General features: G+C 30.3%; 11 protein-coding genes and 1 pseudogene across 17 annotated transcripts; 4 read left to right on the top strand and 8 right to left on the bottom strand.

Moving 5' to 3' along the window:
• Window positions 1–415: 415 nt before the first annotated feature.
• LOC146888873 (uncharacterized) lies at window positions 416–6,473 on the bottom strand. Its single transcript, XM_085666604.1, has 8 exons — window positions 6,386–6,473; window positions 6,222–6,278; window positions 5,520–5,576; window positions 5,272–5,448; window positions 4,611–5,049; window positions 3,600–4,528; window positions 2,290–3,507; window positions 416–2,076 (listed from the first exon to the last, which is right to left on the bottom strand). The coding sequence occupies exons 1-8, from the start codon at window positions 6,471–6,473 to the stop codon at window positions 416–418; spliced, it is 4,626 nt and encodes a 1,541-aa protein (XP_085522730.1).
• A 24,114-nt stretch (window positions 6,474–30,587) lies between these two features.
• On the bottom strand, window positions 30,588–34,225 carry LOC114177561 (UDP-URONIC ACID TRANSPORTER 1-like). The gene is made up of 5 exons (XM_028062991.2): window positions 33,767–34,225; window positions 33,150–33,629; window positions 32,283–32,386; window positions 31,003–31,231; window positions 30,588–30,907 (listed from the first exon to the last, which is right to left on the bottom strand). The coding sequence occupies exons 1-5, from the start codon at window positions 33,845–33,847 to the stop codon at window positions 30,761–30,763; spliced, it is 1,041 nt and encodes a 346-aa protein (XP_027918792.1). The 5' UTR covers window positions 33,848–34,225; the 3' UTR covers window positions 30,588–30,760.
• Window positions 34,226–49,250: 15,025 nt separating this feature from the next.
• LOC114183410 (DNA sliding clamp PCNA-like) lies at window positions 49,251–49,669 on the top strand. Its single transcript, XM_085666599.1, has 2 exons — window positions 49,251–49,500; window positions 49,608–49,669. Exons 1-2 carry the CDS (start codon window positions 49,251–49,253, stop codon window positions 49,667–49,669), a joined length of 312 nt encoding a protein of 103 aa, XP_085522725.1.
• A 4,156-nt stretch (window positions 49,670–53,825) lies between these two features.
• LOC114173899 (uncharacterized) lies at window positions 53,826–59,681 on the top strand. Of its 2 annotated transcripts, XM_028058606.2 has the most exons (8): window positions 54,026–54,162; window positions 54,305–54,361; window positions 55,307–55,372; window positions 55,461–55,759; window positions 57,066–57,242; window positions 57,977–58,171; window positions 58,273–58,582; window positions 58,665–59,681. In XM_028058606.2, the coding sequence occupies exons 2-8, from the start codon at window positions 54,325–54,327 to the stop codon at window positions 59,357–59,359; spliced, it is 1,779 nt and encodes a 592-aa protein (XP_027914407.1). In that variant the 5' UTR covers window positions 54,026–54,162; window positions 54,305–54,324; the 3' UTR covers window positions 59,360–59,681. The 2 variants fall into 2 exon arrangements, with proteins under 2 accessions (XP_085527780.1, XP_027914407.1); XM_085671654.1 differs by having other exon boundaries at window positions 53,826–54,030; window positions 55,307–55,759.
• A 680-nt stretch (window positions 59,682–60,361) lies between these two features.
• Window positions 60,362–64,518, bottom strand: LOC114178031 (glycerol-3-phosphate dehydrogenase [NAD(+)] GPDHC1, cytosolic). The gene is made up of 5 exons (XM_028063744.2): window positions 63,345–64,518; window positions 62,044–62,265; window positions 61,658–61,905; window positions 61,092–61,231; window positions 60,362–60,924 (listed from the first exon to the last, which is right to left on the bottom strand). The coding sequence occupies exons 1-5, from the start codon at window positions 63,991–63,993 to the stop codon at window positions 60,801–60,803; spliced, it is 1,383 nt and encodes a 460-aa protein (XP_027919545.1). The 5' UTR covers window positions 63,994–64,518; the 3' UTR covers window positions 60,362–60,800.
• A 4,477-nt stretch (window positions 64,519–68,995) lies between these two features.
• On the bottom strand, window positions 68,996–79,899 carry INO80 (DNA helicase INO80-like protein). The gene is made up of 23 exons (XM_085671651.1): window positions 79,619–79,899; window positions 79,327–79,414; window positions 78,756–79,152; window positions 78,236–78,668; window positions 77,941–78,146; window positions 77,671–77,776; window positions 76,602–77,029; window positions 76,326–76,434; window positions 76,172–76,252; window positions 75,932–76,104; window positions 75,397–75,522; window positions 75,006–75,167; window positions 74,862–74,919; window positions 74,256–74,486; window positions 73,966–74,112; window positions 72,696–73,241; window positions 72,310–72,567; window positions 72,096–72,203; window positions 71,521–71,615; window positions 71,249–71,405; window positions 70,814–71,011; window positions 70,502–70,660; window positions 68,996–69,689 (listed from the first exon to the last, which is right to left on the bottom strand). Exons 1-23 carry the CDS (start codon window positions 79,676–79,678, stop codon window positions 69,429–69,431), a joined length of 4,587 nt encoding a protein of 1,528 aa, XP_085527777.1. The 5' UTR covers window positions 79,679–79,899; the 3' UTR covers window positions 68,996–69,428.
• Window positions 79,900–82,586: 2,687 nt separating this feature from the next.
• LOC114163478 (alpha carbonic anhydrase 4-like) lies at window positions 82,587–85,621 on the bottom strand. Its single transcript, XM_028047789.2, has 7 exons — window positions 85,451–85,621; window positions 84,467–84,681; window positions 83,808–83,914; window positions 83,605–83,707; window positions 83,320–83,478; window positions 83,191–83,244; window positions 82,587–82,930 (listed from the first exon to the last, which is right to left on the bottom strand). Exons 1-7 carry the CDS (start codon window positions 85,536–85,538, stop codon window positions 82,841–82,843), a joined length of 816 nt encoding a protein of 271 aa, XP_027903590.2. The 5' UTR covers window positions 85,539–85,621; the 3' UTR covers window positions 82,587–82,840.
• Window positions 85,622–92,694: 7,073 nt separating this feature from the next.
• On the bottom strand, window positions 92,695–95,611 carry LOC114190541 (alpha carbonic anhydrase 4-like). 2 transcript variants are annotated; one of them, XM_028079475.2, is made up of 7 exons: window positions 95,509–95,611; window positions 94,221–94,435; window positions 93,892–93,998; window positions 93,688–93,790; window positions 93,284–93,442; window positions 93,139–93,192; window positions 92,695–92,872 (listed from the first exon to the last, which is right to left on the bottom strand). In XM_028079475.2, exons 1-7 carry the CDS (start codon window positions 95,609–95,611, stop codon window positions 92,789–92,791), a joined length of 825 nt encoding a protein of 274 aa, XP_027935276.1. In that variant the 3' UTR covers window positions 92,695–92,788. The 2 variants fall into 2 exon arrangements, with proteins under 2 accessions (XP_027935276.1, XP_085525662.1); XM_085669536.1 differs by having other exon boundaries at window positions 94,221–94,432.
• A 5,656-nt stretch (window positions 95,612–101,267) lies between these two features.
• Window positions 101,268–109,743, bottom strand: LOC114183653 (uncharacterized). Its single transcript, XM_028070745.2, has 12 exons — window positions 107,469–109,743; window positions 107,096–107,335; window positions 106,862–106,991; window positions 106,467–106,619; window positions 106,107–106,342; window positions 105,920–105,989; window positions 104,908–105,114; window positions 104,461–104,693; window positions 103,549–103,627; window positions 103,270–103,410; window positions 101,896–102,191; window positions 101,268–101,802 (listed from the first exon to the last, which is right to left on the bottom strand). Exons 1-11 carry the CDS (start codon window positions 109,541–109,543, stop codon window positions 101,988–101,990), a joined length of 3,768 nt encoding a protein of 1,255 aa, XP_027926546.1. The 5' UTR covers window positions 109,544–109,743; the 3' UTR covers window positions 101,268–101,802; window positions 101,896–101,987.
• A 1,666-nt stretch (window positions 109,744–111,409) lies between these two features.
• Window positions 111,410–114,786, top strand: LOC146888872 (uncharacterized; annotated as a pseudogene).
• Window positions 114,787–117,978: 3,192 nt separating this feature from the next.
• Window positions 117,979–121,452, top strand: LOC114195398 (uncharacterized). 5 transcript variants are annotated; one of them, XM_028085864.2, is made up of 4 exons: window positions 117,990–118,153; window positions 118,395–118,482; window positions 119,860–120,001; window positions 120,792–121,452. In XM_028085864.2, the coding sequence occupies exons 3-4, from the start codon at window positions 119,971–119,973 to the stop codon at window positions 121,196–121,198; spliced, it is 438 nt and encodes a 145-aa protein (XP_027941665.1). In that variant the 5' UTR covers window positions 117,990–118,153; window positions 118,395–118,482; window positions 119,860–119,970; the 3' UTR covers window positions 121,199–121,452. The 5 variants fall into 5 exon arrangements, with proteins under 5 accessions (XP_027941656.1, XP_027941698.1, XP_027941665.1 ...); XM_028085881.2 differs by having other exon boundaries at window positions 118,136–118,153; window positions 118,430–118,482; XM_028085855.2 differs by lacking the exon at window positions 118,395–118,482 and having other exon boundaries at window positions 117,979–118,153.
• Window positions 121,453–122,227: 775 nt separating this feature from the next.
• On the bottom strand, window positions 122,228–125,026 carry LOC114195390 (cytokinin dehydrogenase 9-like). Its single transcript, XM_028085845.2, has 5 exons — window positions 124,272–125,026; window positions 123,817–123,944; window positions 123,466–123,726; window positions 123,105–123,367; window positions 122,228–122,865 (listed from the first exon to the last, which is right to left on the bottom strand). Exons 1-5 carry the CDS (start codon window positions 125,011–125,013, stop codon window positions 122,541–122,543), a joined length of 1,719 nt encoding a protein of 572 aa, XP_027941646.2. The 5' UTR covers window positions 125,014–125,026; the 3' UTR covers window positions 122,228–122,540.
• Window positions 125,027–144,179: the final 19,153 nt, after the last annotated feature.

The raw sequence follows: 144,179 nt of genomic DNA, 5'->3' as shown, positions 1-144,179 counted from the left end.
TTGTGGTCATAGCAATGGGTTTTTGGAGATTTAATAATCTATATGATGATAATCTAATGTTTTAAAAAGATGTTGACAATGGAATAGATCAATTTAGAATGTAATTAAAGTTGTATGTCAAGTTAAGATTTGATTTCATTGAATATTGTCGTCAAGCACCAACAACAAAAATATGACTAATACACTACTTTGTTAATATAAGAATTAAAAAAGAATAAATTACATACCTTGAATGTATCCTTTGGTATTGAAGTTCATAACTTCCTTTTGTACACAATGACTTCTTTGTTCAACTTTTTCAGTACAATGATTTTCCTACATGGCAGAAAATAACATAAATCAATTGATATATATTTATAACAGTTTTGAAATGAAAAATAAAATTCTAAATGACATACCTATAATTGATTTCTTTTCAAAGAGTTTCAAAAATTTCTTTGTACACAACGTTTTTAGTTGTGTTTGTTACCTTTCCATCTTCATCCAATATAAGTATTTTCAGTCCTCTTTTGGTTTTGACTCTAGAAATAGCAACATATAGTTGACCATGTGTGAATACAGGTTGTGGAAGATAAAGGCCAACTCTAGAAAGCGTTTGTCCTTGACTTTTGTTAATCGTCATTGCAAAGCATAAAGATATCGGAAATTGTCTTCTTTGAAATTTGAAAGGCAACCCTGAATCAGATGGCACTAAATCCATTCTTGGTATAAAAATGCTGTCACCAATGTTTTTTCCAGTAATTACAGTTGCACATATTACATTCTTGCCTAAATGTTTGACTTGCAATCTTGTGCCATTGCATAAACCTTTTGCTTGATCAATGTTTCTCAAGAGCATAATTGGAACACCTGTTTTCAACTTCAGTTTATGATTTGGTATCCCTGAACATTTGATATCATTTAAAAATTCAGATGTAAACCATTCAGATTGCACTTCATCTTGTTCATCAGATTGGCAAGGTGTATCTGAACTTAAATAAGTCACCTCATCACCACCAATTAAGGACAACATGAAATCATTTACTTGCTCTACAGAATCATTTGTTGGGCACAAAATTGCTCCATCATCAAAATAATTAGGATTCAACATGTTAACCACAAATTCAGGATAGACAAATTCAACCAATGACAATAAAGGTAAATCTGTGTTTGTAATTAGGATCTGTTCGGGAATTTCAACAATGCACTCACCATTCTCATTTAGATCCATTTTTGCGTCTCCAATCTTCAAAATCCAATCAGCAAATTCTTGAATATCATTGGCTGTTTCAGTATTTGATGTAGTACTTAATCTCATGTTCTTGGATAACTTTAGCACTTTACAACAATTCCATAACTCTGAATAGTTGATTGATGATTTTATGATATCAAACTTAGATCCTTTTTTGATAACTGGTAGAATTTGTCTAAAGTCACCTCCTAACACAACTGCTTTGCCACTAAATGGTTTGTCTTTATTGGCATCATCAACATTTCGCATAATATCTCTTAGTGTTCTATCAAATGCCTCAAAACACATTCTATTCATCATTGGTGCTTCATCCCAGATAATCAAACTGGTAGCCATAAGAAGTTTTGCCCTAAGACTACCTTGTGCTATGTTGCAAGTTGATTCTTCATTAATTAACAGTGGGATGCAAAAGGTAGAGTGTGCTGTTTTTCCACCAGGAAGTAATAAAGAAGCAATTCCACTTGATGCTACGTTCAAAACAATCATGCCTTTGCTTCTTAGACCAGCTAACAATGTCTTCCACATAAAAGTCTTACCTGTACCACCATAGCCATATAAGAAAAAGAATCCTCCCTTCTTTGAAAGAACTGCTGTCATGATATGCTGATATACATCAATTTGTTCATCATTGAGTGCTTTAAACAAACTGTCATGTTCTCTCGCCATGTCTTGTTTATTATATTGCAGCTCATCAACAATAAATCTATTATTGAATGTATGTACATCTGAAAGATCAAGTTGAGGTAATGAAGGATAATCTTTCAAACTTCTACCATTTGACATTAGCATTTCCTCTATTTCCAGAAGACATAGTTTTTGTAATTCAGCAGTCTCAATTTGAAGACCTGCAAATACAGATATATAATAATCATATACATATATATAATATAATAATAAACAACTAAACTTGAGAAGATCTGTAAATAAGTAAAGAACAAAAAATACAGATTATGAATCTGTAAATTAATATTGTTTATAGTTTGAGAAGACATGCAATAAGTAAATAAAACAATTAAAATATATATGTATACGAAATTAAAAGAAAAAATATGAAGTACCTGGTAAGTTCATCTCCTTCCTTTTTTGGTACAAAATTCCATCACATAAGATACTCCAAGTAGAATTCCAAACTATATCTGGTTTAGAAATTGTATTCATGGACAACAAAGTAACAAATAATCTTCTAAGTTGATACCCACAAGCAAATTCACTTGCTTCTTTGATTGCATCAATATATTCTTTGTCATCAGCCAACAATCCCAAAACATAGCAAGCTTCTTGGTATGTTTCATAATACTTTCCATCAATTGTCTTAATGCTTTCATAATCAATACAACCTTTTTGAATGGTCAGTAATATCCTCAAATAATAAAGTTCTCCAGACCCAGGAGGAATATAAGTAAGTCTACCAATGTTGTAGCCTTTCTTCCTTGGTTTCCATTCTTTTTCTTTGGCAAACCACACAAATTTACTTGGAAATTCTGAATAAGTCAATTGTTTTCCTTCCTCATAGACTTTGTTAGCCTCAAACCAAGCTAGAAACATTGTGTTAGCATTTTCATATCTGTTGAAGACCACATTAATATCATCATCATCTTTAAACAAAGCTGATTGTTGGCCAGGAAGATGAAAGGTCAATCTCTGAACAGGAGGCCATCTGTGATGGATGTCAAAAGCAAATATTCTCCAAGCAGCTTCACATGGTGATAGATACCTATAGTCGTAATACCTTTTGATCTCATCAATAATGGTTGATTTTTCAGACTGTGCAGAGTTGTTGCTAATTTTAAGAGTAGCTCTGTCCGGACCTTTGTTCACATATTTGAATAAATATTTGATTGAATTGGTCTTGTTGCAATACTCTGTATTGACGTGTGCTTGATACCTCATTAGAAGTGGTGGATTGTAGGGAACAACACTTCTATTGTCCAGCTTAATTCCATTCTTCTCAACAAATCTACCATTATCAAGTCTTCTATAGCATGGATATCCGTCTTCGTCAATTGAAGTCGAAGATGTGAATTTTTTTGGATAAAATTTAGAACATCTTCCTTCCTTCATGCAAGGTGAATTACGTCTTGCAGGTCCGCATGGTCCATGAATCATGTAACTTGAGACAACTTTTTCCAATTTGGGGTACAGATTAGAATTTGGCAATTCAGCTGATATTACTTTATCAATATCAGTTGAATTCTTCAACTTGCTTTCTCCATCCAACCATAAAAGTATATGCGCATGAGGTAGACCTCTTTTTTGGAATTCTACTATGTACATTCCTGCATATATAAATAAAAAGTAAATATAGTTGTTAGAATTAAATTTAAGAGAAAATTATATAATGTATATAACTTCATATAATATAACATACCTGCAGTGCTTTTTCCAAAGAAGTCCTTTTTCTTAAAATCTGTCATCATTTCATCCAGCTTCATTTTGAACACTCTACATACAATATCAGGTCTATCCGAAGCTGATAAGCCTTTTGCTAAGACAAATTCTTTTATTTCACTCCAATTGACATTGCATGTTATAGTAATGAACAAATCAGGATATCCAAATTTTTTACAAATTGCCATAGCATCTTGACAATTGTTGAACATGTATCTGGTACCACCAGTGAAAGAAGCAGGCAAGACAATACGTCTTCCAATTAAAGAAGGATCTGTCTCTCCTCTATTAACAGCTTCTTGTAATCCATTAAGAATATCACAGCGAATTAACTTCTGATTCGCTCTGATGAATGACAACCTTTGCGCTTCAACCATTGTATAGCAATCCACCAGAAACTGTTGGAACAATCTGCATGCATTCACAATATTTCCTGCTTCTACAGCTCTTTGTTGTATTCTAAAGGCAATAAATTCTCGCAAAGAAATTCTAACTCTTACCCTGGATTTTGTTTTTGAATGACATTCTCTTATTGGTATATCCTCTTGATAACCATCTTCTCCATATGGAAACATGAGAGGATATTGTAGTGGAATGAAAGCGGTGTGAGTTTCGTGCAGTCTGGTTAATTCACCAGAACATTTTTTGACCACTATATCTCTGCCTACATCCATATTGCCAAAATCACCAACTATAAGTGCAGCTATTTCATCACATGAAGATGTATTGTAGACTCTAGGGTCTTTGTTTCTGCCTCTAAATAGTCTTAGCGTGAAATCTGATTCCATATGTTCCAGTGACAAATCTCTTACTCTTCTAAAAGTTTTCGCAAGAACATTGTGATTGTCAATCATTTGAATCAAATCAGCAACCAATGATTCATCTATAACAGATTCCTTTGTGTTTGAACTAAAAAATAATAAAGAGAAAGCATGTCAACACATATATTTAAATATTTCATATAATGAAATTATTTAATATATTGACTGACCTGAAATGCTTGACTCTGTTAGTCATTTCATTTTCGGTATCATATATGTAGAGCTGTGCAAACTTTGGCTTTGATCCATGCTCTGGCAATAAACTGCCAATACGGTGATAGTTCTGTCCATTCAGAATAAATTGTGGAGGAGCAGAACCATTGTTCATTGAATTATCAATCTTACCACCAATTGAAGTAAATGCAAACATGCTATTGTATACTCTTATGTTTTGTAAAAATGATTTGCTTCTCTGATCTTCACCATTTAACAAACCTTCAAGAAGATTAGGTGGTCTTTTTAATAGTGGAATTTGTACTTTTCCCTTTTGACAACACAATGAGAATTCAACTCCCTTAGATGTGTTACATTTTTCTGCTCTTTCTTCATACCAAAGTTGAGCTTTACAGTATTGGCATTCCAAGCAAGGTTCTCCAATATTGAGCAATTCTGAAAATCAATATAAAACATTAGAATGAAGCTGCGAATATTTTAATCTGCAGTTATATACAATTGTGTTGGACATTATGTACCTTGTAACTCTCCTTTGCAATACAATTCGTTTGTAGTTGTAGTACTTGTATGATGTTCTTCAATATTAGTAAGATGAAAACTAATTAATGATTTAAAAGGAATTTATATTAAAATCAATAAGTTTAATATCAGAATTACCATCATCTGTTATTGTTGCTGAATCATCGTTTGTTGTGTCTGAATTATTATGTTGTCTTGTTGTTTCATCATCAAGATTGAATCTATTTTGAAGTGATTGTATGACTTGAAAAGGATATTTCACAACTTTATTCTTAGAAACAGAATGCGACCCAGTTACAACATCTGATCTCCAACCTATGAAAAACAACCAAAAACAATTGTCCTACCTGCATTGGGATTGTGAGTATGAATCCAAATGTAATTACCTGCACTGGAATTGTTCTTATTTTGTCCATAATTTCTCTGACTGTTATTGTTAAAAGCTGGAGTCATTCAAAAACATTATATAAAATCTAAAATTGTCATTTCAACATGTATATATCAAATTAAGAATAATGTACAAATATACCGAAAGGACTATGGTAAGTTAAAGTAGAAGTTGCAGATTGTGAAGTGATTTGTTGTTCAACTAAAGTACTTGAAAAACTTGAGAATTTGTTTACAGTTTCTGCACTGAAACGAAGGTTAGTTTAAAGTGGTACGGAATTAATATTCTTCATAAACAATGTTAATGTTAAGCATTCGAAGAACTTCACAACTGACCAATTTGACTGTGAAATAATGAATTCATATTGTGAAGGTTGTTGTTGTTGTTGTCAACATCTGGAAAAGGATTATTGTAGAAGCATTGTTATTAAAGAAATAAAAAAAAAGACTTCATTGATTAAGTTAAAAACATTCTTTAAAGATATAGATTAGAAAGAAAAAAACTTACTAATATCCAACTGTTGTAATGGATTCCTGTCTATATTTTGGTGAAATGATGTTTGTGATACAGTTGGTTTATTTGTGAGTAAAACAACAAAGATGATTGAGTATGCATCTGTGTTGTGAAGTTAAAATCCAAAACATACATATGGTTTGAGATGTATATATATATATAAAAAGAAATTGTGAGATTTATTTACTTTGAGACGTATGGTTTGCAAATCTAGTTTTCTTTCTTGCATTCTCTTCTTTCTCATCTGCAACATAAAAAAAAATAGAAACATACAAATGCATCATTTCAAAATAAATGATTGATGAAGAATTAGAAAACATAAATGGATTAAGTAAGATGTTAATGACTTACATGAATGTTGAGGATTTTTTGCATTCAACCTCTGTTGTAGCAGCAGTTTCCTTCTCAGCCTTGCATTTTTACAATCGTTATGCTCCATTACAGTACAGAAATGTTATGGAATAGTTTCAAAGGTTACAATGGAAGAAGCAAAAATAAAGGTAAGTTGACTCAATGAATGAAAAAGTGTTTACTGTTTTATTCCTATATTGGTGAATGTTTTTGTTAAACTTTTTGGTGTAGCTTGTACCTCTAATCACAATTGTGGAAACAGAAATATATGTAATTATAGTACGAAGCAGTTTTTTGAGAAGAGAAAAAGATAAAAATAGAAGACAAACATAAAAAAAAGAAAGAGCATGCAGTACTGAGTGTTACTATATCAGAAACATTCATATATATAGCACTTATTTCAGAGTTGATTTGTTCTTGCAACTAAGAAAACATTTCCTTTTTATGTAGGTACAATCAGACGTTTTTTTGAGTCAGTACTATATATAGTAAAACAAAGAGAACTTTTTCAAAGGAATTATGTACAATCTTAACATCATTATGTATAAAAATGATAACATACAGTCAGTGTACGCACATACTAAAGCAACATACATCCATACATATGATTATAGACATGATAACTTTTCATTATTCCTCCAACTATATATGTTTCAATTTCATCATATATATCTCATTTGAATTATAGAACAAAATAATTTTATTTCTGAATATGATACCATAACAGAGAAGCTTCAAAGAGATTTCATTGATAAGAAGGTAGAACTATACATATGCATTGCTGAAAATAAAAGAACTTGTAGGTTGAAAACTACGTAAGTGGCAGAAATAAAAAAATAACTATTTATTAAAACTGTAAATTAAAAATTACAATATGTTAGCACTTTGACATTCTGATTGCTTTTCATGTGGTCCACCTCAAACACCAAGTCAATAGTTTGATGAAATCCATGAGCAGTACAAAATTCCTTCCAGCCACTTCCAATTTTGGTAGACTTCTTAGGATGATTTCTCAACAACAGTTTGCACTTCACTGTTTTACGCGGTCCATAAAGATAAATGTATTTAAAACTTCCTTGACGAAGATAATTGCCAAAATCAGCTGGCAAATCCTAAACAAATTAATGAAATTAGTATATGGATTAAATTTTAAAAATAATTTCGAAATATGAATGAAAATATGATACAAACATCCATTTAGTAAAAAATTTGAAATTTATCTCACCAGATGGCTAGCATTGCATTGATTTGGATTCAGAAATATTTTGAAATGCAACTTCGGTCCATTGAAAAGGGGTTGATCTGCCTGAATTCTATTAAGAAAACGTGCAATAGACAAAGGTTTGCATTTACTGGGAAAAATAGTGATGTGGAAGCAAGAATCACCAACATATCCAAAATAAATAGTGTGAAAATCGTAAAGATCATATATGTGCCTTAAGTCAGTCCATCCTCCAATTAGCATTGGTTTTTGTAAATTCTTGTTATAAGCAACCACATGTCTATTGCCTTCTTCATCTCTTAAAGTCCATTGACGCTGAAGATCGTCATCATAAAGAATGGTGAATGCACGATCAACAAAACCAACAACCTCGAAAGACAGAATTTGTTTAAGAAAAAATTGGATTAGTTAACGTTAAAAACAGGATATTGTAAAAGAGAAGAAGAAATCCTTCTATGCAATAGAAGGAGTAGAAGAAATCTTGTAAAAGAAAATATGTCTGAAAAGTTTGACAATGAACTTACCTCGTCCTGAAGGTGAATAATAGAGAACTGGTACCTACTCATTCTATTAATAACATCATCTTCATTGAAGTTGTTTTCCATTTGGTTGGACTTTGAGAGAGATAGTATAGAAAAAGTTTGAAGAATGTATAATATCCTTGAACTGATCTTGCCGTCTAATGTTCATGGTAGAATGGAGATGAATATTTATTTATAGAAGACCAATGACAGGTGAAAAGACGGGACGATTCCAAATAGATTCTTCAACAGTAATGTAATTATTACTGCATTGGAAAACTGGAAGAAGATAATAACAGAATAAAACTTTAAAAATATATAACGTTATTAAAAATATATTAAATTATTCTATTACGCTACAAATATAATAATATAGTATATGTAATATAAACCAATAACAAAATTCCAAAAATAAACTTCTGTAATGTATAATATTATACGTATAAATTAAATATTTCATTCCTACTTGTTGTATAAAAAAATGTCAAATATATCGTAGAAGGTTTAAAACTTACTAATTAACAGAAGATAAGCCAAAAAAAGTATTCAATAAAAAATGTATATGGCATCCAATTCTGTTGTCAAAACTTAAAATCTGTCAACAGATAATTCCTTTGCCATATTTATATTATTTATGAAAAGTAAATATTATCAAAAATAGACATTAGAAATAATTTTATGAGAAAAAATATAGATATGTTATTTATGAGTGGCACAAGTTTAAAGAAGAATTCTTTTACACAAAAAAGAGGTTATTTACGACTTCCATTAAATGATGCTACAAAATGAAATCAATTTCAGCAAGTTTTGATGTAGCTGGTAGTAATCTTTGTTGACAAAAATTGAAAAATGTCAACAATATCTTGTGCACCAGCATATAAAATATTTTAAATTCTAAATAATTAAACTCAAAACCGCATAATATTGTTATCATGAAATTGAACATAGAAGTTGAGGTTCAGATGAAATTAAAGATCAAATTTAACATAGAAGTGGATGTTCAGAGGAATTTAAAGACAACAAATAACGTAGACATATTACATCCCCAAAATGAAAGTCCTAAAAATAATAGTCTTGGAATAGAATAACTAAAAGTGGATCTCAAATCGCTGATTTTTCCTTCTTAATATTTCTTTTTAAAAGCTTCAATGGAACATTGTCTTCTTCGATGGATTCAAGTGATGCAGTCTTCTTTCCAGATTCTCTCTTATGTGAACTGCTAGCATCATCGTTGGTTGGATTATCTTGGATTAGTTCAGGTGATTGGGATCCAGACTCAATTGTTTCTTTGGTAAATCGGACTAATAAATCCTACAGTATTAAAAGTAAATTTATTAAAACAAAATCGACATACCAAAATGAACACATTATTAAAATTATTAAAGAAATCATTGATTTGAAAAACATGAATATAAGTTGTATACCTCTGAAATATTAACGGTGGACTCATTCACTATACGCAATTTTTTCCTGCTAAACTCACCATTGCCAGCATAAACATCCTTCAAATAGGTAGAAATAATGAGATGATAGAAAAGAAAAAGATGACTGCATTATAAAGAGATTATAATGTAATAAATATTATCTTAAATTACATCTTACCACAGATTTCAACGAAGAATCATTGAATTTGTCAATGATATCATCATCAACACATATTTTCTTCACTCTGAAAGACTGTTCAAGTTTGAAATTCTGATCGTTCCTACTTTCAACTTTAAAAAGCAGACTTCTATCAACTAACTCATCAAACTGCTTAGGCAAATTTCCAGAAGAATTCATCTACCAAAAAAAAAAATAATTAAACATTGTGTAATTAAATATATAAGTGGACATATTGAAGAGTATACCTTATCATGAGCGTCTAACATATCAGCACAAGTTTTTTTGAAAAGGGTAGTTGCATCCCTATCAAAGAGGACAAATGTGGTTGAATCGGAAGAGTCCATAACTCGGATCTTAATCCTATATCTGAAAATTGATAAATAAATTTCATCAACTTGATAAATAAATTTTACCATGTTGTTTGAAATTGACATTAATATTAAAAAACAATTCGTTAACCTTGGAAAGACTTTTATAACATGCTTGTTACACTTTTCACAAAAGAACATCTTGGAATCTGGATAAACAGCTTTGTTGCACACACAAGCAATATACCACCAGTCATCGTCAACCAAGATATGCTTAATTGTTCCAAACAATATGAAAGTGGTGACCTTTCAATATAAAAAACATTAATGAATGTATTATTGTGAATAAGAAAAATTGCACAATGATACAAAAATATATTCTAACCTCTTTACAATCTTTTAGACCTTGAATGTTGGTTCTAGGTGTAAGTGTTAAAAAGTCCTCTTCGACAGTATTTTTTGAAGTCTGAGAAAGTTGCGTTAATCCTTGAGAGGGAGATTCATTGTTCTCAAACATTCTGTGCAAAAGGAAATATAGTTATACTCATAAAAATTAAATATATCATTGAATATATGTATATCTGAAATATCAAGTTCACGCAATCAAGGATAATTTGCATTACAAAGTAAAGAAAATATAGTGTATGTCATATCTGAAATATCAGATACACTATATTTTTAAATATAAATTTCGAATAAAAATTACCTTGATTTAAGTTCAGATGCTTCCTTGAAGTTAACATTGTACTTAATACGGGTGCAGAACTTACAATTTTGAACTTGAACCTTATCTATATTTAAAAATATAGTCTATGTGAGAGTAACATGGAATAAGTAGTACAAAGTACTTTGTAAAAGTAATAAGAAAATTTTACCTTGAAAAGTTTTGACTTTCGCAAATTCTATACTTACAGCAGTATTTTGTACTTCTCCACTCGAAAGAAATACATTCAGTTCATCGACATAAATACCAAACAAAGTACACTCTATTCGAAACCTAAAAATTAAAGTGCAATATAATGTGAGGTAGTTAAAAAAGGAATTTAATATAGTATAGTATAGATATACAATACCCATCGGCTTCTATTGCTATGACATTTAATTTTGTTGTCTTTCCATCAACTTGCAATTCTCTTTCAGTCCCCACTCCGACCAGTAATCCCAAAATATCTAAAATGCATTGTATATGTGTTAAATCAGATACTTTAACAAAAAATGTTTATTAAGAAATAAATTAATAGTTACGGAACTAAAAAGATTTACTTACCAACCAAATAATCAGTATCAAATGCAGAGGTTGTCAATAAAGACAAAGGTGTGTATTGTGGTTTAATATCAGGAACCAAATTAACATTAACCAAAGAAACTTTTGTACCAAATTGGAAATTTATCTTATAAGGGTGGTGTGTTGTTCTGTATATTCCAGAATTCGGAGCAACACTGAAGTTTTGTATTGCATAAACATGGCCTTCAGAAATGTCATTTTGAAATTTGTAAATTAGAGTACGTCGAATTGAAGCATGTATTTTAGAACCCTGAAACACATAAAAAGAACATTTAGCATACCACTATTTAATTCATACAAATTTGTAAAGGAAAGTAGGTGTAATGGAAGAATTTAAAGAATAACAATAATAATAACCTCTTTGTCTTGAATAACGAACTCCATGGAAAAAGGACACCTCTGTTTAGTGAAATCAGGAACAAACCATGAACGAATGACCCTAGCGATAATATTCCAATTTTCCTTCTGGGGGCTTACTTCGCTTATGCTCTGGCTTTGGTTTGGAACTTCACAGAGAGACATGTTGAACTCAGAAGAACAATATTGAAAAGTGAAAAGTAAAAAAGACCGGATTAGATTGGAGACATATTTATACTTACATACATAAATAAGGAACTAATAAGACAAAATTGTTATGCATACAACTAAAGTAAAGAAATACCAAAAAAAAGTTGAAATAATACCTTACTTATCAGATTGTATTTTTTATTAGTCAAAGGAGAGTAAAAGAAGTTAAACGATTAATCAAGACGTGGATATGGAAATTTTTGAAATGGTAGAAGAAAGCAAAAAGTAGAATATATTCAAATAAGGACTCTTGAAACATGGTGTACGAACGTTTTGACAGAAGTCATGGGAATATATATTGGTCAACCCTGCAAATAACCTCTATTGATGTCAGAAGGAATAAAGTATTGATATTCATTTATTGAAAGGTTTCATAGTAAAGGAAAATTCAGAGAAAAGCATTCTGATGAAAATAAAGCATGAAGCACATTACTTGAAAGTGAATAAAAAAAGGGTTGCCGTGATGGAGTAAGCAAAAAACAATTAAGCAAAAAACTGCATATACATGCATACATGCTGGTTTCTTATGCATTCACGAAAGAGGAAATGTAGAGAAAAGTGATACCAAACGATAATGTCTTAGACGAAATTTCAGAACTGCAAATGTCATATCATTTCGTCTGTAAAGCAAGACTACTATATTTGTACATAAAACAAATGAAGTACATACCTGTGATGACTGGAAACGTTAATGGCTTGTAAGAATACGTTAATGTATGTGAAACGTCTTCTGGATGAAGAAACTGTGTTGGATCTGTACAAAAAGACAAATAAAAGTATGGTGCAGAAGCGAAACAATCTTCTAAGAGAAGGAACTTTGTTTGAATCTTCTAGGAGAAGGCACTCGTTTGGATTATTTAAGTTAATAAAGTGAAAAAATAAAAAAAAATATAAATCAATAGTACAATTAAATATTTTATGAAATGACGGATGCTTACAGCAGAAGAAATGTCGTGGAAGGTGGAAGATAAAGAAACATAATGAATAGTGCAATATGTCATATGAATAGACATTCAAATGAAATAGTAAAAAAGTATTATAATGGATGTGTATGAAAAATGTTCTGGAAAGTTATATATTTAAATATATATAAAAAAAAAATTAAAAAGCAGAGACATGATATGATTTGTGTCTGACAGTAATTAAATGCCACAGATTTACGTATATGGAAGAAGATATGGAGCAGGTATGAGTAAATAACTTTGGAGTTCTTCAAAATAAACCGACTAAAACATATACATATATGTAATATAATAATAAACAACTAAACTTCATACAAAACATACAGATTAGAAATCTGTTAAGAAATATTGTTTATAGATTGATCATAGCAGATGATAATAATCATTTATATTAAGAAGAACATTGACATCATTGCTTGCTTGTTGACCGTCAACCTCAAAAAGAATTAAATCTTTTTCCTCGAGTCCATGCACTTCACGAAAACGTTTCCATCCACTTCCTATCTTGACTGATCTAGGTCTAATCAACAACTTGCATTCAACTCGTGCCTTTGGACCGTAAAGAACAATGTGTGAGAACTGAGTGTTGGCAAAATATTGTCGTAAGTCTGAATTTAAGCCCTGGAAAAAAAAAATTTAAAATAATATGGACCAAAATTACTTTTGTAGGTGTCAAGGTTAAAGAAAATAAATGATGGACAAAGAAGATAAAAAAAATCACCAGAAAGCTTGCTTTGTAGTTGTACTTAGAAAGCCGGAACTCAAAATGAATTAACTTGGTCCTTATGAGAGGAGCATTTGTTCTAACATGACTTAGGAATTTATGGACAGTTGATTCTGAACAATGATCGTAAAAGTGTATTTCAAAAACATAATTCCCGATATGCCTTAAATAACATAGTTTCGGTGGTTTAATTTGATAAAACTTTCTTATATCAACCCAGCCATCAGTAATTCGCGGACCATAGGTATTCATGTTGAAGGTAACATGGTGAGCATGGCCTTTTTGATCACAAATAGTCCAACGTGGACCCAGTTCAATGCCTAATTGAATGACAAACAAATGATTGACGAACGCAAAATCCTTCATAAGAAAACCAACATAAAAACAGAATTAGTAAAGGATGTCGGAGAACAGTGATGGTAAATTTTTTATAATAAGCAAGTTCGCAAAAACCTGGTCTTCCATGAAAATAGTAAAGAATCCACCCTTCCATTTTGAGCCAAGTATGGATTGTTGACCAAGGATGCATTGCTTAGTTGTCATCTGTAAAATTGGAAAAATAAGTTTTTTTTGGGAAATATAAATTAACCGGACTCTAACAGTGTTGAACAAATTGTTGAACATGATGAAAATAACAGCTTCTAAGAATGTCTGTTTTAAAAAATGACAGAAAGATAATGAACAGAACCTAATATCAAAAAGACTGCTTAAAAAAATCAGAGAAAGATGAAGAAAAAATATTATAAATACCACTGCTTATAGAAAGGTCTTTTTAGAAAAATGAAAGGAAGATGAAGATCAAAATCGATTATAAAAAAGGCTGCTTATAAAAACACGCATACAATATGGCGAGAAAGATGAACAGAAAATAATATAAAAACCACTGCTTATAGACACGTCTGGTTAGAAAAATGAAACGAAGATGAAGATGAAAACTGAATATAAAAAATGTTGTTTGTAGAAACATGCATAGAATATGGCGAGAAAGAAATATGGTGAGAAGATATAGGAGATGAAGAGAAGTAGAGTTGATAAAAGGGTTAAACAGTCATACCTTTTTGTAATGAATAAGAACTTCTTGAAGTGGAAGAGGAAGGCTTGTTATCGCAGTGTAATGGTGTTAATGTCAAGCAGAGAAGATAAGTTAATTACTTTCATCCTGCAAAAAAAATTAATGAAACAAATATATACCAGACAGTGGAAGAGTCTGGAGAATGAGATAAGTATGACACGGCATCAGACACTGCAATCATCATTCTCGTGAGAGGTGAAAAAAATAATGAGAAAAACGATTCAAATTTCTAAACGTCTCTTGGAAAAAGAAATGGTCATTAATTGAATCGGCTCAATGATTTGAAATAATGAAAGAGTGTTGCAGATGATCGAGGAGTTCAATCATCATTACCTCGAGCAGTGGAGTAATTAATGCGAGGAAACCTGATAGACTGCGTGATTTGAAATTAATAAAAAGGAATATTTATTGAAATATTAAATAAAATGATTTTAACTAATTTAAAATATAAATAGTGAGATGTTGCTCAGCAAATATATAATGATTCAAATTTAATGTCTTTTAATGACGTGTATGATTAAAATTATAAATGAAAAACACATTAATTTATATTTTGTTTAAAGTAATGATTTAAATGTAATAGTTTAATTTTATAAGAATATATTAGTCATTAATGACTTTGATAAAAATGTACAAAACTCGTAAACATAAGAAAAAATAAAAAATATCATACAGACTAAATGTATAAAAGCAAACACATAGACTAATATATGTTATAAGTGCATACAAAATATAATTGACCTAAAAATCTTCTTTTATATATATATATATATATATATATATATATATATATATATATATAAAAGAAGATTAACAAAAAGACTATACAACATGTTATAACTTAAAACCAGATTAATGGATAAAACACTTTGATATGGTTGGTTGTTGTGTGTCCTTCAACTTCAAAAAAAACCTGACGATGATCATCTGCAGAAAGTTGATGAAGATTACAAAAACTTTTCCAGCCAGTTCCAATCTTAACACAATTACGTCTTATGATCAGTTTACATTCGACTTGTTCCCGTGGTCCGTGTAGAACAATAGATCTAAGACCACTGTTTTTAAAATAAGTGGCCATTTCTTTTTTCAAATACTGCAACAAAAAGGAGAAAATATCTTACTTATTCAGAATCCATGTAAATAAATAATCAAAGAAAAAGAAAACTAACCAAGTCACTGGATCGACAGTAATATGTTGATAGTTGAACTTCAAAATGCTTTAAGTATGAAGTATGTAGAGGACGACGAATAGAAAGATGGTTGAAGAAGTTGGCTTTCAATGTTGAGTCGCAAACACGTTTAGAGACGTGTAGTTGGAAGGACGAATTTCCAAAATATTTGAAGACAACCAATTTGTCAGACTCATCTGCATAAAAAGAGATTAAATCATTCCAGCCTTGGGTGATCATTGGAGTGTGAATATTCATGTTGTACGTAACAGTATGAACATTCCTTTCGTAATCAACAATGGTCCACTGTGAACCAAGGTCCTTCAAATTACGTATTATGAAGAGACGGTCGACGTACCCAAAATCCTTCAAAATAAGGAAGGTTAGAATAAAGAAATACAAACCAAAAATAAAAAGGAATGAGAATGAATAAAGAAAAAACCTGGTGTTTCAAAAACATAGTCACGAAACCACCAAGCATTTTGCCAGAAAGTATGGCTTGTTGTGTGCGCACGGATTCCATTGTTTCAGTAAATAGTTGGTATGAAGAATAATTGGAAGAGAAGATAATGGGTCACACAAAAGAAATAAGTTTTGTCAGTATGTAGACGCCAATATATAGAAAGAGAAAACGAAAGGTCATTACTGTTGCAAATATATAGAAAGAGAAAAGGAAAAGTCATTCCTTTTGGTAGGGTCCGTACTTACACGTGAAGCGTGCATCAGAATTTATTGAATTATTTGTGAATTTAAAAGTGAAATAAAAGGACGACTTAAAAGAGAATACGGTTGGATTATTTAAGTTAATAACGTGAAAAAATAAAAAGAAATATATATCAATAGTACAATTAAATATTTTATGAAATGACGGATGCTTAAAGCAGAAGAAATGTCGTGGAAGGTGGAAGATAAAGAAACATAATGAAGCGTGCATCACAATTTATTCAATTAATTGTGAATATAAAAATGAAAAAAAAGGACGACTTAAAAGAGAATAGGGTTGAAATAATAAAAATAATTTAAAATAAAAAAAATTACAATTACAAATTTTAAATTTGTGAACTGTTATTTTGAATACACAGAGAATACAAAGAGTTTTTAAAAATTATAAGAAGAAGTCGAAATAAATTAAAAATAATAACAAATTACAACATGAAAAAAGCTGACATTTATGTCTGGCGTTCAAAACAAAAATGATGAACATAAGAAACGTTATTTTGCGGTTTAAAAAACATGTTTGTGTTTTAATCTTCATTTCAATAATTCAAAAAAATGAAACTTAACATGAAGCAATATCGAGATAAGAAGAACAGAAGAATATGATCTGCAGAAAGCTCAGAAAAATAGATAAAGAATCGCCATACTCGATTTTTTGGTGGTTAAAAAAGATGTATGTGGTTGTACTCTTCATTTCAACCTTGTATATACCTGGAAAAGAAGATGAACAAAACAAACCATGAGATCTTTGCAAAAAACATAGGGAACCATAACAGTTGGGTTGAGAAACCAAAATAAATAAAAGGTTTCGACAAAAACAAATAAATCTGAAGAGAAGCGAGTCTTGATGTTGAACGTGTTTGTAGTCTTCATGTTGAACACAAAACCATTCAGGGAAGATGATGAAGAGAAGAAGATGAACAGATGAAATGTAAGAAAGATATAAATAGCATCGCCAGACTCGAGTTTTTGCTGCTTTAAACAGAAGATTGTGCTTGTACTCTTCATTTGAAGGATTTAAACACTGAAAAATAAGATGAAGCAAAGAACCAATAGATATTTGAAAGAAACATAAAGAAAAATACCATTTAGGTTCAGAAACAAAAAAGTTAAGAGATGAACAACAGAAATGGACAGATGAACAGGAAATCTCAGATGTCTGTGGTTGTACTCTTGATTTCAACCATTTATATAACTGAAAAATAAGATGAACAAAAAAAACATTAGATCTTTGTAAAAAAATTGAAGAAAAATACCAGTTAGGTTGACAAACAAAAAAAATAAGATATCCACAACAAAAATGGACAGATGAACGGGAAATCTCATATGCATGTCTTTTTAACCTTGAGTTGAAGCCTGACAAAAAAACAAACATGATGAACAGAGAAGATGAAACGATGAAATGTAAGAAAAATAGAAAAAACATCTCCATAATCGGTTTTTTGGTGGTTAAAAAAGATGTTTGTGGTTGTACTCTTGATTTCAACCATTTATATACCTGAAAAATAAGATGAACAAAAGAAACCATCAGATCTTTGCAAAAAAAAATCAAGAAAAATACCAGTTAGCTTGACAAACCCAAAAAATTAAACATCAAGAACAAAAATGGATAGATCAACGGGAAATCTGAGATGCATGTCTTTATAAGCGACAGTTGAAGCCTGTAAACAAACCAAACATGATCAACATAAGAAGATGAACAGATGAAATGTAAGAAAAATAAAAAGGAAGCATCTCCAGAATGGTTTTTTTGCTGGGTCGGTCAGAGAGAATGAGAAGATAGAGAAAGAAGAAAGAAGCCGCTGCCAGAGAGAATGAGAAAGATAGAGAAAGAAGAGAGAAGGCGGTCGCAGAGAAAATGAGGAAGAGAGAGAAAGCATTGGTGAAAGCAGAAGCTGAGAAGACTCGGAAGAGAGAGAAAGAAAATATAAACTTCAGATTTTCGGTGCTTTTAGAAATTTTTTTAAAAAAGTGAAAAAGTTGAGAGAGTGACACGTAAGCTATTATACCTTTTGTAGATAAAAATTTGAATTATGAAGAAGATCAGATATATTATTCAATGTAAAAACTTGCCTTTTGTTAGTTCACAATTGTATATAGTATTAGATACTGAAAAAGGAAGAAAACTATATTTTACTTCCATGTGACAGGACTTCTTCCACAGTTAGACAGAGGGATAAAAAAAATGCTAACAAAAGTTTTAGAGTCAATAAAAAACAAAAGCAAGAGTTGAATAGTTTTTCTTACGGCATAAAAACATATCAGTTTTGCAGGAGTTAAAACAATGGTTTGCATATGAATTTTCATCTTCGGTAGCTTAAACGTCTTTGTTCGAGAGCCGTGATAGTAACGTTGTTTAATCATACCACTACCACTTCCATCTATGTTTTAACTCTCGAAGTACCGTGGGTCTTAGAGGTTTGGAGTTCGATTTTGGATTTTGTCATTGAAAAATATATCAGAAAGTAAAAAAAAAGAAATAGTATTTAAAATGTAATTTAACTCTTTTATAAATGATGTGAAATTTATTGAATATATATATATATATATATATATATATATATATATATATATATATATATAATATTTATCTATTAGTATATTATGTTTCTTGATCATGTAATGTATTATATTTTTTATTATGAGCTGGATTTTGAACTCTTCTACTTTGTCACCTCAGCCAGCTATTCTAAAAAATCATAATGGCTGTTGTAACAGATTTTTTGGTTTGATTAATGCTTATGATGAGAATATACCCAAACAAGTGGTCGGTATTGGACAAAATGGTGTAGCTAGGAACTTTAGTAGGAAGACCAATGATAAATTTTTTTATTCATGCTTCTGGAGTGTTTATATATTTTCCATTGTTTTAATTATCTTCGTTCATGTGTTTTAAAAAAATATATATTTTTATATCTTTAAAATATACTTATATATTTAAAAACTATTTTTTTATAATTTCGACCGTTTTGTTTTGTAATGCTGCAGGTGAAACATATTTTCTTTGTAATGCTAATGAAAGTTGACCCTAAAGTTGGGTAGAGTGGACAAAATGGTTGGAAAAATAACTTAAGCGACAATAAAAAAATGTATTCTTCAAATATTATATTTTTCTTACACACTTAATTAGCTTTACATATTTGCACATACATGTTTGTATTTTAAATGTAGGTATTATGTTTGTTATCCCGAAAATGTTTCACAACAAAACTCACAAGGGAGTGCTAGCTTGTCTTGCGAATGAACACATACAAGATAAAAACAAAAAATAAATTTAGTTATGGCATAGAAGATTGGGACATTCCTCTTTTGGTTATCTAAAACAATTATTTCCATTACTATTTCACAAATGCAATATTTCTTATTTTATTTGTGAAACTTGTGTAATGACAAAAAGTCATCGTGTTGTGTTTCCTTTAAGCAATAAAAAAATAGATTTTTCTTTTTTATTAATCCATACATATGTTTGGGGCCCTATCCCACAGTCTACACATAATGGAAAAAAATAGTTTATCATTTTTGTTGATGATTGTACTCGGGTAATTTGGGTGTATTTGCTTAAACATAAAAGTGATGTGTGTAATATGTTTCGTCCCTTCCATCATATGATATTACTCAATTTAACACATATATTAAGGTCATTCGATCAGACAATGGAAGGGAATACTTTAAGACTGTTAATCGAGTTCATGAACTCCAAAGGCATCTTACATCAAACTACATGTCCTTATTCACCACAAAAAAATGGGGTGGTTGAGAGAAAAAATAAAGATATATTAGAGGTGACAATATCACTTTTGATAGATGGTAATGTCCCATCTCATTTATGGGGTGAGATTGTGAGTTCTCCAGTTTATTTGATTAATCGAACACCTTCTAGTGTGCTTAACTTTCGAAGGCCTTTAGATGTGTTGTCTGATCATTGTATCCTTCCTTCCATGGTTTATTTACCACCTCATATCTTTGGATGCGTTATATATGTTCACTTACACCCACATCAACGTACAAAACTTGAAGAATGAGCTTTAAAATGTGTTTTTGTTGGGTATGGATCAACTCAAAAAGGTTATTGTGCTTACCATCCACCATCAAAGAAATTTTATATCTCTATAGATGTGACATTTAATGAGCATAGTTTTTTTTTTTTTGATTATATGCTTCAAGGCGGCAATGAAAGTGAAGTGCATAATCATGATGTTAGTATGTTTGATATCCCAAATATAAAATTATACTGTAAAGATAAATTATCGTGTGAGAATCATTCTGTAGGAAGTGAGTCAATTCTAAATATGGAAACTTTTCCTTTGGATAATACAATGTCTTCTGATCCTAACCAATTGGTTCAATCTTCTCCATAGGTTCGACTTGACTCTTTAGAGGTACCTTCTGATCCTATCTTTGATAATACTAATGTAGTTGAAACTAATCATGAAATTATTTCTCTTGATCTTACCCTTGATAATACTAATTTAGACCACTAACATCATGAAATTGATCCTTGTTTGCATGAGACCACTAACACACCAAACATTGAGTCTACTACTGTCTAATATAATCTTCCACCTCGTTCTAATCGTGGTCAACCTCCAATTAAATATGAACCAGATCTCCAAGCCAAAGTTAAATATCCCATTAGTAAATATGTGTCATCTCACTAGTTATCTCAGTCATATGCATCATTTGTATCTTAATTATCTTCAATTTTTATTCCTAGTAATATATAGGAAGCTTTGACAGATTCTAGATGGACCAAAGCAATGGTTGATGAAATGGCAGCTTTAGAAAAAAATAACACTTAGGATCTTATGTTTTTACCAAGAGGGAAGAAATTGTGAGCTACAAATGGATATTTACAATTAAGCATAGAGCTGATGGAACTATTGAGAGGTATAAAGCAGGACTTGTGGCTAAAGGTTACACTCAGTCTTATAGTGTAGATTACCAAGAGACGTTCGGACCGGTAGCCAAGCTCAATACTGTGAGAATACTTCTGTCACTAGCAGAAAACCAAGATTGACCTCTTTTATAATTTGATGTGAAAAATGCTTTCCTACATGGAAAAATTTTAGAAGAAATTTATGTGGATTCTCCACCAGGCATGACAGATTCAATTGGAATGAAAGTTTGCAAATTAAAGAAGGTTCTATATGGATTAAAACAATCCCCAAGAGCATGGTTTGGAAGGTTTACCAAGTCTATGAAGGCTTTTGGCTATAAAGCTAGTAACTCTGATCACACCTTATTTTTTAATAGAGGAAAGGGAAGAATTACAACTTTGATTATATGCGTAGATGACATGATTGTTACAGGAAATGACCAAGATGAGATTTCTAATTTACAACAATACCTTGGATCTGAATTTGAGATGAAACAACATGAAAACTTCAAATATTTTGTGGGTATTGAAGTAGCTAGATCAAAATATCTTGATAAAACTTCATCTGAATTTGTAGAAACTTATTCAAACTTAAGCTTAATTTTATTCTACCGTAGCAAAAGTATCTTACATTTTAAATAAACAATTTTTTTTAAGCAGGTAATAGTAAGATCTCAGAGAATTTCATGAATTATAGTTAATTTATATTTACATTATTAATTAAGTGGTTAATATAACTTAATTCTTTTAAATATTGTTAACTAATAAAATTTAGTTTTTATCAATAATTCCTTTAATTTTTTTGTTTATTATTGATTTTTTTTTTCAAATTCTTGTTTTTCTGTTATTGTGTGCTATCTCGTGTTACACGACTGATGGTTCTCTAAAATTGTTAGGAACTCTTAAGTTGATGTCAGTCGAGTCCAATTTGCATTTCAGAGCATCTTCCATTCTTATCATGTATTGTACTTATTATCTATACTTTTTCAATCAAATTAATAGAAATTATTTATTATTTACATTAATTATAATATTTTAAAATTGGGTTAAGTATATTTTTACTCGTTATACTTATACGTGAAATTGAAACTTTCAAAGTTTATAGAAAATTCGTTCACATAACTTTTGACTAATGTGACTAATAGACATGTTGACTGAACTGAGATGTTAAATAATGTGGCTACCACATGTCTGTCACGTGACTGATACATATAATTTCAACAAAAAAAAAATTGTGCTTTTAACTATAAATGATGTATACATTACTAAAATATAGAGGCAAATTTTATATGAATTTTAAGAAAAAGCATCAAATTCTAATTTCGGACGTAAACATAGAAATTAAAAATATAAGTAATTGTTTGAACTATTTATTATTTTAAATTTAATTTAACTTAAATTAATTTAATTTTATAATAATTTAAATTTAACTTTAAATTTAAACATACTTAACCTGAATTTAAATTACTATATTATTTGTTCATTTTGTCTTTTTATTTACATGATCTTTAGATTCATGTTAATTAATTTTTATTTATAGTTTTATCATAAATTATTTAAATAATTTAGTGACTTTATTATACTTTGATATATACTATTTTTAGTTTAATCTACACTAATGGAAAATTAATTAATTTATCATATAATTTTTGTAATATATTAATTATATATAATAAGATATTAACTTATAATAAATTTATTTTTAATTTAAAAAATACATTATTTTAATAAATACTTATTCAACCAACTTATACTAAATTTAGAAAAATGTTAAAATTTCAATGTTAATTTATATAAGTGTTATTTAACACTTATATAACATTATCAATTATTTCGCATGTTTTTAGTATGTTTTTTGTTTCTGTGAAATTGAAATTCATCTCTCTCTCGAAATTCATATAAAATTCGTCAATATATTTTAGTAATACATAGAATACGTCACTAGTAAGTAAAAGGATATTACATCGGGTTTTTTGGGCATATTACATTGATTTTATAATCGATGTTATATCAGATGATGTAATAAGTAGAAGACATATTAGAACGGTTGGTAGAACCGATGTAATATAGAAAATAGATATTACATCGGTTGTTCGTGAGAACTGATGTAATATCTTGTATTGTTTTTTTTTTCAAATATAGTACCGGTTTTTCTAGCTTCTAATCTAAAATCTGCAAATTTAAATAGATTCCATAGCACACAATTGAAGTACTTGATGATATAAATCATGTGCACTAACATATTACAAACAATAACATCATTCTCTTCAACTTCAATTTCTTACTTCTGCAGGCTAAAATAGGTTCATAGTTCATCATAAACTATATAATACCACAATCCAAAAGTTTCACAAGCCAAAACCCTATTAAAGTTAGTAGCCAAATGAGAAAAAACAAGCAAAGAGCACCAATTATAGACGTTTCTCCCTAGAAATAAAAACTTAAAGAAAACGTAGTAATATTTCATAAAAAATGAAACTGAACAAAAGATATGAAATGTGTGAAGTCATCAAACCTCATCAACAGGGCACTAGCGTTTCACCCCTGTGAACCTATTATAACCCAAAATGTGTGCAAGCTATATTTAAAACCCATTGAGAGCAAACAATCTAATTCATATATTCATAAGTGAACCCAATATTTAGAAGGCTTGATTAAAAATTGGTATCATCATTGCTTCACAAGTGCCTTCTACTTCATATATTCAGAAGCGATGGAGAGGAAACTCACCAAAAAAACAGTGTCGTTGTGTATTCCCAACCCACCACGATCTCTTTCACGAAAAAAATGGAAATCCACGCCCTCCTTCATTTTCGCATTCTTGTTTAGCTTAACCTCCTCGCTATCACATAATCTGAAGCTAGGAAACATGGAAGAAGCAACAATCGACATTTGGGCTTTCCTAGAAACCCCTTCCATGATCTGGTGCTCTATTTTTTAGTGAACTAATCAGTGAGAAAAGAATAAAGAAAGGGAAGCTAGGGTTACGTTGGCTTGAAACAAACCCTAGACCCCAACAAATGCCACAAACACTGGAAAGCTTGTCGTCTTACACCACCACACTTCAACCCAAAACACTTGAAGACAAAAACCCCTCTCGCTGGTGACGGGTGGGAAGAATGGCATCACTGGTGGTGGTTGGGAACGAAGTTAGAGATGTGCAGGTTGAGCGCAATGCAGTTGCGACCTAGGGCTAGGGTTGAACTACAACAATGGAGACCCAAAAATAGCTATTGTTCGACATTTCAAATGGAGAGCGACGTTTAGAAGTGAACAAGGCACAAAACAATGGTGAATGTGGTGTGAACTAGGCGCGAATGGGTGATGAACTGTTGAAGCCAGGCACGAGAGAAAAGAGGATTCGAACTGAAAGAGAAGAAGGGAAAGACGCGTTCTTTGAATAAAAACTGATATTACATCGGTGATTTGCGCAACTGATGTTATATTGTTTCAAGTATTTAGGAAACTGCCACCGCATTATATATTATATCGTTTTTTTAATAAATGATGTCATATATTGTTGTTATATTCTCATTTTGCACTAGTGCGTCTTCCATAGCTAAAAGAAAAAAAAATTAACAAATATTTTTTCTTTTTTAAATTACACGTGTCAGCCACATGGTTGTCATGTGTTCTGACATGATAGTTTAGTCAACATGTTGTTAGTCATGTCAGCTAAAAGTTAATACCCTATGTTAAGGACAAATTTAATGCATTGTTAAAGTATAAGAACAAATTTTATACTAACTTTAAGAAATGAAAGAATTCTAATTTTGCATGTTAATACACGGACTAAAAATATATTTAACCTTTTCAAATTTTAAATATTTTATATATTAAAAACAAGTAAACAGATGGTTATAAGATAATGTAATAATCACATCAAAATTTAAATAATCATAAAAATTCAATTAAAAAATATATAACTTTAATTACTTGATAACTACAAAAATGTATTAAGTACTTTACAAAAAATCTAATTAAGCTTTTAAAAAATATATAACTTTAATTACTTGATAACTACAAAAATTTATTAAGTACTTTACAAAAAATCAAATTAAGCTTTTAAAAAATATTTCTTTTCTTTATTGTTAATATTATACTATATCAATTACTTTATCTCACCTTGGTTTTTCACTAGGCGAGGCTTGGATCACGTGGTGTCATTTATCATGGTGGGTTAAAAAACAAATTTTTATTGATATTATTCTCCATAATATTCGTTTTTAATTATTTCATATCACAAAGTATCACTGTTAATACAAATTAACGGATGAACGATTTAAGAGGATAACATGTTTTCATTGACCGGGATAACAATGAAATTTTATATGTTTATGTTGGGAATTTTAGGGCTTTTGATAATATGAGAGATATAAGAGATATATGAGAGATATATGTGATATGTTATACGGAGGAACATATTTTTGTATTTTATTGATATACTCTATATATAGAGCAAAATATAACAAATATCAAGTATAAAATATTTATAATATCTCACTCCTAATCTAAAATAATAACAAATTTCTAAAACTGACACATATCTCTAAAACTGAAATATTTTCTAAAAACTAATTTAAATAAAAAAGATATTAAGTAATATTCTCAACATTCCTCCTTGCTTAATATCTGTTTATTTTATATCTTCAGATTTGATTCTCCATCTTTTGATGCTTGATTTTCTCCTCTTTTTGTGTTTGCAATATTTGTTTTTCTCCTTCTTCCATGGCATCACATCTTTCTTCAATTTGGCATCATCCTTCATATTTCTTCTTATATCAGCATCATCTTCTTTTTCTTTGTTCGGTGTGGATTTCATTGGAGTGACATTGGACCTTTTGTGAATATTAAAATGTGAACCTCCATCTACTTTCTTCACTTGGACATCTACTTTCTTCCAAAGATATTTATCTTCTAATTTTGATCCTTCTTTCATGTTCACTTTCTTTGTATCAAATTCCTCCTTCATAAAATCCAGCGCAAATCTTTTGTCTTTCATGTGGACTTTAAATACCTCTATGTTGTTTGCATTTTTGATCACACATACTTTATTTTCAAAGGAGACCTTATAACCTTTCTCTAACAATTGAGCAACACTTAACAAATTCTGGGTAATCTCAGGAACATATAAGACATCAAAAATTAATTTGATACCTGAATGAGTTTTAATTGAAACTGTTCCTGTACCTTTCACAGCAAGTTGTTCTCCATTCCCAATTCTTACCTTGGAAATATTTGATTTATTCAGCTCCTTGAAAATTTCTCTATCATGAGTCATATGGTTTGTGCAACCACTATCTATAATCCAATCTTTTGAAGATTGGTTGGTTGTGACACATGATGTTGTAAAAAGTAGATCTTCCTTTGATTTATCCTCATCTGATTTATTCTCCACAATTTGAACATCTTCTTCAGAATCTTTAGATTTGCATACCTTTTCCACATGTCCCAATTGACCGCATTTGTGACATTTGACATCTGGCCTCCACCAACACCAATTGGGTTGATGACCTTTTCTCTTGCAATGGGGACAAGATGGAAAAACCTGTGTGTTGTTGTATTTGCTCCTTATATTTTTCTTGACTATGAGAGCATTATCTTCCGTGTAATTTAAATTACCTTCAACCGCCTCATGATCTTCTCTCATCAATCTTCGTTGTTCTTGTGCTTGCAAGGCATGTATCACCTCTGTAAAGGTGATTGTAGACAAATCTTTTGTGTTTTCTAAGGAAGCAATAGATGCCTCATATCTTTCCGGCACCGTCACCAGAATTTTCTCAACGAGTCTGGAATCTGAAAACTCCTTTCCCAACAATTTTATCTTGTTGGCAATACCCAACAATTTGTTTGAGTATTCTTTAATCGTCTCTGACTCTTTCATTCTTTGCATCTCAAACTCCCTTATCAAGTTCAAAACTTTCATGCCTCGAATCTTCTCGTTCCCTTCATATTCTGCTTTCAAGTATTCCCATATTTCTTTGGGAGACTTTAAAGTCATGATCCTGGTCATAATCATTTGTGAAACACCTGCGAACAAGCATGATTTTGCCTTTGCCTTTCTCGTTTTCTTTTCTTTATGCGCTTTCATTTGAGCCATGGTGGGATTTTCAGACAAGGGAACATCATCTTCCTCCACAACTTCCCATAGATCTAGCCCCTCTAGATATGTTTGCATCCTTACCGCCCATAGATCATAGCTTTCACCATCAAAGAGTGGAATAGCGACGTGTGACATATTTCCTTCCATTCTATTGGCAGTAAGAACAATGGCTCTTGATACCAGTTGTTGGGAATTTTAGGGCTTTTGATAATATGAGAGATATAAGAGATATATGAGAGATATATGTGATATGTTATACGGAGGAACATATTTTTGTATTTTATTGATATACTCTATATATAGAGCAAAATATAACAAATATCAAGTATAAAATATTTATAATATCTCACTCCTAATCTAAAATAATAACAAATTTCTAAAACTGACACATATCTCTAAAACTGAAATATTTTCTAAAAACTAATTTAAATAAAAAAGATATTAAGTAATATTCTCAACAGTTTAAGATATAGGTCTAGGATTTAGAGTAAAAAATTAAAAGAAGAAAAAGCATAGAGAAAAATTAAAATTTCTCTAATCATTCATCTTAGTTTGTAAATCTATTCGTAAAACAAATATTGTGAATGAAGACAAAAATTAAGAAAGAAGTTGGAGAAAGGGAGACCAAAAGAGAGGTCACGTAAAAAAAAAAAGAAAAAAAAAAGGTGGTAACCCACCCATTAACTTTTATAAAGAAACATGAACAACTTAACTTCAATAATGTATTTTAGATTTTTATAATGCAATAGTGATAAGATGGATATATCTTTTGTGTAGAAATAATGTTAAATCTTTTTCTTATTTGTTTTTTTTATGTGTGCTACTATATGGTTGTGGAAATGATTGAAGAGATTTTTTTTCAGAATTTACATTTTTTTTTCTTTGAATTTAGTTGTCTATGAAGTTTCATTGTTGTCATTTGTCGAAAGTGATTAAAATCACTATCATTATTATAGTTATCTAGATGATTTGAAGGATGAGAAATCATACTAAATTTTATGATTCAATTGTGTTTTCTTCTCCTATTTTTCAAATTGAGGAGTTAGTACCTATGATTCCATAATTAATCTAAGAAATATATGAGCAATACGTTTATGATTTTTTGGTGTTGAATATTTTTCAATATTCAAATTAGGGAGGATATGGTGGTTTTATTTATGGACTTAATATGACAAGGTTTACTTAGTAATTGACTCAAGGTGAATATTGATAGTGCAACTAAGAGTGACTTTGGTTTCATTTCATGTATTTTTATTTTTAGAGGAAGTAAGGGTGCACATGTAGGTAGTTTAAGCTTTTTTAGGAGTGCAAACTTTTATTTATGCTAAATTTATAGGAGTCATTTATGCTCTCGAGTATACTTTGAGGGAGAGATTTTAGAAACTTTGATTAGAAAGTGATTCTTCTTTAGTCTCTCATGATTTTTTTTTTTTTTTTGGATAAAGGAGTTGTTCCTTGGAGTCTTAGAGGGAGATATTCTTTAGTCTGCCGTGGGTTTTTGGATCAAAGAATGGTTTCTTAGAATCTTGGAGGAAAATGACACTAATATTTAACCTTGATTCACAAATAAGAATATAAGTAGTTTAATATTTTACCTCAATGTAATTTTTTTTTCATTAATTTGGTGTGGTCCCAATATGCTTTGTGTTATTTTATTATTATTTTTTAATAAGTTTTCAAATGATGACACATGATTGATAAACTTCAAAGTATCAATTGAGAAGTCAAAGTTAATAGTAATGTCTAACTTAACCTTATTTGAAAAATAGTCTATAAAACATTTTAAACATAATTAAAACATGTTTTATATAAACACTTAATTAGTTTTTTTTTTCTTTCAGATATTTGATTATTAATGATTAATCTATTAAATAAACATCAAAAGATAGCATTTTGTTTTCTATCTACTTTTTTTTATCATAATTAAAATAACATGTGGGTTTATTTAAAATTAACATATTAAAGATTGAGTTGAAGATAAACATAAGTTACTAAAGTAAAACTAGTTTTACATTAAAAACGAAGAAAAAAAATTCCCATATTATTATTATATGCAAATTTTATGAAAATAAAGGAAAATCCTAAGATAATATAAGGGTAAATGGAGGTTTACCTAAGTCAATTCAAGAGATAGAAACGGGTTAAGTCCATTAGATGATTTCTTTCTTAATAGATTAAGGGTTGGTGAAATTAAAATGTAAAGACTGAAATGAAAATGACAAGAAAGAAATGTAAACCGAAATTAAAATGCAGTAATAGGAAATTGAAATGCAGAATTAGAAGAAACAATTAAAGGTTTTACCTGTTAAAGCATAAACAACTAAAAACTCAAATCGAAAATGGAACACAATAAAAGTAAATTTGAAAAAAACTAAATTCAAAACGGTAAAAGAAATTTAAGTAAGTAAAACTGGAATTGTAAACAACAAAAATGGTAAAGACAAATGAAAACTGGAAATTCAAATAACTAAAAAACAGGAAAACCTAATTATATACCAAATCTGAATATTTGTAGAATTGAAAAATAAAATGCAGTGTAAATTAAATTGGCATGCACATACAAAAGATGAAAAGAAGTTATTAAAAACAGAGTTTAGCAAATGGAATTGAATTGCTAAATCAACAAAAATAGTGAATAGAAGAAAACTGAGTTCAAGGAGTCTGAAAACATGAAGCATGAATCATAGTCAATTAAGTTCTCTTCATTCTTTTATGCAAAGAAATCAAATTTAAATTCTTTGTTTCATGAAAGAAAATACAAACCAATCAGTTTGTACATTTAAAACAAGCAACTCTTACTCATATCCAGAATTAGAAATTGGATTAATCAGTTTTGAAGTGGACTTGTATTAATGTCTACATAATGCTAACCAATAGTTTTTATGCATTTGACTAATTATTCAATTTCATGATCAGATGCCTGCAGATTTACCATTAAAGTTTAAGAATCAAATTTGGAGGTGTTAAATTAGGTTATTATTACAAAGTTTTGAGAAAGAAGTAGGTTCTGACACATTGATATGCAGAATTTGTTGTGTGCTCTAACATAGCGTAAAAAATGGGACGTTGAGTTGGGAGAAAATGTACTAGCGATAGATAAATATTTATGTGGTAGATACAACAGCATATGATCGTATAAAATCACTTCCCTCTACTCCTACTCACGTTACAACGAATCTTGTTCATATCATAAATAACTACAATAAAATACACAAATAAGACAATGGTGAATGGTGTGGCATCTTCATCTAAACCTTCTTTTTGTTTCCCCATATGCAGCTACTCCCATCACAGTAATTGTGTACCCACCCATCCCAACAATAGTCACAGGGTTTCTGAATAGCAGTATTGAGATTACAACAGCCACTGCACCTTTTGCATTGCCCAACACCTGCTTAACATCATTCATTCATGCTTTTAATGGTTAAAATAACTTTTAACTAAACATGTTTCACAATTTGTAGTAGTCAGAAAGAGGAGGCAAACCTGGAGTGTGAGAGCACTAGTATGTTTAGTCACCAAGAAGTTTGTTAAGTTTGCTGCATATGCTGTGGTAGAGTTAAGCAAAAGAAGAAGCCACATCGATTTATGGTCCTTTGCAAGCGTCAGTGTCACATCTACCACATTCGGTTCCATGATAAGAGCTGCAGGTAACAAAACTAGGATTGCGATTGGAGACATGTACAATAGCAAATTCATTGAGTTCAACTTTTCCCTGTTAAAGTTCAAGTAGAATCATCATTATTATAAGCATTTGGTACCAGCTAAGAAAATGGCTTATCATAAGTAGAAAGCATAAAAAATAATGAAACGTTTTAAGCAAGAAATATCATGGTATAGAAGTTCCATTTTTCGTTTTCAGTTGTATAAGAGCAGTGGAGAGGAACAGAAAGAGATAGAAAAGAAACGCACGCTTCTCTGGAAGGTAACAATGATATATGAGAGAGTCTGTTTTGGAAACGGAGTTAGAAGAGCCTCTCTACTAGAAAAAGCTCTATATTTCTAGTAGAAAAGCTCACAACAGCACTTCTAACTGTATCAAAACAAGTCCAAACATGCTTAGTTACACAAGTTTGTAAAGAGGCCCTTGTTTTACCAAATCTATTTTGGTTCCTGAAAGTGTAGTAGTTTGTAGGAAAAAAAAAAGAAGCGAATTTGAACAAGTTTTCTTTTTTATCACATATCCCAGATGAGTAGGTTAGCTACTTTTTTCTAGTTTTAAACTTAAGCAAGCAACATCAGCTACACAATTTTCCATTGAACAGTTACAATATCTATAAGTAGCTGAAGAATAAACACTATCCATTAAAGCAATGTTATAACATGAGTTCCTGAATCAACAATTCATATAACTGAATGTTTTCCGCAAATATGATTAAGGTACTTATCACTCCACAACCTTCGGTAATGGTCAATCATTAGTTGAAAATACAATGATTGATGTATGTTTATCTATAACAACACCGATTAAACTTTCCAGCACTTTTATTTCAAAAAACTAAGATATTGTATGAATTATGAGTCGTGACATCATATCTTCAACGCACAGATACATCCTTCAATGGTTGTTTTCCAAGAAAAGTAAGTTTAGTTAGACAGCTAGCTCCTTACCAATGCACAAATTACGGTTTCAAATAAGCAAGGTGAAGGGGACCATATGGTTGCAGATTTCAGTAATCTTAGATGTAATTTTCAGCTGGATAGCTGTTGAAGTTAGATGAAAAAGAGACAGTCAGAAATACTAGCTATGGTGTAGAATAATTTACCCTTCAGAAGAAAGTAAAAGGCCCTGAAGGACAGACTTGAAAGCTCTTGCAGCGGTAGCACTTAGGCACATAATGAATCCAAATAAGTGAAACCCTGGCTCACCCTGTAATCACCAAGAAAATCTTGAAGCTCCATACAAGCAAAATGAATAAACACGGAAAACAGAAAGGGAAATATGCACCACACAGATCCAAAGGAACTACTATCAATAGCCAGTCATTCATCAAATTAACATATTATAACACACAGAATGTCACAACAATTGAGAAGCAGATAACTAAGAGCCTAATTGAGGGAGATATCATAATCATATATATAACCTGATTAAATGAAACAAAACTGTAGCTATCTGATATAAGCTAATAAACTAGAACGGTGCAGATCCAAAAAGAAGAAAGAAAAACATAACAGAGAATAATGTCAAGAAGCACCGTTTTCCCAGTGTCCTGAAATTTCACCATCTATTTCATGTGAGAGAGAGAAAACAGGAAAAGAAAAAGAAGAACCCTCCCCTTATCATTGATTTGAAGTTCTTGAAAAGTTGAGATCTAATTAACTTCCAATCCGGTAGCAATTCATGACAAACAATTTCCTTGTAATTTCAAACAATCACAGATAAACTACATCACATAAACAATCACAACACAATCTGCCCAACATCACTCCAGATCTGGAGTGGCACATGAAACATGATGCAGTATTGACATGTCTCCATAGTTACACAAAACACCCTTCACAAATCAATAATCAATTCCCCTATCCCAATCTCAAAAGGAAACACACACACTCACACTCATGATTAGTCACAACATTCAAATACTAACAAAACAATCGAAATCACTGAGATTAGGGAGAAGCGAGCATACCCCACTTGCAATGACAACCCCAGCAACAACAGGAACAAGGGCAGCATACGTAACCCAAGCCTCTCTCTTAAGGGTAGCCAAATAGGCAAAGACAGCAGTGAAAAAGGGCGTAGTTGCCCCAACCGCCTGGTTGAAGGACACGGCGAGGTACCTGAGGGAGATGTTGCCACCCACCACAGAGGCACAGAAGACAAGGCTCAAAGTTGCAATCTTCATGAACTGGGACCTTGATTTGATCATCTGCTGAGGCACCACCTTGAAGAACACAATGGAGATATAGCTGAAAACAGCACAGGCTGACATGTGGCACATTGTGAGGAAGATGGGGAACTTGAAGCCATAGTTTGAAAGCAGGTACTTGTTGAGAAGAATCACACCAATGTTTGAAGAGTACCAAAGTGTCACCAGAAAACATATGAACAGATTCTCCTTGCTGTTGGACGACATTGTCTTCCCGCTCTTCCCTCCACTCCCTCCTCCCTGGATTTCCAATTTTTCACAATATCAACAACCTTTCATCATTACATTCACAATACTCAAAACAACAATAATTAAAAAAATGCACTTTTTTATTTTTTTTAATCTCTTTTTGTGCTTTTCTTTATTTATCGACTTACCCCACTCTCTTTCACCGTGGCCTTGGCTTCATTTTCAAATGAGGCTTTGGATCTCATGCTGTAAGAACCATGTGTGCTCATTGAAACTTTTTGTTGGTAAGTTCCCTGTGGATGGGTCACGCACCCTGCTTTTATTTTTGTTTTGTGGACTAACTACAACAAAAACAACAATGGGGTCTTAAATTTCAATTCTTCTCTTCCATCCCATTCAGCATTGGCGATCATCAACGTTGGTTGAAAGCTTGTGGAATAGAATTGAGTGGGATTTTGGTAACGTTATTTGTAATGGTGTTGTTCCAAATTAGAGGGGAAGGACCATTTATAGAAAGGTTTTTGTTTGACACTTTCAAGGAACCACTCAACTATCTTATGCACCAAGGGCTATTAACACTCTCCCTTAACCGATCATTGTGCTCACATTATAAAAACTAACAGAATACCATCCAACAAAAATCTTTGCACAATTTTAAGATATTTTCTAGTGAATTCCGGTTGCTTCAAATATAAAGCTTTTAATTTTGTTGCATATTTCAACTGAATTTAATATAAGTTAATGCGATCGTAGGAAAAGTAAGCCTTTTCTTAATCTCTTTGAATAATGAGTGACAAAATAAAAAAATACAACCCTAATATCGAAAATAAAAAATTGCCATGCGAATGCGAGGAGCGGTGGCAAACGACACGTTGGGAATAAAACGACAAAGATCTGACAGTGTCGTCTGATGTAATCTTTCTTTGATTTGTATTCCAAACGCAAACTCTTCCATTTGCTATACAAGTCTCCACCGACACTCATGCTAAGGGATTTTCATCCAAAAATTATGCAAATATCAAATTTTTTGTATTAATGTTTTTCTTCCCTTGAAAATGAAATTAATCTTCGCACCAATCTAGTTTTCATCTTTATCCTTATAAACACATGAATTTAATTTTTTTATTAAATTTATTTAATATTTTAAACGTATTTTAATAGTAGTATTAAAATTATTTATATTTATTACATATTTCTGCTTTAATTAAAATGTCAAAAGATATATATAACTCAAATCCTATTTGTAAGATCCATTTATGTTTTAAGTAAATAGACTTAACTTTAATGAGCAAGGATCCATAGTCAACCCATTTACTACCTCCAAAACCCATTTTCAGACACTCACTCTCATATAGTTTTATTTTCCATAAATAGTTCACCTTCTTCTTTCCAATTCTGAAGCAGGAGTTGTGCTAGGGCAGCTGAGAAACCCTCTTCAGTGCTAGCGGAAACTTGTTTTTCTCCATGTAAGTTGAGCAAAACCTCCATCTCTTTTCCTTTTCGCATCTGTTTCGCAGTTTTGGCCTGATTCTGTTTGTGGTCACGGCCTCACTGTTCCTTTCCTGATCTTGGTTGTCAGCTCCTTAAGTAGTTGTCGTGTCGTGGTGCTCTACTGTTGGAGCTCGTTTTGCTGAGTTAATCTCTGTCCAGGTAAAGGAAGCTAGAACTTTTTCTTTTTCTTTGAAATAAAGTGTACTTACTTTCGTTTTGGAATTTGCTGAGTATGTTTAATTGATGATTGCATTGAATTGAGATGAATTTCATGTTTGGGTATCTATGGGTTAGAGAATTTTAGGTAGTTTATATTGCAATTGGAATGAGAGATATTGATTGTTGCAATTGTTCAGTTTGGTATCATCTATAACCACTTTTAAATGATTTTGAGAAGATAAAAGTGCAAGATACCAAATTGTGCAATGAAACAAGTCAAAATCTCACAACCAAGAAGCATATGGTATGGCACTACCCATTTTCCTACACTGCACACTTATCGTAAAATGAAGGTTTCTATGTTGTTAATAATTGGATCGAGCTGAAATTTTAACAGCCGATCCTTAACACCTAGTTCTTGACTTTTACCGGTCGGATCTTGAATCGAAGCTCTGTAGTGAAAGCAGTTTTTATCGCAATGTCCCTGTAGTTTGGTTGTTGACAACATTGACCTTTGTTACTTGTTTGGTGCATAACTCTCTCTATAGTTATTCAATTAAGTTGGTTCTTGTTGCATTTGGTTCTTGATTCAATCATCTTTAATTTGAATATAAATACAAAAATTTTGGAGCTTTACACAAGCTGAAGTTTTATTTCTAAAATCCCAAATCGTTTGCATTGTTAAGTTGGTTTGGATAAAAATCATAAGAATTAGTTATTTTCCAAGAGAGACATATATGGTTTTCAATATGTGTTTTCAAATGCTTGTGTGAGAATATAGGAGATCCCATGGGGGAGATCCTATTTGATTTAATTAGTAATGTGTTCATTAATGTAAGGAGTCAGTACTAGAGGTTTATCCTGATATTCCAATGTTCATTGAAGACTCATGTAGAGTGGAATGAGTCATGTGGTGAGAGGGGCAGGAGATCATGTCTTTAAGAATAGTCCCTGGGTTTTTATAACGGTTAAAGGGACTAACCTTGTGTGGTAGGGTGAAACCCATTGACAATGACTATGCAGGTAGTAGAGGTCATCACAAGTGCAAAAACCACCAACAATCATACATCAATGTCTAGATCTGGATAATTGAGTCTAGAGTGTCATTTTGTGTGATAAGTTAGCTGATATTGTTTAGCTTGGTGTAATTGGTGTGTTGTTTTTCAATTCTTTTTGCAATTAGCTTACCCTTTCTCTTCGTATTTGTGTTATCTGTTTGGTTTTTCCTTTTTGCAATGATCACCAAATCGCCAAGTACTTGGTGTGAGCAGACGTGGAGATTCCTAGGGATCGTTTAAATGGTGGTAGTGATGCTGTCTAGTTTTGGTTCAGATAGCTAATGCTCTTTTGAGTACCTTCTTGTTGAACTATTTTATTTTGTAAGTTTCTTGCTCTATGAGCAAATTTTCAGTCTAATCTGAGCAAATTTCCAGTCTAACCTAATCTGTGTTTAGTTTTTGGTTATGACATATGTTTTGTGTCTTAGTTTCTTGTTCAATATATTAAGGATAAATGTAAAGGTTAATTCTTATATACTTTCTGTCGGTGCTCTATTTTATGCTATAAACATGTGAAGTTCTATTTACTAGAATTATTCTATTCAATTGGGACATTACACTATCATAAAACATATCTAAAAAATCAAATAAACTTAACAAAATTTGATTAAAAAATATAAGTTCATACATGTATAAATCAAATATTATCATAAAACATATCTAATATATATATATATATATATATATATATAAATATATATATATATATATATATATAACTAATTTAATTCAAAATTATAAAAAAAAAACTAATTTCAATTCTCGTCTGACCATGCATATTTAACCACTTCTTTTATTCAAATTCACATCTTTCCTTTTTAAAGATGTGACTATTTTCTCTTCTTATAGTAAAATACATCACTTTTAACTTCACTTTTTAATTCTTTTGCAAAAATTTTGTTAAGTTTTCTTTTAAAAAAATATTACTCAACAGCTTTTAAATACTCATCAAGTGAATGTTAACCCTATTTTATATTAATATATATATATATATATAATTATTAGATTAAATTTAATAATTAAAAACTGTAAATATTTTTTTAAATTTTTTAATAAAGATATTAAAAAATTTTAAATATTTATTTTATATAAAAAAGATATTATTTAAATATTTCAAAAAGTATTTTTTCTTTATAAAATTTATTATGTAAATTTATAATATAATTAATTAATAGAATTAATTATTCATATTTTTAATATAAAAATAAAATAAGTAATCAATTATTATATTTTAACCAATGTCTTAATGACACGTATTAACATTTTCTTCGTATATTCACTACCAATAAATGTTTTTTTTTTGAAACATTTACTTTACTGCCCAAAGTCAACGAATGGCTAAGTCATCGATACCTAAAATAATTTAATACATTCCTACCATTAACAATTAATAATTCGGTTTTGTAATCAATACATGTAGTACGTGTTTTAATGGCTACAAAAATTAAAAGGAAGAACAATAAATATTTAACTAATATTTTTATTTTAGTCAAAACTGATCACATTATACTTGATGATTAATTTTTTTTTTCCGAGCTCTTAAAGTTTATAAATATATATATATATATATATATATATATATATATATATATATATATATATATTTATTTATTTGGGAATAGGGTCAAACGTCTAGTTAAATATTTTTCAAGTCTTTGTTCTTATTTTTTAGGCGTTCCTATTTAACCAATCGGTGGGTATATTTTAAAGATCATGTCAGAGATATTCTGATATTAAAGTCAATGCAAGATGGATACATTAAAGTAATAAATGTTTAAATTTTTAATGTGAGATAAAAGTCTAAACAAGCATACGTTTGACTTGTATTTATAGTTTTTTTTTCATGGGTTCGTGATTAGAGTTGGCCTGATCACGACCCTTCTTCAAAGTCGATAATATATGTAAAAACCTTTTTCGCAGTAATCTCCTCGTTTAGCTTATGTTAACTTGACTAGTCGACCATTGTTGACCTGATCAACTGGTCCATCCAATACTATATATATATATAATATGCACACACACAACATCTTCTTTATAGTAAAAGTTAAAACTTAATTTAAACATCACTCTCTATTTCTATTACATCTTATCCTATCACGTCCAATAATCTCAAATAACTTAGAAGTTAAAATTTAAGGCAATTTAAATATTCCTTCTTCCTTCACCTCTTATGCGTCTTAAGAACAAAATTATGACAAAACACATGCTCCAAAACAGACAATACCTAAGATGTATAGTGATAACGATTCTATCATCAAATTTGATATCATAACACATCTAAAAGTAAATATATCTATAAATAGATATGAATACTTTTTTTTCATTCTTATGATTAGTTGGTGAGAAATTCACACCGGTTCCATTCTTACAATTTTTATTATTAAAATTTAAGTTTTATACTTTGTTTAACTACATCAGTTATGCAAATTATTATTTATTCACATTTAATATACTTTTTTATTATAAGTCACTCATATAATATGTTATTATTTGTGTTTTTTTTTCTTATTTATATTGATGTTTTGTATTTGTTATATTATCTTTCTGTGTGCTATTCTCTAGGTTTTGAATTGCATTGTAAGTTATCTATGTATATGAATATCTAACTTGACAATGGGAAAGGATAAGAAACATATTTAGCGTGAACTTGAAGCCCTGAAAAAGAGATATTGTACGCAAATAGGAAAAAAGTTGGGATGGACCTTCATTTTAGTTTTCATACTTTATTTCTCCTATTTTTTTTTTATTTTTTTTATGCAGTTTGTCTCAAATTGGGTTTTCACTTATTATATTCATAAAAAATTAGTGGATGATCCGTTAACGATCTGATATCGGATGGAACAAAATGTCTAAAAAAGTTTACTAGGATAGGTTCTAAACTTAGCTCAGATATTATATTAGAAATGAGTTTTAAGTCTAACTCAACCTCACAAAATCAACTAATAAAGTAAGGATTGAACTCACTTATATATTGTAAATTGACCTTATCTCTATGTGAAACTTCCAACACTTACCAACAATCTACACTCATTCTTTATCTTTATTGATTCTCTATAATAATAATAATAATAATAATAATAATAATAATAATAATAATAATAATAATAATAATAATAATGTTTTGCGCAGGTTCAGGTTGCGGTTGCCAAGACTTTTATACAGATATATAAAAAAAATTAGGATGTTAAATATACAAAATATATTAAATTAAAGAAAAATAGTCTATATATTAATTTATGTAAAGATAAAAATATTGAGGGCGTACCTATATATCATAATGAAGGATCGATTGTTGAGTTATATAAAACTCACAAACACATCCAAACGAGCAAATAAGATGATGAAAATGCTGAAATGTAGAATTTGATTATCGGAAGAGAGTAAGTAATGTATATGTGAATTTTTTTGCCTAAGGTATTATTTGGAAATTCTATGTACACTTAGACGTTTGCCTTTCCGTTTAAACATATTAACTCTTTGCTTTTCTTATTGGAAGATCGATTCTCTTAATTTTTCAATTAAAAAAATAAATCATTCTAGAGGTTCCCATTTTTGTAATGAAATCTCAAATAGATCCTCATTTTTATTTGACTCAATTGAGTCCCTATTTTAGAAAATTCGTTGCAATTAGTTCATTTCCATTAGTTGTACAATAACAGTGTTAATTATGGGTCACATGTCAGCACGTGGTTTTTCTTAATTTTTTAATTTTTATTTTTTTTTTGTATTTTTAATTTTTTTTAATTTTTTAATTTTTTTTAATTTTTTAATTTTTTTTTAAAATTAAAATTGCCATGTGTCAATCTGACATTGTGACACGTGGCAGAGACAATATGATGTGACAATGGTAGTGCCACGTGTCACTATTGGATGTGAAAAATGTCAATGTAGTCCTTGTATTTGTTATTTTGTCTCAATTTGATCCTAATTTTTTTAAAACTGAATCAATTGCATCCCTATATAAAATTTAATTTTTATATAAATTTACAATGATATTTTTATTATTATTGATATTTTTAACAAAATTAAGTTTATTTAAATGTATATTTTGTATTGAACTTTATTTTAATATTGTTTCAAATATTTATATATCAATAATTTATAGACAAATGTTAGAATTGTTATAAAATTTTTTTAAAATTTTATATTTGAATTTATAAAGTTTTTATTTTTAAAGCAATTCTAACATTTATCCATAAATTATAGATATATAAATATTTAAAACAAATTTAAATAAATATCAGTGCAAAATATACATTTAAATAAACTTAATTTTGTTAAAAATATCAACTATAATAAAAATACCATTGTAAAATTTATATAAAAATTAAATTTGATTTAGGGATGAAATTGATTCAGTTTTAAAAAAAATGGGACCAAATTGAGACAAAATAACAAATACAGGGACTATTGAGACTTTTCACATCCAATAGTAACACGTGGCATTGTCACTGCTACATCACACTGTCTCTACCACGTGGCACAATGTCATATTGACATGTGGCAATTTTAATTTAAAAAAAAAAATTATAATGAGGAGTATATAACTTTATTTTATACCTATATTTTGACCTGAAATATTTTATGGTGTATGGTGTGATGGTTAAGTAATGCTTCTATTTGAATTACTGTATGACTTCATTAAAGGATTGACATATGATTGTTACTTTTAAATATTATGATAAAAGTACTCTTTCATATAAAACTGAAGAAAATCGTACTATTACGTACAATAAATCTTTATATGAAATATAGGTTTTTATACGTACTGTAAGGTTCCACATACTATAAGTTTTTGTACGTAATATATGTTTTGGTATGTACTATAATATTTTATACATACTATAAGATTTTCTACTTATTATATGTTTTGTACGTAATATATGTTCTTGTATGAAACTAATAATGGAGTATAAAACCATATGGTTTGACATAATTATTTTGTGAAGCTTTAGACTCATTCCTTCTACACTATAAGAGGAGATAATATGAATTATATGTTGTATGATTAATTTATATACGTGAATATTATTATTTATTTTGGTTGCAATATAAATAATGTTGATGTAAATATTTATTTTAAATGTTTGAATGGTGGATATATTTCTAATAAATTAGAGAGTGGCCACAACATCTCTGATGTCTGATGGATTGATATTTATAATCACGTAATAAACATTAATTGTAATCTTGTAATTAATTATATGTGATGTGATGCATTTCTACCTACAAGGATCTTCATACATATGTATGATTAATTATGATGAAATATTGGATTATATTTCTCAACTTGTCCACAAGAATCGAGACGAGAGAAGGAACACAGTCTAATAGTTCATCATTTGGTTAGATGAGTCTACTTGAGTTAGATTTCAGCCCACAAGCAAGTTTTATGTCACTAGATTTATTCATTAGGACGCATGTTTACATCAGTAAAACATAATAGTTAATAGTTTTATCATTTGGTGTATTGTTTCCATTATTTTAATTATAAAGTTTCCATATCACAATAGATTTATAGGATAAGATCCTTATATTTACAACATAATGATATACAAAGTCAACATATCTAAATGAATAAAAAAGAGTATTTATGGCTACGCAAATTGTTGAGGATAACTCTAGATTTGGTCCAAGACGAACTATTGTAGGGAATTTATTGAAACCTTTAAATTCAAAATATGGTAAAGTAGCTCGAGGTGGGGAACTACTCCTTTGATGGGTGTTGCAATGACTATAATTGCGATATTTTCATCTTTTATTTTGGAGATTTATAATTCGCCCATTTTATTGGACGAAATTTCTATCAATTAGATTTACAAGAATCGAGTAATTAGTTTATAGAAGTGAAGCGTTTAGCTTTCTTATTGTTTCTTAGTCTATTCCATTTTGATGTGGTAGTTTGATCGTAGAATTTATTTGTTTATGTATTTCTGGAGTATGAGTGTGTGACTTGTTTTAATTGGTTCTATTAAAAGTACAGAACATAAAATGGGTCTATCATCTTGATATAGATGGTTTTATTCCGTCAGATGATTCTTACATATGTAAAATTAATTAGGATGAAATATTGGATTATATTTCTCAACTTGCCCATAGGAGTACATGAATTGAGAGAAGGAACATAGTTTAATAATTTTATCATTTGATTATATGAGTTTAATTGAGTAAGACTTTAGCCCATAGACAAGTTTTATGTCACTAGATTCATTTATTAAGATGTGTGATTACATCGGTAAAACATAATAGATAATAGTTTTATCATTTGGTGATGTGAGTCTAATTGAGTAAGACCTTAGCTCATAGAAAAGTTTTATGTCACTAGATTCATTCATCAAAATGCATAGATGTATAAGTAAAACATAATAGTTAATAATTTTATTATTTGGTGATCTGAGTCTTATTGAGTAAGAATTTAGTCCACTGACAAGTTTTATGTCACTAGATTCATTAACATGCGTGTTTACATCGGTAAAACATAATTGGTTATGCGAGTCTAATTGAGTATGACTTTGGCTCATACACAAGTTTTATGTCACTAGATTCATTCATTAAGACATGTTTGCATTGACAAAACATTATTTTTTTATAGTCTCAAATTATGATAATGAGCATGTATTTTAAAAAAAATTGTAGATTCTCAATCTGTGTATATTTCTTATATTCATTACTAAGACCAGCATGCACTCCAAATGTTATTGATCTATATGAAAAGTGGGAGAGGTTAAATTATCTCTTTGTGACACTAATAAAGACCAACTTTTTTTGCTAGTATTCGGGGTTCTATTGATCAGCATGACAATGTAAGAGATTTGCTAAAGGTTATTGATGAACAATTCATCATATTTGATAAATCTCTTACCAACACTATTATTATGTATTTTTCATCCTTAAAGCTCATCGAGACAACATGTAATTAAGCAAAACATACATCATTTAGCCTAACCCACTGATTAAACAATAGTGAAACAACAACCCACACCCATTAAGCATGAACAAAGGTTATTTAAACACAAACACACCAAATTGAGATTAAGCATGCACATATTCATGTTCATTAAACACATAGGTTTAATGATGAAGAACAAACAAGAATTGTACAAAAGATGAGTGAACAAACACCTCAAAGCCCCACCCACACTCTTTAGGGAATCAATACAGAATTTAGCACTCCATGGAAATGGAGTTACAACAGGATAATAAAACAAAAGACATCATTGAAGTGTAGAGAAGGAAAAGACAAATGTGATCTAGAGGAGAAGAGGGACTGAAAACGTGAATTGTGTTGAGAGAAAACCTAAATGGAGGCTCTCTAAAACCTCCACGTGGTCACATCAACATACACTAAAATCTTAAACTTCCCCTTGGTTTGGGCCCAACCTGATCCACAATTACACTAGCAAAAAAAGAAAATAAAGTGAAATGAAAACTAATCATAATGGGCAACTGAGGTGGAAATCTAGCAAATCAGAAACTGATGTGGCGAAAGGCAGATGTGGCTTTCTTCCCTTTAACCTAAAATATAATGTCCAAGCCTAAAATGTTTCACAACTGGAAATAATTAACAAACTAAAATTAGACTAAGTGAATTCAAATTATTTTAAATTTGAATTCTTAGGACAATGAAGCTCATTTGATAAAAATACACTAACAATAAACACTTAAACACAAATAAACGATCAAGATAGGTAGAGAAAGATAACAAAATAGGAGAAAATAATGATTCATCACCTCCCAAACTCAACATTCACGCCACCTTTACCATTCATCTCATAGCATGAAATGAAATTTAGGTGTGGTCTAACATTGTTAGTTGAATCCTCTAAAATCACACTCTTGCATTACAAGTCACATTGGTTCTTACTCAGCTTCATTTTCTCTTATTAAAGTATAATGCAAATTCTAGAACAATCTAGAAAAATCTAAGATAGAGTTATTGAAATGTAATGAAACTTCTAGAGTATTGGAGAAAAGCTTAAGATAGAAAGAAAAGTCAAAAACATTCTACTATGTAGAAAAATCTAGAACTATTTGCCAAAGTTTTAGCTAGAAGTTTCTAGAATAATCTATGGGTCTATAAATACCCCATGTATCCTACCATTTATAACATCAAGAACAACTAACACTACATCCAATACAACTACTCTCAACTACAAAATACACTTCTTCAAACTACAACTTCCACATTCTACTATTTCCATAATTTTCTATATCCCATCGACTATTCCTTTCACAACCTCAAAATACTATCAGCGGTACCAGAGCTACGTTCGGTCATCTACTGGGCGTAGATAAATTTTTCAACTACTTCAAAAAAAAATACTAGAACTCCATTCTATACGACTTCCAAAATATTTTCTCAACCCATGACCACTACCAATCAAACATCATCAATTCCAATACCTATTTTCACAGGAGAAAATTATGATTTTTTTGGAGTGTTAAAATGAAGACATTCTTTCGCTCCCAAGACTTATGGGACATTATAGAAGAGGGATTCATTATTCCAGAAGACACTTCCACTTTTACTGCAGCTCAGAAGAAGGAGTTTAAGGAAAACAAATAGAAGGATTCAAGGGCTTTTTTTGCTCTTCATCAAGCAGTTGATGACACAATCTTTCCGAGAATAATAGGTGCCACAAGTGCAAAGCAAGCTTGGAACACAATAGAAGAAGCGTTTCAAGGAAGTGATGAGGTACGCAATGTTAAACTTCATTCTCTAAGACGAGAGTTTGAATTAATAAGAATGAAAGAATCTGAGACCATTAAAGGCTACTATTCTAGAATAAAGGAAATAATTAGTCAGATGAGAGCTTATGGGGAAACTATTCTTGACAAAAAAATCGTTGAGAAAATTTTAATTTCTATTCTCCAAAAATATGATGCAATCGCAACCGCGATTGAACAAACAAAAGATTTGGCCACATTGTCAGTAACACAACTAATAGGCTCTCTTGAAGCTTATGAACAAAGATCGAAAAGGCATGAAGAAGACTCGGTCGAAAATGCTTTTTAATCAAAACTAAAATTACGGTCTCAGAGTAAAGAATATGAAGGAAATAAAAGTAGATGAGAAATTTCTAGAAATAAAGAAAAATCTAGAAGCTTCTCTATGACCCGTCAAGGAAAATATCCCTCATGTGGCATATGTAAAAAGACAAGTCACATGGAAAAAGATTGTTGGCATTATGGAAAACCTCAATGTTAGTACTACAAGAAATTTGGCCATGTAGAGAAGTATTGTCGTAATAAAAATAAGCATCAAGCAAACTTTGCTGAAGAACATAATCAGGAGCAACGCTTATTTTATGCCAATCAAGAATCTTCTAGCGAAGGAGAAAGTTGGTACTTGGACAGTGGATGCAACAATCACATGGCCAAAGATCAAAGCATCTTCAAAGACATTGATAAATCTGTCAATGTCAAAGTTCGACTAGGAAACGGTGCCACAGTGGAGTCTCAAGGCAAAGGAACTGTCATCAAGGATGTTTTACTGGTTTCCAATCTTAAAGAAAATCTTTTAAGTATTGGCCAAATGATGGAGAATGGATATTCTCTTCACTTTGAGAAAGATACATGCAAAATTTATGACAATAGAAAGATAGAAATTGGCCAAGTAAAAATGGAGAAGAGAAATAGAAGCTTTCACATAAGCTTCAAACCTAGAACTAATATTGCCATGAAGGCAGAAGTTGATGACTCGTGGCTTTGGCATAGGAGATTTGACCACTTCAACACATGTGCCTTAAAGCTTCTATATCAGAAAAACATGATGAGAGATCTTCCATGCTTGAAGGAGAATAATGAATCATGCGAAGGATATCTCCTTGGTAAACAACATCGATTACCATTCTCGACGGACAAAGCATGGAGGGAAAAAGACTTACTAGAGTTGATCAATACTGATGTTTGCGGACCAATGAGGACGCCTTCACATCACAACAATAAGTATTTCATCCTTTTCATTGATGACTTCTCTAGAATGACATGGGTCTATTTCTTAAAGGCAAAGTCAGAAGTCTTTGGAATATTCAAGAAATTCAAGGCCCTTGTCGAGAAGCAAAGTGGAAAACAGATAAAAGTAATAAGAAGTGATCGTGGAAAGGAATACACATCTCGCGAGTTTGACAAATTTTGCGAAGATGAAGGCATAGAGAGACAACTCACAGTCGCATATACTCCACAACAAAATGGTGTGTCAAAAAGAAAAAATCGCGCAGTCATGGAGATGGCAAGATCAATGCTAAAAGAGAAAGGTATGCCTAACACTTTTTGGGCTGAAGCAGTCTACACTGCAGTTTACATTTTAAACAGATGTCCAACTAAGGCAGTCCAAGACAAGACTCCTATTGAAGCTTGGAGTGGAAGAAAGCTATCAGCCAAACACCTATGAGTATTTGGATCTATTTGCTACATACAAGTTCCTGATCAAAGGAGGCACAAGCTTGAAGACAAGACTATACGAGGAATATTTCTGGGATATAGCACACAATCAAAAGGCTATCGAGTTTACAACCTACAAACAAAAAAGCTCGTCATTAGTCGAGATGTTGAAATTGATGAAAATGCTTCTTGGAATTGGAAAGAAGAAAAAGTCGTTAAAAGCAACACTTTAGTCCCAATGCAACAATATCAAGAAGAAATTCAAGAAGAGGTAGAACCTTCAGGTACGCCTTCTCCACCTCCATTAGAAGATTCTTCACCAGAGTCCACTCCAAGACGAGTAAGATCTTTGGTAGACGTATACGAAACCTGCAATATGGCCATGATTGAGCCTAACTGCTATGAGGAAGCATCAAAGCAAGAAGTATGGGTCAAGGCTATGGAAAAAGAGGTTAAAATGATTGAGAAGAATAACACTTGGGAGCTCGTAAACTGTCCTAAAGAAAAAGACATCATTGGAGTGAAATGGGTATATAAAACAAAGCTCAATCCTGATGGAACTATACAAAAGCACAAGGCCATATTGGTCGCAAAAGGCTACTTACAACAACCAGGAATCGACTACAATGAGACATTTGCTCCAATCGCACGACTAGATACAATAAGAGCTCTAATAGCCCTAGCAGCACAAAAAGGATGGAACATCTATCAACTAGATGTCAAATCAACCTTCCTAAATGGAGTGCTCGAAGAAGAGATTTATGTTGAACAACCTCAAGGCTTCATCAATAAGGCAATGAAGGCAAAGTGCTAAGACTAAAAAAAGCCTTATACGACCTGAAGCAAGTTCCTCGAGCATGGTATAGCAAGATTGATCAATACTTCATCGATCAAGGATTCAGGAGGAGCAAAAGTGAGCCAACATTATATATTAAAGCACAAGGTCATTACCACATCATTGTCTCCTTATATGTCGATGATCTTATCTATACATGAAACAATTTGGAGATGATGAAAGAATTTAAAGAAAACATGATGAAGACATTTGAGATGACCGACCTTGGGTTGATGAACTATTTCCTTGGTATAGAGGTGAAACAACAAGAAGATAGCATATTTATCTCTCAAAAGAAATATATTGAAGCCCTATTGAAGAAGTTCAAGATGTATGATTGTAAACATGTCGCTACTCCATTGGTGGTAAATGAGAAGCTACAAAAAGATGATGGAGCACAAGAAACAGATCACGCTACAGAAGTTTGATTGGAAGTCTCTTCTATCTCACAGCCACGCGACCAGACATTATGTATGCTACAAGTCTTCTATCAAGATTCATGCAAAAACCAAGTCAGATTCATTATGGAGTAGGAAAAAGAATTTTAAGATATCTACAAGGCACAAAGGATTTTGGAATATGGTACAAAACCATGACTAACTCAAGGATGATCGGCTACACCGATAGTGATTGGGCAGGATCAATAGATGACATGAAGAGCACCTCAGGCTATGCTTTCTCGCTTGGATCGAGAATATTTTCTTGGGCATCAAAGAAGCAAGCAACCGTGGCACAATCAATAGGTGAAGCAGAATACGTGGCTACTGTTGAAGCAACAAGTCAAGCTATATGGCTTCGAAAGATATTCAAAGATATGGGAGAGAAACAAAGTGGACCTACTACAATCAACTGTGACAATAAATCAGCTATCGCAATGACGAAGAACCCAGTACATCACAATAGAACAAAACACGTAGCAATTAAATATCATTTCATCAGAGAAGCAGAGACAAATATGAAGATCCAACTCGAGTACTGCACAACAGAAGACCAAATTGCAAATATTTTTACAAAGGCACTACCAAGACCAAGGTTTGAACTACTACGCGCTATGCATAGAGTTACCGAATTTGCATCAAGGAGGAGTATTAAAGTATAATGCAAATTCTAGAACAATCTAGAAAAATCTAAGATAGAGTTATTGAAATGTAATGAAACTTCTAGAGTATTGGAGAAAAGCGTAGGATAGAAAGAAAAGTCAAGAACATTCTACTATGTAGAAAAATCTAGAACTATTTGCTCAAGTTCTAACTAGAAGTTTCTAGAATAATCTATGGGTCTATAAATACCCCATGTATCCTACAATTTGTAACATCAAGAACAACTAACACAACATTCAATACAAGTGCTCTCAACTACAAAATACACTTCTTCAAACTACAACTTCCACATTCTACTATTTCCACAATTTTCTCTATCCCATCAACTATTCCTTTTACAACCTCAAAATACTATCATCTCTCATCCTCTGCCACCTCTCTGTTACAAAGTGTCAGGAGTTCCTGCCTCCTCCACCATTTCCCTTCCTCCTTCCCACTCCTGCAACACCTCAGTTTTAGCAACTTTTTTTTTATATATAAATCGCTTCCCTTCATTTTTTTTCTTTACATTTTAATTTCAAATTTCAAACCTTCTCAATACCCAATCCTAGTACATTTTTGTGAATCATATCAATAATGTTAAAACTCATACTGGTATAAGGTTCACCGTTGAAACACATAACGAAATTGATAAAAATGCTCTCCAATGGGGGCAACCTTTGATTATTCCTCTGCTGGATTTTCACTTGAGGCGATAGATTTCAACCATTCTAAGACTGTAGTGCTTCTCCTTCATGCAAAGGGTTTTTATCATTACCTTTGTCATGACAACCTCTACTTGGGTATGGACCTCCATACCATGACTAATGTGCTCAGATGTGTCAACAATGATGATAGTACTACCACCGAAGTTGATCACCATGGTGATATTGTGGCCTTCACTTTTCAAGACTCGGGTACATTTTCATTTTTCCAGATTTTTTTTTTTTTTTTAATTTTATGAGTTGGTTTTGGTATGCTAACTGTTTTCCTTTTTGTATTTGTATTTGGTTTTGTCTTACAGTGCTAGACAAGATTTCTCATTTTGAGTTATGGTTGATGGATGTTGAGAGGAAGCCTATTTGATGGTGGCAAAATATGATTATCATACATCTATTAAGATGGTAAGAGTTTGCTAGGATCTGCGCATATCTTAGCATCATTGGTGACACTATTAATTCGTTTTTATATGATTTTATCTTATATTAGGAAATTTATTTTCGTTTTTGTTACCACCGAAATTGCAAAGAGGTGAGAAAAATAATCCAAAAATACAAAAAAGTCCTCACGATAATTTATTAGAAAACCTTTAAATAATAGTTTTTAAAATTAAATTTAAGTTCAAGAGACATACGAGAAAGATATTAGCACACCATAATTCATTCTAAGACGTTTCACTTTAACAAGGTGTGCAACAAAAATTTACGATATTCATATTTCCCAAAAAATTAAAACAAAACAATGCATGTACAAAAAATAAAAATAAAAAACATTTAAATTTATTTCGGCCCTGCATATTTCCATTTGCCATTCGTATGAAAATCATGATTTCGTAATTCTTTTTGAAAAATGATTTTTGAAATTTTATTTATTTATTGAAAGTGAACAGACAATGAATAATATCCTCTTAAGTATTTTTATTCACAATAAAAAAACAAGGATCACATTGTTAAAAAAATTATTCGAGACAATGATTTTTTTGGTAAATCTAACAAGATTTACCTTGTTTCTATATATTCTCATTTACTAAAAACCAGTCTTAAAAACAGTCAGCAATCAGGATTCACGTTCTTAAAAAAAAACTATTAGATAGAATGTTTATTTTTAATTTTTTAAAATTTTATATTATTTTGATATTTTATAATTATTTGAAAACAAGTGTTATGAGATGTTAGCGGCAAAACAAACACAAAAAAATAAAAAATATATACTTTTTATGATTTTTATGAAAATGTATTTAGTTTTGTTTTTTACATTGAAAGAATCAACATTAATACTTAAGAAATAAATAGTAAATATATAAAAATATATGTGCACACAACCATAAAATTATTAAAATGAGATAATAAATAAAGAAAATGAATAATAATAGAAATCTCACTTAAAAGTAAAGTCCAAAGGTGTAAAAAATTGTGTATCTAATAAGGACTTCATCCAAATAGAAAAAGCAAATTAAAAAATACAATCAATAAAAGATATAAAAAATAAAAAATCGTGATTACATACACGGCGTTAATAAAAATATATATATAAAAAATACCGATATGTTAAATTCGTTTAGCGAAATATGACTTTCAATAGAACAAAAATAAATGTTCTTCTAAAAAAGAATTTTAGAAACATGTCTTCTTTTTGGTGAAGTTGTGTTTTTTAGTTAAATTTATCCATTTTCGAAATTTACCCATTTCGATAATAATGATACAAAATTAAGTGGCCAAGAACCTTGCATAATCAGAAGTTAAAAGCAATAATGTGAGTGCTTACTTAAAATTCAATGGTAATATATGCTTCATTATGAAGGGAAAGTAGTGTAAGTGTCTAGCTTGAATAGTTGAGTCAAAACAAGAATTGGAATTGCAAAACGAAGAAGAAGGCAAGAAATAGAAAAATGAGTAAAAGGATGGAATTGCCAAATTTGATATAGAGCTTTGAATTTAAAATGCATGTGTGTTGCAGTGTAGCACCAAAACAAGTGAAGAAGTGCATCTGACAAATCTCAGAGTGGTTGAGGCTTCCTTCTCCTCTGTTCAAGTTTTGCAAAGTGAATTGGCAACATCAGACATGTCTGCTGCTAAAAATGATACGGAAAATTAGAGAACATCATAACCATGGCTACAGCATCATTTCAAGTTCTGTACTTTAATCATCAAAAGGGAACTAGAATATGAGAAACTCAACGCAACTTAGTGTAACTTCATAACTATTGTAAATTTGAGAACTGTTAGTATATTTATTTCAAAAGTTAATTACCATCTGTCACCATATGTAAGTGTGTTTTATCATTGGACCATAGACACCTTTTCCAATACACAAACCTGTTTGGTTTTGATGATTTATCACATCATAAAGTGTTTGGACAACGAGATTAGAGTGCTTTTTTCGGTAATTATAATTTTTTTCTTATTAAATATTATGAATATCTGTGTTTGTATTATTAAAAGAAAATAATGGATTATTTATGTTTTTTTTCCTTCGGATTCTACTGAAAATTTTATTTTATTTTATTTTAATTTAATATTTTTTTAAAAAAATATGTGAATTTAGTTCGTTTAATAAATTTTGTTAAAATTATTTATGTTTTAAGTGTTTTTCAATTAATATTAAAGGAAAAATATGTTTTACTTAAATAATATCATAAAACACATCTTAAACATCAAATAAATTTAACAAAATTTAGTTAAAACTGAATCATATATTTCTAATATTAGAATACTAAATTGAACCGAACTTTCAAAAGAAATCTAATTCTAATTTTTTGTTAAAAATTAAAAACATATTTAACTCAACAATAATTATAATTTATTAATAATTAATGTTCCTATCACTTTTAATAATCTCACATACTAAGTGTTCATTTAAAAAAAAATTCTCCCTTCATCCATCGAAACTTTTTAAAAACAACACCAAAACTATGAAAAAAACAACTTCAAAGCAAATAATATCGAATATGAGAATTAAAAAGATTATATCATGAAAAAAATATTAAGATTTATTATAATATACTCTGATGGAAACTGAGTGCAATAATCAATTGGAACACTTCAAAACAAAACATGGACGTAAAACGTACCTACAAACTTACATGGCAAGGCAAATAAAAAAAATTCGTGGCAAATTCATCTGATAATTAAAGTTAATAATTTACTTATTTTTTTTAATGTACAAAACTGTTTCAACTTTAAAATAGTTTTATACAGAAAAATGGTTTACTAAATTATTGGTTAGTTTTATTTAATTAATAACAAGGACATATTAAAAAGTAAGTATAAAGTGACATACCCTTTTCCTTTAGTATTAAACAATAAATCCTTTTATCTAGGATTATGTTTAAAGTAACAGATACCAAATAAACTTTTTAAAATGCTATAGAAATTATATTTGAAAGTAACGTGATGATTAATGTTATTATTAAAAAAATTATATTTTCTGTTAATTTTGTTTTAAAATTTATTTTATAAAAATTATTTATAAATTATGTTATGAAAAAAATTCGCAAAAAATTATTGTCAATGTTTTTGTAAAATATTTTATATAAAACATTTTTTGCATAAAATTTTATAGGAAATACTACGAATTTTATAATTTTGTCGGAAATAATTATCCACAAAGAAATTATCTGTCAATTAAAATTTTTAGAAAAAACAACAAGAAAAAGTCTTTTCTTGCAAATATTATTAACAAATTTACAAAAAAATCTTTAAGTAATATGAAAATTTTTAATAGTGTATAATATATTAGAAACGTTAAAAAAAATTTGCATCGGAAAACAATTAACATTTTCAATATTTTAAAAAATAAAAAGAAGACAAGACAAAAGAAATCTTAAAACAAGAAAAATATAATAAAAGTATAAGTTAATATAAAGGAAAACAACTCCTACACTGGACAAATAAAGAAGAAAAAGTACGCAATTGAATATAATCAATAACCTTAGGTAAGAAGAATATAAAATAGAAACTTTACTGTATTTTAAATCTAACTTAAATAGATAGACATTCTATATTTGACAAAGAAGACGGGAAGACCAAGTCATTCATAAATATTTGTTTATTTATTTAAAAATTGAACAATGATAACAATTTTATTTTAAATAAAATAATTTTTAATATTATATCTTATGGAAAATAAATATAATATATTTAAAATATAATTTTTTTTCTGCATGTAATAGAAAAATAAATAGACGTGTGGACCCTGTTAGAGACCGGTTAGCCGATAAAAATAGCACCTGAAAAAAAATTGACGGCCCATCACGGGCCCAGTCAACACAGGGGCCCACCCAAGGCTGGGCCCACGTCACAGTCCGAGAATTTACAAGATAACCCTCTCTCACCGCTTTCATTTTCAGTTGCAGCTTTTTTGCTGCACAGAAGGCGCACGCACAGAGAATCACACACTCCAATCTCTTCTTCGGCTGCTTTTATCTATGGCGAGGCTCTGAATTTATGGGGATTGCGAAACCCTAGGTGTTCATTCACTTTCGTCGCATTTCGCGGACTCGTTTTCCAGGTGAAGTCAAAATGCGGTTCCTCGTTTTGCACTCTACCGATTTACTCTGGTTTTGTCCCCTTTTGGCACCTTCGTTTTCATAGCTGCATTGCATTTATGAGCGTGACTCGGTGGATGCGGAGAGAGAGTGCGTTGTGGTGTGTGATGTGACGATCATTCTTAATGCTTCCTTCTCTCTTCATTCATTATCAATTAATGCCATGCACTTAGCGTGGTTGGTAAGCACTAATTCCACCCCTTTTAAATTCCTCTCTCACTCTTTCTCTTCTTCCAATCCCCTACCCTCCTTCCACGCCACTGATGCCTTCGTCGTTCCAACTCAACAGCACTAGTAACGAAAACAACCGCATGTTCGTTTCATTATTATAGCATTTCTTCCTTCAATTTCTGTGCTTGCATGTTGTCTAATTTATTTCTTACCATTCCGCTTCTGAGGACCCTGCTTTTTGTTTTCTTCAATGCCACCTCTTAAAGGAATCAAATTTTCTTCAGGTTATAGGGACTTGCTGTTCATGGAGTGGGATCTGTGGAGTTCGACGTATGACCAAGGTTTCTGTTTCTCCCTCTTTCTATTGCTATGCGCATTAGTTTGTAGTGCTGGTATCTGTGATGTAATTAATTGATCGTTTTATTGGTTGATAAGTTATCTGAATGTGGCGTTAGAATCATTCTGTGAAAAGGGCTTGTTTTAATTTTTTGTGACGAATTTCTTCAATGACTCCGTGTATTTATTTTATTAGATTATATTAATCTATCAGCTGATTTTTTTTTTTTTATGCATACAGGTCTTTGTGGTTATGTAATCTTAAATTTAACATTTACTTATATTTTTAAAAAGTGTTGCATATTATATCTTGAATTTATTTAATGAGGTATCGAATAGATTTAGAATTTAATGAAAAATCGTTGATTTCATATAATCAATGAAAATTTTAAGGCTTAATTGCACTATTTGCCCTCAATTTCCCAAATTCGTTGGTCGTATGTTTTTTTCTGCAAATTTTGAACCTAATTTCCAAAAAATATTTGCAATTTGTCTTTATCTTGAGGAAAAGTAGTCTGTCTTAATAATTTAAAGCAAAAATCACTACACAAGTTAAAGGAAAAGTAACCACAAAATTGTCTCAGTTGTGGTGATTTTTCAGAGTCGGACAAAGTTCTGTGGAAACTTTGGGACACAGTGTAATGAAGTCAATTTTTTAATTTATTGGATTGAATTAATAAAATTTAGTATAGAGTTGTGGAGCTTTTGAAGGGGTAACTTCACCAGGAGTAATACATGGTAACTTGATCCCCTCTTATTCCCTTGTTTCCTGTAAATGATTGGGGGACGACAGGTTTATTCGAACAAATCAAATTGCTTTCGACGTATAATTTATTTATTTACTCTGCGACTGGTAGTAATTACTGGGATAATTTATTTATTTACTTTGATCAGATGCAACTGGTAGTAATTACTGGTACTGGGATAATTTATTTATTTACTTTGATCAGATGCAACTGGTAGTAATTACTGGTCACCGCAACATGAATGTGACTTCTACTTTGGGTGTGGCCCAGGTAATCATTGTTTCTTACTCCCTGACGCTGTGCAGTTTTTGTGTTCTCCTTGTGTTGTTTTTACTCTGGCTTTCTGTTAATTTTGTAGATGTTATAGAGGAGGACGCGTTGAACATGGAATCCTGTATTCGGGTTTTGAGAATATTGGTCACCAAGGCGGATACTGAGATTGAGGAACTTGAAAGAGATCTCTTGTTACTTCAGAAAGAGTTGGCCTGTTTTGAGCATGAAAAATGGCCTGATATATGCTGTGGTGTTCTCAGTGAGAGAATCAACCAGCTTGATGTGGCGATCAGGACTTTAAAGAATGATTGTGCTGATGAGGCTGAAGTGCAGTTACTGCTAGATAGTGAACCTGCTGGGACACTTCATGAAATACTAGCCCAGGTTTGGAATTTGGAATCCTGTATGGAATTCAATTGTTTTATTCTGATGATTGAGAAAGAGGCTGCTACATTTACCAGTTTTACATGCAAACTGGGTATTCGCCAGCCATATTAGGGATTATTGTCTTTAATATTTTCCCTGCAAAATGATATGTAGTCTTTGGCTTTGAGTTTCTGTTGATAGTTAAAAGCTTTACCGTGAACAGTTTATCTTCTAAAGTTTTTTTCTTTTTTGGTAGCAGAGGGAGAGACTTAAGGGTTAATTTGATCTGTAAAGCATTTTCTGCAATAATTTTTCGGAAAAGTGAATGAAATAAAGAGGACAATTCTAAATTTTTTTGCAAAATATTTCTATTAGTTCTTGTTACTTACTAGATAAAGATAGTATTGAACGGTTTAAAAGGTTCCAGATACTGTAGGAGATATAGCATTACAAAATCAGTAAAATTAAATATTGTTTTTAATTTTTCTCTCGTAAAATTTTGAAAATATGAAAATAAGATGGCATTTTTATGATTAAAAAATGAAAACAGAATATGTTTTGGGAACCAAACATTCCCAAGTCCCTTTTAAACTACGCATAAGCATGAAAAATTATATGCATATCAAAAGAGGTTATACAGGATACTACTAATAAATAAGACACCTAATGCAACGAACCCTTCTGGAATCTAAATCTAAGTAGTTTATCTTAGGACTTCAGTCTCAGAACAATTTTGTTCCTACAATAATTCAATAAGCTTGGTTGATGATGTTTGGTGTTTTGTCCTTTACAAGAATAAGCCTGTGAATGTTTTAAGAATGGTCTTACCCAGGAAGATGCAGAAAACCTAACTGGTCTTTTAGAGTCTAATCAAAGACAGAAGCTTCAAAGTAATTATTGAAGTTGTGGATATTGACTGATCTATGAACCCTTTATGCCTCTTGAAAGTTCATCTACTTGTATTAGGAGCTGTGAGAGAAGGTAGAGGGAAGATTAAAAGTAGTTGGCTCTTTGGAAGCATGAGACACTGCCATATATTGCTAATTTCTATTATTCAAATATTTATGCAGGATCATTTGACTTTCATACTATTGATTTTAATTTATACTACTATATATAATAAATTATGCATTGTACAACTGTAATTTTTAATTTAAGGATGAATTTTCTCGGTCCTGCATTTACTGGATAATCGAGCAATACATATTAATTTATCCCCTGCTTGCTATTTAAGAAATATATTTTACTCCCGTCTCTTTTTTTGTGTATCTTGTGGTAGTATAAGTATTTAACTGTTAACAATTGGTTTTCGATTTGACAACAGTATCTAGATGTGAATGTCTTGAGTCCAGTTGTGAATGTTACTGAACATGCACCAGACAAAGATTCTAGCACCGTTGATTCTAATATGATCATTAAGGAGGAAGGAAAAGATCTCCATGGAAGCTTGGAACTTCTTTTGGAGCTTCAAAAGAAGTCAGATAATCCTGAAAAGATTGAGGTAGAGAAAGATGTTACTGAATTTAATTTAAAAACATTTTTTTTATTCCTGCATGCCTTAATCGAATTAAAAAACAATTCTTTTAAATTGTTAATTGCTACACCAATGCTTTTTTTTTTTTTTTTTTTTAGTATATGGAACGTGTAATAGACATTATTTAAGAATAATTATTTATCTATTCGTGTGATGATTGATTGCTTGACATTTCATATGCAATTGCTTTTAATCGTACAAGTTTAACATAATGTGCAGTGATTCTTTGTAAGGAGCTGTACCAAACACATTTAGAGGATAACTCTTAAAAATTAACGACATTATTTTCTATAAGAGAAAAGGGGAGTAAGTAAGTAGCTTTTAAACAGCTTCACACTTAAGCCTCCTTCTCATGTTGAACTAATCAATATAGGACAAAGAAAAAGGTTTTGTTTCAAAGGAGCTTTTAGACTGTCATTGTCAAACAGCTTTTTATTTTTAAGCTTTTCTTTAGAGCTTTAACTTTTAAGGAGCTTTTAAGAAGGGATACATATGACAGTGTGAACTTGTTTGGCATTGAAACCTAAGGTATATGGAGTAAATCCCAGTAAGTGGTAGGCTGATAGCAGGTTTCTGACTGTACATTGAGCATGCGATGACAATCCGTATTGCTTTATTTTTACCATTTTTTTTAGGTCTAACCTTGGTATCCATTTTTACGCATGATAAATTTGAATAGTTTTTTTTTTTTTTCTTTTAAGGAATTGTCTGAAGAAACACTTGTTAGAAATCCTGGTTTGGGGGGCATTATCCTTGCATCCTGCCACTCTGGTGGTATGAAATTATCAGAAACATTTGATGATCAAGTTGCTGGAAATGAAGTCAGAAAAAGCCAGCTCATTAATACAAATACAGGTCAAATGTTGGATTTGATTTCGGCCAAAAGTGAAGCCAAGGTGCAGGAAGTGCTGTTCTCCTTCTAATGAATTTAAACTTATATGTATCAGTTAGCATTTTAGACAAGGTTTTTAGTGCATATTCTTCTTAAATTGTGCAGAAAGAAAATGAACTTGTCAGAGAAAAAGATGTTAGCCCGGATGAATTTAGACCTGCAATTGACATCAATGGAAAGAAAACGGGTCCACATTCCATATTAGATACTTCACAACGACAAAAACGAGCAAAATCTAATTTAGACAAAGAGCCATGTGATTTTTCTCCAAAAGCTGCACAGAGAGACTGCAAGAAAGAACCCAAGGTTGCTCCGGACGAAGATTTGAACTCCCTGAATTTCCCTTTACAAGTTGTTTATCCTAAAACATTATGTATCACTGATACAGAATTTTGCTCCGTTAAAGATAGCAACGGTAATAATTCTGGACTAGTGCTCAACATTGAAAACACCACCCCTTATTAATGCTGAAAATTCTGCATTGATTTCACTGCTAGGGATGCATACCAAGAGTTCATTGTATGCTGGGTTACAACTGATGGATGTAGATGAAGATAAAGGGGAAGAACATGAACAAGACCTTAAATCCCAACTTACTACTAACCTCAGAAAGTCCAACATGAGTTTCCCTTCAAAGCTTAAAGCTTCGGAAAAGCAGGAACTGGAACTAGAGGCATTTTCTTCCGGAGAACCATTTGACAGTTGTACGGAAGTTATTCCAACTGCATCCATAGCTGTATCAAGCAAGAGGCAGCGAAGATCCAAATCCTGTACTGATGTTACCATTTTAAACGAGTCAATGAAGCGGAAAATTATTACTAAAGGGGCAGTGCAACCAGACAAGCATGAGAGTGAAGGTCGTGCTATTGTTCTTTACGACAGTAAATTTTCTGAATTACAAAAGAAAAAAAGAGTTAAAAAGTTGCCTATCACCGTGGACATTCAAAATTCAAGTGTTAATTTGGACGTACCAAATTCGGACGAGGTTTCTATGGACAAAAAAAGCAAGTTAGCTCCTCGTACTCACAAGTCACATTCCTTGGTGGATTCCCATGATGAGACCTCATCTTTGAATAGCTTGTCATTGACTGATTTGAGGGCCATGGGAAAGGAACACAATGTAAGAAAGTACTATAAGCTTCGAAAAGTAGATTTGGTTGAACAGTTATCTCAGCGACTGAGTAGCTGCTGAACTTACTGGTATTAACCCATTTCTGTTCTGCCTTACTTGTTTGGGTTTCTCTTGGTTGGTTAGGTCCAGGGCTTCCCTGTAATTTGGTATAGGATCCTGACATAGTCATGAATGATAGATAGGCATCAAAAATGGTTTTTGCAATAGGATATTGTACAGCCTATAGATAGAATTCTTAGGGTACTTTGTAAATGAAAGGAAGTATAGGTTTTCTTCCTTGAAGCTAGTTACTCCTATAGGAGACTTAAAACTTAACGTTGTGCACCATTCACTGTGCTGCTGAGATCCATCGTGAAATATGAAGTGCACCATTCAGTTTCTACTTTTTCCCCAATTCTTTTTTATATTTTCTTGTACATAGAAAACAATTTTAATGGGAGAAATCCTTATCACTTTCGATACATCAATTCGTTCATTGTGTTTTTGGAGTATTCGACCACAGACCAATGGACTCAAATGATGTTTTAATATCTTTGCTTTGAAATTTTCCCGACTAAAGGAAGAACGAGACTAATCCCTTTCGTAATTATAATTGTCACTGTACTGAAAATTACATGAATCGATTTTTTGAGAAACATGTGAGCAAGTTTTTGATAATTGAATTATTAATTTTAGTGAATATTATTTTTAAATAAAATAAAATAGGTCAGTATCTAAAATTCCAATGGAATCAGATCTAGCCATGTTCTTCAACAACATCAATTTTCAAAATTCTTACCTGGATATCGCCATGCCTTATTCAGGCAACTTATATCGTCGGTGCTTCATGACTCTATTATCTCCAAAGGAAAGAAAAGGACGGTATAAGCAAAAACACTAGTGCTTAAGGACCTAACAGGTTTTCAAACGAAGATAGTTGAATTGGATTCTTGGATCTATCCCACTTATATATGAAGGTTGTGTCCCAACTAAATTGGGTAACTTCGTAAGAAAACAAACATAATAAAATAATTTGGTTCTACTCTTTTCCAAACAAGAAAAACGGAAGCTTTGTTTCATTCCTTTCAGTCCCTACTTATTCATTCCATTAATGAAAAACAAAAAATAATCCAAAAACAGTGTTTCTCTCATTCTGTCCACAATGTTGTAGTTCCCATCAGGCACTAGTGAATTCTCTACCAAATTTGCAACATAAAGATAAACTCTTGTTGGGTAAGGTAGTGTGTAGTGTTTTTGGGAGTAATCAGTACAATTGCACAGTGGCTTATATTTTAACATATGTACATGCAACATTATAAAGCAAAATCCTTCACAAAACAATACATTGCACTATTACTCTGCTGAACCTTCAAAGTACTCTAATGAACACTAATTTTGATATTTTAAAATATATTAAAAACTTTTTTAAAATACTAATATTAGTATATTTTGAAGGTTCAACGGAGAAACACCAAAAACTCGGCAGACGATCTGGACTTTTGTTTTTTTCAAGAGTAAACACTTAGGATTGTCCAAGAAGTGAAGGCTTGTAGAAAACATGGCTTTGTGCTATCTCAATTCGTTCGCGAGGATCATTCAGATTTTCATCCCTCAAGGCTTTCAGAATAGCTTGTGATGACTGTTCCCTGAGAAATACATCAAGCACCAGAAGCAACAGAAACTTATTTAGTAAATTGGCAAGATGAAAGATTTGCAAATACAGTACGCAGAATTAGAGTGTCTAAAGCTAACAAGCATAATAAGGTAAACAACAGAGAACCCAGGCATGAGTCAAGTATTGCAGGATATTTACCTTGATATCAAAATTTTGTAGAGTGTCTTCAAAATGGGACAAAGCTCTACAGGAGCAACAGGCTTGTTTTCTTCAGGATGCAACACATTCAGGCTAGATTGGCTCAGAAGTTCAAAGAATGCCTCAACTGCAGAAACACCCTATAAATGGAAGGGAAGCATTTTGTTTAGTTATTGGAATTTGATTGAAGGAAGAAACATGACTCTAAGGAGGAATACACAAGGATGATGATGATTTCTATTTCTTATGTGAATGATATTAGTTCAAAATCTGGTGTGGCTTATGTCAAGTAAAACTTGTAACATCATATTCATCCATCCATCTAAGAATGACCACATAAACCTTTGAATGCTACATAGCATTGTTGTGTTTTTTCCTTATAAGTTAAAAACAAACAACTACTACTAAACTATGAATACAATTGTGTTTTTTGCCACAGGATGCTGCTAAATTCTCTGTAATGCATAATCATTGAACTTTCACATTTGAAAGATGCAATTGGAACTCCTCAAGAACGTAGCATTGATTTGGAAGAAACAAGAACAAGAAAAAAATACAAAACATACCTGAATCATTCCTTTGCCACTGATGCTGTCACCCATGTCTGGTCTTAATTGACCCTTGGCTAACATCTGGCCATACCAAGCGTTACGGCCTTTCAACAAGGTTACATAAGTGTCAGCCAGTAAGGGCCCTGCAAGTTTCTCAGGTTCTTCAGCCAACAAGTGAGTGATGAATATCATTTCTGATGTGCAGTGTGCAAAGTACACAGATTTGCTTGTGGCACTCTCATTAGTAAGGGCAGCTACCATTCCTGACAACATTAAAAATGAAAAACATGATTTATATATATAGATTGCAAATCAGAAAGCAAGTGTAGACAACATGATGATATGGACTACTTCTAGTTTGATATTAGATGTGAAGTGATGAGAATTATTTAGAAACTTACCAGCTCCAATTGCATAGACGTTTTTCAAACCACCCATGACCTCATGTGTGACGAGGTCACTGTTATCCCAGACAATAAATTGTGGTTGTCGAAGAAACTTTGCCAGAGGTTTTCTCCATTTCTCAGCTCCACATATTCTTGCATTGGCATACTCTTTGTTGTAGATTTCTGAGGCAATATTTGGACCCCCAAGATAGAGTATGTTCTCCATTGGTACTCTAGCTGTCAAGTTTGAAGTGCAGAGAGTAGTGAATGGGTGAAGAACTAAACATTATTGCATAGTAAGAAAGAAGGCTATGACCTATGATAGTACAATATCAGTTGAAGGAAGAAAAGAGTAACTGCTAGAAAACAAGGACGTGGAGTAATAACTCTAGCATGAAACTTTTTTGCTTGGTTAAAACTAGATGTAATTCGGCATGAATATGAACAAGATAGATTTTTGTAGATTGAATGTGTTAAGAGAGTACAGGAAGGTTGAGTCAAGAACAACTCCCAAGATTATTGATAAATTTTCATATGTACAAACATGGAGGATTAACTATAACAATATGGACTAAAAGATTATAGTTATTTTTTAATCATTTCATACTTAAAAGGAAAATTGAACATTATAGTTATTTTATTCCTCATCAAGATTTCATGAGATGATTTCATTCCCATAAATTGCTCAGTTCTCACTGATAATGAAGCATGTTTGGATTATATTCTTCTTCAAGATTATATCTGCTTGATAGCAAACAATATTGGTGTTACTATACTATACAGATGTGTTCGTTTTTTGTAATTACTTCAACTAACTTCTTCTTACCCTCTTTCTAAATTTGTCATAAAATGCTCTATTGAATAAGTCAACCAAAATAACCTATCTCAGAACCACTTTTTACCTAATATACTCAAATGTAAAACTTGTTTCATGTAATCAATTACAACATTAATAGATTACATTTATGATAGATAGTTAAATAATTTATTTCCCTCAACTCTCTAAAGGAGCACAAATTAGAAGAGGGAAGAAGAAGCACAAGTGACAAAAATGTAATCATCACACTTTTCAGGTTATTCTATTCTGGCAAAGTCATGATGTGGATGGATACTTAATTTTTACTCATTAGAAAGAAGCAAAAACAGCATGGAGAAGAAGAGTGATAAAAAATAAACTTCAAGTCTAACTCAACTTCACAAAATCGACGTAAGATTAGTACTCACTTATATATTTTGTAAATTGGTTTTATCTATGGTCGAAGTTGAACTTCTGGCAAAAAGTTAACATGTAAAAGGAGATAAAGAAAGGGTCTTACTTGCTTGGTGAATCATCTTTGTGGGAGTAATAATATGTGGTAGAGGCTCCAATGCAGCCTCAATACCCTTTGACAAAGAGATAATTATAGGCACTGTGATCCTCTCCTTCCAATACTTACTAATCTCTTCAAAGATCTCACGTGTTTCTGTAGAAGGCAAACCATTGACCACAATATCAGCATCCCAAACAGCTTCCTGCAAGTTTGTGACGACCTTCAGAGGACAAAGAGGGGTATCAATCATGTTCAAGCAAAAACCATCTTTCAGAATCTCATCTGCATAAAGGGTCCTATCACCAAGCCTTGCCTCCACATATTTCAGATATGCACAACGCCTTATCAACCTTCTCAGCACATCTTCCCTTGAGTTTATGACCTCAAACAGATGTTCTGCAGTGCCTCTATCCACTGCTCTTCCTGCTCTTCTCCATATCCTGATCTGTATCTTGTCCCTGAATTGACCATAAGAATCTTGCAGCAAAGCTGCAAACACACTGCCCCAAGCACCAGCTCCAACACTCACAATTCTCAAAGGGTCACCATCACCCTTCCCAATCAGCCTCCTCAAAGTATCAAGCTTTTCCTCCACCCCATTACAATTCTGAGCACCAACACTTCCATTTGAGTATGCATCATGAACCACTCCCATTATGCTCTAAAACCCCAACAAAGTCTTGCAGAAAACAACTACAAATGAAGTATGAACTTCAATAGCTCTGTCTGCAAACTAAACTCAGACTCTTGTATATATAACCTCCCTCAATTTTATGCCTCTCACTTTCCCCTTACCGACCAATGAATACTTTTCTTTCTACCACAAGATTGAGTTAACAAAACACACAGCAATGGGAAATCAAATCCTTCTGGTGGGTGTTGCTTGACCAAAGCTGAACATTAATTTTGGTCTGAGCGAAATTTCTAACCAGAAAATGAAGCCTATCCTACTCTAAAATTAATTGAAGCATGCAATGCATGAACCATCATGGTTACTTACATACACACATACATATAAAGTAGTGATGTTCAATCTTTCTTCTAGTTCTCAAGAATGGCACGTGGGAAGCGAAAATAATTGGCATAAGGGATGGGGAAAAAAACCAAACACGAAGAAAACTTTGTTTTCTCCGTCTCTTGTTAGTTGATCTACCCAACTATAAGACGCGGCTAGTGCCAATAAAAAACCAATCTTTGTGCTGGTAACTGCAAATTTATGGTCCTACGCCCATGGGTTGAGTTACTTCAACTCATCTATCTCATGACCCCACTGTGCGTATGATTCTACCTTTCTATTGGTAGAATTTAGACACTAATTAAAACCAAACAACATATAAAAAATCAATTTTGTAATAGAAATCAGATCAAAATGCATTTTTAGTTTATTCTCTACTTCGAAAAAATGTACTTAGACCAAGTTTTGTTGTTGTTTTTAAATATTAACACTTCTCTTCATAAAAGTTCAAACGTTTTAGAAATATCTCTTATGTTTCAAGCATTGATAAGTTCATTTGTGTTGGTTGTATATATAACATCCAAAGGTGCATATGGCAACTCTAATGAGAGTTCTTCTTTCACCTTCATTCAAATTGGTAATTTATTGGACAAAAACAAAATTATTTGATTTTTTTAAAGTAATTAAAATGATAGAACATTATAAAAAGTACAAAATATTGCATGTTTAATGTTCTATGAGTAAAACTAAACTCAATCTTCCTAAGTAAGGTCTCAAATTCAATGGAGGAAAAAACATATTTAGAGAGACCTCATTAGAAAGATCATCCATGTAAAAGAAGTGAATTTGTGCATTGAATAAAGTTCTAAATGAAGAAAAATAAAATTCTATATTTTTCGTTTTTAACATGTCACATGGATTAAAAAAAAAAGTGTAATGAAGATTGAATTGGGTGTCTCGTATTAATGTGGAGTGATGTTGAAAAGGGTGCCACCCACATGAATCTATTGGCATTAAAAGTGTTTGGGTGAGGCCAACTTCCCCAACGGTAATTAATATTAATTAATATATGACTTTGCTCAATTTTTTATGTAAAGTCTCCTTCCCAATCTTTGAACATGACATGTAGTCATACATTTGTCCTTTTTTGTGTAAAGGGACAAACATTTAATGTTCTGCTTTTTATGTCTCTGCCTAAGTTTGATTTCATGAATTTGTTGTTTGATGGAGGAGTTTTAGGTTGTGGATTAATGTAATTAGATTCAGGTATAACTAATTCTGAAGCACTATTTAGGTGATCCAATTGATTGATTTTGCAACAATTCATAATTAATGTTCACGTGATTATCACTCTTTGATGTGAAAGTTTATGTCAGGTTAGAGATTAGGTGTCCCTTAGTTACACCGTACCTAAGTTGGATTATTTAGTTCAATTTTTTTTATCAGCAACACCTTATAAGTATAATGAAACTGAGTCCATTTATGAAGAAAATTATAAAAGAGAACTTGTTTTAATTAAGGAGGTGAAGTAAATTCATAAAAAAAGTCTTGCATAATTAAGTTATTATTATTATTATTATCATTATTGTTATTATTATTATTATTATTATTATTATTATTGCACTATGAAAATTACATTTAGTAGTCTGATGTCAATCTATTTTAACAAGTTTAATAATAAGATTTGGCAGGGAAAGGAGCCACATGTCTCATTCATCGACAACTACACGCAAATTCTCCTAGTTAAAATACATATATAATAATAATAATAATAATAATGTTTAGCATCATTTTTTGATTAAAAAAATCTTAATTAAATATATGCATCGAAAAAAATTAATTTTAAATATCTTGAAATATCATTAAGATATCTTTATTCATTGTATAAGAGTTATATATATATATATATATATATATATATATATATATATAAATTTATTATTTTAAGATCATCTCATTATAATATAGCAATATAATATCAGTCTTAAATAAGAATGTGAAACTATTTTTTATCTTAAGACATCAACAACCAAATAAAAAATTAGTTAAAATGTTTATGCCAGAGTAGAAGTTGCAAAATTGTATTAAAAATTATGTGACTAAGTGGAACTTAGAAAAACAAATTAAGACAATATAGAATAATTCTTGTAATAGATCTAACCTCCTTATTCATTTTATCATATCTTTAGTAAAAAAAATATAAATAAATGAAAATGCGTCACACTTAACTCTAAAATCATTAAATTATTGATGTTTTTAATATAAAAATATTTTTATTCTTATAATATAATGTTTTATTTAATACATTAAATTTCATGTCATAGGTATAATTTTTGGACGCCACAACAATAGGTTTTGTGTGGCGATGAGTGAATGCCATGCCTAGATGTACAGCTGGCAGTATATGGCATTGTTGTTGTCAAATTAATGACATCATTGTATAAAAAAATAAAATTGTTAGGTAAAACATATATATATATATATATATATATATATATATATATATATATATATATATATATATATATATATATATATATATATACACACGCAACCAGCTTAATAGAAAGATATCAAATAAATCGTCAACATTTATACAGTGTTCTTTTGCGCAGATTGTATAAATCCGTTGATTTGCGCGGATGAATTTATAAAATTTTTATGTTCCTTTCTGATGATTTAAAAACATGTGCACCGATGGATTTGCGAGATTTCACTAAATTTTTATCCTTCCAAAATGCGAAGATTTGTAACGATAATAGACACTTTGACAATTTTAACCAGTTTCAAAACTTTTTCTTCTCACAATATTTTAAACATTTATAATTATAAAATATATTATTCTTAAATTATAATTTACATATATATTATTAATAATTATATATGATTATTTTTATTATACATATAAGATGTAACCGGTTATATATATATATATATATATATATATATATATATATATATATATATATTTGTGTAATAATTATTATAATTAATAATATAGATTTATAATAATTAATAATATAAGATATATAATAATAAATAATATATAGTAATTAACAATAATAATAAATAATTTATATTGAATGATAATAATCTTTTAAAAACAATTATAATAATATAATAATTGATTTTTTATTAATTTTTATTAAAGTTTATTAAGTGATAGTTTTAAAAATTTTATATTTTAACTAATTTAAAATTTATTTAATGTTTTTTATCAAGGGTATTTTAGTAATTACAAAATTTTATCTATTATAATTTTTTATTTTATCTATCACATCAATTAAATCTTTCACTAACTTTCATAAAAAATATCTCCAAATCCATTCACTTTACCCTCTAAATCCACTCAAAAAAACACAAATATCCATCCATCTAAATCTACACAAATCCATCTTCACACTCTCTCCCATATCCATCTACACAAAGGAACACACCCTTAAGTTATTGTTTTTCTTACGTGAATAATCTACTATTCTGTAATCTCTAACAAAATTAGTGATAAACACTAAGATAACTAAATAAATTAAATTTCGCAAATTAATAGTATAGTTATGTAATAAAGACTAAAATAGTAGCTTGCTTTTTTTGTTATTGGGAGATGATCTTGGACTTGGACTTTTCTAGATTGAATATTGATTAACGTTTATATGTAGGAAAATGACCATATTGTGCACTTAATTAGCTGAATTTCAATCATGCACAACCGAGAACATTGTAGATTATCATGAAGTCTTCTCTTTGATGTTTCTCTTCATGTTTTTAACGGTAAATTTCTGTCTTTGCACCAGTTGAGAATCCAAACAAAATAAATAAAAAAATAGCATTCACAAATTACTTAGGTGGCAATAAATCTCATTAAGAAATGAATTAGGAGACATTATTACTTGATAAGGACCATTGCTGATTATGGTTTCAGTCTTAATCTTTGCATTGCATCTAATCAAATTTTTCTGTTTAAAAAAAGAAAGAGTTTATGAAACTCTAATACATATTATAATGTAAGAGATTGGTCAAGATTACAAACAAGCCAACCAACACCTGATGTTCCTAAACTATACAAATACTGAAAACTCTTCATTTTACAAAATGGTTTTGATACTATTTCATTGTAAAAAATTTATATGATGTATCTACCACCATTATGCTGGGTCAGGTAAGAAACTAGGTCATGCAAAATTTTATTGAAACTTACGTGGTTTTAACTAGTGTGGTTTTTTGTGTTGAAGAAATACTTTTAGCAACGGTTGGAAGAATCCAAGTCTATTGGATCAAGGTTTCTATGTGTAAATACGTACCAAATATTTTTTGTAATTTTTTGTCTTTTATGGTTTTTCTCACTTGACATGTAGAAAAGCTAGCTAATGCTCCACCCCTTTATACTTTAATCACAGTTATGATCCTTCTAGTTATTTTATTTGTCACCTTCATATATTATCACATCCAACATCATGCTCAATAATTTCTGACAACTCCAAAGAATTTGTAAGCAACAATTTCTTTTTACCACGTTTAGAGAACAAATGATAGAAGGCTGTTAATAATTTTAAAGAACTCTACTAATGATTAATCTCAATACAATCTTTTTTTTAACTTATATTAGATTGGCCAGTCACCTCCACATAAACGCCTTGCAGTTGCATTAATGGTGATTAATAGCATTATTTAATAGAACGGAAAATTAAAGATAGCATTCACTGTATGAGATGATTTGCACAAGGTTTGATATTTTTGTAAAGCAAATAGTAAAAGATGGGAGTACAAAAATTATCCCTACACTGATGCTTTTGAAGCATAACATTTAGCCATCACCGGCTTCTAACTTTGATGAATCCCACCACTTCTTGGTCAAGAGAGATTAAAATGTATATTACTCATGTGAAATAAATATTGGATGTGGCCACAAAAAATCAAGTTGAGTAAGGATGGCTCAATCTGTACAAACTATGAGTATACCATTAAGGACTACTATATACAACCTGAACCTAGGATATACACCTTCCTCTGTCTTGACTCAGCTTTGCCACCAATATTTGTAGTTAGACGAGACCCAAGAAATTGGGAACTAGAAACTGTTGATCCACAAAAATGTCAATCCACAGGGCTGGAAATGAGAGACATTAGTTACAAAATCTTTAGTTGTCTTGCCCTGATTCTGGTTTAGAACCTCCGACACTAAAATCACGTGGAGGTGGAAATTGGCTCTGCTCTGAGACAGTGGTAGCAGTCCCAGTAAAAGCATCTTCAGCGTTCACATTCTTCTTTGCCCTCTTCGGTCTCTTGGGTTTCTGACCCACTGGATCGACATCATCCAATTCGCTGTCCATGACTGAAGTACTAAATTCACTCATCTTTTGAGAATTCTTTGGCCTCGGCTTATCCGAGGCAGCTTTTCTCTGCACAGTGACATTGTTATGTTTACCAAATTCACATAACATTCAAAATACAGAAAATTGGATTCCATGAACATGAGTACACCTAAAAATGCAAGTCACTAAAATTCACACAAATGATCAAACTAGCAAAAGTATAAGAGATTTTAAAAAAATCACCGTGTTGGAAAGAGATGTTCTGTTGCGTATGAAGCCACCATTATGGGTACCACGATCGATTAAATGGTCAATTAGTTTTATTGAAAATAAATTGTCTATCTTTTTTCTGTCATGGTACAGTGAAGAGTTATGGGTTAACTAGTTTTAAGGATAGTTACTTTGTGACATTTGTGCATTGTATATAAACAGACTACTCTTTCAAAATTATTGCATACTTGTTCTGCTCTAAAGGTAAACAGACTCATAATCAACATCTCCATAAACAAAACACTGAAATTTCCCACTTCGACTACTAAATTTCTTTTCAAACAACAGTACAGTAATTTATCGATAAACTTAATGTCAAGAAACTTACCCTAAGGACTGTTATCACAGAGGAGTTTTCCGATTTCTTTTCAGCCAAAAAGATTTACATAAAAGCAAGCAAAAGTATGCTCAACCACATGCAGCAGATCATTCCATTCCAATAAGAAACTACAAACTTCCAATATAAATTAACAATTTTCTTTACCATGCAACGAACTGGAAATGAGTATCTAGAATTTTTGTAACCAATAAATTAGAGATATAATCAATCAGCATCATCAACAACAAAAAAGCCTTCTTTTGGAGGTCAAATCCTCTCCAGAAAATACATTGAAGTCTTATGATGATACCTTTTTATTACTGGACTTTGAACCCTCTGGATCCACGGCAGCATCATAATCCGAAGTACCCTGAGCTGCAGAGCTTGTTAGATCTTCCAGTGATGCATCACCATCTTCATTTACCCTAATGCCTTTCATAGGTTGTTTTTTCTTTTGCTTATCCTTTACCTGGAAGGATAGGCAAGGTCAAACAATCAGAAAACTTTTCAAAATTGTTCTAGGGTTTAAAGAACTTTTTCTAAAAGCTGTTTCATTTAGTTAGTCAGGAATATTCAATACATAGTAAACTAATGAAGTCTGGTAACCAGATTCACAACCAACCTGGAGAGGGATCTCCTTTAACTTCTGCTCCAACTGAGCATCATCTAGAAGCAAAGATACAACATCCTCGGGAGCTAAAAGATCACCACCGACAGATCCACCAGTCATGACAAGGTTCTGCACAGTACTTTTCTGACTCGCTCTAAGAAGAATCTTCTCTTCAACTGTCTCTTTACATATAAGTCGGTAAACAGTAACCTGCAAGTTCGAAAATGCATCTAAAATCAGTTAAACACTTGCAAACTAGAAAGGAATAGCTTTAATGTCTGAGAAAGAAAAAGGTGCATGATCCAGAGAAAGGCAAAGCTACAATTCCAGATATGCAATGAAGGAAAATCTAGAGGCCAATTGTTGATATTCACAAAAAATATGTAACATGAACATCCATAGAACAAGTAGTTTGAGGGAGAAGTTGGTGTGAGAGGTGGAACTAACATCTTTTGTCTGGCCCAAACGATGAGCTCTGTCCATTGCCTGTAAATCCAATGTTGGATTCCAATCACTCTCATAAAATATGACTGTGTCAGCAGCCGTCAAGTTGATACCTAACCCACCAGCTCTTGTACTCAATAAGAACACAAAAATATCATTCCTGCAACAAATTAATAAGAAATATTAAAAAACATACGTATAATAAAATAAGTAATGATCAATAGTTGAACTAGAATACAATATGAAAAGATTACAAAGAAACTAGAAGACATTACCTATGCTGAAAGTCTCTGACCATATCTCTACGATCCTGGATAGTGGATGATCCATCAAGCCTAAAATATTTATATTTTCTATAGTTCATGTAGTCCTGAATATGATTGAATTACAAGTCAGAATATATAGAAAAGAGTGTTAAAAAAAGACAAGTTGAACACTTATTTTGCCCCGTCCTCTGTATACTGTCTTGGCAGGAAGGTTTCCAATTCCAAATCACTGAAAATTTGAACTTTACCCAGAAATCCCAAGTTCCCAACTTCTTCAAAACATAATTAAACCGAACTCATCTAATACCTTCAGGAAAACAAAAACATACATGTATACACACAAAACATGCAACTTCTAGGTCTCCTCATATGTCGATTTCATTTGAGTAGTAATCACTACATTTAAGGCAAATAAACTCATGCTAAAGGGTTCTAGCAGTAAGGAACTAATTTTGTTCATTCATTATTTAACCATGTTTCACATCTTTGATTTGGACATCTCAGAAAATACAATCCTGGATTTTTATATTTATTTGCACACAATCAATATCAATAAGTTGAACATTATGAAATGTTGAAAGTACCTCCAAAATATTCAACATTTTGGTCATCTGAGCAAACAATAGTACACGATGATTTCCTGCTCTTAAGCGTTTTAATAATATATCAAGTGTTTGGAGCTTTCCGGAGTCCTGTATGAAAATTATGTAAATTAGATTATCTATTCAACATGAAGGTTGAGAGAAGAGAGGACAATCCATGAGCGAGGGAATCAACAAAACTAAAAACAACACTTACAGTGAGCAACTTCGAAGGGTCAAAATTGCGCATTGGTGGAGAAGTTCCAAAAATGCTATGTGTTAACTGAAGCGCAGGGTGAGAAACAGGTAATTCAGAATCTATCTCTTGAATTAAATGGTGAGGAGCATCTGGCTTTCTAGGTCCATTATAATCAGATGTACGTGCAAATCCCACAAATAACCTTTTAACCGTGGGATCATGTAATTCTTCAATCATTTTATAGTAGAAGTTTCTATTTGAGCAGTGAAGACCAATCTATGAAAACGAAAAGAAGAAAATGGTCAATGATAAATTATCATTCTATTTAAAAAGGAACTAAAAACGAGGCAACAAGTTTTGGAAAATCATAAATGAAAAGCAGATAATAGAAAAACATAACATACAGGAGGAGCTCTACTTTGTGGGATATATGTGTAAGCAGAGTGAACAAGCCTGGCGTTTGATAACAACCTATCTTCATGTGGGACAATCAAGGCCTCAAAAGGAGCATGGCTGGGTCCAGTCTGCAATCTTTCCTGCAGAAACTGAGCCTCGGATTTCGTTGGCACCAATAACATTCTTGTAACCGTTCTGACTTTTTCTTTCCCAAGGTAACTACATTCTGGATCATCATCTATGGTCTCCGTTAGAAAGTTTACAGCTTCATCAATGAATTTACGTTCCCATCTCGTAATAGAAAATAGTAGTCGCTCCACAAAAGAAGCAGTAGCCAGAAACATCACCTCTTGTGGAGACAAATCCATCAAATGGGTAAAACCTAGGTTTCCGCTTGTACTGTACGTGTCTTCTGAGAATACAGATCGAAAAACGTTTTCTGGTCTAAAAATACTAAAATGTTTCTGAAAAGATTCTCTGGAGACACCACGACCAACAGCTGATCCAAAAATCTCTGAACTTTGTACAATTTCTTCATAGACAAGTTTTGGCATCTGAAAGATCATAGGGAAATTGACAAAAGCAGTAAAAGGAATTAAAGGAAGCATAGTTCACATTAGATAGTAGAGAAGCAACTTAATAGGGAAAAGAAAAAGCCCTAATCCAAAGAAAAACAAATATCAGCATGACATGGAATATTGAAAATACTTTCCTTTCACAATAAAAATGCAACAGGTCCCATGCAATATCATATTTTTACCATTAAGGCAGCAACTCAAAACACATGGAACCCACTAACCTTTTCGTTACAGCATTAATTGACCCTCTATCTTCCCTCAGTTTTAAATTATTTGTTTCTTTCTATATATCAGCTCTCACATTAAAAAGATATAGCATCACTTTATCCTTCCATATCCTCTTTCGTTCATCTCAAATCTCAACCTTGAGTCAACAAGTGTCAGTGTTACAGTCTCCAATACCATTGAAAACCTTCTTTACAACAACCACTTATTATAGACCATAAAAGTTACCAACTCAAGTGTATAAACTACAAAACACACTAAAATTTTAATTGGTAGCCTTCTAAATGAATAGGAAACTGAACTGCAACATTTCAACATTGTCCAGAGTCCTAAACGAACTTGCATGTATTCATGGATCACATTAGCTTTTTTGGTCTAAACTACTATAGCATCAAGGATAGTTTAAGCAGTACAAAACACAACCAAATAAAATTGAAAGTTTTGGCATAATGAATAAAGCATGATGAGGAAATACCTCATATGATATGGGGTTGTGACCACCAGAATAATAAATATCCTCCAATTCCCCAAATGGAGGAGGTGGAAGGGAATTCGGAATCTCTGCAAAGTAAAGGTATGTGCTTCCCTCGCTCCTTTCAAACAACTCTGGATGGTTGCAAACCTATCATATGTGCAAAGAGCAATATTTTTTACAGGCTCTCTTGGTGGAAAAGCAATCCTTATTTCAAAATGAATTAATACAAAACTCACAATAAAAATTATGAACAAAAGAAAAGAAAGCCAGAAATATTATGGATTGTCTACCTTCCTTAGTTGAATAACAATGTTCATTAAATTCAGAATTCTCTTCTCATTGAGCTGCCCACGATTACTGTCAAACAATTCGGAAAGAGAGATCTTGTTCTTAATTGCTTGATAAAAAGCCTGCTGCCGAGAACTGAGCTTACAGTGCACAGTAACCTCAGTTTTTCTTGTCAGCTCAGAAACCACATCCTTTTTAACACGCCGCAGCATGAAAGGCTTTAGAATCGAATGCTGTGAGGAGAAGCAATAATTAGAGCTCTAAGATAAGGATTTAAAATGATAAAAAAATAAGTTAATGAGAGGCAGTGAGCACAATAATAAAATAATAGTCACCACATAACAAATCTTGTTGTAATTTTAATTATTATATCCAGACAGAATTCTATAAGTTGTGAATATAACATACAATTCCTACAACAATTAAAATAAGAACTTGATGAATGGCACCAACAACTTCCCCTATTGTGAAACACCAAGCAATTATCCTACATTCCAAAAAATAGGCTATTTAAATGCCCATAAAATTTCTTGTACAAAAAATCCAGTATAATGTAAATTATAATACACTTCCTGGTCATCTCGTAGTGCAATCAACAAGAAACTTACCAATCGATTAAGTTGGTGCTCATTCAAAGTACCTCCATGTTCGGCATGGTTCTCAATTCTGACATGGGTAGATCATAAAAGATTGTTAGACCATAGTTAAATAACTACCTAACATATCCAAGGACTTTAAGGTGGAATATATACCCTTTAGAAAACCACTCATTAAACTGCTCATGGCTGTCAAATAAAGTTGGCATGATGAAGTGAAGAAGAGCCCATAACTCAGCCATGTTATTCTGAATGGGGGTACCAGTCAGCAGTAGGCGATTCCGACAATTAAAACTGAGAAGTGTCTTCCATCTTATACTGTGAAATAAAAGAAAATTAAAGGGGAAATCATAAGATGTTAATATAACTTCTTCACTGACTACATAATCAACACAATACATGCAAAACTGGTGAAGATACAATCCCTAAAAATGCAAAATATAAAACAATTAATCAGATCTATTTTTCAGTTAAAAGGATGGAATAATGATCAATTAACAATAGATTTCACTAACTAATGCACCACAGAAACAAGATATCAACAAACCTTGTCGAACTTTTGATTGCCTGGGCTTCATCTAAAACCATATACTGCCATTTTACTCGACGAAAATACTTCTCATCAGATACTAATAGCTGGTAGCTTGTGATGAGAATGTGAAATTTAGCTTCCCTGGTAAAACAATTACAATACAAAAAAAATGAAAATTAAAGACCAAGCAAATAAATTAAAATGGAGCTTATAATGGTAGATGAGGGACAAAATATAGATTAGATCAATCACACAGTCCCAAAGGTTGAAAAACAAGATGATTATACTTACTAAAATAAAAAGGAATTTCACCATTGACATCCTTTTTTTTTTTTACCTTGTTAAAAACCAATTGTTTTTTTAACAATAACTTAAAAGTGAGAACCATTATTCCATGTCAATCACAAAATATCACCCATTCCATAAAGCTCAAATTTTAATGAACTTCAAAATTTACAAACTATATTGCAGTTTTACACCAGCTTTTATTTTCAGATTTCAATTTTTAAATTAAAGATTGGTAAATTTCGGCATAAGAAATTAACATTACCTACGGTAAAGATCCTTTGGGTTAATACTTTTCCTAAGTACTGTCCGCTCTGAGAGTCCGCCCCAGTACGGAAGTCTTTTCAGTTCCGGGCAGAAGCGTTCAAGTTCCTCATTCCAATTATTTAATACTGAAGCAGGTGCAACAACCAGAAAAGGTCCCCATATGTTTTTTTCCTGATAAGGACAACAAGGTTACAATAAAGTCACAAAAATGTACAGAAAAAAGGTGGTGAATAGCTACCTCAGCTAAATGGGCCAAGAATGCCATGGCCTGAATAGTCTTTCCAAGTCCCATTTCATCTGCTAGAATACCATTTAAACCCTGAAAGTAACCAAAATCCTTCAAATTCACAACCAAATGAAATAAATCATACTTTATTAAGGATTGGTCGAACCTGTTCGTAACAATTTACAAGCCACTGAAGACCCTTTAGCTGATATTCTTTAAGAACCCCTTTAAACAATTCAGGTGTCCGAACTGTGGATGCCACCGGCATGGTAGAGCTGCAACACAACAATTCAAAACCTCAATTCAAATGAATACAATAATGCTTAACACATACCTAATATTATCCAAATGAACATCAAGAAAAATTTGCATGTACAGTTAAATGTACATGCACTTTAGAAGTACATTTAAATGGCAACAGATAAAGAGAGAAGAAACTCACGGGGTTTGCAAATCAATATTACTCGCTCCAGCAACATCTGGTGGAAGTGAATCTGTTTCACCAGCTTGGCGCAGCCTCAAGCATTCAGTGTCAAAAGCACTTGTCAAACTTCTCTGCTTAAAAACTGCTTCTTGTGCAGCCTTCAAAGCTTCCTTCTTCAATTCAGCCTCTTCAGGATCTTCCTCCTCATCAGGCTTAGCATCTGAAGAGTCATCAATCATTGCATCTTGGTCATTTGCATCTTCATCTACTGTGGGTAAAGTTTCTGAAGGTATCAAGTTTGACTTGTTCTGCATAAAGTGACTGTACAGCTCAGTTTGTTGTATAAGAAAGTTAAGCCTTTGTTGTTGCCTCTTTGCCTCTCGTAGCTCCTGTTCGCGTCTCAAAGCTTCTGCAGCTTCTTTTTCCTCCCTCTTCCTTACTTCTGCCTGCCAAATAAAGAAATAAAATATTTACAGCAAATCCAAGTCTAATGTACGAGTTACAAATGTACACTAGCACAACATATTAGGATTCGAAAAATAAATACAGGTAAATGTTGCCATATCTGCATGTCTCCACCAAATGGACCACCCATTTTATATCAAGTGTCAAGACCAACAACGTGGTCTGATTGATATCTATTGAAAAACATCCCAATTCATCTTCTGTATCTCAGATGAACCAAAAACATCTAAATTCAGTATCTTAGAGCCAAAATTAAATAATTTGGTTTGAAAGAAGTGTACAATACTGCCACCTTCAACAATCATTACCACTACATGTAAAATACAGTGACATCATTCCAATGGCAAGAGACTACAAGACTATTATTATCCATTAGACAAAAACACGCATCTCTCAATTACAAGCAGAGATACACAAGTGGGTAAAAACTAGTCTTGACTATCATCCACAAAATCCTATCCTCAAAGGTGAAGGTAGTGTGCAAGGCAGGTATGCAGCCATCATGACACACAAAAGTTCCCACAATCAGACTAAAATATTATCTCTTGACACCCATGTGCTTCCAGTGTTCAATATTCAGCATCGTAAAATCAATAAATTTCAGGAAGGAATTAAAATATACCATCTCTTTATCTATTCGTTTCCAGAACAGCAACATGTCTCTAGCTAGTTTCCGGGTGCGCATTCCGGCAGCCCTCGTCCATTTAAGGGATCTACTAACTTTCATTCTAACCTGAAAGAGCAAAAGGTCCAGATAAGTTAGTGTAGACAAAGTGTCATGTAGAAAGCCTACCATCAAAATCTTTACTAGACAGCAACACTCAAGGTATACCACAAATCAACACAAAAATATAACAAACAGAAAATGTATTAAAGAAGTGAAATAAGGGACCGTGCCTCTCTTTGACAAGTCTCTGAGACTCTCTTGGCATCAATGAGCTGCTTTCGATGAAAAGTAGTGAAGTTCCTATGATGCTTTGGTATGTCCCTTCTGACAATATTTACCCAAATCTTACCACATCGTTCTATTTCCTCCTTCTCTATCAAAGCAGGATCTTTTTTCACTTTTTGTTTCTTAGGTAGGCTTCTTTCAATGATCTAAAACAATCCAAAACAAAGCTAAATGATAAAAAGAAATAGACGGAGAGTGTAAAGGGAAAAACATATTCATAATATATGATAGATACCTCATAGGTGTCACCTTTCTCCAAAACCTTCACATAATAAACCTGCAATACACCACCCTCGGACAAAATAGATCGCCTTATGCTTCCCGCTGCCCCCTCTGGAATTGAGGAATTCAAATCAGCATCAGACACTTTCAGACTGAATTTATGAGCAGAATTTGAAGCTCCCATGATCTTCAGCCGTGCCTGTAGTGATTCATATTGGGGTAATGCTTCACCCATGCCGGCTCGGTTTCTATTCCCAAATCTTTTATCAGCTGCCATCATTTCAGCCAATGAACCCAAATCCAAGGTGCCCTTTAAGTAAAAATCCTCAACATGGATATCTGAGAAGCTTGGGAGGTTCAGAGCTGCAGCCAACTTATCATAGATTGGAGGAATCTTGTAAATGATTCCATCCCCAATATCCAAAGATGCAGGTTCATACATAATCCTGAAAGTAGTTCACAAACGCAAGGCAAATTTCAAGTTAAACAATGATTCGTGATTCCAAAAACTTCAACACCATTAAGAGGCAAACCTATCAGCAGTGCCATATTGTGGGGTGAAATCTGCATCACGGTAGTTTCCTGGTTTCTGGGAACTCGAATCATTCATCCATTCTGATGTAGTCTCCACAGCATGTAATGCTCCCCTGCGCTCATTCCCTGACTTCCGAGCTTTCAACCCTGTGCTACTTTTCACAGGTGGAACAGCAGCTTGATTTTGGGCAGGACTACTCATTGTATCCTTTAACCTCCTCTTGTATTTCTGAATATGCTCTCCCAACATTGATCGATATCGGTCCTCTGTCATGTGTGTCTCATAAAAACCGCTCCTATCCTCACTGTCACGGTTCAGAGACCACCTCCTCTTCTTCAACAAACTCGCCTCCCTTCCATGCACATTCCCATTACTGTGATTTGTAATCCCCCCACCTACTCATGGAAGTATCACAAAGATACAGAACACACTTATATTCAAGTCCCAAATCTCAAACCAACAAACAAAACAACCACTCACTAGCCAAACAGTAATATATACAATAGTGAAAATTCAAGTAATAGTGTCTCATACAGAAAAAAAAAATTATATATGGAAATAGTGTCTACCTTGGCTGCCTCTGCTCTCATCCTGACTACTATTCCCATAATAATCAAAATCATCATCGTGTTGTGGAAGTTGAAAGTTCACCAAAGACTACAAAACAATGCAGTCAGAAAAAACAGAAGAAAAAATAGCAAAATCCTCAAATTTCTTTTTTCAAAAGAAAATGCAAACTGTTAAAATTAAATTCAAATAAATTCCACAAGTAAATCATAAGAAACCCCGGAAAAGGTAATTAGGACAGAAACGGTGAGAAGAAGCGCAAAGGTTTCGTCGAAGAAGATAACTGGCACGGACCTCGAGATTGAAAAGAGTGGAGTAAGGGAGTGAATCCTTCGATTTCGGTCTGTGATCCATGTGGTGCGACGCGACTACTTCGAGAACGAAGGAATCCTAGTTTTTGGACGAAGCATGAGAAGAAGAAGAAGATGAAGTAGAAGAAGAAGAAGAAGAAGCGTAACCCTAAAAGAAAAAAGGGGAACGGAGTGGTGCGCAGGATAAGGCGAAGGAAAGAGACGAGAAAGAGTATCGAGAATGGAAGCACTGACGTTGACTAACGTGCGCTGGACAGGTGACACTAACGCTAAAATGCGCTTCCCTGTGTGTTACGATTGACGGTGGGATTTCCCGTGTGTAGACGGCGAGATGAAACGAAAGGGAGATGGAATTATCTTTTTTCGAATGTAAAAAAAAAAAAAATCTTATAGTAACAACATTAACCGTTAGTATTTTCTTTGTGAAATTCAATCTTTAATTTGCGATATCAATAAACTAATTATTTTTTAATATATTTTAATATATGAGTAACCTAATATAAAAATAATAACAACAGCGTAATAATAATTATTTCAATTATGTATTTTAAAATATTTACCATTTTTTATGCATATAATAGTCACAAACTTATGGAAACTTATTTAATTGAGTTACAAATTTAAAATATAATATAAACTAAAATTGGATAGTAAAATATTGGTTGGTTAGTTAATTAATTCAATCAGAACATACATATATATATATATATATATATATATATATATATATATTTTATAAAATAAAAATAATAATAATAATAAATTTTAACCAAGAGAAAATAAATCAACATTATGTAACTTCTTTAATCATAACAAATGCACTTTCCTTGATCCAGCGACTAAATTTTGCTAATTTATCATAAATAAGTAATAAACCATTACAATTATTTCATAAAATTTCAACTTTTTTTCGGTCACCAAATCATATGTTCAATTGTTTCTTAAATATATATATATATATATATATATATATATATATATATATATATATATGGTAACAATTGAAAATGGAAAGATTATCAAAACTTGAATTGTGAAGTTATTAGCATATAAGTTTTCTTGTGTATAGAATATGGTTGTAGCTTTTGCATATATGTATATGTAATTGACTGGTTTGTTTTGTTCTTGTTATTTTTATTCTACACGATTATATGTACTTTGTTTGTAATATACAATCCAGTAAGTTTCAATACAATAAGATAAATTTTATTACATATATTTGATTATTAAGATGGTATTATAATTATGAATTAAAGTCTATTGTTTATTTACGATCGGACCACTATCGTACAATTTATTAATATTTAGTCTTATATATAAAATGTATATGTCTTGTATGAGAGGTGTTGAAAGTCTTATATCAACTAAATATAAACATAAAATATATATGTCTTGTATGAGAGGTGTTGAAAGTCTTACATCAACTAAATATAAGACCAATAATTTAAATTTTATAAATAAATATAAACCATATTTTATAAGTCAATTTTAGAATTGAATTAAATTCAAAGTTTACATCTAAATATAATATTAAAGTCAAATTATAATCTATCCAAACCGTTGTAATGTTTTTGCTATTTTCACAAAATAAAAAATAAATAAATTAGGTCATTTATGTTGGACATTACAAAATTCGATATAAATGATATCTTATATTAGATAAAAATATGTCCTTATATATAAAATTATAACTGTATTGTTTTACATGGACTTGCTTCTTGTCAAAAGTAAATGATTATTTTTGTATTGGTGAAATTGAAAAAGAAAAGTAAGTTTTAAAAGAATAAAAAATAATTTATAAAAAATCAATTATCTTAACTTGATCAACGTTGTGACAGTTCTTTTATAATTTGTATCTTATATTTAGTTAGAATAATTTATTCTATGAAGTATTACTACTTTTAATTAGTAATATTTTCTTTTTAAATATGGAATTGAAGTTTAAAATTATAAAAAGTTAAATACAATGAATAGAAAAATATAAAAAAAATTGATTATACCTTTTTCACGTAACAACAATAATATAAAATAACTGTTTAATTAAGTTTTAAGTCTCTTATAATTTTAGATATTCTTAATTGAATTTGTATTAAATCTTTTTATTTATTGAACATTCTATTTTTATATTTTTTAATTAAATTATGCTGTTTAATTTTTTTCATTAACTTAATGTCATAGTTGTGGTTGTGTCGTTATCTTAATTGTGTTAGTGTATCAAGAAATGATAAGGTGACAAGAACAATTCCTTAGTTCCTATCGAAGAAGATGTAGTAATTATAGAAAAATATAATAATCTTGCTAAGTACTTTTCAACGAAAGAATAAAAGTCACTTCGTCATTTTTTATTAAACACATAATGATAAAGAAAAATAATATTCACCTAACCTAATTAATGAAAAAAAAATGACAAAACTTAAAAAAATATATAAAAATTTTCAATTTTCAATATACCAAAACGAATTTAATAGAGTACCAACATATTATTGTACTTTTATAGAGTAACAATTAAAATAATTTGTGGTTCGACACCTAGTGCAATTTTTGTAAATACAAACTTGTTACAAAAATTGTAAACTCTTTTATGATGCTCAACTATCCATACCAAAAATGATAACTTTAACAAAGTTATTTTTTATAAACTTTGACAAATTATTTATTTAAGTAAAAAAGTACTATTTTTTATTTTATTTTGATTAAAAATAAAAAGTTAACTTATTTTAATTCTATTTATGAAAACTTTATCAAATTTATTGAAAAAATATATCAAAAGATAATTTTCCTTACCGGTACACATTCGTACATATGCTGCATAAAAACTAACCAAGTCTTACAAAAATGGAAGTGTTGCTCTTCTTTAACACCTTATTTGTCTCGAGTAAGAAATAAAGAAAAAATATTATTCAACTGAATGAAAATAGCATTTGAAGAATTGATTTTACTAATTAGTTATTGAAATTAGTAAAAAAGTTATATATAAGACCATTTTATATATTTGAAGGAGAGAAAATAAAGAATTCCTTCAATCCAATCTCTCCCTCGTACAAAAGGACAAATCAGGCATCTACTACAAAAACAAGCACTACAAAAACAAGCACACCAAAAACATAACTTATAACACAATAAAGATAACACATTTCTTTCCAGGTGCTTCACTGTTATCCTTCAGGCTTCATCTGTGAAATCCTTCACATCTTTATACAGATATCTAAGTAGTCTTTGCATTCTTCTTAGGTCTATATAACCAAATTTCTCTTCCATTAATTTCTTGTGTAGGTCTTGCATTGTCGCCATATCCCTATGGAACAGTTGTGATTTAGGTAAGAAGATGAAAATGTTAAAACTTCTTGGTCATTAAGAAATGAATTTTAAGTGTAACTCAACTCTACAAAATTGATTTGTAAAATAAAATTTGCACTCACTTATACATATTTAGATTGTTTTATCTCTCGTCAACGTGAGATTTTTAAGAGTAACGGATTTTTTAATTAAATTAAATAGCATTTGGTATAGTTATTTTTTGTTTCTGAGAAATATACAGTGTACTTAGTTACTTACATGATGAAGAGCTTCTTTCAATGCTCCCAACTGTTCCCTTGAGACTGTTCTCACCTGTAATACAATTGCAATATGAGTTTACAAAAGAGCGTTTGGTACAGTTAAAAAAATTAAGTGAAAATACAGAACCTTCTTCACTATTGTCCAAACAACACCTTCAGTGCATGGAGGACTTGTAAGTGAACCAACATATCTGTAGTACTTTCTGCTTCCAAACTTGATGATTCCTGGGTTAATAACTCCTAAATCTATGTCCTCCTCTCCTAGTGATTTTAAGTCCTTCAGAAGCTGCCCAAAAGAATAAAGGTTTTTGCTTTTTAAAAAATAAAAGATTGGGATTGATCACTCATGCATATACACAAACATTTCATCTGCGTAACACATGTTTGAGCAATGTTGAGAAATATAGCGAACCTTTGAGAGCAAGCGATCTGGACGACCAATTTTATACCATATTCCAATAACAGCAGTCTCTCCTTTAGAGTTTTGATGAACTGCATGAAGTTCCAACTCAAACCTACAAAACAAGCAGAAGAATCATGTCAATACAATCCTAAAAGGTTAATTACCACTAAATGAAGCAGTTAAAGAAGCTAAATGGAAAACAGCAAAATCACTTTTTCCCATTCAACGTGTGCTCTGAAGGGGTGTGCCAATGACATTGAATCAGTTTGTAATAAGTTTCATTTATGTGAAGTTGTCCTGCATTCCCATTCCATTGCACCTGTCAAAATCATTAAGCACAAAATATCAGTTCATCATGTAAATGTCTCAGCTCTTGGGAAAGTATTGATCCCTATATGTAAGTACTTTATATGTGATCAGGAAAACTATGTTTTGATTAATAATAAGAAGTAGCCTTTAATCCTAATTCAATCTCACAAAACCAGTTTATAAAATGAGGTTTGCACCTATTTATATATTCTGAATCGGCTTATCCGGACACAAATATCAATCGTCATGCAAATGTCTCAGCTCTTGGGAAAGTAATGATCCCTATAGGTAAATACTTCTATATGTGACTAGAAAAACTGTCTTAAGCTTTGTCCTAGTTAATAAGTTGGTGTTGAACTAAACAAGTGACAGGTATTCTAACCTAACAGAAATCTCAGACTAAAATATTTAGTTCAACAGATACTTAATATGAAAGAAATATTTATTAGATATTCAAAACAATAATGAATGATATAATGACAATCTCAACATCAGTTTTAACCTATTATCAATTTTGTAAAGGGTGATCCCAGTACTCAAGTGTGATGGTTCAATGGCTCACCACGATGGCATGACCAGTATTCTTTAATACAGAAGGGGCTGGTTGGTAATCTTTTTGAAGTTTACCCAATTCTGGAAACTCCTGCACCCTTTTGTCAAGTATATCAATGGGAGATTGTAGTTTTCCATTCCCACATACTTCCCATTTTGGGTTGATATGCCACCAATCCTTTGGCCCTTTGCCACTCTCTTCATTGTAGTTATATTCTTCATCTTCTGCTCATACAAGGGAGAAGCCAAAGTCAATTTCAATTTCCAGAAATGAGCCATTCCTAAATTGCAGTCGTTATTTTGTAGTCCTGATTTTAGAAATTGGGCCACAATATTGGAAGAGACTTAAAATCTTGCAAGAAATGTAAACAGTTTCCACCATTTTTTGCATTTAAACACAAGATAACATAAAAAAGTAGGAAAATCCTAGGAAGAAAAAGTATATAGATTCACAAATATGGAAAGAGAAGATTAATTTATGATGTGAAGTTGTGAAAAAACTATTAAAGTTCATCAATATAAAGAAATGTAAAGCGTTTTCTCTTGATGTTCCTTCCTTAATTCTGATTCACATATAATAAGCAAATGGTAAAAGAAAACCAAAGGAATAAAAAAATCAGCCACAGGAGAAACAAAGATTGTCCTATGAATGCTGCAAAGGACAAAGTTCATGCCGGGTTAACCCTTAAGAAATCACACAACCAGGTTATTTCTATAATATGCATTAATCTGGAAAAAGAAGGGAAATATCATACTTCAATTAGTGGGGAAATTAAATTTTATTGAAAAAACAATTATGAAGAACTATGCATATATATATATATATAGCACCTTTCAGAACAGAGACACACAAAAAACTGGCAAAACATGATGTTGTGAGGAACAGATGTATGAAAAAAATGATACCTTCTCATTCTGAATTTCTCTAACATGAAAAAGAAAAGAAAAAAAATGAAAGGTGTTGTTAATCACAATACATATATATGATTCATACCAGCTTTAGCTGATGCAAGGAAGGAGGAAGAAGAGAGAATGAAGAAGAGGAACACACAGAAAAAGTTGAAATTGGTGTGAAGCTTCATGGTGCTAAATGTGGTTATTGTTTCTGCAATAGTGATGAACACCTATTGCATGTGTGTATGTTGGTGTGTTCCTCTATATATGTGGTGCCTCTTGTTATGTTCAAGATTTACAACAATTTATATTCTCTGCTTTCATAACCTATTTTCCATATTAATCAATCACAGTCTTTTTTTACTAATAATATTTGAATTATAATTAAAAGTGATCTTTTGAAACATAAATAATATTGGTTCATATTCTCCCACATGTAACCTCTTTCTCATTCACCCCTTCTTAACCCATGTGACAACCTTTCACAACACAACTTTATTATCATCTAGAAACCAAATGAATAATTAGTTAATTATTGTCATATTAACCTTAGTTTAAAAGTTACCGTTGGTTTTTTCTTAATCTTTAATTGGTGTATTGGTTTAATGTTATGAAATGCAGAAACGAAATGGGCATTCATTTTTAATTAGTAACTAATAAGTTATAAATTGGTATATTGCTTTTCTTTTCTTCTTTTTTTATCTATGGAAACACATACCTGTTACATTTATCTTTACACCTAAATAGTCATATGATATTTTATTTAAATAAGTTATAATATCATTTTATTTTTTGATTTAATAATTAATTCCTTTTGGAATTTTTTTTGACATCGAGTGTTGGGATGATATTTATTTTTCATTTAGCTCTTTGCTTTATAAATAAAAAAAGAATAATTTGTTTAATTAAAAGTTCAATAAGCGACAATTAGAAATTATATACAATTATACAGTGGATAAAAATAACATTTGAGAATAATTTTGAAAAGAAAAAAAATATTCAGCAATTAAAACGGTATCTATATTATTGTTATAAATTGTTTTATACTCAAGATGAAGATTTAAACGTAAAATCGTAAAATCTTACTACTTATATAATATTTATGAGTCGTGTAAATTATGTTAAATTTTCTATTTCATTACCTATTCATATTCTTTAATAAATTTTACATTGTATTTTCAGTTACACAATTATTTTCATTTCATTAAATTGAATATTAATATAATTACAATTCATTTAAAAATTTAATATAATTAAAATTCAACTCAAAACATAACAACATTTAATATTTATTAATTATAATGTTAGTATTTATTAATTATAACGTTAATATTTATTATTTTTTGTATATATTAATTATAACATTACTATTTATTATTTTATTATATAGAAAAATTATACTAATGATATTTATAAAAAACTGGTAACAAATTGTTTTTATTTATTTATTTTTCCTTTGTTATTTATTTTAATTCTTATATTTCCATATTTTATTACATTAATTATTTTTATTTATATTATTTAAAATTTTAAAAGATAAAATTAGATTAATTTCAATTTTTTATAAAATCAAATAATTATATATATATATATATATATATATATATATATATATATATATATATATTTATTTGTTTTGAAATCTATCATCCACATTACGATCTCACAATTTACCGCTTATGATCTTATTCATAATCCAAATTCTAATTTCTTTGGTTTTATTTACTAAGACACAAGAAGCTGTGAACTAGTTATCTAGTTATCGTGAATAATGAGTTAATAGATACACATGTAGATATAGCAAATAAACTCGTCTCTGTAGGTATTGTCCGAACCCGTCCTCGTTTTGACGGGTAATCCTCACATTGACTGGGTATGGGTATGGAAAATCCCCGACTTTTTCAATTGGGTATGGAGATGGGTATAGAGATGTACATATCCCTGCCATATTACTCGTCCCCGTTTAAATTATTAAAATATTCCTAATTAATTAAATAACCACACACACACATATATATATATATATATATTATTTATTCTAATTATTTAGTTTGTCATGAAACTCATTTGTATTTCAATTATATTTTTCATCTTATCATGATCTTTATGTAATTATGTTCAAAATATGTATGTTAATTAAAAAAAATTATGTCTCACATTTGAATATTTCTATTATTTTTTAATATTTTTATTTAATGTATATTTTCTTTCACATGAAAATATTTAATACTCTCAATTTAAGTATTTAATAGCACAAACATTTCGTTTACTAAGTAATGTAAAAAAAATCATTTACTTATTATTCTTATTATTAGTTTTTGTTTCATTTGAATAACTTTTTTATTTCACTAAAACAATTTTTGTTATTTCTCAACTACTGAGTATATATGTTAATATTTGAAAAGTTTTCTTAGATCTCTAAGATATTTTTCAACTTATCATACCCTTAATTATACATTTGTTTTCTTTTGTGCGATTTCTTTCAATAGTCTCTCCAATTGTTTGTAAACATTTGTTAATTTTTTAATATTTTTATTTCTTGTTTATTTTCATTATGTATAATACTATTTCAATATATTTTATTTAATTATTTTTTATTTTTTAACTCATTATCAATCATACTGTAATTTTTTCACTATAATTATATAAATAACTTTTATTTACTACAATATAAAAATTTAATGTAATTGTCATTAATATTTTTTTATCACCATCCAACATAATTGAAGTTCAAAAGATACAAGATCTATGTTAAAAATTTATTATTATGATTATTATTTGTTCTTTGTATCATTTTGATTAAGTAATGTATTATAACTTCTATTAGTGTATAAAAAAAAGATTCATTAGAATTTAAAATATTAAAGTAAACAAACATTTAAAATATATTTTAATTTGAATATTTGTTTCCTCTTATATTTCTTTAAAAGTATTTTTAAATTTCATCAACTAGGTTTCATTAATGTTTGCAAATTTAATAAATGTGTTGATTCTCATGAAATTTTATTTGGTATTATAATCTAAAATGTAAATAATTATAATTTATTTTAAACTTTTATTATGATTATTATTTGTTCTTTGTATCATTTTGATCAAATGATGTATTATAACTTTTATTAGTATATAAAAAAGATATTCATTAGAATTTAAAAGATTGAAGTAAACAACATTTAAAATATATTTTAATTTGAATATTTGTTTTTTGCTTATACTTTTTAAAAAATATTTTTAAATATTATCAACTAGGTTTCATTAATGTTTGTAAATTTAATAAATGTGTTGGTTCTCATGAAACTTTATTTGGTATTATAATCTAAAATGTAAACAATTATAATTTATTTTAAACTTTTATTATGATTATTATTTGTTCTTTGTATCATTTTGATCAAATGATGTATTATAACTTTTATTAGTGTATAAAAAAGATATTTATTAGAATTTAAAAGATTGAAGTAAACAAACATTTAAAATATCAATTATGTTCTTTGTATCATTTTGATCAAATGATGTATTATAACTTTTATTAGTGTATAAAAAAAAGATTTTAAAAGATTGAAGTAAACAAACATTTAAAATATATTTTAATTTGAATATTTGTTTTTCTTTTATATTTTTAAAAAAATATTTTTAAATTTTATCAATTATGTTTCATTAATATTTGCAAATTTAATAATTGTTTTAGTTCTCTAAAATTTTATTTGGTATTATTATATAAAATGTAAACAATTATAATTTATTTTAAAGTATTTGATATGGAAGAAACAATCATCATTCTAATATTGAATATTTGATAATATTATGTTTCCTTTATCATAAAAATTTTATTATTTTATAAAAATTAATTAAAATTAATATTGAAGTAGTAAGAAAATGGGTATGAGTATGGGTACGAGATTATACCCGTTACCCGGTGGGGATGGGGATGGGTCAAAAGTTTAATACCCGTTGAGTTTTTATGATAAAGGAATTTTTTACGGGGATGGATATGGGATAGCGAAACCCGTGCCCGTCCCGCCGCGTTGCCATTCCTATACACATGATTGAGTTCTATTTAAATCAACATTTTATATCTTCTAACATATCACTGAACATTAATATAGAAATATATTAATATTTATATTTTAATTAATACATTCAAATTAGTTTCCATCACTTTATGAATATTTACTCATAAATTTTTTAATATTTTATATTTAAATTAATGTATTTAGTTTCCCATCAGTTTTTGTTTGGAAGATGGAAGAAAAGAATCTTACTTTCACTATATGTTAAAGCATTAACTTTTTCTGGACAAAAGAAAATAAGGTATTATATATTATGATACTTTTATTTCATTTTAATTAAGCTTGCTAATTTCTTTACTCTTTGCATTAGGAATGTTTTTTCTTCTTGTCTTCAATTGGATGCAATGTAAGGACCAATTTTCTTCACTAAAGGTATACAAAAATAATATGCCATATCAAGTTTCAGCTTCCATTCACTTCTATTTGAATTTACCTTTTGATCTTTTCCTCTTCACCAATATGTTTTAAATAGTGATTTTTGTTTTATATGATTAGCAATATTATTTTAGTATGAAATTAATTTTTACTTTAAATATAAAATCATGTTTTATTTTACATTGTTGGAATGTCTTGGTTTGTCCCTAAACTTCTATTGATAAAAAGGTAAGTAATAATTTTAAAATTGTGTGAGTGAGATATTGATAATAGTTTTCGTTGTGTGTTATTTTGACAAATAAATCATTAAGTTTCATATGCAAATTCTATCTAATGTGCATTTACTTAAAAAAAGAGTTTCCCATTTCTTTTCTTTTTCCCTTGAATTAAGTATACGTGTTTTTTATTTACTTAGATTTATCTTATTGGGCTTTGGAATTAAACAAACAAAAAAAAGTGAGTTTAGTGAAGTGAGAGGGGTGCAATTAGGAATCACTAAATCCTTTTTAAGTCGCAAGCTTTCCTTAATTTTCTTCTCTTCCTCTTCTCTATATCCATCATTGTCACAATTTTCATTTTCCTCATTTGGCTCTCATATTTTTCGCATGCATGTGAGGCCTTCTTTAGAAAAAAAATAAAATAAAATTGGGGGCTTTAGACACTCTAAGATGATGATGGTTCATGATTAGGGTTTTTTACCTTAAGGTATTAATTTAAAAGAGACATTTGTAAAGGTTTTTTGTGGTTAAATTACCTCAAAAAGAGCTGACGTAAACAATAAATTTTACATCAAAATTCACGTAGCGATGTCAACAAAATTCGTACTCGGGGGAGTATCCGCGTATAAAATCCACAAAGGTAATAAATAAATATTGTAAATAGATATTCGTGGGTAACGGGTACATGTACTTTTAATACCCGCATGTTAACAGGAAGAGTATGGGTATCATAGTATCTGTATCCATAGATAATCATACCTGCTATACTCTAATTTAAATTAAAAAAATAAAAAAACATGATTAAAATATTAACATATTGATTTTGAAAGAGTTATTTTTCTATCAATTAGTTTTAAAAAAAATTAATTTTTTTCTAAATTGTCATTCAACACTATTTATATGGGTTATTTGAACTTTGTTTAAAATTTATGAATGTTATGTATTGTATTTTATTTAAATTTATGATTAAAATATGTGATTAAATATTTATTTTTATTTTTTTTGTAAATATCTACGGGTAAAAAATTATATAAGTGCCCACATAATAAATACCTGACAAATATGAATACAGATACAAGGTACAAAACAACAAATAAAGTACAAGATATTATTGACATTCCTATTCACGTAACATAGAGAATATTTTAATATTTTTATATCGGTTATTAGAAACTTAGCATTAAAAATGGGTGCATCGGATAAGTTTAGACCAAAGTAGACGTAGTTAACATAATAAGGATATAATAATGATCGAAATTTACGTTAGATTTTTTAAAATTACGTCTTATTTGGTATCAAACTAAAACGTATAAAACATAAAGGTACGTAACAGTACAATTAAACCACTTCAATAATCAGGAATAATGTAACGTAAAACAAAACATTTATAACTAAAATTACTAATTCTATATATCACTAACTATAAAGATTTTAGTTAATTATTAATAATAATTTTAAATTAGTTTCTAATTTTAAATTGTAGTTTTTAATTTTAAATTAGAAAATAATTTATATACTAATTTTTTAATATAATTAAAAATTTAGTAATTGTTAAAAATTAATTTAAACTTTAATTTGCAAATTAATTATATTTTTTTTTGTAATAAAAATTATTTATATCAATAATTTTTAATTTATATATATTTAAGTTAGTTGGTAGAGTAACTAATAATATTTTAATGATTTTTTTAGCGGTGTATATGCGTTATGCTTCATTTATTTAAAATATTTGTTTAAGTTAGTTAATTACATATTTAACTATAATTAAATTAAATACACATGTGAATATGTATAGTATACTTTAAGATGTAACTGAAAAAAAAAATCTTAAAGCAACTCTCAGCTATTAAATTTTTTATTTTATATATGGAGTCCTAATTAGGAACTTTCATAAATGGTCTTCTAAAATATCATATATATATATATATATATATATATATATATATATATATATATATATATATATATATATATATATATATATATCATCTCTTTTAAATATAATGCTTCCGTTTGTTTGGGTTGAAAATAGTAATGGTTTAAAAACGCTTTATTTTAAATGATTTATGTATAAACAGAAATTGGTATATGCATGCTTATGATAATTTTTGTTAACTATTTTTTTTTTCTACTATATATCTACTCTTTCAGAAAAAGTAACTCGGTTACATAAAAAAGTAAAAAACTTATTTTTTACTTACACTTTTTAAATAAGCTCACCCCAAACATATTAAAAATTATAGTAAATAATTATTTTATTACAAAATTCTTCTTTGGAAAAAGGGTTTAAACAAACATAACTAATATTAACTTCCTTACCAAAAAAATAAGGTACAAATTGTTATTAAAAAATAAAGAAACACAATTGAACAAATTAAAATGAAAGAGAGACTAAAATAAAATGTTAATTTGACATAAAGTTGAATTCTTCTAAATTTAGAGAGGTTCTCTTTTCAACACATTTTTTTTATCTAAAATGAAAAAAAAAATTACATGAATGAAAATAGAAAACAACTATGTATTTAAATAAATAGAATATAGGTAAAAGAAGAAAAAAAGATAAATTATGCAAGATACTACTTTTATTGCTAAAGAAAAAAAGTCCTCATTATCTCCTATACCAGCCAAAACAAAGAAATCAAAGAAACTACCTACCAAATCTAGGACACCGAAATACACTCTAAAAACCCTAATAAAGGTCACATAATCCCATATTAACCATTATCATTGTCTACTTATTTTCCATGGCAGAAGCACTTAAATTCTCTTCACATATTTTTATTAAGTACGTTTTCTCTTATGGCTATATAACCAAACTTGTCTTCCATTAGGTTCCTGGGTTGGCCTTGCATTTTTCTCATATCCCTGTGAAACAATGACCAATTTAGATAAGGTTTCTGATCATTTTAGATTGAAAAATGATTTTTTGACTACTAAATTCTGATAACTTTATCTTATAATCTTAGGCGTCGTTTTCTAATTGGTTTCCATTTTTTTATTTTTTCTTTCTCAATATTCCAAAACCACTTAAGAGATGATATCTCATGTTGTAAGATAAATTATCAAAATTTAGTAGTCAAAATATCATTATCCTTTTAGATTTGGTGCTCTCTGGTGCTTAATTTTCTTACGTGATGAACAGCTTCTTTCAATGCTCTCAACTGCTCCCTTGATACTGTTCTCACCTGTAATACATATGCAGTATGAGTTTGCAAAAAGGGTTTTAGCAGAAATCGATCTAAACTAGTTAAAAAGTTATGTGAAAGAGTGCAGAACCTTCTTCACTATGGTCCAAACAAGACCTTCAGTGCATGGTGGAGTTGTAAGAGAACCAACATATCTGTAGTAATTTCTGCCTCCAATCTCCATGATTCCTGGGTTAATAACTCCTAAATCTATATCCTTGTCACCCAGTGATTTTAAGTCCTTCAGAAGCTGCCAAAAGAATAAAGGTTTTGCTTTAAAAAAAATAAAATAAAAGATTGTGATTGATCATTCTGCACCATACACAACCATTTCATTCACACCATTTAGACATATATTTCATGTCTAATTTACTTTTACAAAACTCATGTATAAAATGAGATTTACACTCATTTATATACTTTAAATTAATTGACCTGATTTTTAGTTGATGAATTCTGTACGAACATTCACAAGCTGTGAGAACAATAGCAAACCTTTGAAAGCAAGCGATCTGGACGACCAATTTTATACCATATTCCAATAACAGCAATCTCTCCTTTAGAGTTTTTATGAACTGCATGAAGTTCCAACTCAAAACTACAAAAGAAGCAGAAGAATCATGTCAATACAATCCTAAAAAAGCTCATTGCCATTACATGAAGCAGTTAAAGAAACTAAATGAAAAACAGCAAAATCACTTTGTTCCATTGAACGTGTGTTCCGAAGGTGTGTGCCAATGACATTGAATCAGTTCATAATAAGTTCCACTTATGTTAAGCTTCCCTGCATTCCCATTCCATTGCACCTGTCATGTCATTAACAGTAATGCGTTCATGTTAATCAGATTTTCCAATGTATTGATGCTGCAATATAAGATGCAATGCAACTAATTATCGGTGTAAAGTTGATTCTGAATTAAAGCATTTTGTTGTAACATTCAGAATAAAAGCATTGAAAATGAGTTTTATTGTGTTTTGAATTTGTAAACGGTGATCCTAAGAGTGAAGTGGTGGTGGTTTTGGCTCACCATGATGGCATGACCGATATTCTTGAGAACAGCAGGAGCTGGTTTGTAATGTTTTTGAAGTTGACCCAATTCAGGAAACTGGTTCACCACTTTGTCTGAAAGATCAATGGGAGATTGTCGTTTTCCTTTCCCACATACTGTCCATTTTGGGTTCAGACGCCACCATTTCTCTGGTCCATTGCTACTTCCTTCTTTGTAGCCAAATTCTGCATCTTCTGTTCACCAAAAAGAGAAGCTTTTATGAAATGAACAACAAAAAGTTAGAATTGGAAGTGCCTTAATGTTTCAAGAAATGTAGAGTTTGTCACTTCACCTCTATTTTTTTTTTTTTTTTCAATTTATCAGCAATGATAGGTATGAAAAAATGCACCGTACATGCACTTAATGAAGATATTTGCCACACAAAGAAAGAACCATTTTTTTCTTTTTCAAAGGCGTGAAGAAATTGACCACATAATATAGGAGGAAACGTTGGGTAACAATATATAAAAAAAGTGGGAAAACATCATGAAAGAAAAAGAATATGGCTTCACAAATATGTGAAGAGACTACTAATTTTTTTATATGGTGAATCCCGTGATGACTCCAAAAGAAAGCTGTAAATAAATTATGAATGTTCGGTCACTTAAAAATTCTGATATTATATAGAATTTTTTTTGTAAATTTGTTAAAAGAATTAAATTTTTTTTTCTAAGAATTTTAACTGATATATAATTTTTTCGTAGGTAATTATTTATAATAAAATTATAAAATTTGTAAGTATTGTTTATAAAATTTGTTGTGAAAAGTATTTTATATAACATATTTTGCAAAAAATTTCACAGAATTTTCTATAATTTTTTTTTCATAACAAAATTTATAAGTATTTCTTACAAAAAAGTTTCAAAATAAAATTGACAGAAAATATGAGTTTTTTTTAATAGTGAATAACGTAAAAGAAATGTAAAGGGTTTCCAGTTTAATATTCTTTTGGATTTTTATCACGATGAGCATATACATTTCCAACATGGTGGAAAAATAATCTCTAACAAACAACAAATCTCATTAGAATAAACTTTAACTCATAAATCTGATAACATGTTAAGAACTAAAATTTAAATTTGACTCAACCTCAAAAAACCAGCTTATAAAGTGATATTTGTGTGAATTTTGAGTAAATTTGTGTGATATTACTTTGATACAATAAAAAACCAAATAAACAATTTTCAGATGAAGATCTTCTGTCACAATATAAAAGTAGTGTAATTAAGGTGGTGATTAAATCAAATAACATAGACCTGATTCATACCAGTTTTAGAATGAGAAAGTGATGATGCAGGGAAAGTAGAGAGGTAGAGAATGAAGAGGAAGAAGAGCACAGAGAAGAAGTTGAGATTGGTGTGGAGATTCATTATTGTAGTTGTGAGTGTTTAGTGATGAACACTCATGTATATGTATATATTGGTGGCTCTTTGTTATTTTCAAGATTTACAAGAATATATTTTCACATCCTATAAGCTAGTTCCATTTGAAGGCCATCATTCACACATTGCCATCAAATGTGCCTACTTTCACGAACTATTTACTATGAGCATTAGCAATGCACAATAGAAAATGTTTTTATTTTAATTAGTGACAAGTAACTTGTATTAAGAAACATATAATAACTCTACCTTGAATAAATTATGTCGCGTTAGTTTATGATAAGATAAAGTTATGGAAGCAATACCAACCACCAATTTATTTATCTACCAATAGAGGAAAAATATATAAGTTAAGGAATTTGGATGGTATGCAGGGATGTAAAAAAAATTCGTACTCGTGGGTATTCGCGGATAAAATCCACAACGGGTAGAAAATGAATATTGTAAATGGATACTCGCAGGTAACGGATACGGGTATTTTTAATACCCATATGTTAACGGGGCGGGTATGGGTGTCATAGTATCCGTACGTGGATACCCGTACCCGCTATACTCTAATTTAAATTAAAAAAAATAAAAAAAACATGATTAAAATATTAACATATCGATTTTGAATGACTTATTGTTTTATCAATTAGTTTAAAAAAAATTATTTCTTTGTAAATTGTCATTCAACACTATTTAAATGGGTTATTTGGACTTTGTTTAAAATTTATGAATGTTATGTATCGTATTTTATTTGAATTTACCATTAAAAGATATTGTTAAACATTTATTTTTATTTTTTTAAAATATACGCGGGTACCCATGGGTATCCGTGGATATTAAAAAATTATGCATATACCCGCATAATGGATACCCAACAGATATGAGTACGGGTACGAGATAAATATTTATTCAATGAGTAAGGTATGGGAGACTACTACTCGTATCATACCCACCCTGTTGATATCCTTACTTATATGATTAAAATATTAGCCGTATCCTACCTGTCCTGTTGACATTCTTAATAATATGATTAGGAGATTCGAACTATAAATCAAGAAATATTCACTAGGAAAATATTCACTTTATTTAATTGATTACCTTATGTAATATTACTGTAAATTACGAATTGTATTTGAATTTTATTTTCATGATTTCAGTAATAGTTTTTTTTTAACCTTTTTGAATATTTTCGTTTGTGTGACATTATAGATATTTCATTACTTTCATGTAACATGAATAAAATTGTGATTTTTAATAATTCTTTGCAGTAAACAAATAATAAAATAGTGTTTTGTGTTTCATGATAAGTCTCACGGTAGTACATAGGCATGTCAAAACGGATCATGCCGGCCCGTCAGGAAAAGGGCAGATCAGATTAGAATTTTCAATCCTTTAACTCGTTGTAGTTCAACTCGTCAATTTGGTGGATCAATCCGACCCGACTTGTTTTTGATTGGTCAAAATGGACTGAGCCGACCCGTTTTACTACTCCCAGCACTATGAAAATATATCATGACTTAGTACTAATTAAGAAATTTTTATTTAAATTCTAAATTGACAATATAATTTGTAATGTATTTTATTATTTAAAGATTTAGTGATTCAAAAAGCAATTAATATTTAAATTCGCCAATAATGTGTTATAATAACAACAATGAAAAATATTTTGGTGTATATATTTATAATAAATAATCAATAAACATTAATGGTTGAAATTATTTAAATTTAAATAAATATAAATTAGTTTTAATCTAAGCGTGTATAAGTTTAAATGAAAAAGTAAATAATGACTTAAACAAGTTTTCTATGTCTATTCATAGATTTTTGTTTTAACTTTTTCTTAAAATGGAGTATTATTAACTGGTCTCAAAATATTTGTAGTTTTATTGATGGGAAAGTTGATATTAAATAGATATACGACTAAAACTATATAATAAAGTGCATATTTAATTTTGTGTTAAATTGATGTAGAATTGATTTTCTAACGCATAATTTATATGTGTTTGATTTCCAAAATCAATTAAAGAGTAAAAAATTCACATAGACTAAAAAGCAACTAATTCATGCTTCCACGTTGAAAAATTACTTCAGCTTGATTTTCAAAATCAATTAAAGAGTAAAAATTCAAATTGAATGAGGAACAATTAATTACTGTTTTTGCGTTAAAAAATTAATTCAACTGAAATCAATTTTTCAATGCTGAACGAAACACAAAGGGAATGTAAATTTCTCTTACAAACTAGTTTTTCTGAAGTTGAATAAAACTCAAAATTCATTTATAAGATTTTATTAAAGTTTGTCGTAACATAAGCCTCTTGAAATAACTTTATCAACCATTATCGCATCTCTCTACAAGTCTTTACTTTCATACTGAAGATATTCAATCCTTAAAACGTGTGTGTAACGGATTTAATATATCAACTTAGAGAATATATACTTAAATCAACGTTCTAATTTATTAGTTACCTAATTTGAAGAAAAAATAAAGTGCTAAAAAGAAATTAATTGTATATCAGAGACCTGAAATTTATATCTAGGTCTAAACTAATATAAATTATTATAATCTAATTGAAAATAAAATACTTAATGGTTATTATATTTCAATTTTAATAAATAAGTTATGATGTATTATTTGTAGTTCTCGCACATTGTTTAAGTCTAAATTAATATAAATTATTATAATCTAATTGAAAATAAAATACTTAATGGTTATTTTATTTTAAATTTAATAAATAAGTTATGATGTATTATTTGTAGTCCTCGCACATTGTTTAAGTCTAAATTAATTTAAATTATTATAATCTAATTGAAAATAAAATACTTAATGGTTATTTTATTTCAATTTTAATAAATAAGTTATGATGTATTTATTTGTAGTTCTCCCGCATTGTTTTGTTACACTTTTAAAATATCATGTAACATTCTCCTGCTGAATGTAATTTGGTCTTTCTTCCTACACCTCCAATCTTTTCTTTAAATTCCTAAAATACCTTTTGACCATTTAAAAAAATTCATGAACATCACACCCCAAAAATATTTCCGGATGTCGACTTCCGAAAGTCAAAATATACGACTTTCAGAAATCAAAATATATCACCGAAAATTGACTTCCGAAAGTCGACTTCCGAAACTCAAAAATCATTACTGGAAGTCGACTTCCGAAAATAAAAAATCATCACCGGAAATCGACTTCCGAAAGTCAAAAAACATTACGGAAGTCAACTTCCATATATAAAAAAAATTATATATTTTATTTTATTTTACTTTTTAAAACCGTATTAAAAATTAGAAAACATATAAATTTTTTTAAAAAAATTACTTTAAAAAATAGAAAAAATAAGTAATAAAACTACTAAATAAAAAATTAAAAAATAAAATTGATAAATAATTTAAATTCAAATAATAAAACTTTAAATAGAAAAAATGAAAAAAAAATAATATATACATATATATATATATATATATTTAAGTTTTATTATTTTAATATAAATTATTTTTTAATTTTATTGATATTATTATAATTATTTTATTTATATATTTTATGTATATTATTTTATATTTTATTTGAATTTTTTAATTTTGTTTAAAATTTAAATATTTAATTTTAATCAAATCTTTAAAGTTTTTTCAATTATATATATTTTTTATATAATTTTAAAATTAAAAAATAATAAAATTTTGACTAAAAATTTTATTTAAAATTTTAAACAAAATTAGAAAATTAAAATAAAATATAAAATAATATACATGAAATATATAAATAAAATAATTTATAATAATATCAATAAAATAAATAAAATTAAAAATAAAAATAAAAAATAATTTAAATTAAAATAATAAAACTTTAAGTAAAAGTAAATATATATATATATATATATATATATATATATATATATATATATCTCGGAAGTCGACTTCCATATATTTATACTAGGGTAAACACAACCTGTGTGTACGCATTTTTTGAATTATATTTATAATTGATGATATTGTAATGTTATTAAGTTAATGAACAAAATTAAAAGTATATTTATAGAAATTAAAGTGAAATGTATGAAAAAAATATGAGAAAAATAACTGTTGATGAATAGTAAGAGAAAAAAGAAGAAAGAGATAAGTAAATAGTTTTATAAAAACTTGTAAAATTAAGCGTTAATTTTTAAAAATATAATAAATAATTAAATTATATTAGAATTATGAAATGTGGACACAAAAGAGAGAATTCCCTTTATATATAGTTATAGATATATAAACGGATTTTGACTTCCGTTTATATATATATATACGGAAGTGTGACTTCCGATTTTATATATATATATATATATATATATATATATATATATATATATATAATTTCTTTTTTCATTTTTTTTTAATTTCAAGTTTTGTTATTTGAATTTAAATTATTTTTCAATTTTATTTTTTAATTTTTTATTTAGTACTTTTTTTACTTATTTTTTTTACTTTTTCAAGTAATTTTTTTTAAATTTATATGTTTTATAATTTTTAATACATGTTTTAAAAAATAAAATAAAATAAAATATATAAGTTTTTTATATACGGAAGTCGACTTCCGTATTGTTTTTTGACTTCCGGAAGTCGATTTCCGGTGATGATATTTGATTTCCGGAAGTCGACTTCCGGTGATGATATTTGATTTTCGGAAGTCGACTTCCGGTGATATATTTTGACTTCCAGAAGTCGACTTCCGGTGATATATTTTGACTTCCGAAAATCGACTTCCGGTGATATATTTTGACTTCCGATGATATTTTTTGACTTCTGAAAGTAGACATAATTTTGGGAGTGTGATACATGCGGGTCAAAGGATTTTTTGGGAATTTAAAGAAAGTTTGTAGGTGTAGAAAAAATTTTGGAGATGCAGGAAGAAAGACCCATGTAATTTTGACATATATTAAAATACTTATATATTAAAAATTAAATTAATTACATTTAGTGATTTGATTAGTGTTTGACTTTTCACTCATTTATTCAGATACTTTGGAGAATATAATTCTTTTAATGTTATATCAAATTATATTAACAGAAATTAATTCTATCCCCTGGCATTTAGGTTAATTCACGAAATAAATGATATATAAATGATATATATATATATATAATTAAGAAAAATTAATTATAATAATTTATAACATTAAATATATTTTTAGTCCCTCATTTTTTACCAAAAAATAAAATTAATTCCTCTTTAAAATTTTAAATCAATTTATCTCTTATTTTTAGAAATTTAATCAAAATTTATTAAAGTAAACATTTTTTTTAACTAATATTAAAATGAATATATAACAAACAGTACAAATATTATAATGAAACATGTTTACTTAACAATATTTTGTTAACATAAATAAATTAACATATTTTTAAAATCTAGAACTAAATTAAACCAAAATTTTGAAAATGAACTAATTTAAAGTTAAAGGACAAAAACATATTTAATTCTAATTTATACAACAGGAAATGAACGGTTAAAAACATAAGAAAAAGTATACTCGTATGCATTGGGCAGTGTTGTGATAATTGTTGATTAGGGCAAAATGTAAGAAGATTTGGAAAGTCTTTTAATCGTGGTTCTAGAAATGTAATATTTGTTGCGCCATTCCGGATCATAAATTTAGAAAAAGAAATATAATTTAAATTGTTGAATAACATGACAGCATTTATTTGGATGAACTTGGTCAAGCATAAGATACACTAATTGATGTAAAGAATCGATATCAATATTTCATACAATTCTACAAGCGGTTAACTCATTTGGAATCCAAGGGTGGATCAAAATCATATTTTCTGTATTATTATGACTTGCATTTGTCGTGGGCAGAAAACAATTCCTATTAAGGATCTCAATGCAGATAAAAGCAGTGATACATGATAAAGAATAACAGCACCTGTGACATTTGAGAAAGTAGGGAGGCCCAAGTGCATTGAATCCTTTGTCTGAGATAGCATGACTTTATCTATGAACAAGTATGGAGAGCACAGGTAAGGTATACAGCATCAACACTTGGTTACCATTTAAGTTGGTGAAGCACATAAATCACGTTAGCGGGGTCCTGTTCTTGCCTCATTTTCCAAGCCTCACTTGAGGGCACAATGCCCTGCTTGCAAAATCTACGTACAATCTTATTTGAGCAATGCCTGAGCTCAGACCCCAAAAAATAAACAATCATGGCCTGAATTACACCAAAACAAAATTATATACGTATGTATTAGTAAAGTCCACGGTGGTCAGTTTCAGCCAGATTGAGTATAGGAGACATAATTACCAGCAGAAGCAGATTTAAGCCTGTTTTCATACCATCATGAAAATGGGGCACATCAATTATGGAACCTCAATGTCCATGACCTGAGTATCTTCTTACCATCGAGAATATGAATGTCCATATGTCTTCCAATGGTCCCGTCCATTTCGTCTGTTTGAAGTTCTGTCAGAGGGAGATTTGTAACCATCACATGGTCTTCCAAACCCCCCATAAGCATCTGAAGATCTCCTGCTTGTGCCACCTCTGTTACTTACCTTACAAGCTTTCCTTATATCCTCTTCCAAATCATACTCCGACCGCTGCTATCAATAAAGGTACAAACTTATCAGTTTTATATAATTACAAAGGAAAAAACCTTCTGCAGTAATTGTTCGATTCCATCGTAAAATCACATGCATTAAGTGAAGTTATCTTGTGTCCCAAGAAATTGATGCAGGACATCCCAACACTAGATACAAAAAATTATGCCTTTTAACAGAAAGAGCGTGTAGGCATGTTTTCTAATTAGCAAGGCCAATCAATCATGTCTTACGGACAACACTAACTGTCATAGTCACATTTTCACCACAATTCCTAACCCATTAAGAGGAACCTAGTCCAATACTGGCTGAAAGAAAAAAAAAGGCCATCTCAAGGCCACAATAATGCCTAAACTACAGGAAACACCACGAATTCAGGTGTAGCGAAGACAAGGAGTGAGAGCGAGGCAGAATGCTCCATCACATATTAATAATGAGAAAGAGAGTTAAGAGATATTTTCAAAATAATGCCACTTATATGTTGCATTCTGATTATTAACATGTCTGTATCCCTCGAGCAGAAATAAGCTCTGCATAGGCACATGAGCACAAGAAATGCCAATCCATAAGATAAACCAAAATCAAACTCTCTATGGATGACATCCAACTAGATCAATACATACTACTAATGTTTAGGTTGTTAAAAACTCAATAAAGTCCAATTCAAAAATTATTAGAATTATACGCTAAGATAATTGGGTATTATAACCTATCCACTCTATAGGGTTCAATTTCAACCAGAATATAGAATCAAGTATTACATATGGTGCGCTATTAGTTGTAGGAACAACACAGGTTTTACCAAAATTATCATAATGGGCAACATTACACAAGAAAACTCGTAAAGATGTAAAGGCTCATTAAACTACTGCCTATCTACTTGTTAGCTCTGTTCGCAAAAAAACTAGCACCATAAAATATGTTTGCTCCAGCTTCAAAATGTTTTAAGACAGGAATGAACTTAGGCTTTTCAGAAGAGCATGTTAATGCAAGAATATAGTACAGGTAGCCATTCAATCATTATTTGTTAAGAATGCATTCAGATTCATTAACTAGCAAAAATAATCATGCACAGAACCTTGGCTGGGTCTGAAAGCACAGCATATGCTTCTCCAATCATTTTGAAAAGCTTATCAGCATCCTTGTACACCTCCTGTGAGATTTCCTTCCAAACTTGGCCATCGTCTCCAACTTCACTTCTTGCCAACAACTGACCAGCCTAGATTCAAACCAAAAACAGATAAAATAAATTTTAAGTAAAAATGTTTTGAAAGCTAAAAAAGGCTCTCTTTTATCCAAAAGCAAATGAAAACAGTTATACAATGTAACTATATTACAGGTACAAAAAGACTTGAACCTTGTCCGGATGATGTCTGAGAGCTGCCTTGTGGTATGCCTTCTTGATATCTGTTGCTGTATCAGCTGATTTGATTCCTCTGGAGTTCACATAACAAAACAGAATTTACATTTGGTCTTTGGATACTCAGAATTTGCAACTATCAGCAATAGAAATCAGGAGAGTTAAATGCATGATTGAACATTGAGATATGTATTGGTATCATGAGATATAGTGAATAGAATCGAAAAGAATTTTAATTGACCAATGCAAAATAAATAAATACTCTGAAGGTTGATCCTCGTGTAACTAGTTACATTCGACAATTTATAATACAGAAACTGTGATTGGATCGGGTATAATCTAGTGAGAACCAGTTTAGTTGCTCATACTCGTCACATCAAATGGGCAAGACCTTGATAATTTTGTAAACTTCTGGGAATCCATGACACTTCTAGAGGATTGTTTCTTGCAGCTTGAGGACAAAGTGATAGCTTTAGAGCACAGTATTGATAGGAAACATCCTACAGTGGCAGGGATTAGAGCCCGCAGTGGGCAGTTGTTGATATCAGTGGAAGTAGTGAAATGTTACAGTACCTACACAATTTTTTAGTGAAACGATTTAATCTCTATCACATTAGCATCCACGTCCAATGAGGGTTGGCTCAATTAGTATGACCAAACTGTGTCAATGCAAACATCTTAGGTTTGTATTATGCTACTGGTCCTTCATTTGCAGGCTGACCCTAAGTATTACAGTAAGCCTTTATTGAGGCTGGAGGGTTGAGCCATGCCTTGATGTAGCAATAAAGCAGACTTGGCTCTTAAACTTTGAATTGATTTTTCAGGAATTTACCCCCCCTAAATCACAATTTCATTTGTTGTACAGAAAAAATTTAGGGCAGGTAATCCTTAATTGAATAAAGAACTTACAAAATGAGGTAAACATCCAAGGGTGTCCCCTTTTTGGCTTGATCTTCCACTGAAAGAAGACGTTGACGAGCTTGCCTTGATTCTTTCACACCTTTCGATCCACTGGGTGAGTCAGACTGTTTGTCCCTTTCATTAGATTGAGTTTCAAGAACAACTATAAGTCTCTTAAGGTCACAAGCTGCTTGTTCATAATCTCTAACCATCTCAAGTAAGGTGGCTCTTCTTGAAATTGCCTACAAAATGAGATCAATGAGATCTCCTGTCCCCTCATGAGCAAAACTAGAGTCAAACAGAAAAAGAATCATGATTGTTTCAATGAAACTTCTATCCGTAATCCATATTACTCCAATACTCCGTATATTTCAATAGGTGAAGCTAGATTTAATAAGAAAATCCAAATAGGCACTCGTGATTTTACCTAATTGAAGGGACATTAGAAAGACATACCTTTGCATAATTTCCATCAAGGGCAATAGCCACACTACAGTCTGCAATGGCATCGGCAATTTGGCCCAAAGCTTGATGAGCAGCAGCACGGTTGCAGAAACATATTGCCATAAAAGGACATGATTTAATATTGCATGATAGAGCTGCAGTGTAATTCTCTATAGCTTCTGTATACTTTCCCACTTTAAAGTTTTCATTCCCTGCCCTCTGTTGTTAAGAAGAATAATAAAGATCAATTTATTAATAGCCATACGATTGGGCCCAGAAAATATAAAGAGCAGAATTATTGAAATAAAGACAGTTATAAGTAGAGATCTACCGCCTCCTTTCTCAAAAGAGCATAAACTGCAAATAATTTCCTTCAAATAACAAAAGATTATGGCTGACTAACTTTCCACCCCTTTTTAATATTTTCCTCAACAACATCCTAGATAGTTCTATATTGTTATCAATTACCGAGGTAATCCTATATGTAATTAACTTTCTGATAATCCTATCCTAAATCTACATGTCAGAACAAAACAGCAATATATACCAGCTTCCTAAATAGTCCACAAACTCCTTATACGAAATTTTGAAAAGAAAAAAAAAACAAAGTGGTAATAGATAAGCTTCCTTAATAGACAAAATATTCCAATCTGTTATTTCTTGCTCCACCTAGAGTAGACTTTTCAAACCCTGGGCCCACTGTATCAGCATAATTTCTACCGTTACCTGGAAATACTAAACTAAAATCTGAAAACCATTCAAATGAAGAATAAGAAGCCAACCTACTTACTCTATTGTATAAAAACCTGAATTAAATGGATTCAAGAATCAACATTATATTAGTGATTAATACTTTCAAAAAGGACACTGAAACAATCTTATTCATCCTGGTGTCCATGCGTCATAGTATTTATGCTTTAGGTCACAGGGAAACTAACTCTGAGAGGACGGACAAGATGTTTTAAATATAGGCATTTTAATTCAGGCAATAATTTAGGAAAAGGGTGTTGTGTTGTGAAATTACCTTGTGTTCTAGAAGTTCTCTTATTGTAGAAGCTAATGATAATGAGTCTTCAATATTATCAATCACACACCTACAAAATTGAATTGATCATAATTCGCAAGGCATCCCTAGCTTTTGAAAATTAAAACTTATGTTGATTGAAATGAAAAATGAGAAATTAGCCTTGATCAGTAATCAATTGAATTACTTGTCAGTAACAGACACAAGATGCTGTAATTGCTCTAGAACATTAAGTGATGCCTCAAGCCTTCCCAAACGAAAGTAACACTTGGATATCACTGACCACCTCCACAATTTTACACTAGAGTAACTATCACACAAGGAACTATCAGAAACCGGAGCATTGTTTGCCAAGACAAAATTTTTCTCTGCAAGATGCTGACTTTGTTCACAAAGCTGAATTGCTGCTTCATACTTTCGTAGCTGCAAGACATTACAATAAACAAACGGCACATTTTACTATCCATGCAAAATAATTCAGAAAAACAACGAAACAGAACAAGAGTGCAAAAGGATGAGAGGAGAAAACAGTTGGAGTATAAAATACCAAACATAGAGCCTCTGCCTTCATTTGCAGCAATTTCTCTGAGTATAAACTTATAGACAATGCCTTAGAAACTAGTTCCAACGCTGTAGCAGCTGCATCAGAAGTCCTCTCTTTTAAAAGTTCGGCAGCATTATTTATACACTTGAGAACTTCCTGTTAATATGTATTAACACTTTTTAGACATCTAATAAGATCATGCACACCTTAAAAGATAACCAGGAGAAATAGCAAAATTGAATATTAACTGCTCCTCGAAACACTAATATCTAAGGTAGTGATAGTAGTGGATTGTAATATAAAACTGATAATAATATTAGTACAAGTTCACAAAAATTCATCAAATCTACAATATCAAAATTGCGCTATCCACATAAAGGAAAAAATCATTGAAATACCTGAGCCTTTTGTAAACCTTCAGCTGCTTCAAGTATAGCCCTCCGATCCAAACAAACAACACTACCTGATTCCATGCACTTATTAAAACACTGCTGAGCATTTTCGACTTCCCCTAGCAAAAGGTGGCAGCTGGACAGGAAAATCATTATCGTCACTTGAGTAGGAGAAAAATTAAAGTCCTATATAATTTATGATCTAAAACAAATACAAGTACAAAGAAAAAAAACTCTTACCTAGCAGTTCTCATCTGCACTTTCGGAAAGGAAGGGTCCAGAACTGTAGCCATCATGCAGTCTTCTAGAGCCTCTCTAATCCTTCCAAGACTCATTCGTGTTGCAGCACGATTACTATAGCATAGTAAAAGAGGCTGAACCGAGCTTCCAGATCTTTCTCTTGAAGGTACAGAATTTATTCCTATTGTGTAGAAACCCTCAGCTTTAGAAAGATCTCCATCTTTATAGGCCTGGTTTCCCCTAAATAAAATCATGATTTCAGATAAATAAACCACGCAAATTCCAGGAACATTAAACAGAAATCCGCATAACAAATATCAAAAACTAATTAAAATATATTTATGAAGGAGATGATTTCTTTTATGGTCGGTACCTGAGTCTCCACTTGTCACAGGCTGATGACGGAATTGCCTCTGATGATGCAACATCCCCATCCTTGAACTGGCCATTTATCTGAGATGTATCCATCACATCAGAATTTGATGACATGTTGGCAGTGCTATGTGGTGAAAATTGTACAGAAGATACAAACTTTCCATTCACATGAGGCGAGATAACAGAAGTGTTGCACCCCCATTTCCTCCTATATTTCTTCTTTTGTTGACGCTTTACTGATGGAGTACCAACCACAGTTGAAGATGCAGAAAACGAAAAATTTTTCCCCTTAGATTCATTCAGACCAGGAACAAAACGAAAAATATCATCCTTTTGCCTTTCAATGTTTGAGGTGAAGTCGACACCAGCACCAGCTGAAGCTCCTTCTGCACTACCACCACAGAATTGCTCAGTTTTCAAATTAGGCCAGACTATCTCAGGGCCAGAAGAATGAGAATTGTCAACAGATGAATTTTCAACTCGTTCATTATTATCCGGATCTCCATGTCTTCTATCAGTTGTACTCATATCTTCTCTCCCCGTAGTAGGCAAGTTTTCTCCTTTATAATCAGTAGGAATTGTTGAATGCAGATCATCTAATCCTTTAGAAGCATTTACATCTTGACCACTTGCTGTTGTTTCCTGATATGGAGAAAAATCCATTGGTGAGTGGACACCAGAAGAATCAGGGGTTTTTAGTGAACTGTTTTCTTTTGACAAATGATCTGGCCCTGTCTGTTTCTTGTTTAAAGAATGAAGCTTTGATTTTCGCCTTGTACATTTTGATCCTTTTTCCTTACATGATCGACCCGTCTGTGTGGATTCAACTTTTCTATTTAACTTTGGAAATAAGTTGTCTTTGAAACAAGAAGGATCCCATATTGGGGGTTTGAAGTCAGCAAAAGACTCTTTGGAAGCCTCTGGAGTACTTGCAAACCAATTATCGCCCTTATCACCATCTGCACTTGAAGAATGGCCCATGGAAGCATAGTTTGGATGGGAATCAATACCAAATGATGAGAAGGAAAATGACGCTGCCGCTCCATTCACTTTCGAATCTTCAGACACATAACATCCTGGATTTTTGCCATTCTGGAAATCTGTGACGCCTTCCTGACTAGTGGATGGCTTAGAATGTATTCCTGAAGAATCAGAGGAAATACCGCAAGCAGTTCCATTTTGAACGCCAACGTTCCCAGAAGCAGCATGAGCACAGAACTGCTGACCACCAGCTTCGGTTTTTGAACTAACACTAGAATAACCAAAACCGATGTCATTTCCTCCAAAAACAAAACCAGCAGCACAACCATTGGCATGTGAATTCTTCGAATTCCCAGTAATATCAACACCCTCAGAATGTTTAATGTTAAGTTTCTCCATCTCATCTGATAAATTAACACTCGACTCTCTACCACTATAGCTACCCCCAAAGTGATCACGTTGTCCACACTCAAATTCATACTTACATTCCTTCACCGCACCCGAATCCCCCAACCCCACACTACATTTCCCCTTTTCTGTACTCAAGCCAGAATCCAAATTATCTCTAGAAGTACCAAAAACAAACACTCTACTCTTCAACTCCCCCTCCGAATTCGACCCCACCTTCCCTCCCTCACCAAAAACCGTCTCCGCAACACTCTCACCGTTCTTTATCGATCCCTCGTCACTCTTCCCAGCACCAAACACAAATTCCACACCACCACTCCTGATTCCCCCATTCAAATCCCTAGAGGAGTCAGACTCAACCTTCCCAGCACCAAACACAAAACCATTGTCACCACGAGAGTTCGAAAAACCACTCTCCAATATACTACCATTACTGTTTACCTGATCAGCGCGAAACGGATTGAAGCCGGCATCACCGTCGTCGGCGCCAGCTCTGTTCCGGGACCTGGCCTGCTGAGACGCACACTGCTTGCGCAGTTTGACTAACCTCGGTCGGGACCTCGTGCGCGCGGCGGAGACGGAAGGGTTTAAGCAGTCAGCATTAAAATGAAGGAAGGAAGAATGCGGCGGCGCCTCCGCGGAGTCTATCGGAGATTGGAAATGGAGTGCGGCGGAAGACGACATTGGAGAAGAGTAGGGTTTGAAATTGTTGGTTCCAACGGGTTTGAGAGTTCAAATTCTCAGTCTCCCACAACACAAGGTGATGGAAATGGTTTTGGGGTAATGTATTGTAATTTATGATTTAAGATTTGGGATTGGATTAGATTAAATAGATGGAAATGGTTTTGGGCTAATGCAATTTAGCTCGGGATTTATGATCCCAAATTAGATTAAATAGATTTAAATTCAAATAATATAATAGAAAGAGTGAATAAAAAGAATGAACGAGACTTTGGGAAGGCATGGTGGTGAGCGTCAACCAGTGTGGGACCTACCTAGTTAGGGATCCTTTACCTTTTCGCTTTCTTATCTTCCTTCTATTTTACTCTTCCTTTCATTCACTTGTCTAATTACTTAAGAAAACTTTCAGTTCTAAGAAAATACGAAATTAAAAATATTTATTTTTATGTTTGGTTTCTGCTTTAAAAGACAAATTGAAAAAAAAATTAAGCTAATATATATATATTTTATTTTTAAGCTAATATACATATTTTATATAACAATGAAAATGTAAAAATGTATTCTTTTAAAACACAATCTCAATTGTTCTAAAAGCGCAAGCCTCTCTCTTTTTACTCAACTCCAGTTCTTTTTCCTCTTCAACTCAACCTTATTGTTCATCTTTTTCATATGAATATTCAAGTGAGAGTCTTCTAGTTGAAGTGAAAGCCTTCTAGTTCAAACGAGAGTCTTTTAGCTCAAGAAAGAAATCTAGCTTAAGTGAAAATGCTGCAAAATTTTAATTCTTTATTTTTAACCTGTGATTGACTGAGTTAATTTAAAAAATATGATGTATGAAGTTATGCATGGATGATGTTAGTATTTTGATACTTGACTTGGTATGTTTTGTAAAATATCTAATTACTATTTGAAATTTGAGATGAAATTATTTATATGTGAATATGAAAATATGATTAAAGGATGTACGCGTGATTGTGAAAGTATTGTTGTGAAAATATGATGATAATAGTTTTGTAAATATATATATATATATATATATATATATATATATATATATATATATATATGAATATTGTATGTGTTTGAATGTAATTCCATGGGTCTCATGGGAAGATTTTATAGTGGTGTTAATTTAGAGTATGCATTTATGGATTCAAGTAAGGTGGTATCTTGAAACTGTAATGATCATTTACACTCAAATAGAGTAAAATAGTTCATGTGGTGAGAGTAGTAGGAGGTCCTAGTCTAAGGTAGGATACTAGCCTTAGATGATCATGGATTAACCTAGTGTGTGGTAGGGTGAAACCCATTGACAAGGGCTCTACAGAACAGTAGAGGTCACCACAAGTACAAGTCTCTAGTGATTCTGATTCGAAATGCATGTATCCGGATAATCGAGTTTAATGTCAACTATTTGTGTGCAGTTATGTGAATTAGTTGTAGTTACCCATGTATGAATTATAATTGATATGATTTAAACGGTTTTAGGACAACTATTTTGTATACTAGCTTACCCCTTATCCTTGCACTCTATGGTCTTGTGTTGTTTCCGTCTAATGTGATGATCATCATTTTGATGGGAGCAGATGATGTTAGAAATTAAATCATGAGAAAATATTTTAATTATTAAAATAGTTGAATTACAAGAACAATTTTGCATTGTTTTTGCATTATTATAGAAATAATAGTGTAACTGTAGGGATTATATATATTAATTATAGATACCCTGTCTTGTATGTATTTCTGTTTTTCCTTTCAATAAAATACAACACAAAATTCCTTTTATTTGTTTTCTTTACATGGTACTAGGAGCAGGAACCATTTTCTACTCAATCATTCATTTTTTCTTGTTTTCCTATCCTTGTTTCCATGGCTAACAACGGAAAAGAACCAAATTCCAATAGTTCTTATTCTCTCCATCATTCTGACCATTCCAGAATGGCCATTGTTTCAAAACCTCTAGATGGAGACAACTTTTCGACTTGGCGTAGAGCCATGGTCATCTCTTTAAATGCAAAATCCAAATTGGGTTTTGTTGATGGAACTCTTAAGGAACCATCTGCGAAAGACAAACTAGAGTAATATGCAGCATGGAAAAAAATGCAACGATATAATATTATCTTAGATCTTTAATTTTTTGACACATGATATTGTAGATAGTGTTATTTTCTATGACATTGCTCATGAAATTTGGGAAGATCTTCAAAATCGCTTGTCTCAAAGTCATGCACCATAGATTTTTTAGATTGAGAGAAACATTGTTTAGCTCAAGATTAAATGACCAGAGGCGAAACATAATGTTGACAGAGGAAAGCCATGACTCCCCCAACGTTTCTTTTTATTTTCTCTATATATATATATATATATATATATATATATATATATATATATATATATTAATTTAGTTTAAAAAAGTTTTTCTAAATTTAAAAATCATATTTTCCCTTTTTATTATAATTTCTTTTACTTCTTTATTTAGTTTTTCTTTTTTTTCGTGTTTTCGTCTCTTTCTCTTTTTCTATTTTCATCTCAATTCTCATAATCAATTTTTTATTATTTTCAAAATCAAATTGCACCAGGAAAAAAATTGAGGAGTTAAGGAATACTTTAGACTGAACAATTTCTTCTTTTGAGTAAGTTCATTTTTTACCCTTTTTTTTTAAGCAATATGTTTTCTTCTTGTATGTGACTTTTCTATATTCTAGGCATATCTCTATCGATTAGATATCATAAAATCATGCTCTAATTGTTGATCAAACTCTTCTTTATGTAGATAGAGCTGTTTTAGGGTTTAAAGTTGTGTAAGGAAGAGCAAGATTAGGAATCTCTAAGGTAAGGGAAGGTAAATCGTCTAAAAGTTATTAGTTTTCTTAGAATATTGAGTCTTGGTTTTAAGATTTAATATAGGATATTCATAATTTAATATTTTTCTAAATAAGGGAGAGATGACAAATTTATATTAGAAAAATTATGGTAAAGAGTAAACGAATTAGTTATTTTTTTCAAGTGGAAAACTTGTGATGAAGATGAAAAAAGTGCATCTATGTCATATAAACTTGAGAAACTTTATGAGAATAAAAAAATTGAAGAAAATGAAAAACAACTCTCTAAGGTTCCTAAAGTTATATATGTTGAATTTGAAAATTATTTAGAACGTGATCCCTAGAAGGTAACTTTTCCTTTCTTTTTGTAATATATTATTGTTAATGATAAACTTTATGCTACTCTTTCATATATATTATTGTTATATTTTTTGGATTCTATTGTTATGAATGCTTGTTTTGAATAGAAAAAATGATGTGAGGAAATGAAATTTTTTTTAATTAGAAAAAGTAATTTTTATATAACAAATATAATTTGGCCCCCTAAAATTTTTGTTCAAGTTTCGCCACTACAAATGACAGTCGCATCCTATTACACGAAGTTAAAGAAATTATGGGATGAGTTAGGCTCCTATAATAATGCAACATGCACGTGTGGAACATATAATAAAAGGCGCAAATTGATGCAATTTATTATTAGGTTGAATGACTCTTATAGTGCTATTTGTGGCCAACTTTTAATGAATTCATTACCTGATGTTACACAAGCTTATTCTTCGATCATTCAAGAAGAAAAACAACGACATTTGGGCACCACATGTGACACATGAGAAGCTTCAGTTATGGTTGTTCAAAAGAATGAACCAACAACTCTTGTTGTTCGACGTAAACAAGGTCCCCCTTCTCATTTTAATTCATCTAATCGAAAGTCGTTGCATTGTTCTCATTGTGATAGAGATTATCATACAAAAGAAACATGTTAGAAGCTACAGGATTATCCTCCTGAACACCCAAGGCATGAAGTCACCCAACATGCTTATTTTAAGCCCAATGAGAATAATCAATTTTCAACAAATAATGTCACAACGACTCTAGTGATGCAACAATTGCAGTCCACACTGAATGGATTAACTGAACTATAACTTCAACAGATTGTCTATTATGCAGGGTAATGCATCATCTTTATCAGCTGATCCTAAGGTCAACAACGCCAATGTTCCTTCAGGTTTGTCACCACCCAAAATTATTATTGGCAGTGGGGCCACCAATCACATTATTTCTTCACCAACCTTGCTTGTCAACAATAAAGAAAACTCTTCTTTACCACCAATTGTTATGCCAAATGGTAATCAGGCTCATATTATCTCTATTGGAACTTTACCTTTAAGTCCAATTGTTTCTTTAACAAATGTGCTTGGGGTACCATCTTGCAAAGTAGATTTGATGTCAGTAAGTCGGGTCACAAGAGATTTAAATTGTTCCGTAACTTTTTTTCCTTCTGGTGTATTTTACAAGATTTGATGAAGAGAATGACAATTGATTTGAATAAACAACAAGGTGAACTCTATTACTTGGTTGCAATGACATCAAATAAGTCACCAAGTAATCTCCTCCTTCAAACACTTCTACTACCTTGTGGCATCGACGACTAGGACATCCATCTCCATGTATATTAGATTTCATGGCTAAAACTTTGTTAAACCTCTCTCTAGAGTCAAATAAAATTTGTGATGTTTGTACTCTTGCAAAACAGACAGACCTTCCTTTTCCAAATAGTTCAATTTCTTCTATTAAACCTTTTGAATTACTTCATTGTGATATTTTGGAACCATATAAAGTTCATTCTCTTTCTAGTGCATGGTATTTTTTTACTGTTGTGGATGATTTTTCTTGCTTCACTTGGATTTTTTTCATGCATCATAAAAGTGAAACCCAACATCTCCTTACCAATTTCCTCTCTTTTGTCAAAACCCATTTTAATACCAATATAGCCAATATTCGGGTTGACAATGGAAGAATTCTTTTTTTTTTATACGAGATTTCTTTTACACAACAAGGAACAACTTACCAACATTTTTGCACTTACACACCACAATAAAACGGAGTTGTCCAATGTAAACATAAACATATCCCTGAGTCAGCACGCGCTCTTTATTTTCAAGTTCATCTTCGCTTACACTTTTGGGCAAAATGTGTTTCCACTTTTGTCCATATTATTAATAGGTTACTTATGCCTCTTCTATCACGTCAGACACTTTTTGAGCACCTATATGGTAAAATCCCTTCTTATTCACACATTTGAGTTTTTAGATGTCTTGCTTACGTTACTAATGTTCATGTTTCTCATAAGTTTGCTCCTCGTGCCCAAAAATGTGTTTTTCATGGTTATCCTCTTGTCTAAAAGGCTTACAAGTTATATGATGTCGAAACCCACCAAGTCTTCACTAGTCGTGATGTTGTCTTCCATGAAGATATTTTTCCGTATGAATCCATTAACACTTCTTTCACCACCATAGATCTTGTCATACCTAATGTTGTCCCAGATAATCCTTCGCATGTGACTCTTTCATACACTCCACCACAACCTACAGAAAACACAATTGTGCCTCCCACTAATTTCCCACCTGTGGTTCCCTTGCATCGTTCTCAACGATCTCATGGTCCTCCTGCCACTTTACGAGATTATATTTGCAATCAGGTAGTGTCCCCTGACCCATCGTCATCCTCCTCATCTTTTCCAAATAAAGGTACACGATATCCTCTCTATAATTTTATCTCTTATGATCGTTATACCTTTCAACGCCGGTCTTTCATTGCTACTATTACTAATGATATTGAACATACATGTTATAAACAAGCTCTTTCTCACACTCATTGGCAAGAGACAATGTAATCTAAATTGGGTGCTTTGGAGGCTAATACTACTTGGTCTATTACAACTCTTCTGCTTGGAAAGAAGGCTATTGGTTGTCATTGGGTGTATAAAATCAAGCGCAAATGTGATGGTTCTCTTGAACGGTATAAGACACGTCTTGTTGTGAAGGAATATACATAACTAGAATGTATCTATTATGATGACACTTTTTCACCTATTTCTAAAATGGTCACATTTCGATGTTGATTAGCGTTGGCTATTGCTCGACATTGGTCTCCTCATCAGCTTAATGTCCATAAAGCTTTTCTTGATGGTGATCTTTCCGAAGAAATTTATAAGTCCCTTCCTCCAGGTTTTTAGCGACAAGGGGAACATCTTGTGTGTCGCCTCAACAAGTCCTTATACGAATTAAAACAAGGCTTCTCGTCAATGGTTTGCCAAATTCTCTACAGTTATTTAAGTTGTTGGTTTTATTCAATCAAAAGGAGATTAGTCATTGTTTACATGTAAAAAAGGCAAGTCATTTATAGTCTTGTTGATTTATGTCGATGATATTCTTATAGCTGGTAATGACCCTATTGCAATATCTAGTCTTAAACTACTCCTGCACAATCGTCTTCAAATAAAAAGTTAAAGATTTGGATGATCTTAAGTTTTTCCTGGATATTGAGGTCTCTCGTATAAGAATATCTTTCAAGGTTTGGTGTTGTGATATAAATAATATATTTTTACAGTCTAAGAATATCTTTTAAGGTTTGGTGTTGTGATATAAATAATATATTTTTATAGTCTGAACTCTTAAAAGATATATAATTATAATTTTTTATTCAATTAATCTATCTTTTAATATTATTATGAAATGTCTTATTTTGTTAATTTTATACCAGTAAGATGAAATGTTGCAGAAAAATAAAAATCTAACTTAATAAAAAAATATAAAAAAAAATGAATTGGTACTTTTAGTGTATTATTTAATTTCATAACTAATTAAAATATGTGTAAAATTAAGATGTAAAAAAATGTAGATTTGACTTAATACATAGATTTTATTTACTTCAATATAGTACAACACGAGTCAGCAATCCGTTTTAACTTGTTTTTTACAAAGATAGCAAGAAAGAAAAAAAAAAGAGTTGTATGTATTCTAAACATTTAAGATACGTTAATTAAACTAATTTTATTTTTTTATTACCTGATTATATATAACTATGTAATCAAAATAGATTTAAAATTAGTTTTTGTTAACATTATCTTTATGGTTTAAATATAATGATCATTTTAAAAATTGACTGATCAAATTCAATTTAGGTTGTTTTTTAATTTTATGTCACTGAGACAATTATCATCTTACATACAAAAAACCATAAATATTATAAATATTAGTTGAAATATATGAATATTTAAAAAATCAATGAAAAATACCTTTAAAATTTGATAAATAAAATAAAACATTGTACAAAGTATAAATTTAAATAGAAATTAATTCTAATAAAATTTTATCTTTTGATTATATTTTAAAAAATAATAATAAGTAAACTACATCAACTAATTTAGTCGTGGTGAGGAAATAGTTTTAACAAATGTTGCAAAAAGAAAAATAATTTTATTTTATAGAATTTTCTTCTCCCTATTAGTAAGGAAGGATCCTTCCTAGATTTTGACCATTCATAATTCTACAAACTTAATAGTGTTATCTTAATTGAACATCCAATTACATCCATCTCACAATAAATGTTAGCAGTAATTTTAGATAATCAAAATAAAAATTCCAATATATATATATATATATATTTAATTATTATTATTAATAAAAAAAATAATTAATTAAATCAGCATGTTTTATAATATATAAATAAATTGAGGAATAAAAACATAAATAATGAATTTGTATTTAAATTATATTTTTAAATCATGAAAGAAAAATTATAAGGAAAATATTTTTAATATTTTTATTTTTTATTATATTTAATTTTATATTTTACTATTTAAATGACATATTTTATAAATAGTTAAAATTCTTTTTAATTTAATTCTTGTGTAAATTCTCATTATAAATAGACTTAATTTTATAAGAATAATATTTTGTACGAACAAATTTTATAAGCTTAAATTTGGTACGTTTAAATTTTGTTAAGATCGAACAGTTGTAAATATAAACTAAATAAAATTTAAGGATGTACATTTACCAATCTTTACATAGGCTAGAGGGAGGACAATTAATCTTCTGACTATGAAATCTAACCTTTTATTATTATTATTATTATTATTATTATTATTATTATTATTATTATTATTATTATTATTATTATTATTATTATTATTATTATTATTATTATTACAAGAAATGAAGTTGATATGTTCCATTATGTAGTTGTACTTAACCCTTCCATATATAATATTTAATGTGTTCCACAAATACTCATAACTTTTTGGTTTATAACACACACCAAACTAAATAACTCTTCTTAAAGCTTATGTTGTTTATCTAATTTATCTAATAAATAGAAAACTTGTTAATTTAATAAAATATTTTGAAATTTTTTACTTGCATTAACACTTAAAAGATATATTTTTCTTTACATTTAAAAAAAGTTACAGAGTTAAAATTATACTTTCTTTTATGTCTTCATGATTTTCAATATAATTCATTATAAAACACCAACAAAATAAACAAATAAAACCATTTTTTATAATATCAAGCCAAAAGATATTTTGTTAACGCAACACACCAGGTTGTCGCGTTTCGAGAGGGTCTCTACACTCACCAGCGTAGCATGAAAGCTGCCCCCGGAAGACACGTGGCGCGTCTCTTTCATTTGGTTACCGACCTTCTTAAACCCTACAATTTTCAATTGAACCCTCTTCTTCTCGCATTTATGCAGTGTATGTTGATGCTTCAATTTGTTTCATTGTTGTGTAAGTGCCTTGCATTATATTTATGCTGTATATGCTGATGCATCTATTTCCCCGTGAATCAAAAAATTGCAGAAGTCTGTGTTAAAGGTTCCATGTTCTGTTTTTTTTTTTTTTAGCCATGATAATGATAGATACAGATAATTGGGGCAGTTTCTTATTCAAGTTTCTGGGTCTTTAAATATGCAGTTACTTGGTGATTTGATTGACACACCTAGTATTTTACTTGTTTTCTCTCTTCTAGGGAGTGATGATTCTAATTGCTTCAAAATTGTACAGAGAAAACAAGTGTGTGTGAGTCAGCTTTAAATTCAAGCTGGGCTCTCTCCAAGGTGAGTGAAGCTTGCCTATCAGTGTAAAGTAATATACCCTATGAGATCTTCTCCCAAAAGAAATGGATATAATCCTGTCTAGATAAACTAATCTGTGAGTGCTCATAGAAGAAGAAAATAAGTTTGTAAAATGAATTGAAGCTTTTCTTAGTTTAAACTTAAAACCATGTCATGCTTTTAATAGCAGTTCTCTCTGTTGACCGTATAAACGTAATTGATTTTTTCTTTTTCTTTTTCTATTAATATTTGACTAAGAAAAATTCTTCATAACTATTGGACGGATGATATATAAATGGATAAACTGGTTCTCCAGACATAGTTTATCTTCTTTTTGTGAGTTTGGCCCTCTCATGAAAATTGAGCTTGGAGCAATGTCCAACGTGGTTTGATCGTCAGAATCACAAGTTAGCTGCACTGCTTTTGTTCTATTCTCAAAACTTTCATTCTTGAAGTTGCTGTTACATCCATTTAGGTTTGCATGTTGCAAGTGTCGTGGCCTAATACTTTATAGTCTGCTTCTGAAAATGACTTGACAACCACACATTGTTTCTTACTGTTTTTTCCAAATTGGGTTTTCTCCTATTACACCTTAATATCTTGAATTTGAACATTCATTTAGATGGAGACCCAACTCAATTTGCTCTCGTGTAGGTTATTTACATGGATATGTCCCATATCTTCATAAAGAAGATATTGATCTCAACCTATGCACCTATGATGTATTCCACGGGGTAATTAAACCACTCTAGTGACTATCGTTTCAGGCTTGCTGTAACTGACTAAACACTCTCGGAGCAAATTAAATTTTTGGATGAATCATAGTGAAATAATTCTGTCCCCTTACTACTCTACAATATTGTTCATCCTTGTAGAGGCATAATGTTGTCATTCATTATGTGTAATATATACTTCTGTACTTGTTTGCCACCCCAGCCGTAGAGTGAGCCTCTAAATATCAGGAAAATATTAATGACGATCCAAATCCATGAAAGTAAGTCAACATGAATGTTATCTTGCATCCTTGCGTTATTTATCCCAATGATTCTGTACATGGTATTGCAGAGTAATTCACTTGTACAACTACATAAAATAAATAATTATAAGTTCTTAATAACTAAAATGGATAGTATTTCAACAAGAGGAATCCAGGATTCCAATTCCTATTATTGTTTTGTCTCATTATTAGGCAAATGCCAATACTTTATTATAAATATTGATAGATATTGTAGTCACAATGGGTGTTTCTCCCCTTTTACTTTCCATGTCAGTGTTTCCTCCATTGGTTTTGAAAGTCCTCTGTTTTGGAGTAATTGTAATAGGCAATCATGCAACTTGTACGTTGGACATTGATCAAGTAATTCACTTCTTTCTGTGTAGTAAGGACTTAAGAAAATTCTGTGGAACGTGGAGGGTTCGGCTCTATAGAGGCAGTGAATGAACCTACATAGGAATACAACGTGGATCTATTAGTGCAAACTTTTATCTTTCATGGAGAGCAAATCGGATAAGATGCTGAATGGTAAGCTATCATTATTTTATGTGAACTCACTTCAACCACTTTTCCATCTGGTATGAATGTTTGATATTGGTATGAATGTTTGATATTACTATGTAAAGTTGATACTTGACAGTGCATCCAACAGTATATATTATGTCAATCAATTTACTCTGATGAAGCTAGGTGTAAATGTTTGTAGAAGTGTATTAAACTAATGAAAATTGTTTGATGCATTATTACAATTGACGTAAGAGAATATATATATATATATATATATATATATATATATATATATATATATATATATATATATATATATATATTGATTTTATAGTTAATGAGAGAATGTCAAAGCAATATCATGCTAGAATTCTTTTGAGCATCCATCTGGAGGCAATATTTACACTAAGGATTTGTTTTTCACTCGGTTCAAAGTTTTCCTCACTATTTTGGCCTTTTGGAGTCTTTGTACGAGTTCATTGACATGTATATTTTCATTTTATTTGCGAGCTATTTGTTCAAATAATATGTAACTGCTTCTCAAAGAGTCAAAGACTTTAAGTAAAATTAAGAAATTGGATATGCTTTTCGTGCAAACACAATTTTAGGATTTTAAGAGGGAGTGTATAGTCTTCTGCTGCATGATACGTTACTTGAATTTTGTTTCAAATTCAAACTACTTCAGAGCTAAGATAGGAGTGGATGTTTACCTAATACCACTCTCTTTAGTTACGTGATATTTTTTTGTACTTTTATTTCATTTGACGTACTGATCATGTTACATGATGCCCTTTGATTGTGAGTTTAACAGATAATAAGGAGAGCACTCATGTGGACAACGTATTGGCTGACACCAATTATCCAAAGACAGGTGTGGACAAAGGTGTTTTGAAAATTTTTACAAAATCCTCAGATGTTACAGAAACAAGGATAGCAGCTGATTGGAAATGTGGCCAAAGTTATCGAAAGGGTGCACGTGCGGGGGAAATTGATGCAGCTGGAGATGTAAACATGGAGGCATCCATAACACCTGATGATGTTATAAGGGCTGGAGGATTTGGTGCCAGGGATGATATCAGTAGCTTTCTTCCTGTAGCAAGTGATTCTACTGACTTTGAAGCTTCAATCCGTGATGCACGAGATTATGAAGAACCACAGGGTCAAGTGAGCAGACCCGGCCTTGGCTGGACTGGTTCTGCTGCTGCTGAGGGGGAATGAATATTGGTGCTGTTATATACGACCATTATTCGCAACTTCTTTTTAGCTGGAAGACCATGTGTTTCTGGCTAATAATAGCTGGTAATGGTTAAAAATCAGAGTTGTTTGATACTGAAAAAATCTTGTTAGTAATATCAGCAGATGATTTTTCTTGAAAAAATAGTTGGTTCGTAACCTAGTGTTTGATTTGTCTTTGTTAAGTGGGATGTTACTTATAAAAAATTCGTTCAACTGGATGAGAACTTATCCTTGAATTTTTGCAACTGTTTTTATTTTGGTTAAACTTAAATACGGGAAAGTGGTGTACTGCTTATCCAATTTTTAAGGAGGGAAAGAGAGATGGAACGAAAATTACGGATTCTATTATTAAGGAAAGGTTAGCAGAAGTAGATACTTTATTTGTTTGTCTTTGAACATGTTTTCTTTTGTGATATATGACTAAATTTTGTTGTACCATATACTCAGGTGTTTCGTTATTTTAGGTTAGTTTCATAAGGTGATGAAGATTTAAGTGGAATCTTGGTAGGTAGATGAAGTGAGATTCTTTGCAGTTGCATTTCAAAATGGATTGGTCTCAGGTTCTTAAAATATTAAGTTTGTTATATTACATAGTTACACACAATTGTGTTAATGAGCCCATTGGACTCGAAACTGCATGGGGGACAGTAAAAAATTAATAAAAATTAATGTTTTTCAACAATATAATTATGGTGGAAAAAGTATCACATTATCAATATTTTCTGATTAGATTCTCAATAGATTATACTTAATAATAGTTACATGATTAAATCTAACAAAAAAAGAGAGGAAGTAGAAAAACACATGACTTTTTAAATGATTACTGAAATTTGACATCTGATTATAAATCAGAATCCATGAACAATATAGCTCATTTCCTCTGGTAGAATAAAATTACGAGATTCAAGTGCCTAATTGTGAAGGCATTTGGGAAGCAATCAATGTAAAATTTGACCAGATAGAGTTTTCCCCCTCTCTCTGAACAAGCTTGCTCAGTTAAAAAAATCAGAAGAAAAGGAAACGACAATTTCTCTTTATTTAACCTTTTCTTTACATTTGATAATAATTTTCTTTGCTGATACTTTTGTCATACAAGGGTGGCCCTAAATTTAGCCATACAATTTTCCTGCAATGAGCTTAAAATATCAGCACCAAGTCACTATTGGTGTTTTCCTGAGGCAATCTTGCAATGATGACCTAAAAAGCAAGCCTCCTTTTGAATAGAAAATGCATTGGCCACGCTCACAATTATTGAGAGGAAGGCCAGGGAAGAAACATACATGATTAAATAGCATTAGTTCACAACCTCACACACACCCTAAGACTAGCATGAAGCAGACACTGCCTTTTGAAAGATTCTGTGGCCAGGGGCAAGCAGTGCTAGTGGGTCATAGGCCTTTTTTCTTTCCACGAATGCCTCCCATTGTGACCCAAAGTGGGCTTTCCATTCTTCCTCTGTGCTGTAATGGGGAAGGTATTGCTTCACTTTCAGCTCTGCACTGGTGTAGAATTCTATGATCCTTTTGTTTTGGGCTACAATCTGTTCTAAACTGTTTGCACCAGTAGAATTTGGGACTGCTGAGGATAGAAAAGCCACCAGGTAAAAAACATCTTCCTCTGGTGTAACCAAAGATGTCTTACTGTTCCATCTGTAACAACAAAAAGTACAGAAAAAAACACTCAGCTCAAAGTAAATAATTTTTATGCAACCACCGGATTACAAGTTACCATATTTGAGATGTTCATTGACTCTCATAAAAGACAAACTGTGTAGTTAGTTATTCTCATAAAAGTGTAAAAACTATTACTCTAACAGTGACAATCCATAGAGTTAAACTGGTTTGTTTGAGTCATGTTTGAAAAGCCATATGGCTATATATATACATACCTTGTTTGGTTGACAGGGTAAATGAGTATGGGGCCATTACTTGTGTCCTTAAGAATTTTGCCGAATACTTCTTCAGCAAAGTCATGAATCTCACTTCTTGGGATCAGAAGGTTCAGCCAGGGGTGGGGGACTTCCCACAAACCTTTTGCTCTTAGGTTTTTCTCAGAAACATGCACTCTGTCTAGGAATTCTACGTAAGAAACTTCTGATCGGAAGAGAGTTGGTTGGATGTAACTCAACTTTGATAGTAGGTGATCAATACTCTGCACATAAGCATAGGAGATGGAGATGAGAACTTTTTCTTTACAACCAATGCTATAATTCTGATCATGCAGTTAATGAGTTTCTTGATGTGGTGTACCTGATTCATGAGTTCTGCTTCATCAGGGTTGAAGTATTTTGCCATCTCAAGACAGTAAAAGGTTCTTCCATCAGAATTGAATTGGCTAGCTTGAAGTGGATTTTTGGGGTCAAAGGATGATCTCCAATTGTTAAGGATGCCAGTTTTGTTTATGATCACAAACCCTTCAATATAATCAAATGTGTTTTTAAGTGATATTAAATGCTCTTGATCCCTAGTAAATATTGAGAATTCTGAGTAGAGCACTCTAATCCATTTCACCTGCCAGAAAGTCATGGATCATGTCATTCATAAATACTATTTGGGAACAATTTTTTTTGTCTTACATTAGACTTGTGAATGTACACTCACCATTTTTGGTGCTGTTTCAAGAGAAATTCTAGCCCTTGTGATGATACCGAATTGACCAAGCCCTCCAAGTACACCATGAAAAAGGTCAGCATTTCGGTTCCCTGAGCAGGTAACCACCTCTCCTTTTCCTACATCAAAATTTTGAAAACCAGATTGATGTGATGAAAACCAAAAGTGATTGCCACCCAAAATGGTTAACTCATGTCTAGAATGCACCATTTACACTCCAAAGAGGGCACTACTATTCTCACTGAGCAAGACAACATTTACCAACTTTTACTATGTTTGAGAAGTAGTTGCTTGTTTTTTACTGTCTTACTGAGAGTTGTTTCATACAAAAATAAGTTACTATTTTCAAACCATCCCAAAAGAAGCACTAAAACAAAACCTTTATTACTACAGAATACAACACCAAATTGAGAGATAGAATAGAATGTGCTTGAGAAGTTATTTACCTGTGATCACTTCAAGCTGAAAGATGTTATTGATCTGAGGTCCATGTTTGAAGGCTTGGCCGCTTATACCAGCATTTGAAAGAGTGCCTCCAACAGTGAGGTGAAGGTAATCTGTCCATGACTTTGGTGCCAACCCATGTTTAAGAGTTTCATGCAGAATGTTTATCCACAACTCTCCACCTGAGACATCCACATAAGGGAAGTCTCCAATGTGAACTTTCATTTCAGGACCCTGCAGTGACTCCATGTTAATGACTAGGCCCCCATTGGCTTGTGCCTGGCCTTGCAGGGAATGGCCATGGCCTCTAGCAGCAACCTTCAGCTGTGAGGCAAACCCCATTTCAAAAACATGCTTTATGGTTTTTGATATATCAGAAACTGTTTTTGGATGCAGCACTGCCAGAGGAGGAAAATGGTGTATGTTGCCAAAGTCCTTGGCAGCATCCTCATTGTTACTTAGGCTAAAGTAGCCATCTAGAGGCAGTGTTTGCAATGATGAGAGAATCTCATGAGGAGGAAATGGAACTAAGGAATTTGAACAAGAGTTGTTATTGCAGCCTGAGTTGGCTTTGTGAAGTATAGAATTGAGGAGTAAAAGTATGAGGATTTTGTTTGATGGAAAGCTCCCTTGTTCATAGAAGCCACCATGTTTTGACACCATGGTTTTTATTTTGATGAAACAATTGCTTTGTATAAGAAAAGAAGGTGAGAGAGTGGAGTGTTGGTTTGGAAGGCAGGGCATAGAAGGTGAAGGAGTGGTTTGGAAGAGCATGGACAGATTGAAGGAGTTACTCCTTTTATAGCCAACCTCATTCCTTGTAGTGCTGCATCTTACTCTTCTTTTTCAAAAAACCATTGATTTGCTTATAAAACTATTATTCTTTTTCTAAAAAAATAGTTTTTGAATAATTTCTTAAAATATTTTAATATTTAACAGTTTAGTCCTAACCAGTGAAAACATTACTATAGTTTTTGAATATTTTCCTTTCCACTCATAATACTAATGTTCTGACCTATGAGAAAACATCATTCGCCAAAACATCAAATTTCATTCAATAAAAGAAATTAAACCTTTTTTTAAACTTTAATGTTGCATTCCACCTTCCACTTTTATTAAATCCCTTTGAACTTTTGATTTTTATGCTTTTAAAATTTTCATATTTCAAACCTATCATTAATTAAACTCCAAATATATATATATATATATATATATATATATATGACATAACAATTTGAGAGTTTTAAGGAAAAGAAATTCAGAGTAGAGCAAAAAATGTTTAATTTAAGAAATAGAAAAGTTTAATAACTTTGAAATCCGAATAACTAAATTATTATAATCTCAAGATAAAAATAATTAAGCTTTATTTTTTATTTAATTTTTTTTTGTGAAATCTTATTTCCGAAGAATTATGAATATAAGGTTAATAGCACTGTTATAGGTTCTTGTACTTTGACTTGATAGTGGAATTGAATCATTGGTTTAACCAATGACTTGTTAATTAAATCAATTTGAACCAACCTTGCCATTGATAACACAAATAACATTATATATCACTTTTATATATTTAACACTTTGATTATAAAAAATTATCCTATAAATAAATAAGTTGACAATAATAATAATACAATTTTATTATTATTGTAACAATATGTTAGAAAAGAACTAATATCTATTATCTTTACATTAGCAAAGTAAACGTTTAGTTCTTACCAATTAATTTTCTATTAATTAATTAAAAAAATATAATAATAGACATGAAAACTTAATGTATTTGTCTGCTAAATGAATAACTTTGTTTATTTTTCTTTAATTTGTGTGCATAAGTGTATACTGTTCTACTATTTGGAGAGGAGTCACATGAGAGATGTATGGTGATGTAATTCCAATAGTATATACATTTTTGAACTGAATAACATTATCATGCATGTTCAGTTAACTCTATAAAATATTTCTGCTTTAAACTTCAACTATAATACTGGTTTTTAACATCTCGGGGTTCGAAATATAGTGTACACATATAATTCCATATTTTGATGATATTTAATATATTGATTTTTTTTTCAGTATATTGAATTATTTCTTGCAAAAGAAAATAATATTTAAAATAATTAGTTTTATTAGTTTTAATGTATTATCAATTTCATTTTCTACTAATTAACTTGCCTGAATAATGTTGTTTACCGAATATGGAAAATATTACTCTAGATGCAGCATTTAATTAGCAACAATATTACAATGACACACCAAATTAATTCTGGTGCAAAAATATCAATCTTGGTTATGAGAGAAAATTAGCCATGAATGTTTCTTTGTTTTTAAAGTATTAGAAACATAATCTTTTGAATACATGTTTTACTATTGGTTGAAATTATAAAAAAAATTATAAATTGTCATGGATCTTATCATTTTCTCTTAACTATTCTTTTCTTTAATAACTTTTAACTAAAGTGTAAAACATATTAGAAACAGTATTTATAATATTCTAATTGTAAAATATAGCTTAGAAACCTATAAAGACCTTATCCAAATCAGTTTATAGGGACAAAAAGTGGGAGAAATTTCACTCAGTACTTTTTACATGTAACTGTTTTATCTGTGTTCATATGTGAATCACACATAATTTTCAGCACTTATCTCTTTCACAAAATATAGACATGGTGGTCTATATATTCTACTACACAAAAACTGTCTTTTATATGTTTCTTAAATTACTGGTCAATTTAAACTTGATGATTCTCTTATACAATATATATATATATATATATATATATATATATATATATATATATATATATATATATATATATATATATTTGAAGTATTACTTATATAACAATTTATATATAATAATATTTTTTTTCCATTTCTCTTTCTCTTTCGCATCATTTATTACATCTTACATTTTATTTTATCTCTTTTATTTACATTTCTCATTTTAATGTATTGGGTAAGCTGTTTAGCACTGAAAAAAAGAAGTCATTCTAGAATATAAAGTAAACTAGAGATTATTTTTTCGGAGACTATGAAAAACATAATCCAATTTATATAATAAAATTAAAGATAAAATTGATATTAAGAAAAAAATAAGTTTTTATATTCTCTAAATATTTTCATTAAAGTTTTAAAAATAAATTAAATTAATTAATTTAGCTGAAAAGAAGCTGTAACAAATGGATTATTGTGGCATATTTTCCTATAGTAATGTTAGAGAAGAAATATTTAGAAAGAAAGTTTTAGTAATAAACACTCATCACTTTTTCTTTGATCCCATTTTCATTGAAATTTGTTTCCATTATTTCTCTTTTCTTCTATCACATCTGTCCCTTTCTTCTTATGCATGTTTTTTCTTTGCATTTCTCTCTTTGTTCCTCTTCAATTCACTCCAAAATAAAGTGCACTTTAACATACAATATTTTCCAAATGAAAGAGAGAGAAAGAAACATAAAGAAGCACAATGTAAAGTGAGTGTGAAACCTGAACTAAGTTCTACAAAAAGGTAATATTCTTAAGTAAACAGAAAATGTAATGCTTACCTCACATGACTTGGAGTGGCTTCTTGACTGGGACCATATATACACTTGAGGTTTTAGGTCTAAATTTGTTGTACACGATGAACTAAGTATTTTTTTTTATCTAAATGGTTTAAAGCATCTTAAATGTTTTATCATTGATATATCTATTTATTTGTCGATAAAATTTTTTTTATGTGAACGAAACATATATTATATAGATGGTGCTTAGAGTAGAAAAGAACAAAAGAAAAACATATAAATGATTCTTAGAGTTTGGTTAGTTTTGGTGAAGAAGAAAAAAAAAGTAAGAAGCATATGTTTTGTGTAAATTTTTTATATTTTTGTTATTTGAGATTTGTATACAGATAAGAATATTCTAAAAAACTTAAAATTTGAGGTAAATGAATGGGACAAATATGTTTTATTATCATATAAATTTGTGATAAAACCTAATTCACACTTGAGAGAAAAACTATTAAGAATTCAAATGAGTTCAAGATTTCACGTTAAATATGAATAGGAAAGTTAAGAGACATATAAAAAAAATATAAAAGATTCATAATCCTACAAAACTGACTTGTAAAATGAAATTTATACTCATCTATATATTTTAAATTGGTTTTATTTCTAACCAATGTGAAATTTGCAACCCTCATGCTAAGACATATACACAACAGATATGGAATCAAACATCAATAAGTGGTTCGGTATGATAGTGAGTGGCGTGATATGTCCAACAAATAATAAATCTTGTTACAATGATTTCAAACGACTTTGATACCAAGAAATAACTTTAAGTTTAATTCAACCTTATAAAATTGATTTGTGAAGTAAAGTCTATGGTCATTTATATACCGTAAATCTAACTTATTTCTAATCAATGTAAAATCTCCATATATTTTAAAAGTCGGAAGTCTCCGGTAGAAGTTCTCCGAAGGAAATTTCCAACATCAGGCCGGGTTTTGAAGTGGGAAGAAGATGATGAATGAGTTTGTAGGTAATAACTAATGTGAAGAGAGTATTGTGAGGTATGGGAAGAGTGGAATAGAATTCCATTTTGAGTTAGGAGAGTGATTGGCGGGTGAGGCCCCTACTAAGGGTGTTGGTGTTAGAGTTGAGTGAGATAGTCAAATTGGGGTCCCCTACTCTAAAAGTAACCTAATCAAAATGTTTCTTCAGTGCTTTTCCTCCTGTTTCTTATCTCACATTACACTCTCAACCAACATTAATTTCTTTCTATGCTTTTAGTCAAACTCGACTTCAAAAACTACTTCATCAGATAAAGATAGTTTCCATTTCTATACTTTTTCTCATCATTGGTCAACAACAGTTTTCAACACACTCTCTTCGTCTGCTCACAATCAAATACTTCAAACATCAAATTTCTAATATTTTTCACACATATCTAAAATAGTTTAATAACAACAACAACGATACCCGAACAAGTTCTTGTATTAAGTTAACATTTAAGGTTGAGTTTAAGTTAACTCGAAACTTTCAACACATGTTGGAAGTCTTACATCGACTAGAGATAATGTCAATTCACAATATATAAGTGGGTGCAATCCTCACCTTACAAGCCGATTTTGTGGGGTTGAATTAGACTTAAAGTCCACTTCTAACATGATATCAGAGTCAGGTTAGAGACTATCCTAATAAATTATTTCTTGTCCCACGTTCCTACTTGTCTAAATTATTTTTTAACCCTTTTATTTGTTAGTAAAAAACTGTCCATGGATCTCCAATGTTAATTATAATTAAAATACCAAATTTTGATATCGATAACATTGATAATTTAAAAAAATATTATTCGGTGCTAATTTATTCTATAATTTTTTTATAAAATTAGAAGCTCAACTCAAGTGACAAAAATTAATTTTTTAATATTGAGGATTAGAATGAAAGGTTATTAAAAACAAATATTTACCTGCGAAATAATGTTATATGTGTTATACTTTCATTCACACACACACAAGGATCTCTTTGTTTGACGAAAATTTGTTAGCAAATATTAACAATGGTTTGATTCGAGTGAATGTGATTCAGGTTTTATTTATTTATCTATTTTAAGTAAATTTCAGATTAAAGTCTTGTAAATAAAAAATATAAGGAGACACCACTAAAAACAGCAAATCACAATTTTTGACAAAGATTAATCATTTACAAAAAGAACTTACCTTCAAATTGCCATTTCTTTATACTAGAATGACAAATGTAAACGAGGAAATATTAAATTGAATAAAAATAAATAAAATTGATAAACAAAGTGCGAATGATCATATTCATACCTATTTTTTTTAAAATTTCGAGTTAAATATATGATTTCGGTTTCCTTTGTATATAACATGTTTATCACATACTGATGGAGATTTTGTAGTGATTTATATCCATTTATTTACAGTAATGTAAAAATTAGCCGTTAAGTGTTCACTAACAAACCCTATTGTTATGGTACAAAGAAAGTGTAGACATGATAGAGAGAGTATGTTCTAATATCTGGCATCAAAGTCTCTGCTATGACTAAATGATAGACTTTAGATCACTATTGAAGTACAAACAAATTGTGATGGTTTCTTGTGAGAATGGAAGTACATATATATTATAAGTAGTGCCAAAATCCAAATCTAATCAACCAAAACAACAAAACTTTGTTTAAGGAAGAACACACACGTGAAAGGGACTTGCATAATAAGGAAGAAACTACTCAGACAAGAAGTTTTAATGAAAAAGTTACACATCAGGTAAGAATAACCAAGAATCACACTACACAAGTTAAGAAACATGTGGGTTAAGAATATTCGTGTTTTAAGGATTTGATTACTTGAAAGACAGTTCAATAATTCACGAATAATGCATCGATGCAGTAAGAAGTATCACCAGTAGCTATATTAGATCGGTTCTGGAACGAAGATTCTACAACCAATTTAAGGAAGTATTACCGATACAAAATAGTTTATTAAATTGGTTGCAGAGCATATATTAGATAATTCGGCAATCGATTTAATATACATTGATTTAATATGTCGAAGAGATATTAGATCGAATCAGCAAGATGATTAAGATTAAAGGGGTTGATGAGAAGGAGACAAATTAGGTTGGGTGGTGGTGATATTTTGTTGTTTTTGGTGATCTTATGATGTTGTGTTTTCATGAAGATGTGGATAGGGACATGATTTAGGAATGAGTTTGGGGGGAAGGGTGAGATGTTGTTAAGGGGAATCATGTAGGGACTAGAACACGTGATTCTCACAAGGGATCACACGGGCACACAAGTAGAAAGCATCTTCACTCCTAATTTTGATCCTACACAACACAAGTGGGCACTCGTGACATCCAGAATACAAAAGGACACCTAACAAGCTAACATAAGCATATCCTCATCATCAATCAACCCTACAATTGGTGGACCTAGCTATACATAAGGCTGAAAAATCACGTCCCCACGTTTTTTAAAATTATTACCAAATATCTGAAAAAAAATTTATTTTACTCTCTCTCATCTTATATATTTTTCCTTATTCGGGATACTTAGCAAAACTAAATATTTTTTATCAATAATAAAAAAAATATTAATAAAACAAATAGGATGTTTCGGCTCAAAATATTTATGTACAACAACTAACAAATATTACCTCCTACTAAGGTGATGGCATTAATGACAAACATAACTCTCACATGGTATATTGACAATAGATTTATGTGTTTTTTTTGTTATTTAACTTTGTCTTTTATACTTCACATGAGATTTTTGACTCACATTTGAATTATTCTCAACAACCACAGTATTAGAGCTTTTGACTATGCTCTTAAAAAATGAATAAAACAAATATATAATACTTGATCTCACCTTCTAAAAATGATTAAGGTTGTATCAATAAACTGATATATTTATCTTCCTAAAAAATATATAATATGAATTAATCAGAATAAAGCTCTATGATTAGTCATATCATTACAAGAAAATTTAGAAACCAATTTTAGAAACAAAAAATAGTTAGTCATTATAGTGATCAATTTAAATACTAATTTACAAAATTAAAAATTATTGATTATTAAAATAGTTACTATTATAAATAAAAAATTATAATTGGTCACTGATTAAATAGAAACCAATTTAGAAAGTAAGTCATTTTGGTAGCCAAAATCTAGGTACCTAATTTTTAGTGATCAATTTTCTTCGGTAGCCAAAATCATGGTAGCTAATATTAAAAACCAATTTAGTGACCAATTATAATTTTTTATTTATAATAATGACTATTTTAGTAACCAATAATTTTGAATTTTGTAAATTGGTATTTAAATTGGTTATTATAGTTACTAATAATTGTTGGTCATTAAAATTGATTACTATTTAAAAGTTTTCTTATAATGTAATTTGTAAATACATGCAAATAAAACACACTAAGCATTCATTTCACATACCAACCATTCTCCTTCTTATAGCTCTAACTTTATCACATAATATTAATAAAAAAACTATGAACTCTACTCAATTTTATCACACAAAAGCAATGCCGTTTTTAGATCATGTCTTCGTTTATATATGACAATATAAAGGGATATTAATTCTTTCTTTTTCTTGATTGTTTTTAACCCTATGCATTGTATCATAATTTTATAGTTACATCTCATTGATATATATATATATATATATATATATATATATATATATATATATATATATATATATATATATATATATATATATATATATATATATATATATATCGGTATTCCCTGTACTTTTTCTATCAATATATATTCATCGATAAAAAATAGTTATACTCTTTCTTTTTAAATAAAATCGTATTTTATGTACGACCAATAGATAAAACATGATTGAAAATTAAGACTTGGTGGAATATGTTAATAATGTTAGTTATATGTGAAGTTGTTAAAGATATTATATACCTCGTGAGTTTAATTCTATTGATGGAGATATAATATATTTTATTTTATTGATTTATGTTGGAAGTCCTACATTAACTAAAGATAAGTCAATTTCATAATATACAAGTGATGTGCAATACAAGCTGATTTTGTGGGAGTTGAGTTAGACTTAAAGTCTACTACTAACATTGTATCATAGCTATTTAAAAGCTCATTTCTAGATCCACGCACTATCTTACGAGCCTAGTCGAAGACAATTTCATAATAAAAATATTCTTTCTCTTTTAGAGAATACGAAAGTTTTATATATATATATATATATATATATATATATATATATATATATATATATATATATATATTTTAAAAGAATCTCATGAGACTTATAATGCACTCAATGTGGCTAACACATGTATTATTTATCACAACATTCTTGTATCAATATTTTCAATATGAGTGTTAGATTGAACATAGTCGATGGGTGATATGGACAGAAGAAAAATCTAGGTTTAAATGTAGATTTGGAATCATTATGAAATTATTGGATTGAAAATCATTGAGGAATTTAACAATGAAAAAATTATTTGTTGGTATTATTATTCTCTCGAACTCTCCCCTACTTTGGATGCTACATGTCTATAGCTATACGTACAAAAGTTTGTATTATATGGATTGATTGAGACAAGAGGCTTAAAGCTCAGTTCACACACTCTTCCTTCTCTTTTAAGAACTTTTCTACGTTTCCCATCCATCTCTTTCTTTATTTCTTCTTCTTCTTCTTCTTCTTCCTCTCTTGTTGCCATATTCTCAGCGATTGATTTAGACCTCATAATCATAATGCATCTCAATGATGGACACTTCACAACAAGTTGTCAAATAAAAATTATTTAATGTTGTCAAATATTTAATGTTTTTATGATTTCTTATCTTTTTATAAAAATTATTAATTTTTTTAATTCTTACTTAAAAAAAATAACATGATTTTGGATTTTGGTATGCTAACAAGAAACAATATTTTAATATTTAGTTCCATTATTGAGTTGGATGTATCTTGAGAAAGTGTATTGAATAATCTACATCGATTAGAGATAAAACGAATTTACATTATATAAATAAGTAGATACAAAACTAATTTTATTATAAACTAATTTTGTAGAATTAAGTTAAACTTAGTTATTTTTAAGAAAAATCTTGTTTTATTTCATTTTTCTACTATCAAATTCTTCATTTAGTGAATTTTTTTTTTTATTAAATATCCTGTACACAACTTTTTATTATCTTTCTAGCACAGTTAGAGCACCCTCAAATGTTCTTCTTAATTTAATTTCATTTTTTACTGATAAAAAAAATACGTGAACCTCTTCAACACCTTCTAACTTTTTCCATCTTCCATACCTGGATTTTAAGGAACCGATCCACAAACCATGTTGTTGGTGGAATGAATCCCATTTCAATTTTTTTTAAAAGAGTATGGTTGAAAATACCCATTTGTTTGATTCCTAGTTCTCCATAATCTTTTGGTCGGCATGTCTTTTATTTGCTCACCCGCTATATATTTACCCTTCCTTTTCTTTCCCAAAGAAAAATACTTAGTATGCAATTTTTTTATGGACTTTGTTAGAATCTTGAAAAGAAGAAAGGTAAAATAAAGGCAATGTTTTTTAAAAATGATTTTATAAGACGCACCTTTCAGCAAATAACACGATCTTATTATGTTTCCACTTTTTTAATCATTGAATTTCATGTTCTCTCATTTCTTGAATTTGTCCCAATTAGTATTCTTAGCCAAAGGGCCACATCATCTACATCGTTTGTCAACTCATCAAAATTTCAAATGGAAGGTGTTTTCTAGTCATTATAAAAGTAAAAAAAATCATTTTTATATGAATTTTGACAAACGAACAATTTCCAATTTAACATGTTAATATAGGTATGAAAAACATACTTATCCAACAAAATATTACTAGATATAGTTACAAACTAAAATAATATTTCTTTAAACCAACTTTAATCTTATAAGGAAAATATGGATTAGTGATATAATAGTTCGAAATATTTACTCTTTTTTATGAATGAACATTAAATTTATTAAATAAATATAATAATATTTAAAAGATAAATATCAAAGTTTTGACAGACATAAAATAAAATATAAAATAAATTTTAATTATTATTATTATTGTTGTTATAAAATAAAGTAATTTAATATGTAATTATTTTAATTTAATTATGTTAAAAATTAATTTAATAAAAATATCAGTATTATATTTATACAAATAACAAATTTTGTATCAATTTAGAGAAATATTAAAAATAATGAAACTGAATTGAATCTAAAAGACATATATAGAGGCTCGATTGAATAAAGACAATGACACTTGACATTGTTTTACCACGTGACAGTGACAATAATACTTATCACATTATGAGACCTGATACATGGATAATAAAAAATTTTGCAAAAAAAAAAAAGAAACTAAAAGATAATAAAAAAAAACTATGAACTATTGAAATAATAATGGGGACGTACTAACAATTTTTAAACTATATTAGGAACAAAAAGAGTAATTAAGCCTATTTTTTTTGATAATATGAAAAGTAGAAATTAGGGAACCCTAGTTGGCATGGATAAACAAGAGAGGCAGTAAATACAAAACAATGTTATCTATATATTACTCTATATATGGGTTTGAGACAACCCATTTGTCCTATTTAATACATTACTTTTACTAATAAATAAAATAGAATTATCCTTATTTTTTCATACGATCATGTCTCACCCATTGTGCAACACTAGTTTGTAAAATATTTTTACCTTATGCATTTAGTCAGAGTTATACAACTAGTTAGAACCTTCACATGTTACAACCTGAGTAAGAGAACACTCCTTTGAGGAATTTGTATCTTATCCAAACCTGAGTCTTCATTTGTGCCTCTCTAAATACTAATTCTGAATATGTTCTTTCATTCTTAAATAAGATTCTATTTGTTTGATTCCAAGTATTCCAATTAATAGTCATTCAAATGCATTTTCATATTTTATTTCCTTTTATATTCAATTGAGTAAAAGATGGGTGATAAATTACTTATATGTAAGGATGATGAAGTGGATTGAGTCTAACCGGTCAACCTGTCAACCTTTCTATAACCATTCATCTTTATATTTTTCTTTTTATCTTTCCATGTAATATCCACACCTCTAGTTTATATATATATATATATATATATATATATATATATATATATATATATATATATATATATATATATATATATATATATATATATATATATATATATATATATATATATATATATATATATATGACCTTCATACATACTGTCAAGAAAGATATAGTTTTGCATCTTCGGATAACTCCATTATATTTATTTTAGTCAATATTATATTTGATTGAATAACACCATTTTTTAAATATTAAAAATGTTTTGAGCATACACAAATAAATTTATATCACATTCAACTTCTACCTTAAAACATTATATTATTCAGTATAAAACTTCACATTTACACTTATCGTGCTGCATAGTTATTTCTAACTTACAGAAATACTAAAGTATTAGACTTATTGTCGTCATTCCAACTATGTAACTCGATTATTAAGAAAAGATTTATCTATTGTAATGATGCTTTCTATACGCAAAGAATTCGGTCGGGTCTATACCCGACAGCGTGCGATAATTTTCTTATCATATTACTTTTACATTCCTTCTCTTCCATTTTCATTTCTTTGTTTAACATACGAACGAATAAGCTATTTATTGGATAATCTAATAACGCATGGAAAACAGATCCACGTATTGCATTAATGTTTTTTCCTTTTCGTAATCATTTAAAGGATGATGAAACCATTAACAAGAATCGCAATTAGTATGAATTTTCTATTTATATTATCATTCTTTTGTACCACAATTTTTTTCGACCAAATTCACTAGACATGATAAAGATATTATATATCTTTTGGTTTTATTTATAGTAATAAAGATATTATATATTTGATTGTCTTTTATTATTATTATTATTATTATTATTATTATTAAATATTCTGTTTTATTATGTTTTACTTTTTTCTCTCTATGATGTAATATTGTACTCTATATATTCATCAAGATTCTAATGAAAAAATAAGCAAACTCTCTTTGAGTTGTTTTCACCAAACACCTTTTGTGTATTTTTTTTTCCTTTCCATGACTTATGCATTTTTAACATGGTATCATATTTAAATTGACTTCCACATTTTTTCCTTGCTTGTTGATTTCCTGCCATGACGAAAAATTTATCTTTGATTCTTCAACAAGAACGTGAATTCAAGGCTACTTTTTATTCTACTTCTCAAGACTCTATTGCCAATCTTGCCCTTCATCAAGGGACATGGTAAACATTCTTGCGGTGGTTTCCTCGGTATAGTGATCACAATCTCAAATATTGTGACCATTGTAACCGAACCAATCACACCTCTAATAATTGTTGGATTAAGCATGGTCTGCCTCAAGGCTATCACAAAAACACCAAAGTCGATCCTCCTCCTTCCAAGCCTGCTGCTAGTATGTTTGTGCCGGGAAGGATGACAAAGCAGAAGCTTAGTTTAGTTTCTCAATAGAGTAGTATGACGCTCTTCCTACCTTGATCCAGCAGTCTCAAAATTATTCTTTTCCCACAACTGTCATCAATGTACTACCAATCCACAAGTTTTGTTTTTCCCTTTTCTTCTTGATTTATAAATACTTGTGCTACTAACTATATTTGTTATTTTAAATCTTTATTTCAAATTCTCGAACCTATTTCTCGTATTTCTATACAATTACCCAACTAAAACTTTGTCCTTGCTAAATTCTCGGGTACCATTATCTTAGGCAATCTTATCCTTCATAACATCCTTTTTGTTCTTAAATTTTGTGTTCAACTCATTTCTATTCATAAATTGTTTAATTCTACTAATTCTTTTTATGGTTTTCTCCCAAAATACTTGCCTTATTCTGCAGCTTGATACCTTCCAAATGATTTGCACAACTAGGAAACAAGCTGGACCTTTCTCCTTCAAAGAAGTTGTTCAACATGAGTGTTAGAAACAGACTATGGATGCTGAGTTACATGCTCTTGACAGAAATCAGACTTGGACTTTAGTTCCTTCTCCTTTTGGCATCAAGCCAATTGGTTGCCGCTAGGTTTACAAAATCAAACATAAACCAGATGGCACAACTGATAGGTTTAAAGCATGATTGGTGGCTAATGGTTTTACTCAAACCGAGGAGCTTGATTATTTCGAAACCTTCTCTCCTGTTGTCAAACTTATTACTGTACGCATCCTTCTAGCCTTGGCCACTAGTTGGATGTTGCCAATGCTTTCCACCATGGAGATTTACACGAAGAGATCTATATGAAGCCTCCACCTGGTCTTTCTCTTCCCTAGCACAATCTTGTTTGTAAACTTAACAAGTCCCTATAAGGTTTAAAACAAGTCAATCGCAATTGGAATCAAAAATTAACTTCAGAGTTACATTCTTGGCTACACACAAAGCTTTGCTGATCACTCTCTCTTTTGAAGAAATCTGCTTATGTTATTACTGGTTTATGTTGATGATGTGGTTCTCACTGGTAATAGCATTGCTAAAATTAATGTTGTAAAAGTTCATCTTCATTCTAGATTTCATATTAAAGATCTTGGCCCTCTCAAATATTTTTTGGGCCTTGAAGTTACTCATTCTCTTGATGGATTAGTTTTGAACCAAAGAAAATATTGTTTGGACCTCATTTCAGAGGCAGGGATGTTTGGATGTAAACGTGCACCAATGCCATATGATCCTTCTACCAAACTTCATGCCGACGAGGGAGTTCTTCTACTAGATCCTTCTTCGTTTCGGCGTCTGATTAGATAATTACTTTACTTGACTAACACCTGCAAGCCTGATATTAGTTTTGTTGTCTAACAAGTCAGCCAATTTGTTTCTTCTCCGCGTGAACCACATGTGCAGCAAGCCTTGTCTAACAAGTCAGCCAATTTGTTTCTTCTCCGCGTGAACCACATGTTCAGCAAGCCTTACGGATCATTCGGTACCTAAAACATGCTCATGGCTATGGCCTTTTGTATAGATCCAACAACTCTCTTACAATTCAGGCCTTTTCTGATTCTGATTGGGCAACATGTGCCTCTATCGTCGCTCTGTTTCTAGATATTGTATTTTCTTAGGCACCTCTTTGGTTACTTGGAAGTCTAAGAAACAAACCATTATTTCACGGTCTTCTTCTAAGGTTGAGTATCGTGCCTTGGCATCCCTAACATGTGAACTGCAATGATTCAATACCTTTTTTAGGATTTGCATTTTTCTATTCCCACTTCCTACACTGCCTTTTGTGACAACAATTTCGCTATTCACATAGCCAAGAATCTCACTTTTCATGAGAGTACCAATCATATAAAACTTGATTGTCACATTATTCGACAAAAGCTTGTTGATGACCTTATCCACCTTCTTCATGTTCCTTCTACAAATCAACTTGCTGATATGTTTACTAAGTCATTACATCCTTCTGCTTTTCGGGTTGCTACTTCCAAGTTGGACCTTTACAATCTTCGTGTCCATCTTGAGAGGGGTGATAAAGATATTATATATATCCTGCTTTTATTTATATGATAGAGATATCATATATTTGATTCTCTTTTATTAGGTTTTATTTTTCTCTCTCTATGATTATACATTGTGCTCTATATATTGATCAAGATTCTAATAAAAAAGTAAGCAAACTCTCATTGAGTTGTTTTCACTAAATACCTTTTGTGTATTTTTTTTCCTTCTCATGACTTATAATTTTTTAACAGGACAGATTCATATACATTAACTATGCAATAATATTCAATGAATATGGATGAATATGTAGCACGGTTAGTGGTGAAGGGCATTCATAAAATGATGGCAAAAAACGAATCATTTTTTCCATGAAAGAAAAAAGCACCAGTTTTGTTTAAGATAACATTGCATATGGATGCTAAGTATAAAGTTTGCGACAAACATATATAGTAAGGCGTGACAGGTGCAAATGCAAATGGAAAAAGGTCCTAATCAACCTTTGTGTTAGTGCTCCTCACATTCAAACTAGATGAACATATTATAACGTTGTTTTTTTCCTCGAAATCAAATTATTCAGATGTTGATGAAACTATTGAAAGTCACATGAATCGAATCTTTCTTTATTTATCCTTGTTGGACCACAAATTTATTTTGACCAAATGTCGCTCTGTATTGACTATTTTCTTGTCATTACCAATGAACATGTACCACTGTTAGTGCTGGAGAAGGATATCCATAAATGACACAGAATGAATCATTTTTTCCACGAAACTTAAGCTACCATTTTTGTTAAAAAACATGGCGCATGTGGTGCTAACTAAAGTTGTGACAAACATAATAAGGTGAAAAGGCAGAAACAAATGGAAAAAGTTCATAGCTAGCTAGGTTTCATGTTTGTTAAGATTACACATAGACTAAGTGCTATACATAATGTGACCATTAAGTGCTATTTTCCTTGTCCCGCAAGGTAGTATCGTGCGCAGAGTTGAACTAAACCTTAACCTAAATTTTCTAACTTTTGTTTTCATATTTTATTTCAGATTCGTTATATTGAACAAGAACATTTTCTTTACAACCGTATATTTATGTTTGGTTTGGGAAATGTTTAAGAAAATACCAAAGACACTTACTATTTGCACTTGGTTGCAGTTCTTGCAACTTTTTTTTCCATCTTTCTTGTTTTTCACTAAATATTGATGCCTTCTTGTCAAAGAAATTCAATATATTATATGTTTTAGTGTATCATATTTTTTTCCTATAGCATTTTAGTGTTAACAACCTAATCATGAAATATCAAAAGAAATTGATACACGGATATGCTAATGGTTTAAAGATTAAGGATTTGCTTATGAATTAATATAATACTTATATATAAAAGGTTTTAGAGGATTAAAAGTTATAATATACTTTTCGTTTTAAAATTTCCTTTCTTTTTAATATTATTTTTTATAGGGTTTAAATTTTAAAAAATATTTGATTATTAATTTTCTTAGGCACATTTTTAGTTACAAATCCTTTTGCTTCTAAAAGCACAAAGAAAAACGCCAAAAGGGATTTTCGATTCTATATCTATATTTAGTATACTAGTATGCACATGCATAGATATTATTATTGTTGTATAATTAACTGAGAAGAATATATTTTCCCACTTACCCACCAGCTGTGAAATTGGTCAAAGAAATATTGAAATTCTGTCACTTGTACTCTTTTGCACTGTTGAGGCAATTGCCAAAAAGAAAAAGAAAAGAAAAAAAAAACTTAAACTATTTACATTTTCATTATCAAGAATTCGTCTTAATATATAGTAAAACTAGTTTTACATGACAAACTAATCACATGACTATCATCATTAAATATATGGTATATTAGTTAAGTTATAGACTACCCTATAAGAATCACGAAATAATAATTTGAGTTTATTGATAAATTACTAATCATCAAAATTTTGTCTGTAAATTGATAATAAAAAAATTTGTGGGTGATTACCAAAATTACGAATCCATCATTAATTACAGATGAATTATGACAGTTGATAAATTTTGTCAATAAATTTGTGATTAAGTATTCTTTCTCCTCATGCTCTACCCCTTGCCGAGGCTCTATCGTTGTTGTCCTTGTATTTGTTGTTATCACTTTTGTTTCATCATTCTCTTCCTTCCTCTTCGTCTTCCTCATCCTTTGTCTTTCCTCTTTCTCAACCTTCTCCTCTGTCAAAATCACCAATGTGTTATCGATTTGTCTTTGCTAGTGTTGCACTCTTCCACCTCCTCTTTCTTTTTCTCACTCATCTCCATTTAATATTTTAAAAAAATCTTATCAGACTTGACTGGAAAATTTACTATTCATTTTATTAACGATTATAATGATAGAAAAATTTGTTTAGTAATAAGATTTATAAATTATTAAAGAAATTTATTACTGTAATTGACTATCAAATATATTATTGATGAAAATATTTATCGATGATATAAATTATAATTTACCCATGAATCTGATCGACAAATTAATTATAAACATTTTTTTCCATAATTTAAATTCTAAAATTCATTTATTAGCGGAATTCATCAATAAATTTGACACATTCGCTAAATCGCGTTAAACTTGTTTTTCTTATCGGCTAAAGAAACAAACTTGATTACAACCACAATGCTTAAAGGATAACTACAAGAAAATATAAATTTAGATTCTGAATATTACATATATATTGCCAGAGATTAAATTACATAGTTTTATGATATTAATACAAAATTTAGTTTCCAGTTAATTTCATGATCTATATTTAATGAGAGAAATGATCTAAATTTAATTGAGAAAACGATAAATATATTAATATCAAGCTGAGATGGAAAAAGTGAAAAATGAGAATTTTGTTTTTTTTTTGGATTAAGAAAAATTGGACAATTTGAATCAAAATATAATGTGACTGGTTTTTTTTTCTTCTTATTTTTATAATATTATATTAATTATTTATTTTATTATAATAAATACGAAATATAAATATTAATAAAAAATTAACAACATAATCAATTATATTGAAGATTCAATCAAATATATATATATATATATATATTTATATATACATATATATATATATATATATATATAAATATATATATCAGTAATAAAAAAATTAATATAGAGAACAATAAGAATGTTCTAACTCATACAAAATCGAAAATACATACATAGAAAAATAAATTGTGGTACTAAAGGATTTTATGGACCAATATGTTGTTATAGATGTTATACAGTACTGTCTTTACAAGATTTCAAATGTTTTGCACATTCATCTAAAAGTATTTTTCGTTACAATATAAACGTCTTTGTCTTCTATAAATGTTGATGTACACTATTTTTATGTTTTTCTTTATCAGCAAAGACTTAATAGATATACTAATTAAAAGAGCACTTGAACTTAATAGATATACTAAAAGAACACTCGAAATGTTCTAACCCTTCTAAATAATATATATATATATATATATATATATATATATATATATATATATATATTAGTATATGAATAACAACTCAACTAAAATTCAAAAGAGAATAAATTAAATAATTGTTCAAAAATACATTTATGTGTAATCATGAGCCAAACCAAATATCATACACCAACCATATACAAGATAATAGAATACTCATTCAAGAGATATGTACATTGGGATGAGTTAGTATCTTTCATGCTGCACCATTACAAATTGCATCCATGAATATAGATCCTAATTTTGGTAATTCCCATTATGAATGCTCTATTGCCTATAGTGCCTACAAACCATATACACTAATTTTTTATGCTCTTTCTCTTTTGGAGTGACTATTATAGGCCATTTAATCATTAATTTTAATAATAAAAATTAATTAGTTAGTATAATAATCAATTTAGATACTAATTTATAAATTAAAAATTATTGACAACTAAAATAATTTATAAATTAGTCTCAAAATTGATTCTTAACATTAATTTTCAAAGTTTTTGACTACAAAGGAATTGATCTCCAATAGTGGTCAATTTAATTTAGATATTTTCAAATAAATAAATAGGTGTGAATTAGATGTAATTATGACAAGTATTCATTGATTTTATTTATTTTTTATCTAACTTATTTTTTAATCTAATTTTTTTTAATGTGCATATGTGTTTATGTTTGTGTATGTGTTGTGATTTCTTAATATATAAAATAAAAAATCTGAAAATACTTTATCTCTTAATTTCTCGAAATATAACTAAATTAGTAATTACATATTGGAAACAAGAATTACATAAAATATAAGAAAGAGATATATAACCGTATTGATTTAAATTAAAAAATAATTATTTCTTAACTACTCATTGTTGTGAAAACTTTACAACTTAAACTCTCAGACACATTTACATATACATTTTCATCGAATCACTATTCTTAAATTTTCTCTAGTTAATATATTATTCTTCTTCTATTCTTTTATAAATAAAAAATAATGTTACCTTTCACAATTGTTAATTATTAATTGTTATTTTCATTAAAGAGAATTTATCATGTACGATAATCTGAAATTAAATTCATCTTCAATAAGGGTTAGGAATTATTAATAATATAAGGAGTAGTATATAATTCATAATTTTAAAAGTGGAAAGATATTTTTAGTAAAATAGTTAGGAAAAAAAATTAGCGTTGGTCATAAGCTAAAACTAATAAATAAAAACAGATGATAATTGTCCAATAGTTTCGAATTTGAGTAGTACCTGCAATGATTATAATTAGATGCTAACTTATCACTAGGGATATGAAAAAGGTGGTTAGGGTATGGATAGTAACTCTCCTATATCATATTTATTGGATAAATATCTGTTTCGTACCCATATCCATATTCGTGCATGTATCCGTACACGGGTATCCACATATTTTGCTAATATATATGGATATCCAGAAGTAC

Source organism: Vigna unguiculata, chromosome 1, assembly GCF_037176805.1.
Source record: "Vigna unguiculata cultivar grain cowpea cultivar isolate G323 ecotype 2 chromosome 1, ASM3717680v1, whole genome shotgun sequence".
Lineage (NCBI taxonomy): Eukaryota > Viridiplantae > Streptophyta > Magnoliopsida > Fabales > Fabaceae > Vigna > Vigna unguiculata.
This window is presented reverse-complemented; position numbering and strand designations above follow the sequence as displayed.

Coding starts and splice junctions, on each gene's coding strand:
- LOC146888873 (XM_085666604.1), bottom strand. CDS start 6,473: ATGGAGCATAACGATTGTAAAAATGCAAGGCTGAGAAGGAAACTGCTG. Junction 6,279..6,385: donor AAAAAATCCTCAACATTCAT/GTAAGTCATTAA, acceptor TTTATGTTGCAG/ATGAGAAAGAAGAGAATGCA. Junction 3,508..3,599: donor CTTTGGAAAAAGCACTGCAG/GTATGTTATATT, acceptor TTATATATGCAG/GAATGTACATAGTAGAATTC.
- LOC114177561 (XM_028062991.2), bottom strand. CDS start 33,847: ATGAGCACACATGGTTCTTACAGCATGAGATCCAAAGCCTCATTTGAA. Junction 32,387..33,149: donor GGGTTGTCATTGCAAGTGGG/GTATGCTCGCTT, acceptor TGGTGATTACAG/GGTGAGCCAGGGTTTCACTT. Junction 30,908..31,002: donor CTAGTGCTCTCACACTCCAG/GTTTGCCTCCTC, acceptor GATGTTAAGCAG/GTGTTGGGCAATGCAAAAGG.
- LOC114183410 (XM_085666599.1), top strand. CDS start 49,251: ATGGGGGCAACCTTTGATTATTCCTCTGCTGGATTTTCACTTGAGGCG. Junction 49,501..49,607: donor CTTCACTTTTCAAGACTCGG/GTACATTTTCAT, acceptor TTTGTCTTACAG/TGCTAGACAAGATTTCTCAT.
- LOC114173899 (XM_085671654.1), top strand. Junction 55,760..57,065: donor TTCATGAAATACTAGCCCAG/GTTTGGAATTTG, acceptor ATTTGACAACAG/TATCTAGATGTGAATGTCTT. Junction 58,172..58,272: donor CGGCCAAAAGTGAAGCCAAG/GTGCAGGAAGTG, acceptor TAAATTGTGCAG/AAAGAAAATGAACTTGTCAG.
- LOC114178031 (XM_028063744.2), bottom strand. CDS start 63,993: ATGGGAGTGGTTCATGATGCATACTCAAATGGAAGTGTTGGTGCTCAG. Junction 61,906..62,043: donor CGTCTATGCAATTGGAGCTG/GTAAGTTTCTAA, acceptor TAATGTTGTCAG/GAATGGTAGCTGCCCTTACT. Junction 61,232..61,657: donor GTGGCAAAGGAATGATTCAG/GTATGTTTTGTA, acceptor TTCCATTTATAG/GGTGTTTCTGCAGTTGAGGC.
- INO80 (XM_085671651.1), bottom strand. CDS start 79,678: ATGGATCACAGACCGAAATCGAAGGATTCACTCCCTTACTCCACTCTT. Junction 71,406..71,520: donor GTCAGAGACTTTCAGCATAG/GTAATGTCTTCT, acceptor AATTTGTTGCAG/GAATGATATTTTTGTGTTCT. Junction 69,690..70,501: donor CAAAGTCCAGTAATAAAAAG/GTATCATCATAA, acceptor GTCACTGTGCAG/AGAAAAGCTGCCTCGGATAA.
- LOC114163478 (XM_028047789.2), bottom strand. CDS start 85,538: ATGAAGCTTCACACCAATTTCAACTTTTTCTGTGTGTTCCTCTTCTTC. Junction 84,682..85,450: donor CCTTGCATCAGCTAAAGCTG/GTATGAATCATA, acceptor TTGTATGAGCAG/AAGATGAAGAATATAACTAC. Junction 82,931..83,190: donor TGAAAGAAGCTCTTCATCAT/GTAAGTAACTAA, acceptor ACTGTTCCATAG/GGATATGGCGACAATGCAAG.
- LOC114190541 (XM_028079475.2), bottom strand. CDS start 95,611: ATGAATCTCCACACCAATCTCAACTTCTTCTCTGTGCTCTTCTTCCTC. Junction 94,436..95,508: donor ACTTTCTCATTCTAAAACTG/GTATGAATCAGG, acceptor TTTGGTGAACAG/AAGATGCAGAATTTGGCTAC. Junction 93,999..94,220: donor ATATCGGTCATGCCATCATG/GTGAGCCAAAAC, acceptor ATGACATGACAG/GTGCAATGGAATGGGAATGC.
- LOC114183653 (XM_028070745.2), bottom strand. CDS start 109,543: ATGTCGTCTTCCGCCGCACTCCATTTCCAATCTCCGATAGACTCCGCG. Junction 106,343..106,466: donor AGGCAGAGGCTCTATGTTTG/GTATTTTATACT, acceptor AATGTCTTGCAG/CTACGAAAGTATGAAGCAGC. Junction 104,694..104,907: donor TTGATGGAAATTATGCAAAG/GTATGTCTTTCT, acceptor CTCATTTTGTAG/GCAATTTCAAGAAGAGCCAC.
- LOC114195398 (XM_028085855.2), top strand. CDS start 119,971: ATGGAGAGCAAATCGGATAAGATGCTGAATG. Junction 120,002..120,791: donor ATCGGATAAGATGCTGAATG/GTAAGCTATCAT, acceptor TGAGTTTAACAG/ATAATAAGGAGAGCACTCAT.
- LOC114195390 (XM_028085845.2), bottom strand. CDS start 125,013: ATGCCCTGCCTTCCAAACCAACACTCCACTCTCTCACCTTCTTTTCTT. Junction 123,945..124,271: donor TCAGCTTGAAGTGATCACAG/GTAAATAACTTC, acceptor ATTTTGATGTAG/GAAAAGGAGAGGTGGTTACC. Junction 122,866..123,104: donor TACCCTGTCAACCAAACAAG/GTATGTATATAT, acceptor TTGTTGTTACAG/ATGGAACAGTAAGACATCTT.